This window comes from Plectropomus leopardus, chromosome 24 (genome assembly GCF_008729295.1).
Source record: "Plectropomus leopardus isolate mb chromosome 24, YSFRI_Pleo_2.0, whole genome shotgun sequence".
In the NCBI taxonomy this organism is placed as follows: domain Eukaryota; kingdom Metazoa; phylum Chordata; class Actinopteri; order Perciformes; family Serranidae; genus Plectropomus; species Plectropomus leopardus.
Window position 1 is genome coordinate 8,542,657 of NC_056486.1, and position 133,064 is coordinate 8,675,720.

The 133,064-nt window shown below is 37.1% G+C and overlaps 9 protein-coding genes across 12 annotated transcripts in view; 2 read left to right on the top strand and 7 right to left on the bottom strand.

Moving 5' to 3' along the window:
• rcbtb1 (regulator of chromosome condensation (RCC1) and BTB (POZ) domain containing protein 1) overlaps window positions 1–2,141 on the bottom strand; it is a 10,701-nt gene extending 8,560 nt beyond the window's left edge. Inside the window, exons 1-2 of one of the 2 annotated variants that reach the window (XM_042513132.1) lie at window positions 2,050–2,108; window positions 1,929–1,958 (exon numbers count right to left, since the gene is read on the bottom strand). In XM_042513132.1, coding sequence (XP_042369066.1) covers window positions 1,929–1,945 — 17 coding nt within the window. In that variant the 5' untranslated portion in view covers window positions 1,946–1,958; window positions 2,050–2,108. Of the gene's footprint in view, window positions 1–1,928; window positions 1,959–2,049 lie in introns of both variants that reach the window. The other variant, XM_042513133.1, reaches the window with a different exon arrangement.
• A 3,869-nt stretch (window positions 2,142–6,010) lies between these two features.
• Window positions 6,011–23,944, bottom strand: arhgap1 (Rho GTPase activating protein 1). Of its 2 annotated transcripts, XM_042513286.1 has the most exons (13): window positions 23,852–23,944; window positions 17,999–18,235; window positions 15,784–15,882; window positions 14,870–14,957; window positions 13,919–14,050; window positions 12,551–12,637; window positions 12,358–12,456; window positions 11,471–11,578; window positions 11,109–11,185; window positions 10,877–10,954; window positions 10,260–10,388; window positions 8,595–8,698; window positions 6,011–8,506 (listed from the first exon to the last, which is right to left on the bottom strand). In XM_042513286.1, the coding sequence occupies exons 2-13, from the start codon at window positions 18,120–18,122 to the stop codon at window positions 8,339–8,341; spliced, it is 1,293 nt and encodes a 430-aa protein (XP_042369220.1). In that variant the 5' UTR covers window positions 18,123–18,235; window positions 23,852–23,944; the 3' UTR covers window positions 6,011–8,338. The 2 variants fall into 2 exon arrangements, with proteins under 2 accessions (XP_042369220.1, XP_042369221.1); XM_042513287.1 differs by lacking the exon at window positions 12,358–12,456.
• Window positions 23,945–24,383: 439 nt separating this feature from the next.
• Window positions 24,384–27,199, top strand: arl6ip6 (ADP-ribosylation factor-like 6 interacting protein 6). The gene is given in 6 exon segments (XM_042513343.1): window positions 24,384–24,570; window positions 24,573–24,643; window positions 24,645–24,787; window positions 25,903–25,956; window positions 26,543–26,675; window positions 26,837–27,199. Coding segments are annotated over 6 exon segments (522 nt in total). The 5' UTR covers window positions 24,384–24,543; the 3' UTR covers window positions 26,931–27,199.
• Window positions 27,200–31,519: 4,320 nt separating this feature from the next.
• On the bottom strand, window positions 31,520–40,270 carry slc19a2 (solute carrier family 19 member 2). The gene is made up of 6 exons (XM_042513344.1): window positions 40,098–40,270; window positions 37,471–38,031; window positions 36,329–36,575; window positions 35,029–35,221; window positions 32,464–32,605; window positions 31,520–32,122 (listed from the first exon to the last, which is right to left on the bottom strand). Exons 1-6 carry the CDS (start codon window positions 40,218–40,220, stop codon window positions 31,964–31,966), a joined length of 1,425 nt encoding a protein of 474 aa, XP_042369278.1. The 5' UTR covers window positions 40,221–40,270; the 3' UTR covers window positions 31,520–31,963.
• Window positions 40,271–43,156: 2,886 nt separating this feature from the next.
• atg3 (autophagy related 3) lies at window positions 43,157–52,125 on the bottom strand. Its single transcript, XM_042513240.1, has 12 exons — window positions 51,947–52,125; window positions 51,234–51,275; window positions 50,511–50,560; window positions 48,555–48,625; window positions 48,007–48,114; window positions 47,523–47,575; window positions 47,026–47,110; window positions 46,610–46,644; window positions 46,359–46,511; window positions 46,060–46,187; window positions 45,541–45,609; window positions 43,157–45,071 (listed from the first exon to the last, which is right to left on the bottom strand). Exons 1-12 carry the CDS (start codon window positions 52,016–52,018, stop codon window positions 44,990–44,992), a joined length of 948 nt encoding a protein of 315 aa, XP_042369174.1. The 5' UTR covers window positions 52,019–52,125; the 3' UTR covers window positions 43,157–44,989.
• Window positions 52,126–52,982: 857 nt separating this feature from the next.
• cars2 (cysteinyl-tRNA synthetase 2, mitochondrial) lies at window positions 52,983–60,509 on the top strand. Of its 2 annotated transcripts, XM_042512841.1 has the most exons (15): window positions 52,983–53,337; window positions 53,425–53,475; window positions 54,222–54,339; window positions 54,599–54,670; window positions 55,197–55,302; window positions 55,399–55,479; window positions 55,675–55,804; window positions 56,795–56,928; window positions 57,056–57,123; window positions 57,233–57,299; window positions 57,827–57,965; window positions 58,510–58,633; window positions 58,941–59,039; window positions 59,845–60,048; window positions 60,169–60,509. In XM_042512841.1, exons 1-15 carry the CDS (start codon window positions 53,117–53,119, stop codon window positions 60,250–60,252), a joined length of 1,698 nt encoding a protein of 565 aa, XP_042368775.1. In that variant the 5' UTR covers window positions 52,983–53,116; the 3' UTR covers window positions 60,253–60,509. The 2 variants fall into 2 exon arrangements, with proteins under 2 accessions (XP_042368775.1, XP_042368774.1); XM_042512840.1 differs by having other exon boundaries at window positions 59,845–60,257.
• A 651-nt stretch (window positions 60,510–61,160) lies between these two features.
• On the bottom strand, window positions 61,161–65,865 carry LOC121962887 (DDRGK domain-containing protein 1-like). Its single transcript, XM_042513209.1, has 8 exons — window positions 65,671–65,865; window positions 64,436–64,585; window positions 63,717–63,835; window positions 63,088–63,189; window positions 62,879–63,001; window positions 62,746–62,784; window positions 62,259–62,364; window positions 61,161–61,696 (listed from the first exon to the last, which is right to left on the bottom strand). The coding sequence occupies exons 1-8, from the start codon at window positions 65,756–65,758 to the stop codon at window positions 61,536–61,538; spliced, it is 888 nt and encodes a 295-aa protein (XP_042369143.1). The 5' UTR covers window positions 65,759–65,865; the 3' UTR covers window positions 61,161–61,535.
• Window positions 65,866–69,476: 3,611 nt separating this feature from the next.
• On the bottom strand, window positions 69,477–104,550 carry LOC121962647 (radixin-like). The gene is made up of 15 exons (XM_042512876.1): window positions 104,351–104,550; window positions 100,662–100,748; window positions 88,373–88,456; window positions 86,918–87,013; window positions 85,299–85,421; window positions 85,023–85,174; window positions 83,822–83,905; window positions 83,323–83,469; window positions 80,643–80,739; window positions 80,367–80,530; window positions 77,013–77,143; window positions 75,727–75,887; window positions 75,463–75,555; window positions 74,372–74,608; window positions 69,477–71,929 (listed from the first exon to the last, which is right to left on the bottom strand). Exons 2-15 carry the CDS (start codon window positions 100,671–100,673, stop codon window positions 71,765–71,767), a joined length of 1,746 nt encoding a protein of 581 aa, XP_042368810.1. The 5' UTR covers window positions 100,674–100,748; window positions 104,351–104,550; the 3' UTR covers window positions 69,477–71,764.
• Window positions 104,551–110,892: 6,342 nt separating this feature from the next.
• On the bottom strand, window positions 110,893–122,537 carry LOC121962919 (sodium/potassium-transporting ATPase subunit beta-233-like). The gene is made up of 6 exons (XM_042513242.1): window positions 122,353–122,537; window positions 116,191–116,319; window positions 114,860–115,015; window positions 114,200–114,384; window positions 113,228–113,311; window positions 110,893–112,484 (listed from the first exon to the last, which is right to left on the bottom strand). Exons 1-6 carry the CDS (start codon window positions 122,441–122,443, stop codon window positions 112,224–112,226), a joined length of 906 nt encoding a protein of 301 aa, XP_042369176.1. The 5' UTR covers window positions 122,444–122,537; the 3' UTR covers window positions 110,893–112,223.
• Window positions 122,538–133,064: the final 10,527 nt, after the last annotated feature.

A 133,064-nucleotide genomic window follows, 5' to 3' on the forward strand; every position in this document is an offset into this window, starting at 1 on the left:
AGTTTAAATTATTCTTGCTTCAAGGCCAATGTTAGGTAACTTGTTCAGCAGCCATGACTCATTACTTTGCTTAACCAAAGCCACCCTTAAATTCGGCATATATAACATGTCTTCACATGTCACCTATAGTGATTTAGGGTCATAGACTTCCCTATGACAGACCTAACTGTAGAGTATACGTATCAGAAAGTGCTGAGCACATTTACAGTTTTGTTGTGTGTTTAAATTATAACAAAACGCTACCAGACGTATTAACGTGGCTCACAAGGATTAAGAAAAGCAAATGAGTCATATATTAGATATGCTAGCTTGTAGCTTACAAGCAGGGAAACTTTAAAATTGCTAAATTTTTGATTGGAGCTCGGCAATGCGTTTACTCTATAAAAGCTGGCCAAAACACACCACAGAGCACTGACAGCGAGATAAAACTACCTTAGGTAGCTCAACCTTATCATACTCGGCTATTTATACAAAAAAATCATTTTAGCCATTTGTCAAGGCACAGCAGTAAGCTAACTGGTGCTGAAGCTACTGTACGACGCCGAAGTTCGCTTCCGATTCGCAGCTTCAGATTCAGCAGTTAAGGGGAGCCTTACAGGAAAAGTAACTTTCATTGATTATCGACAAATCCTCTGCATTTTGTATCTGTTACTGTTGTAAAAGCATGTTAGACAGTTAAAGTAAAGCCTCAACGCTGTCTGAAACCCACTTCCACATTTTAAAACCTTTATTATATTTGTGAAAAAGCGGACGATTACACTGCTTGTTTGCTCATGTTGACTACATTAGACCAGGTCCAGAATAAAAACCACTCTAAGTAGACAAGTCAAACCTGGACTAGATTATCACACAGAGGCAAAAATATTATTTAACACGTTTTTTAGAGTTGTGAAACCTTTATTTTATTTGTAAAAATGCAAAAAGAAATTCACTGCTTAAATAATAGTCTACATTAGACCTGGTCCAGATAAAAAAAAAAAGAGAGAAAAAAAACCCACTATACCTAGACAAGTCAAACCTAGAGTAGATTATCATAGAGATGATAAATATTATTTAATATACTGTTTTTTTATTTGTGAATTAGCAAAAAAAGAAAGGAATATTCCACTGTTAATTTAAAGACTAGACCACATTACAACACATCAGATTAAAAATCCACTAAACCTAAACAGGCCAGATCTGGACAAGATTATCCTACAGAGGCTGAATATTATTTAAAACACGGTTTCAGATGATGTGAAAGTTTATTTTATTTGTGAAAACGCAAAAAGGAAAGGTTTCGCTGTTTTTTATTTGTACGAAAACTACATTAGACCAAGTCAAAATCAAAGTCCACTATACCTCGACAGGTCAAATCTGGACTAGATTGTCCCAGAAAGCCTGAATATTATTTAAAACACTGTTCCAGATGTGTGAAATCTTTACTTTATTTGCGAAAAGGCGAAAAAAAGGTAACTTTCTTAAAAGGTAGATCAACCTGCACTGTATTTCTCTGTCAAAAACCACTACATTTTGACAGGTCAGATCTGAACTAGATTATCCTAGAACGGCTTAAGCGTTTGTAAAAGACAATATCAGATTTGTGAAACCTTTATTTTACTTGTTAAAACGCAAAAAGGGTGGATTTCACCGCATTTTTTTTCAACCAAAAACACTAAACCTGGTCTCTGTCTTCAACTCTATTCTAACACAGATCAAATAGATTATTCCAGAGAGGCTGAATATTTTTAAAACACAGTTTCAATTTTTTAAAACCTTTTGTTCTATTTGAGAAAATGCAAAACAGTAACATTTTACTGAAAAGAAGAAAGCCTCCTGCTGAATCGAAAGCTAACTTCAGCGTCGTAAACTAACTGGTACTGAAGCTACTGTGTGGTAAACAAAAGAAGCTAGTGGCTAAATAAGGCGCTTTCCTGGGCTCTTCCTACCTAAAGCATCGCTCCATGACAACAAGTCAACTGAGAAAAGACAGACAAAGACATTCGTTACAATGTCGCTACCAGAAAGGACACCCTCGTCAACAAAATGTAAAGTAAGATACAAAGTTACCGGACTGAGATCGTTTTCCCGGTGTTGACAGAAAAGCTGCCTCATAGAAGTCTGTCTGAATTCTTCTTCTTCGTCTGCAGTATTTCCGGCAGAGCAGACTACGCATTGGCGTATTGCTGCCCCCTCCGGCCACTGGTTGAACAGCTGGTGTACATTTACATGTACATTTACTCAAGAACTGTACTTGAGTATGAATTTGAGGTAGTTGTACTTTACTTGAGTGTTTTATTTTCATCCCACTTATACTTTTACCCCACTACATTTCAGAGGAAAAAAAATAATTTGCATCAGAGCATAACAAGAGTAAAAATATTATGTTTTGTAAAAAAAAAAAAAAAAAAATACTTCACAGTTTATACAAGTACAGCTGTAATGATTGGTTGATTAATCAATCTGTCAATGGATAGAAAATGAATTTCCAAATGAAAAACATTCAATGTTGTTGTTCTTTTTAAAATAATAATAATAATATTTTTGAGATGTCCGGAGGTGTTTTTTCCCCCTTTTTTTTAATCATTTTAATCGTTTCTTCTTTTTTGATCATTAATAATTTCGGGGTGTGCTTTTTTTTTTTTTTTTTTTTTGTCTTTTTTTTATAATTTAGAGTTTTGGCTGAGGTTCTTTTATTTTGAGGCATTTGGGGTCATTAAAAATATATTTTTTAAAGAGTTTATGGGTGTGTTTTATTAAAATAATTTTCAAGTTTTGGGTGTTTTTGTCTTTCACCTTTAAAAAATATATAATTTTAAGGTTTTGGTGTATGTGTTTGTTTTTTAAGATTTATGCATTTGGATACTTTTACTTCTTACACTTAGAGTACATTTTTCTGATTGTACTTTCTTACTTTTACTTAAGTCACATTTTCAGTTCACCTGTAAAAGAGTATTTTCACACGGTGGCATGAGTGCTTTTACCACTAGTGGTCAGTAAATTAAAGTACATTTACTTAAGTACTGTACTTAAGTACAGATTTTGAGTGTCTGCATTTTACTTGATTTATAAACGATAACAATTATTTGATGTCATAAAATTTAAGAATCTATTTTGTCAAGAATTTACCCCGATAAGGGGGTTTGGGTTAAAACCTGTGTATAAAAATATAGGAAAACTATGCACAGTCATATTTTAACAACACTAAAACCCGAGCTTTCATTCACCATTTGTTTATTGTTTGCACACATTGATATTACAGCATATTAGCATTATAGTCATACATATATAAGACTAAGATCCACAACATATCAAAAGTAATTGATGAAACAAAAAGTTAAGAAAATAAGATCACTAAGTATCAATAATTCAGCCAAGAAACTAAATTATTTCTCCAGCAAAGAAATATTGTTCACTGTCACCATGACAACAGTTACAGTACAAAGATCCATAGATTGGACCAAGGAAACTAAAAACATTGCAACTTTTTAGTTTCCTTGAATCGGACAGGGCTGTAACTGATCAGCAGAGTCGAGGAGAAACAATACAATAAACTTAAATCAACCAAAATTGTACTTGTTTACTATTACTGTAAAAATAAAGAAAAAGTATAGAGCCAATTTGGTTGTGCAACATTTTTGTACATTTGAAACAACATCTGGTCCGAGTTGTACAATAATGATAATAATTTGAAAATATTTGTTAATTATAAATAATTATTTGGTTGACTGGATATTGTAGATATTCAGAAAAAAAGCCCCTAAAAAAGCAATAAGAAAAAAAAGGTAAATTATAGTGTACTGAGGGAGGAAACCCTTCAAAAAACAATATTATTGTAAGACCAGTTTTCAAATCAAGGATTAAAGAAAAAGAAATCTGACTTTAATCCTCATTCAAAAATTCTGATTTTGTATGTAATTTCAGAACTATTTATATATATTTATTTAACAACTGATCAAGTTTAACCCTTTAAAACTTGGGCAGACTGGCTTGATATATTTCAAAATCATGGAAGAAGCGGCGATGAGCAAATTAAGAAGAAATGTCCCAGAAATTAGGAAGAAATTGTAAAAAGTACAAGAAAACTACCTGAACATTGGCCAAAAAAAAGTAAATCCAACTATTTATCAGAAAAGTAAAAAAACAAACAAACAAAACACATGCACACACACAAAAACCAAAAAAGGACAAAACAACAACACAGAACATAGATATGACCTGAAAAAAATGCTGAGAAATAATAATAATTCTATAAAAATAATTTTAAATATCAGATTTTGACCATTTTAAATATCACTCTCTGGAAATGTTTCCTACCTTTTAAAAAAATAATTTTTTCAAGCTACTAATTTCTTGCAATTTCTTGGACATTTCTTAGACAACTTGCCTTTTTTCCCCATGTTTTTGAAAGAAATATCACCAATTTGCTCAGCGTTCAGAAGTTCAAATACAACCAGAAAAGTGATCCAGGTTTCAAAGGGTGAAATAAAGTTTTAATCCTCTTCAGGAGTTATGGATTTCATGTTTATGTGGTTATAATTCTCAAGTCTGTGATCATCCATTACAGTCCACACTGCGCTCAACAAGCCAAGAGTTTGCACAGGAGCTCTTTTGACCCCCTTTGTGTTTTCTGTTCAAGGCACCTTCAGCCTGTTAACATGCTGTTTTTAACATTATCTAACATACAGACGCTACAGCTTTGTTGAACGCACCCTGTATTTTTAATCTATGGCAGAATGGGCACACTGGCACTTTGATGGCTAATCACATGATTACTTTGGGGAAACAAATAAGGCTCAAGCATACGCACACACACGCACACATGCACGCATTCACACATGCACATACACACAAACACACACACCTCAAATGACAGGAGCCCTAGTTATACTACTACATATTTAAACCCCAGCAGTCAGAAATATTTTGACTATCCAAGTGTGCTGGGTCCAAATTAGCATGTACACACAAACACACACCTGCACAGACACACCCAAATAGACACCAATGGCATGTCAATAAGCACAGTATTGACATGACTGGGAGTTACGACAGGTAAACATCTGAGATTTTTTTTTTTTGCTTTCAGCTTCAGTCAAACTAAATCTCCGATCTTTTGGTGCTTTTCAGTCACATCATATGAAGTACCATAGCAACGTAACAACACTAATATTCATCCACTAATAGTATTTTGGCCATTGACAAAATAAAAGACAACTGATTCAATAGTATAGTTTGGCCAGGAGTTTTTACACAAACTGCACAACTACAGTAAGGAGACATCATGGTCACAAAGGTCAAACAGCTAACCCTGTTTTGTTCGTGTGACCTCCAGCCAAATACAATATAACATATCAGACCTGTTAACAACTATATGTCAAAAGTACACTGAGCTGCTCAACTCAAAATAATCATTTTTGTTTTAAACCCAAAAACTCTGAAATCACCCTGAAAACTGCAGAAAAGGTCTTATATAGCCCTGAAAATGTCTTAAATAACCCTGGAAAGTTTTCAATAACCCCGAAACGTATCTAATAACTGTGAAGAGTTTTTAAAACCCCAATCAGTCTTAAAAGTTCCAGAAAAGTCTTTAAACCCCTGAAAAGTTTTTAAAAACAACAAAAAGTCCTTAATATTATCGAAAAGTTTTTAATATCCCCAAAGAGTCTTTAACATTCCCAAAAAGTCTTTAATATCCCCGATTAATATCCCTGAAGTCATTAATATCCACGAAAAGTCTTTGAAATTCCCTGAAAAGTTTTCAATATCCCCAAAAAGTCCTTAACAACCCCGACAATTCTTCAGAATTCCAGAAAATTCATGAATAATTCTAAAAAGGCTTTAAAAAGCAGAGTCCTCGCAGACAAGAAAGACTTTTTATGGACAATAAAACAAGACTTTCAGAAATATTAAAGACTTTTTGTTATTAAATATTTCTGAGGGGTTATTAAATACCTTTTGAGGATACTGAAGTGTTTTCAAGGTTATTAAAATTGTGTGTGTGTTAATAATGCAATGTATCCCTAGTATTAAAGCCTTTTCATGAAGACTTTTCATAAATATTAAAAACTTTTCATGGTTATGACAGACTTTTAGGGATACATTGCATTATTAAAGATTTTTGGGGGGATATTTAAGACTTTTCAAAGTTATTAAAGGCTTTTCTGGATTATTTAAGACTTATTAGTATCATTAAAGACTTTTTGAGGTTACTGAAGACTTTTCAGTGACAAAGACTTTTCGGGGTTAATTTTACATCGATAACTGCTGGACGACCACGTCTCCACCCCGCTCAATCTTGGCAAAGGTGCTGGAAGCATCAATGAGTCCAACCTGATAAAAAAAAGATTTCTGCATACTATTGTTTGAGCTTTCGGTCTATCAGACCTTCATCAGAGCACGCGTGACGTAGTAACTGACAGTCAGAAATCTTTTCTTTTCATTTTACTTAAATTCAGTGCTTTAGGGAAGCTGAATTTGAAGACAAATGGTAGAAAATGAGAAATGGTTCTGAAAATTAAGGCTTTGGGAACTGAATGAAGATCAAAATAAAGCTTGAAGACAAACCACAGAATACAGACAATGATAAGTGCAGAAATACTATTTGGCCTGGGAAGTGCACACAATTAATAAATGAAAGAACATAAGTAAATGATAAATGAAAGAAAAAAACAGTTTAGCATGAACATTTGTAGCTCTGTTGCTGCACTCTGAATATTAAGCCTCACTGGAGTTGGGTGTACTTTTACTACAACTAATATCCCATACCATTGAAAAAAATGTTTGTTTTTTAACAGTTATTTCAGTGTTTTTTTTTTCATGAACTACAGCTACTTCTTCTAATGTTGGGCAGGAAAAACGTGTGAAAATCCCAAGAGGATATTATTACTACAATGTTAAAGTCAAATATAGAAAGTAGAGAGCCATAAAGAATCACAGATATCAGTCAATTCACTATGAGGATATTACAGAGTATATTACAGAGCAGCGAGTCCTCAGTCTGAAACCAGACCAGGTCCAGCACTCTTTCATACATGCACAGCTATTTTTAAACACTTTGTGATCTACAGGTAGAATCATACAGCTCCTTTTTTACTATAATTACAGCATTTTAAAGATTGTCCACTACGTTTGGTACCAAGATCACCGTTTCTAACCTGAGTCTTTCATGGAGACGGAAACTCACACCTCCATTCTCTTCATCTCTTCTCTCTTAAAGTTTGGGATCATAATCCTAAAGGGGGACTTTTGGTAACTGCATTGCTTCACTATATGTTATTATTATTCATAATGATTTAACACCCTGCTCTTTCTGTGAAAGCTGGAGGCCGGTTTTGTTTTTTGGCACTACATAGAGAACAGCAGACTGAACACAGCACAGCACAGGTACACAGAGACAGACTGGGGACGTCTAAGTCCAACTGCTATTAATCTCCCGAAAGAGATAAAAGATGATAGCCAGAGTGTGCTCAGGTCGGCCTGAGACACCTGAATACTAGAAACACATGCACTTAGGACTGACAGTTTGAAAGGGTTGGTTTGGTGCAAGGAGGTGGTGGAGGAGTCAGAAATGTTCTATGTGACAGAACTGCGGGTGGCGTTTACTGCAGCCAGGGAGTGTGCATGCATTCACACGGGAACCAACATAATCATTTAATCCTGAAAGATACACTCCCTGTTTTTGTCACTACACTTTAACGTGAACTCGCCCGCCTCTCCAGGATGTTGCCACAAGTAATGCATATTCAACGAATCCATGTGAATTCTTCATGATTTTGCAATTTTGTCTAATCACTGCAACTCTTTAGCAAATTTGACCAATCGTAGTTTCCAGCAAGTCACCACTTACCTGTTTCTGGACAGTTTTGCAACATATAGTGTGTGGAAGAGAAATGCTAGATTTTGGTGACTATTTGATGAAATGCTGTAATGAAGTCAGAGTGTATCTTTCAGTTTCATGATTGCAGACTGCGGACTAGTCAAAACCATAAAAAACAACAACTAAGCAGCAAAATGCATGACTGCCTAGACCTCCAAAGTCTGGCCAAAGTGACCCAGCGTGAATGCTGGATTTTGTGCTATTCGTTTTTTATTGAGGGTTATTTGGCTGCAGGATAATGTTGGGCCATTTCCATCCAAATGCCTGGAGTCACATGAAAATGGAAATACCGGCCAGAAGCTGTAAGCAGTCGTCACCTCTTGATTTAGCATTTAGACTGTGCTAAGGGCCAATCAGAACGTAAAGACTGCTGGAAGGTAAAATGAAATGTGATTGGTCCACAGGATCTTTTTAAGTGTATAGTGTTTTAGTGGGAAACGGGGTTTCTGACCGGAAGAGAGACTGACGGTTGGAAGGGCTTTAGGTAAAAACCAGATGCTGCTGGTCCAGCAGGGTTCTGGTGAAGTTGTTAATCGGCCCAATGGCGCTGAGTGACATGGCAGCGTCTCGCCCCCAGAGCAGGTTGGGACCAAACACCACAGCCAGGTTACTGTTGGTCATCTTATTCACTTCACTGTTGGCTGATACCTAAACAGACAGAATACTGCTGGTAACAGAGCAACTGATAAAACATTTTTGGATGGTTGTGGTGGGTAGTGTAGTCCATAAGCTGTACCTGTGCCAGGAATGTGATGAGGTATCGGAGTGATGCATAGTTTTCCTCTGGCAGCGACTCCACCAGTGTCTTCATGAGCTCCACCTGGTTATCACTGGATACAGCTGGAACACAACAAACACCACTGAGAATTAGAGCTCCTTTAGGATGTAGATGATGTCGATGTCGTAGTTAATCTGTGCATTGACGTGCACAATATTACCAAATTCTAATCGCTTTACTTCTGACTCCACATGGATGTTTGTGCCGGATTTGATGAAATTCCCTAAAGACCATCTTCAGACTGTGTTCAAATTCTAATCACTTCATTACTGAGTCAAAGTGAACTTTTGTGCCAAATATAATGAAAAGCCCTCAAGTTGTTCTTGAGTTGATAAATGTAAAAGAATGAGATAAATGCAGCTGACACTGACCTTTGCCCACCAAATTCTAATTATTTCACCCTTGAGTCCAAGTGGACATTTGTGCTAAATTTGATGAAAAGGCTTGAGATATCTTATTCATGAGAATGGGATGGGCAGCCAACCTGAAAATGTATCAGGCCATGGCAATTGCCGGCGCAGAGGCATAATGATCTATTGTGACCTCTAGGATTATCACTGCCTCTTTAAACTTTACAGCCACAAACCACAGACTTTGGGCAGTCAGAGGAAGGATAGCTTTTATATGTATATCAACAATAACACTGTTTCTCAGCAGTTTTGAGAACAGAAGTCAACAAAGCCATTTGGCTCCATAACAGTGCAGAAAATCTTATGTCAACCCAAAAAATTGCTGCAACAACTTCTGAGATACAACTGGGCATGAGAAGGAACATCATATACCTTCATCATAATGTTCTAAGCCTCTTTACACTGAAAACTTTAAAAGTCTGGATAGGTGCTTAAAAAACACTTTACTGGGGTCTTAGCTATGAGCTATCTGGTGCCTGTATGACCAAAATGAGAGCTGTGTCTGCATATTTGGCGTAAAGTCAAACACATTTCCAGTGGGTAAAAAGCCAGAAGAGCTTCTTGAAAGTAGTAATAGTACAAAAAAGATGATGCTCTTTGGTGAAGGGAATAACAAATCTAGAAAAACTGGAGGGAACCACTTGTCTTTAGGAAAAAAGTGAAGGGTCTATATTATATTGTCAGTTTCTACAGGTAGAACATGATTGAAAATTATCACTTGTTTTGGACTTCAGCCTTCTTAACTTCCCGAAGAAAGCTGGATGCTCAAATGCATCGAAGAAGTAATAGTTTTTAATCATTTTCTACCTTGAGAACCTGCCTATAAAATAAAAGCCGTTTTCTTTTTTGGTTCCTTCCTGTTTTTCTACGTTTCCAGTGGGTGTGTTTTCTCCAGGGTCATCCCTTGAAACCGATTCTGTTTGTGATATTCATGGACGGGGTCTCAAGGCGCAACTGTGGGAAGGAAAGGGTCCAGTTTGGGGACCTCAGAATCGCATCTTTGCTTTTTGCAGATAATGTGGTTCTGTTAGCTTCATCACACCGTGACCTCCAGCATGCACCGGGGCTGTTTGCAGCTGAGTGTGAACCTCCAAATCTGAGGCCATGATTCTCTGCCAGTAGTAGTTCCCATGTAATTCCCCTCTAGGGAATAATGGGATTTCTAGGAATTTTGATAGTGAAAATAAAAACAAAAGTGACTGTTTGAACGTACAGGTGAAGTTGACAATGTCGTTGTAGAGCTGGAAGGTCAGCAGAGGCTCAGGTAATTCCCTCAGGAATGTCTTCAGAATCACAGCAGCCAAGTGGACATCCTCCATCTCTCTGAAATCCACTGTTGTACCTAACAAACACACAAATGCACACACAGTGTTGGACTAAGTATTCATATCCTTTACTTAAGTAAAAGTACCAATACAACACAGTAAAGATACTGTTATATTTAAAAGTCCTGAATTGAAAATGTTAATTGTGTAAAAATAAGCAAGTATGATCAGGAAAAATATACTTAAAGTATTTAGTGTAAAACTACCCAATGCAGAAAAATCTTAGAAAACAAACAAAACATTAAAAAAGCACTTAAAATTATTGGGGAAAAGAACACATAAAAAAAACCAAATTACAAAAATAGTGTGTCAAAAAACATGCTTTTGAAAGAAATCAGGCCAATTTGCCCACGTTTAAAGGGTTTACCTGTTAAACGAGGCAGCACTGATCAAATATGATCCAGATTCTCTTAGTGCATTACCTTTTTCTCACCTCGGATATTTTTAAAAAAAAGTATTTTAGCTGTAATATGAGAACGTGTGTGACTCAGTCTGTTGTTCCTACCTGAGTTGTATCTGACCTGGACGTCCTTCACAAGAGTCACATTAGCAGACCGTCTGAAGATTCCCTCAATCTCCATACCTGACACACACGCAATGCACGCGGACACACACACACACACACACACACACACACACATACAATGAAGAACAATGCAGTTCTCATTGACTGATCTACAGTTACAGTTCATTAGTGCATTGTGTTAGTGTTTCTACCATCACAAGGAAAGAGTTACCTGACTCTAAAAGGAAGCTGATTGTGTCTCTCATCACTACAGGAACTGGATCACCATCTGAACTCCGCTGTCTTAGCCTGACACACACACACACACACACACACACACACACACACACACACACACACACACATACATACACACACACACATACATACACATACATACACACACACACACACACACACACACACACACACACACACACACACACACACACACCGTGGTTAAGATAAGAAGTCTGGCCCAGTGTTATTACAGTACCATCTAAAACCTTTGTGCATTTAACATATAGAACAAATGGTCTGAGAAAAATCTGCCAAAGCAGAATCCAACAAACAGATGAGCAGAGACTGACTTACAGTGCCAGTGGCACCCCAAACACCTGGTCGGGGAGTGGAGGGCTGTGAGGAGGAGACATGGGAGGCTGGGCGCTTGGTTTCAGGGATGCTCTTAACTTGTTGTCATACCTGACACAGATACAAAGAGTATCACATATTCAAGATTTTTAAAGATTTAAAAAGTAAACAGAGTTGTGTAATGATGGTGCCTGACAGAAAGTAAATATGTGTAGGTTTAAATTGTTACTGGGTGGAGTACAGGAAAGAAAATAGCAGCGTTGGACTAAGTATTCAGTTCCTTTACTTAAGTAGAAGTAATAATACCACAGTGGGAAAATACTGTGTCGCAAATTAAAGTACTGTATTGAAAATGTTACTTAAGTAAAAGTATGTATGTATAATCTGGAAAATGTACTCAAAGCAGCCAAAGTTTAAAAGCATCCAAAAAAATGAAAATTATTAATTCTTCATTAGAAAAAAATACCCCAAACGTTAAAATTAAAATGAACGTTGAAAAAAAACCACCCCATTAGTCAACTAATGTTCTGACAATCAGATAATCAACGACTCATATCAGCTATACTTGAACAAACTGTTCCATAAATTAATTGATAATAAAACCTCAGATTTCATAAACTCCTGTTAGTAAAAGTATTTAGTGACATGAAAAGAAAACACTTAAGTCAAGTACAAGTACCTAAAATTTGTACTTAAGTACAGTATTTGAGTAAATTAACTTTGTTACATTCCACCACTGAAAAAATAGCAAAAGTGACTGTAATCCAACCAGAAACTGTACTCTCAGGATCTATTAAAATGCCAGCAGGGGGGGCAAAATGCAAAGATTGACTGTGCATAATCTCAGAGTGGATCTGTGAAACAGAATGTGGAGAGTGATCACTTCTTACTCTTTGACACGTGCAGGAATGAGCAGCTGCTCACACTTCACCACATCCTCCAGCTCACTCAGATAGCTAACATAGTTAATCTTCCTGCCAAACTTGAAACTGCAAAGACAGAGACAAAATCAGATTTGGAAATCCCACTTTAGTGTTATTCCTCTGGCCTCAGCTTTCACCGGTGCAGAGGCGTAAAAAGTACCTGATGATTGGTTTGAAGAGGATCAGCAGAGTCTTGATGAACATGGTGGGATGGACGATGTACAGAGCCTTGATGTTCTTCTTATACCTGAAAACACAAACAGACGACAGTTTGACAAAATGTACTAAACAGGTTATAAGGATAAAGTGTGCGGCATGCAGTGTTTTTCACTTTTACTTTAGGAGCAAATCTTCTTTACACTTAAACCACTGACAGTCTGCTTTTAATTTCTGGGTCAATTTTGCTGCTGTGTAATCCCTATACATTTGTAGTGATCTAAAACATGAGTACAGAGACTGTAGTGTCAGTAACACAAATAGCGTGTTCTGTTTTTTTCTTAAGTCATTTTGTAATGATGATAAACATTTCTTTAGGGACGATGCAAAGGACAAGACCATCAAAGCCAGAGCAAATGATGGGGATATATATACACATATATATATATTTTAATCTGATTTCAATAATTCATTCATATTGGGACACATGACTGTGCATATGATGTCCTCTATTTCACGTGAACTCTTCTAGAAGGTTTCCCCTTCCCTCCCATATGCTCAGTGAGTCAGTGCTGAGCTCCGGGTGCACAGACGGCCACGATATTTGTCCTTCATCATGGTAACATCAGGAGAATTGCTACTAGATTTCAACACTAATAAGCTTTTGCAAAACAGTATCCTGCAACTTGAGCAAATTTCTTGCTTAAGTTGAAAACTTTCAACACAACAAATATTTAAATAGCACAAATTTAGCTTCATTTGTGTCGTGTCATTTGCATTACTTGTTGCCCAGTGTGAATTCATGTCTATTTGTGTCTTAATTAAACAACAAGTGCAAAACATTGTCTTGAATGCATAGAGAGTATTGCAGTCTCCAAGCACACCTGCAGTGACATCTCTGACATCCTTTTTTTATTTTAATAATTTTTATTATTAGAAGTAGTAGTGATAGTGGTAGCAGTGGTATTAATTTATTAATCTAAAATAATTAATTCATTTTTTGCTTGCTTGCCTGCTCTGTAGGAAGACAATAGTAGAGGCAGAAACAGGTAAACCAGGTTCCAAGTGACATATTCTCTATGGATCTTTTTAATGCTGATGTGGAGAGTGGTTTATGTGGATTTCAAAAAGCAGTTGACAAATATTTTGAAAAGTAGGCTGTTAAATATTTAAAGGAACTTAAAAGTATTACATTTGATAACGGAATTTGGTGCAGTAGGTTTGGTGGGTGAGCCACTTCCGGCAGCACTTCTGCCAGACCAAAGCAGTCAACCGAAGGTAAACACTGTGGTGACCGAGGCTTCTGTCTGCACTCAGTAATAACTTCACTGGTTATGACTGGGTGCAGACAGGAGCATGCAAATTTACTTACTTTCTGTCAAACTCCCTGTATGCATCTCGTAGCCAGCCGAGAGAAGGTTTGTTTTCACTGGTCAGCCCATGGTGGAAATAGATCAGAGTGTAGTCACTTTCGACATACTGATCCAGGGTTCCTTTAAGATACCTGCAAAAAATAAAAGACATTCGTTGTAATTTAAATGGTTAAGTGTGTATCTCAACTGCGCTCTATACCCTGGTTCAGGTTTACAAAAGAACCACACTTTCACTAACCATCTTACTTTACAGCCTGTTAAAGACGCCATATGGCAGAAAACACATTATCATGTTTGCCTTCACAGAAGTGATTCAGACAGTTTCTTCAGAGGACTTCTGAGAAACATGTCATGTTGCTTCATAATGGGGCATAATGATGTGTCCTGGTGAGCCAGCAGTAAAGACGTGGACTAAGCATAAAAACCCTGGTTTGATTCAAACCACAGACCATTACTGCATATGACCTCTTCTTCTGCTCAAATATCCTGTCACTCTACAGTCAAACAGCTGATACATGAAGAAGTGACTTAGTGGAAAAAGCAGAGTTGCAGAAAAAGTGAGAAAGTAAAAGAAGAAAAGGTAATTCCAAAGAAATTGCAGCGTAAATGCTGGATGTTGAAAAGCGGAAGCTAAACTGGGCTGCCGGTTTTAAAGGTTGAATAAAGCCTGTACTGTATGAATAACGTGGAATATTTTAAGATTCCTTGAAAAGCTGAAACTGAGCTGAATAAATTGCTTTCAAAGCTGAATAATAGTCATAATGTATGAAAGATGAGAGATGGCCATAAGAATTTTGTTGCTGTGACAAACATAAACAAACATTATTTGGTGGCCTAAATTTGATTCCAGTTCTATGTTAAATTACAACTGGATGTGTGCGGGACGCTAACAAATAAAACTACATGTCTAAAAAAAAACATGTCGAAGTTAGGTTTACATGGGTTCTTACATCAGCAGCTTGTGATGGTCCAGCTGGTGCTGTGGAGGCATCCTGCAGGCATTAAATACTATCACCTTCCTGCCAAAGTTATCATCACCTACAGGCACAAAGAAAAGCAGACAGGAATTCAACATTGCTTACATTAAATTAGAGTGTTTTCATGGTATAATATCCAGGGTTCCCACACACTGACATGCACACAATTTCAAAACTTTTCCATGACTTTTTAAGGACCCAAAGTACGTTTTTTTCTTGCCCCACTTGCCCAGCGGTTTTCAAATATATAACATTCAAACGCTACTCAGTTTTAGACATGATGTGCTTAAGGACTGTCAGAAATGTGAAAATACCAGAATAACTTCTGTTTTTCAGTTTCTGGCTATGCTAAATGGTGTTATTTTGATCATTAAAAAAAACATAAAACATGCCTTTCAAAAATTTAAGAAGAAAGTAAAGAAATCGCCCTAAATTTTAAAGCTTACAAAACTTTTTAAAAATTAATTAAATAAGTTTAAAAAAAAAAACCCACCAAAACATGCGTTTAAAATAAACAAATAAAAAAATGAGGAGTAAAAAAACACAACCCAAAAAAATTGCCCAAAATTTGAAAAATTTCAAATGACACACATTTCCATGATTTTTCCAAAACCTTTAGAGATTTTTACTAGTTCCATGACTTTTCCAGGCCTGGAAAACATTATTGAGAAATTTCATGACTTTTCCAAATTTTCCATGACCGTGGTAACCCTGAATACTCCTCCTACTGTTAAAAAAACAACACCAAACAAACAGTCCAAATCCTGCAAATGACCATCCTTTTTTTGGTTAGTTGGCAAAGATAAAAGCAAAAGACAAACTCATGTCAGAATGGAGATGAGAAAAAAGAAAGAAAACAAACGGAGGTTGGTGACTGGAGGACTGACCTGCCACTTCAATGATCTGATGTCTGGCGATGTCATAGAAGGGATGGTCCCAGGGCAGGTGAGGAGAGCCGGCATCGAAGCACTGTGAGAGATCTGTCTCTGAAGTGAGAAGAAATTTATGTTAGAAAATGTTAAATATTACAGTAACTATAGAGTCATAAAGTGGGAGAGGCTATTTCAGGGAACCCTGGCTCTATAAGCAAAATTTCCAAATCTAATTGTTCTACAAAGACAATGGGCCTCATGCAAGAAACAATATACAGACAAATTTTCTGTTATTTTTGTATGTATCCATGATTTGTTCTTATTTTGTTGGTACCCACTGAATTTTGGGATTCCCCGATGTTTTCTTATTTTTGCTCTTCTCTTAGGTAAGAGAACCTTCTACAAGTGGTTAAGAGCACTCTTACGAAAATAAGAAAAGAACATCTCATTTTTACAGGCCACAAATCATGGTCAAAACTGGGAAAACAAGTTTTATATTTGTGCTCATAATTGTGATGTTCATGCATTTAAAGAAAATGCATAAATATCATATAATTAAACTTTAATGATGTCTTAGAGTAATTAAAGTAATTTGATTATTAAATTTCAGGGCTAAAAAAATATATTATACTTGGTCCATTGAGGCCAATTACTGTAATTTCAGTTACTGTGCGTACTACTCGGCTGACCAGTAGTGGAATGTAACTAAATACATTTACTTGAGTACTGTAATGAGGTACAAATCTAAGGAACTTTTGGGTTACTTGAGTATTTAATGTCATCCCACTTTCTCCTTCTATTCCACCAAACTTTCGATAGAAATATTTTACCTTTTACTCCACTACATAACTTACCATTTACTTTAGAAATTAAGATTTTTGCACACAAACCATATGAAAGTATACCAGTACAGCTGAAACAAAGTTTTTTGACATAAAAATGTCTTTGTTGACATAATTTTTCATGAAAAAGCATTTTATGGTTCCAGCTTCTAAAATATATCTATGAGGACTTGCAACTGTTCCTCTCGGTCATTTTAATTCTTTTTAATTTATTAAATTTATTTAAACTCTGCATTGAGTACAGTGTGGTATAGTACTTTTACTTATGAGTATCTAAATATTTCTTCCACACTGCTGAGAAATGTTTTGCCATTGCTGGGTTTTTGATTGTCCTGTAACACCGGTGCTGACACTCTGAAAAATCAGATTTAAGTTTATTTAACAGTATGTTGATTTTACAGCTGTAGAAGTTCTTCTTCTTCATGCTGCCTTTTTTGGTGTAATCTCTTCAGTCTTTGTTTGGAGTCTTTGCACACGGCACAAAATCTGCCCTTTAATAGTGTCTAGGGGGCGTTTCCTGTGCTAATAAATGACTTTTGATCAAATGGGATTCATCAATTAGCACACCCGGGTAAGAGCAGATTTGGATGGTTAAGAACGTTTGGTGTATCTGGAGTTGACTTCATGCATGAGGTTGAGATGTTGTAAATAAAATTATTATAATCATCTTCTACACAGAACCTATTCAAACAGGGACACCTGCATGTTTGGTTAAACAGTATTTTGTGTTTAGCTGTTAACAAAGTGGTTATTATGCAAGGACTGCATGACAGAGTACATCCTGTTTTATATTTTTTGTTTAACCAAACTTGTGTGAAGCAAGTCAGCATGTTTTGTTTGGTTTTGTATATGTGAGTGCATGTATTTAAGGCAATGCTCATTTTTGTAATAGGAGTGAGGACTGTGGGTTGAGACTTGGTTCAAAGGTTTAGGTTAGCCCTAGGGTTTTGTATGTCTAGTTTTGTTTACTGACTTTTTTCCCTTTTTTTCCCTTTCTTTTTCTCAAAAAAACCCTTTTTTAAATATCTGTTATTATTTGCATGTGTGTGTGTGTATACATGTAGGTATTACTGACTGCCCTCTTGTTCATTAACATTATTACCAATACCACAAATGTTAATAATGACTAAAATATTTTTCGCCCAAATTTTCTCCACAAAAAGGCTTTTCTACAAAAATCATTCAAATCCTGACCATGCACGACTACAATTAATCTCCCTATTTTTACTTTCTATTTGTAATCAACCGGTAGCCACCCTTACCCCCCTGTCTGTATGTCATCCCTGTGGCTTTGTTACTGCAAATAAAACTTGGAAAAAAAAAAAAATATATCCTCAGGGAATGTCTTGTGACAGTGAGATAAGTAAAAGAGTTTGTATTTTTCTCACCCGACTTGCTGAAAGTTGACTCATCAGCGGGCCACTGCTGGTCCTCTATCGTTGTTAGCTTCAGTTGTCCCAACTGTGCAGTCGCAGGGTCTTCACCCAGATCTACCAGCAGCTCTGAAGACATCACACACACACTGCAGGACGGCGCGACACGCACCCACTCACACACTGCACAGTGATGTCTCTACTGTACCACACACACAAAGCTGGGACTTTCACAGAGCAGCAGCCAGAGTCCTGCAAGAGACAGAGACCTCAGGTCAGCTGGGTTTGAAGACATTTCAACTACTGCTGAAATTATAAATATGCTGTCAATAATTTGATCTGAAAATGTAGATGTCAGGTAAATAATACGGTTGTAAGGCAACACAAACTCAGTCTTACACATTTATGAAACAACTTTGACAACATAAAACATATTTGATTGAAAACTACTTCAAAAACTACTGTGAAAACATCAACAAATTTATCCTCCAAACAATTCTATTAATTCAACTTACTCCAGGAAAACTACACTCTCAGTATCAGGCTGGTGTTGGACCTTTGTTATGTCGATGTCTTCTTACAAGTACTTGTGGTCTTTGCTGACAGCAGATTTTAGCTGTGCAGGCTTAGTAAAACATCTGAGTGAGGGACGTTAATACAGCCCTCTCTGCTGTAGCTCTCCTCTGCAGTGTGGGCTGCTGAGAGGACAATGAAATACTGCCTCCAGCAGATCCAGCAACACACTGTAAAACTCAGCGAGGCTGCGACAGCAGCATAATGTAACTGCTTCAAATTAATGATTGCATCCCTCTTTCTCTTCTGTTTTCTACACTCACACTTCCTCTTTTATCTCCCAACCCCCAATTATTAACCCTGTTTTCTCTCCCTCTGCCTCTCTCTCTCTCTCTCCACACACACACACACACGCACACGCACAAACACACACACACAACCTCTGCTCTCCCTCTACTACATGATGTTATGCTGGCTGACAGCATGTTGCTTTAAATAAATATCGCTACTAACCAACAGACACAGTCAGCCTACTGCTGCTGACCAACCCCCCCCCCCCCCCCACACACACACACACACACACACACACACACACACACGATAGTGAAAAACAACTATTAGAACACAGCTGGCCTGTTTCTCAGTGACAGGGGGACAAAGAGATAAGGATTTTGAGTGATGTGGACACTTGCAGATAGAGTTGTGACATATATCAGCCATGATAATACCAGTATAATTTGTAATATCATGAGAAAAATGAATATCGTGATAATCATGATGTAGTAGTTTAGTACATGTTCCTGATACTATTTATTTACTTTTACTTGAGTAACATTTTAAATACAGAACCTTTGCTTGTAACAGAGTATTTTCACAGTGTGGGATTAGTACTTTTACTTAAGTAAAGGATCTGAATACTTCGTCCACTACTGGTTGCAATCAAACCACTTCCAGATATCCAAATTAACACTTACAGCCCTGTCAACAACAAAACATGCAGTCAGCTCATCAGTCAGACGGTGAAACAGTCTGTTTGTTCCCTCCAGGATTTACAGCAGTAGAACAGTGTAGCATACTGCGCTCTTCCCTGTCTTGCCACAACACCTGTCTGCAGGTGTCAATGTTTGAGCATCCTGTTACAATAAAGCCCTGCGCGTGCACGCACGCACACACACACACACACACACACACATACACACACACTATCACTGAGTGTACATATGAGCAGGAGGATCCAGCAGTAGCAGCACCCTGCCTCCTTTATCCCTCCTCCTTATCACAGTGCAGCAGAGCAGCAGAGGAGAGCAGGGGGTTGGGAAGTGGTTCCCCGAAAAAAAGGCTTGGAGACAAAATCCCTCAGAATTATTATGTTCCCCTATAACACAGAGATAAAAACCAGCAGGAGAAATGCACAGCTGTTATCACTAATCATTGCTCTCTTCTTCCTTCATGTCTTGCTGCTTCAATAGGCAGGATGGTGTGAGGTGAAAAAGGGAGCAGAGCCTTTAAATATTTTTTAGCACAGTGCATGAATTAATCTTCTGTCTATAAATCTATAAAGATCTTTTTAAAAAGAAGGAAAAAAAGGCAAAATTTTTAAAGAAAAAAATGCCTTCCAAACCTGTCACTTTAATTTATTATACACAAAAACATTTCCATGATTTTTCCAAAAATGTCAATGATTTTTTATTAGTTCCGTGACTTTTCCAGGCCCAGACAATGGGACTGTGAAGTTCAATTACACAATATTTAATTCCAGATTTTCCATAACTGTAGGAATCCTGAATATTAAAATTAAATATCCTGACTGATGCTATAACATCATTTTTACCAACAATATAATAAAATCTTTCTGATGGGTCAGTTTTTTTCAAAACTGATGATGTAATAAAAAATATGTTTTTTTTACTCTGAAATGTTATGTGTGCAGGTACACAAAATTTAAATTACTCTTAGAGTTTTCAGTAGGTTAACATGTCACTTACATTTGACACCGATTTCCTGTTTTGAAAATGTAATTTGAAAAAAGGCTTTTTTTTTTAAAGATTATTTTTTGGGGGCATTTTCTCTTTATTTAAAGGACAGTTTGAGAGAGGCAGGAAAGGTGGGACAGAGAAGGGGAAACGACACGCAGCAAAGGGCCACAGTCCGGACTGATTTAAGCTTCATCACTTATTTAATTTTCAAACCTAAAAAGACCTAGCATTTCATTGGTATACATTTTGAAAAATTGCAAAGAATAAAAATACAATTAGAGCAGACATATTCTGAAGTTTCAGCTGTTTGTAACCATGCTGATGTTGTAAACTGATCATTTTAAAGTAACAAGGGAACACATGGACTTATGGAAAGGGATTTATTTTATAATCCTTTATTTAACTAGGGTAAATAAAAAGCAGCGTTCTCTTTTTGCCTTCACATCTGGATGCTGCTCAGTATAACCACAGTCTGAACTGTTGGCCAGTGAACACCTCCACCAGAGCTATTTGGGGTCAACAGTTGAGGGCCTTGCTCAAGGGCACCATCCAGTCTAAGCCTGCTTCTGTGACCTTTAGGTAGCCACTGGCTCACTGTTATGAAAGGTTTCTGGTCACAATTTGTATTTATGCATTTATTTCTTTGTGAGTTTGATGGCACCATTCGCAAATGTAGTCTCATGCCCACTGCACACACAAATGAAAGCGTACTGACAGATGTCTGACTGGAGCTGTAAAAGCTTCAACACATGTTACACAAAGCATTTTTCTCAATAAAAAAAGCCACTTTCTAACCAGCAGCCCTGTTTTATAGTTAAGTAGCTACACAGAGTCAAACATAAAGCTGAGTAATTGATCGCAGTGAAGTTAGTTGGATTTGGATATTTGACAGACATTAATTCCAGCATCTTCTTACTGAGATTCACTGATTGGCCACTGTAACCTGCATAAATGGTATATGCCACTGTGAGCATTTACACTTGTGCACCGCTGTATCTGACTCACTGCAATTACACCTCCAAAACACTTTTTTTCCCTTGAACTGAGTCTTTGAAAGTGTATGTGTGAGTCCTTCAAGTTCTTCCACATTTTTGTGCCTTTAGTGACGTCCACACACCAATGTTTGTGGAAATGTCTTTCCGTGAATTTCCTGCCATCTGACGGCATTTGTAATGTGGCAGAGAAGAGTCATACAAATATACATATTTACAGGCGTCCTCAGTTAACCTCCCGATGACCACCTATTTATTTTTGTAAAGTTAAAACTATTTCCTGTAGTGGAATCCAAGCTTTTATATACTTTTATTTCCTAGATAAGAAACAATAAAGTCTTGTGTATGATTATCCCAGGTGAGTAGAGGAAAGTAGAGAAAAAGTCCACGAGTATGCTAATAACATTAGCATATTGTATATGTGGGAAAACATGTCTAGCAAAAGAAAATTGTTTTATTTGTGAAATGTTATTGCTGTTAAGTCATGTCTTGTGTGTTTTTGGTGCGTTATTTGAATCCACAGACTGTAAATAAAGATGGACAACATGACAGCTCCCCAAAATGTAGGAGGGGATACAAACATACACAAGCATTATCAGGAAAAACTATTTTTACACTCAAATTCTATGGGAAACACGAAATACATTTGGTATAAATAATAAAAAAAACAGGCCTATATGGTTATAAATGGAGGAAGAGCCATGTATTTTAACCCTGTCACTCAGGGAAGCTCAAACTTTGTAACTCCACGGAGGGTCAACATAGACTTCACCCCTATTCTGATAAATACTGAACGGTCCCTTGAAAGAAGACACTGCTGAGACCAGAGTGCTGTCAGAATATCCAACTTAAACTAACTTACCACCAGGCTGTAAAATGATATCATGAGAATTGATAAGCAGTGGTGGAAGAAGTATTAAGATCCTTTACTTAAGTAAAAGTACTCATACTACCCTGTGAAAAATACTGTTACAAGTTAAAGTCCTGCATTAAAAATGTTACTTAAGTAACAGTAAGTAAGTATAATCAGGAACATGTACTTAAAGTGGTAAAAGTAAAACTACCTAATACAGAAAATCTAGAAAGAAACAAAGACAAACAACAAAACACAAAATTATCAAAAAGAGAAATAGAAAAAAACCTACTTAACTCACATTTATGAAAAAACAAAAAAGAAAACACTCCCCAAACTCAAAATTGTTTTTTAAGAAAAAACTTATTACTAAAAAATAGAGAGAGAAAATACCCCCACAAACCTCACAATGTAAAAATATGAAAAATCCCATCATTTAAAAAAAGGAATGAAAAAAATCACTCAAATAAATGTTGATCAAAATAGTTAGCTAATGATTTTCAGTCAAAAAGCTAATTGATTAATAAACTCTTTTTTCTGCATAAACTTGCAAACTTGCAAAACTTTCTGGTCCTTCATTTCTACCAAAACATTAGATTTTATAAACTCTTTCCACGTTTTTAATGCAAAAAGCTCAATCTGAAAAGTAACTACAGCTGTCAGATAGATGTAATGAATTAAAAAGTACTATATTTTCCTCTGATATGTAGTGGAATAAAATTATGAAGTGACATGGAAAGAAGATACTCAAGTAAAGTACAAATACCTCAAATTCATACTTAGTACAGTACTTGCGTAAATGTACTCAGTTACATTCCAACACAATTGATAAGACAAGAAAACATCGAGGTGTAACGTTACAGCAGGAGAGGTTTTCATGTATGCCGACATGTCAGCTGGTACCTTCTGAATAACAGCATTTAATCAATTATGTCTGAAAATATGTGCAAAAGACAGGGAAGCACGCACACATTAAAACAGCAGATATCTGCATGGAGTTTGGCACTGTAAAAGAGGCAGTTTTGGAGCTAACAATATGACGTTAGCTTTAGATATGTCTGCTGATAAAAGCAACAAGTGAGCAGTCAGGTAGCCGAGTTGCTTTTCTTTCAGCCACAAAGTCAGCTAAAGAAAAACATTTGAATATCTTGGCTGATGCTTTAGAAAAGCTAAACGGGCTAACTTAGCCACCATTGCTGTCAAATGTTGAAAAAGCTAAAACACAAACTGCATTAGAGAGGTTCATTTCGCGGTATGATGCATATTCAGACGCAAACATTTGGCATAAACGGTTCCCTTTCTGTGTGACAATTCACTCCTAAAGAGAAACACTGAAATATGATTTAGCTAAACCAAAACACCGCAGTATAACAAATCAATGTTACCATTCCCACCACAAATTAACGTTAGCTTCATGATACTGTGCGACTGCACACGACCGCGAAAGGCTCACGCGACCAGTGCGCTTCCGCCTTTATCGTTTAATTTTATGTAAAACACAATAAAATACACAAAACAATGAAATAATAAATACCGTAATTGTGTAGTAGCTTTGATATAACCCAGTGGGCTTTGTGGCGTCTGAAGTCGCTGTTGACTTGATCTGCGTTGTTGACAGCAACGCTCTGCGTCAACACCTCTTCCGGTTTCTGATTTTCAAAATAATTTTCTGTTTATGCTGCACTGTACCTGTCACAATAAAAGCGCTATGAGATGCACGCGCCACCTCGTGGTCTTTTATGTGAAACTACACAATTACAAACGTATTCAGATCCTTAAGAAAATGTGTTTTTTTTAGTTTTATTATTATGACTTTTGGGGTGATTTTTTTTTTTTTAATGATTTGGAGTTTTTTGGTTTTTTTTTTAAACATCTGTTATTTTATTTATTTATTTATTTTTAAATAAGTTTAAGATTTTGTCATTTTTTTCTTTGTTTTTTAAAGATTTGCAATATATACTTTACTGTTCATACTTTAAGTCGGACAGCTTAATGTGTGGCACAGGAAAAAATAAAACTACACTGACGGCACATCCCGAGGGACAAGATTATGTGCGGAAGTGCGACTGTGCGACTGGAGTGAGACGAAAGAACAAACCAATAGTTCCTGATGCAGCGCTAAAACGGTCAGTTTAAACTATGCTAAACTATTTAAAGAAATATGTGTAAATAGACAAGTTGTCAAATGTTACGGGACGGAAAGTTAATATTAAAAAGTGCATCGGAATGCAGCGGAGTGCCACAGACAGAGACTTTTTTTAGGAGAAGGTTTCGGTCGCCCGGATCGGTCAGAGGACATGGAGCAGACATCGGCTCATCCCGTGACACCCCGGTGAGACTACGGGACGGCAGTGCACCCATCGGAACGGCCCCAAACCGTGGACGGTGGTCGTGCTGTCGGTATTGTGCTCCGCCGTCGCTGTGGCCGCTGTCAGTTGTGTCTGCGCCCTCATCTACCCGATACTCAAAGGTAAGCGCGTGCGAGTCGCGTGCCACCAGTGGTGGACCAAGTACTCAGGTCCTTTACTTAAGTAAAAGTATTGATACCACCCTGTGAAAATACTCTGAATAAAAGTAAAATACCAATGCAGAACATACACATCCCCCAAAATTAAAAATATTAGAAAATAATAGAAAAATATATTAAAAACATAATACTATATTATAAATATATAAAAGGAGGGGGCAGGGGGTCAAAAAGTCAAAAGTATAAATAAAAAATACATTATTTGTTGTAAAGTTAAAAACTAATTATATATAATATCCAAATAAAATAAATAGATAAATAATGTAAGACAAATATAATAAGACAATAAATTAATAATTAATTTTAAAAAAAAAACACACAAAACTCAGTTTCTATTCTTACTCCTATTCTTATTTAACAAACATCATATTTTATAAACTCTTATATTTTTTAATGCAAAATCTTCATTTTTAAAGTAATTAAAATCTGTCAGTTAAATGTAGTGAAGTAAAAAGCACAATATTTTCCTCCTAAATGTAGTGGAGTTAAAGTATAATGGTGGCATTATTGTGTAAAATACCATTTGAAAGGACCCCTTTAGCTATTACCTGAATGACAAAGAAAGTGTTCCTCAACTAACAGTGAGTCAAGTCAGTTTGACCACATTTTTGTGTCTCTGTGGCCTATAACACTGTTACATTGAACAAAACAGGAAAAAGACAATCATCAGATTAAAAGGGTTCATGAACTGGATCTAAACACTGTGCAAAAAAGTGAACATTCACTTTGACATTTAAAGAATAGTTTAACAAAATAATGTTTACTCAAGGTCCACTTACTGTATCATTTAAAACATACTGCATGTCTTATGAATACAGATCCAGAGAAGGATAGTAAGTGGACCCTGGTAAAGATCATAATGTCAAACTAAATAATGAAACAACACTAACCCCCAAAACAATTCTTATATCAGAAACAAACCACTTAACGTAGTTAAATCCATCTTTACTGATTGATTTGATTTGACAAACACTGATCAGTTTGATATTTGCATTAACCAAAGATGTCATGCTGCTATTCTTGTCCGTCGTGATTCTGATTGATAACGACTGTTTCAGAGCTGCGGGCAGAGAGAGTGAGAGGAGAGGATGGGACTGAGCAGAGGATGCTGGGTGAGTAGCAATATGTGTTTACCTCCACAATCTGTTTTTGTCATCTTCATGTCCAGTTTGACCTTTAGATGTGGTTCCATGCATGGACAAAACATGTTGTCTCTGACAGGTAAGAAACAGCTGAAGTCCTGTCCTTCTACTGACAGCGTTGTTGGTTTAACCAAAATGTTTATTTTGCACTCAATGACTAAAGCTCTTATGTAGGTATGGAAGGCTCACATAATAAAAATTGCATTATTAGTATCGACATCAGTCAGTATAAGCAGCGATCAGTGCTTGAATGAAGCTAAGTACAAGTTCTCAAGTACTGTACTTAAGTATGAATTTGAGGTATTTGTACTTTAATTTTTTCTTCTCATGCTGTGCTTTTACTCCACGCCATTTCATTATTATACTTTATACTTTACTTCATTTATCTGACAGCTTTAGTTACTTTGAAAAAGATTTTTTTTTTTTTGCATAAAAAACACAAGAGGAGTTTATAAAATGCGATGTTTTGCCAGAAAAAAATGTCGAAAGTTTATGCAAGTGTGTGTGTGTGTGTGTGTGTGTGTGTGTGTGTGTGTGTGTGTGTGTGTGTGTGTAGGTTTCTGGAGTATCCTTGTGCTGTCAGTGTTAGCAGGATGTATCTGCTGTGTGCTCTCGTGGACTCTCACCTTCCTTGACTCGTACCAGCCTGGCATGGCGTTGGAAACACCTCTGACACTGGCACACCTCAGGTAACACACCACCTTACACCTGTACATCACACTACCTGACAGTAAACATGAGACATATCATCCAGTCAGTGTGATTTAACCTCACAAACAGGCAGCAAGTGAAGAATTCAACATGTTAAAAACAGGTGTGTGTGTGTGGTTTTTTTTTTTTTTTCTTTTAGAGGTGTATCTGGCCATGGTTTCCACATTGGTTATGGAGTTGCTGTCCTTAATGGCATCATGGCCATACTCACTGTCGTCTGGAGCCTCACCTGACACTCAAACACACCCTCAGGAGAAGTGCTCAGGTGCACACACATGTATCTGATGCTGGGGAAAGACATCCGAGAAGTGCACCACTATGACATTAAAATAAAAGTTTGTAATGGAAATTTAGACGTGATGTGTTTAGGGCAGGGGTTTTCAAAAGTGCGGGAGGGTGAGCCTTCCCTCGCAGACCAGCTTACAAAGACGTGGCACAAAAATTTGTAAAAAAAAAAAAAAAAAAAAAAAACAATAAATAAATAAATAAATAAATAAAAATAAAAAAGCAAGTAGAAAAGAAAACAAACAAGAAAATGTCCTTTAATAAAGCACTGAAAAATATATTTATACATACACTTAAAAAAATAGTGTTTTTTAAAAGGACATTTTCTTGTTTGTTTTTGTCTTTTACTTCTTTTCTTGCTTAATTTTGGGTAATTTTCTCATAACTTTTTTGGTAATACTTTGCTCATTTTTGGACCATGTTTTTTTAAGCTGCTCATTGCTTTCTTCTCGTTCTTGGAAGAAATCAATTAAATTTGCTCAGGATTCAAAGGATTAAATGTGGCCAAATTTTTTGGTTAAATTGTTTTAGTCTGCTATGTTAAAAGGGAACATTTTATGTGTAAATAAAGTATACTGGTATCATAATAGTTTATATTGTATTTATTCTGTACTGTGTGTTTAATGTGAATTTAAATGTTATGGTTAAGTAAAGCAGATTAGCTCAAACAAACAAAAAAAAATTTAAAAGATTACAAAACAAACAAACAAACAGCCAAAACACTCACAATTTTTCCAAAAAAGGAAAACACTCAAATCAATTATCCGGCCCCAGTGTAGATAAGGGGACACACATATGATATTCCCATCAGCCTCGGTTGTACTTTGTGTGTAGCTAATGTCAGCATTTGACCATGTTCACAGTAATAATATAAACATCCTGACAATAATGCAAGAAAACTTTGGATATTAGATGTTATTTATGTTTATTTAAAGACATAATAAACAAAAAAAGTAACAGTCAAAATATAAATCCATTCATCATGTTCACAGTATAATCACAACACACCTTCCAGGAAAATAAAAAAATACACACACACACACACACACACACAGGACTGAATTTATGATCAATTCTAAAAACGTAACAAAGAATTTAACAGAAATCTGGAATGTAAAAAACCACAGGTGAGATTTACGAGAAGTTTTGATGAGGTGACCGCCTCCACCAGTGTCAAAAGAATACATTTAAAGGTCCAGTGTGTAAGACTTATGGACATCTGTTGGCAGATATTAAATATAATAATGGGTTTTTACACATTGTCATGGACACAATTTCAAAATTTTTTAAACATACAAGATTCAAACTCAGTTCAAACATAATTTCAGCACCCACATGATGTGTTTAAGGACTGTCAGGAATTTGAAAACCTACAATAATTTCTGTTTCTACAGTTTCTGGCTGTAGTAAATGGTGTCATTTTTGGTGATTTTTAAAGAAAACATGCTTTTCAAACCTGTTTTCTTAAATTCTATATTATTTTTTTTAAAAAAAAAGAAATAAATTACTGGAATTAAAACAAAAACATGCCTTCCAAACCCATTGTTTTTTTAAAACTAAATTTTAAGGAAAATAAATGACAATTAATGATCACAAAAAATGTAAAGAAACAAAACACAAAACATTAATGAAAAAATGCCAAAAGATAAATTCAAAAGAAGAAGAAGAAGAAAAAATCGCCGTTTTTTGTTTCTACAGCAGCCCAGAACAAGACAGACAAACCAAACACTGGGTCTTAATACTTTGTTTTTGCATCAACTGCCATTATTCTACACGCTGGGCACGCAGAAGAAATTTCAGTTCTGCAACCTCTGCCGCTTAATGGCACTAAATCCTACACACTGGACCTTTAATAAACAGAAACCATCATACAAAGAGGAAGTGCTTTTTCACAGAGATAAATGTCTGTTGTACATATAGGTAGATATCTAAAAATATATGTGAGGTTTTGTTAATACAGTTTTACAGTCTATAAAATCTGTGCAGATCACCTAACATGTGAAAATGTTTTATGATCATTCAAGATATTTGTTTGTTGATAGGAAAAGGCATTTGAAAACATATTTAACTGCAAAACATGAACATGAGGCACCCATTTGTCACTGAACTACATAACAAATATTTCAACTATTTGTTATACAAGTTCTACAGCTACTAATTCAACACTGTTATGAAGAGCTTGTATCTATATTAAGCAACACATGAGCTATCTTTGTATATGATTGTAAGTGTGTGTGTGGAAGACATATTTTTGCCTACAGGTATTTGCAGTTTATATGTGACCATATTTTCCATAGTTCTTCTAAATACATTTGCTTGATGTCAGACAATAACTTAAAGAATAACTTATTTTCTATGACTGTCTCATTGAGACAAATCAGCAATGAATGTACCCACTAACAAGTACTGTGTGTCGATCTACAGCCTTGTGTATCTTCTTCTCTGTGCCATAAAGCTTCTGTGGTCCATAAATGTCATCAATAAGACCCACCATTACACTGAGTGACACGTTTCTCCACTGCAGCCTAACTCTGTCAAACATTTGATGCAGGTAAACAGCTAAACATTCATTATTTCAAACTTCAACAGCAGTGTTTCATTTTCAATCATTTAAGATACATTTTTAATAAATCTGATACCAACACTCATCAGTACCAATACTTCTTTTTTCTTAGTTTCGAAGTTTCGAATTAGGGGCCGAATATCAGGACCAATATTTGACATTTTGCAGATTACCTGTATCTGCGTTTTATTTTAATGATCGCCAATAAAATTAATTAACGAAAAGGTGTGCGTATTACACTCAACCGACATAAGGGAAGATAGTCTGCAATTCATGCAAAGAAAGTGTCAGCATGGGAGGGAAGATGTCATTGAGGTCTTCTTTCCCTCAGCTGCACTTTTCATGGTTTTGAGTCAGGGTGGATAATTGATCCTTCGATCTGGTAACAGCTGATCAGATCGATGCATCAGAGGAGCAGCTGCTGCTATTAACAAACGTTTAATTTTCGCTTTAAACATTCTGCTGCTTTGTCTGTGCGCAGAGTACGCTCCTGGGCTCTGTGAGTGCAGTGCAAATCAGTAATTGAACAGTGTATATATTCAATTGCACTCCTAATGAACGCTCCAGCTCCAAAAGTAGAAAATAAATACATGGAAGCAGATGTTTTGATCATGGTGGGCTGCTACAAATAAATGAATGTGTGCTAAACCCTGTTACTAAGCCAAATTAAAATTATAAAACAAAATCCTCAATACTTTTTTTTTTTAACGTTGAAAGCTTCGACTGACATTTTTAGATGAAGCTTTTAATGTCTGTCAAATATTTTTTACTTGTTTTATCTATTATATCATCATGTTTAGAGGAGAAATAACATTTTGGTCTTCTTTTTGTGAACATTTTTTCAGCTATTCAAATAAATGTAATTTATGGAGCTGTTAGATTGATGCTAGACAGCCCTGCAGCTGCATACCTCCCTTTATGTGCAGCAAGCGGGAGAGCAGACAGCTTTTTTTTGATCACAGCAAAACTGTTGTTTTTAAAAGGCTAAACACCAACAAAAATGGATTAAAGCAGAATATTTTTTCAAATCAAAACATATCAATAATTTTGGAAATTATTACATCTATCTTTTTCTCAATAAACTTTGACTTTTAGACTTAAAAATGCTCTAGAGTTAATTTAAACGTTTGAAACGTATGAGTCGGAAACAATCGCTGGACTCTAATTCGATAATTATATTAGTGTAACCTAAATGTTTATCTACAAATGTGCAGAAATACTGTGTTTCAATAGAAAGAAAAGACATGTGCAAGTATAAAACAAACAAAAAACAAAAGCGTGCAGCGTTTGAATGTTGATTGAGAATTCGAATGTCAACGTTATGACGAAGCTACGAAGCTTCAACTATTCAGTAAAGCCCTGAGTGCACTACATAATCTATGCAGCTAGAGTAAATAATAAATATAAAAATACAAACATCTCTTTTTGGCTGGTGTCAGATGTAACACAGACAAAGCAGTGCTGTTAAGGCATCATACTAATGCCTTTTTACATAAAGCCGAAGGCACTAACTTTAGTAAGCTGGGAAATGCACAGGAAAGAAATTCTGACATTATATATCTTATGGAGCAAAGATTTTTTTTTAAAGCTCACTGTTCTACATACATTTTGTATGACTATATTTTAAGTTAACCCTTTGAAACCTGAGTAATTTCACTTGATTTCTGTCAAAAACATGAGAGGAAGGCAACGAACCACCACAAAATTAGCAAGAAATCACAACATTTTGCGGAAAATGCTAAAACCAAACAAGTAAATGAACAAGTAATAGTTCTATAACATAATTAACACAAAAAAAGTGTAATTATGACAATTACAAATATAGTTTTCCCTACTTTTTTCTTTCTCACTAACTTTTTCAAACATTATTTTCCAAATCTAATAATTTCTCGTAATTTGTGGAACAGTTCTTAGCAAGTTGCTCATTGCCTTTTCCCCCATGTTTTTGAAAGAAATCATACCAATCTGCTCAGGGTTCAAAGGTTTAAATACTTGTGAAAGGCATCAGAAAGCAGCACAAGAAAAGTGGTGTCAGTCCAGTTTTCAAAGGGACCCTATGAAGACTTTTCACTTCACTGTGCAGCTCTTTACGCTCACCGATTATTCAAAGTGCACATTTTCTGTAGTGTTGGTCTCAGTGCTCTCATCAGGGGTTTCAGTCATAAAAGAAGTTACCAGCTGCAGCAGGTAGCCGCTTTTACCAAACAAACTGTAATAAACCCAATGTACACCACCTGCCCATTTATCTAACATATTTGTCATAATAACAAAATGATGACAATATGTCGGGCTGCGTACCTGTCAGCCTGCTCTCCAGCCACATAGTGACCATAATATAGTGTTAAAATAAATGTAGCCAAAGCCACTGCCACTGCGCTCACTCACCTCATTAGTATGTGAGAAGCTAATCAAAATCTATCATGGTGTCCTTTCTGCCGGGCTGTCGGCCTGCTCCTCTTCCTCCTCCTCTTCCTCCTCCTCCTGCTGCTTGGAGCGCCTCCTGGAGGCCAGTTTGAAAATCCCAGCAAAGAGGAAGATCCCAGAAATGACAGCAAAGTAGCCACCATAGATGAGGAACTACGGGAAAGAAACAAGACATTATCAATCAAATCTACACTGCAGGAGGAGAACAGAAAATTTATTGCCAATAATTTTGACAAACATTTAAACCTTTCTCTATATTTTAAATGATTTTGAGTTTGGAAGATGTTTTTTTTTCCAATTTTGTTTAGAATTTCAACAGATTTTTTTCCCTCTTCTTTAAAATGTGGTTGGTAGTTTTATTCTATTTTTACCTCGAAGTTTTGGTGTGTTTTTTTTTTTTTTTTTTAAATTTTATTCTAATAACTCTCTGTGACACAGTATGTTCCTGAATGGTGAAATGCTAACAAAATGCCTGTATTGTTGTAGCTCCTCACCTGAGTGAAGACATCGAGGCCAAGACCAGCTGTGTCCACCACCACCACGGTGAGGACAGACTGCAGCATTAAGGCAATGAAGGTGTTCACTCCAAACACTAAGGCATAGCGCTGCATGTTGAGACTGGCTGCGATCTGATATCTAATGGGCCAGATGACAAGAAAACATCATGACATGAGGAAAGTTTACAGCAGTGTCTCCATAATTTTTTATATTATATTATTTAAACTTTCCATGACTTTTCAAGGAGCCAAAATATTTTTTTTCCTTGCCACACTTGCCCAACATTTTTTAAAAATGTAAGAATCAAACATAATCTCAGCATCCCCACTGATGTGTTCAAGAACACAAATTTGTTTTCATGGTTTCTGGTGATGATAAGTGGTGCAATTTTGCCAATTTTTAAAGAAAACATGTCTTCTAAGGTTGTTTTCTTAAAAAAGCAAAGACATATTTTATTTTCTATAAAAACTTCCAAACATTTTTTTAAAAAAAGCAGGATTTTCTTTCAAGAAAACATGCCTTCCCCTCTTAAATAAAATTTAAGGAATTAAAAAAAAGCCATTTTTTAAAAAAAGTTTTCTATAAAAACTGCCCCCAAAAAATCACCCAAAATAAAAATAATAAGAACTCAATCGGCAGTGAATAAATACAAAATACAGCCATTATTGACATGCCTAGTGAGCATACATTTAGGGAGAGATGGAACGCAGGGAGAAAATGAAGAAACTTTCATGATGCATTAATATACAAAAATATAACCATAAACCTGTCACACGTTGACACATATTAAAGCTACATTGTATCATCAGCTACAGAAAATAAATACCCCATGATGTTACAATAATGACTTTCCATGACTTTTCCAGGTTTTTCATGAGTGTGGGAACCCTGTATATACAAAAGCTGAAATAAGACAGTAATTAAACTTGAGAGACATCCAAATCCCCCCTTAACCGACAGCCCCCTCTAAAGAAGAAACAGCATGTTGAGATCCAGTAAGAAAGAACAGCAGATGAAAACACAGTAATCCCTCATGAGCTGGCAGCCGTGCTGCTTGTTTAAGCTCATGTTTGGTTTTTGTTGGGATGATGAATCCGTATTGTTCCCACACTTTTCCACCCAGAACACCAGGAGAGAGAACGTGCTCATAACTGTAAACCTCAAGTCTAATGTTTAGACTTTACTGTCGACAGCTGCTGCAACCTGACCCACAGTTACACAAGTTTTCCATTTCCCTTTTCTCTTTAAAGCCGTCTGTTCATATTGATGAAGAAACAATATGATTTTCTTCAGAAAGACATTATTGTCTCACTTACAGGGGGCTGAATATGTCTGATAACAACAAACACTGATCCATACTAAATACTCACCTCCTTTCAAAGCACTGACATTCTTTCTATCACTTTTGTAATATGACAGAAACTGTTTCACATTTATACAAATAACTATTTCATAATTGCAACAAATAAAAGCAACGGTTGAGTCATCCTGTCGCTATCAATCAAATGAAAATTAGTTATAGTGCGGCTCCATCTGCACTGTGATGATACCCAAGAGTGTCATCTCTTCAGTATCTGACCAAATGTCGCGTTCACAAGAACAAGACAGATGCAAGGTCACAGTGACCTTTGACAACCAAAATCTAATCAGTTCATCCTTGTGTCCAAGTGAACGTTTATGCCAAGTTTGAAGAAAATCCCTTTAAACCTTTAACCCTTTAAAACCTGAGCAAACTGGTTTGATTTCTTTCAAAACCATGGAAAGAAGACGATGAGCAACAAAAGAAATGACCCAAAATTTAGCAAGAAATAAGTGAAAATTACAAGAATATTACCTTAAAATTAGTTAAAAACAAAAAAGAAAAGAAAAAAGGAAAAAAACAAGCAAAGAAATGACCCAGATAAGTGCTTAAAAATTGTAATTACTTTGTGACATATGTTTAAAATATCATTATGATAAATATAAATATAGTTTTTTCCCTAGCTTTTTTTTTCTTTTTTACTTAGACATTTTTCCATAGCTTTCTAAAATTTGTTTTTAGCAATTTTTTTTGCAATTTGTGGAACATTTCTTACCAAGAGGCTCATTGCCCTTTTCCTATGTTTTTGAAAGAAATTGCACTAATTTTCTCAGAGTTCAAAGGTTTAATTACTTTTGAAAGGCATCAGAAAACAGCCCAAGAGAAGTGACATTGCTCTGGGTTTCAAAGGGTTAAGTTATCCCTTGATCTTTTGGATATAAAATGCCATCACTTCCTTGATTTATGCTGTTAGAAATTTGTGTGAAATTGTATCATAATTAGTGTATGAATTCTTGAGTTATGGTTAGAAACATATTTTTTGAGTTTGCAGTGACGTTGACCTTTGAGCACCAAATCAGTTCATTCTTGAGTCTAAGTGGACTTTAAATTTCAGTGAGCAACTATTCACAATTCATTCCTACAAAAGCCTTTCAAATAAGAGAAATGAACATTTCCTACAAGCTGTGATACAGTTTCAGTCAGACATTAATCTAAATTAACACTAAGTGACTTTTTTAAAAAGCTGCCTCTTTGTACTTACGTAGCCACGGTGATGAGCAGCATGTATATGGCTCTGAAGAGGATGTATGAGCTGTAACACAGCCAGATGTTCCTCACTGTGTCCATAACAAACACACACGCAGCCATCAGGAGGGAGAGGAGAAACAGAGCCAGTTCCCCCCACACAGCCCAGCACACAGGCAGATAACCCACCAGCAGAGCCGCCAGAGCTCCTGCGGACCAGCACAAAAACTGTTAGAAACACTGTTCGTCATACCTCAGTGACGTCTGTACGCAGGTCTGAAGCCTGAAGGGTTTACATTAACAGGGAGAGGAACTTTGGGTCCTATTTGTACAATCCATAGTGTATGACAGGGTTTCCCACACATTCATTTATTTGTGGCATCCCACCATGATCACATCTACCACCACAAATACATTTTCTATTTTTCAAGCTGGACTGTTCATTAATAGCGCTGCTAAAATATATGCATCATTCAGTTCTTTATTACACCTATTTCAAGGGGTGCAGAGCGTACTCTTAGCACAAGCGGACCAGCAGGACGTCGGGCGCAGTGAAACTGAAACTTAAGCGTTTATTGTGCTGAGTCTAAAAGTTTGCTTTCACTCACTCTGCAGCAGCCTCTCTTCTCACAATCAGAATCAGATGCTTTATTGATCCTCGGGGGGAAATTGTGGTTTGTTACAGTCGCTCTGATGCCAGCATAGAGAATTATCGCAAGTAGAAATAAGAACCATCACAAGTATATATAACATAAAAACAGAAATACAGCAATAGTAAATGATTAGCACTAATAAGTATGTATGTGTGTAAAAATAAACATGCCAAGAAATACAATGATAGACAATTAGTACTAATATGTAAATACTGAAATTATAATTTGGATAATCTGCTGAGAGTGTAAAATATAAAGCTGTGCCTTATGTTATGCAATGTATAAAACTAGTATGTAAGTTCAAAATATAAAAATATAAATGTGTGCAATGCTACAATGAACAACAGAGATATACATAAGTAAGAATAACAATATGAATATATACAATATGCGTCTCATGTTAAATATGGCCTACATTCAATCGATTCGATGTGATCAGCTTTGACTGCATAAACTGATCAATCATTCAGCCCCCGACTGAAGCACCTCAGACTGCTGCTGAGGGAAAAATATAACTCATGATACTGATGACTTTGGATTATTTTGTCAGTCTACTTTCATGCCACAGTTAAATCCATCTGACAGGGTATATTAACATATTTGGAAAAAAAGTCTACATCTAAAAAAACAAAAATAAAAATCTGACAAAGTGGCAGCTCTTACCTAGCAGTGTGGCCAGTGTCTCTACGTAGCCGTTGTAGATTTCATATTCCTGGGATGGACGAATGTTCTCCCACAGTGCCTGAGCGTAGTTGATGACCTGGAAGTAGCCGCAGGTGGCCAGCGCCCACCACAGCGACCAGGCCAGGAGGGACTGACATCTGTAGCACTTCAGGAAGTCATCAAACAAAATCTTTAACACCTCCACAAGACCGCTGCTATGCTTTCTTGTCTCAGGGGTGCTGCATATCTGCAGGGAGAGTGAAGGAGGCCAAACATGACAAAGTCTCTTCATACAAATACAGTTTCTCACATTTTAACAGTCCTGTATTATATTCAGATCCTTTACTTCAGTAAAGGTACTAATACCACCCCATGAAAGTACTCTGTAAAAGTCCAGTATTGAAAATGTTACTTAAGTAAAGGGAAGTAATTTTAATCAGGAAAATATACTTAAAGTATTTTAAGTAAAGTATCCAATGCAGAAAAAACTTTAAAAACAAACAATAAATGCCAAAACCTTCAGATTAGGAAAAAAAAAACATTTAAACTATAAATGACTTAAAAAAAATAAATACATTTTAAGAAACATCTAGAAACCTCAAAATTATTAGAGAAAATAAAAAAAACATCCGCAAAACCTAAAATTATAAGAAGAGAACATAAAAACCCAGAAAAGGCTCTACATTATAATGGAAATGCCAACATTAAAATTTAATAGAAAAAAAAACACTAAAAAACTCCCACATCAATATTTTGAATTATATAAAATAGAAGTAAATAAATGTAGAAAAACAACTTTGATTTAAATTATCCAAAAAAAACAATGAAAAAACAAAAGACTCAGCCATAATTTTCTGTCAATCGACTGATTAATCAACTAATCGCTGCAGCTGTACTTGTACAGACTGTTTGGTAATTCAGTTTATTACAAAAGATCATTTTTAAAAATGGTCATTTGTAAAGTAACTAAAGCGTTCAGATAACTGTAGTTAAGTAAAAAGCACAATATTTTCCTGTGAAATGTAGTTGGTTAAAAAGATAAAGTGGCCTGAAAAGAATGTACTTAGTTACACCACTGCATTTTAACAGAGGAAATCCCATCATGCCCTTGGTGTGACCTGAACATGCAGACTGTCACTCACTGTGCGGGCGTCATGGCCGTTCAAAGGCAACCTGCCTGATGAATCCTCCGCCTTCTCCAGCAGGGCCGTGCTGCTGGTGCGTGGCCTCTCCTCCGCTCCTTCTAGACCCTTGTGGAAGAACAAGCTCCTCTTGGGCATGGGCAGAAACCAGGGAGCAACGAAGGCCGCCGAGGCCGACGCCAGTGTGATGATGACGAGGTGGACCAGCTGAACTTTGGCCAAGGAGAGCAGGAGCTGTCCCATCAGAGATCCAGCAGCGGAGCCAAACAGCGTGATGCTGCGGCAGTAGCCCGTCACTCTCTGGTAGTGTGCCGGCTCCACCACACTGTAGATGTAGGCGTAGTAGGCCACCTCCGAGGCCGTGGCCAGTCCAAAGAAAAACTCTAGGAGCTGCATGGCCACCATGCCCTGCGTCTTCCATAACATTATATACGTAACTACTAAACTGGTGGCCTGCAGCAGCAACACGGGCTTATAACAGAGGTAGTCAGTGATCAGGAAGACGGGGAACAGCAACGCCAGGTAGGAATATGTCCAAACTGGATAGATTTCATTGACAACCTGCAGATAAGAAATGGAGATGTTCAGAAATAAGCAGCAGTGGAATGTAACTAAGTACATTTACTCAAGCACTGTATGAATATGAGGTACTTGTACTTTATTTTAGTATTTTCTTTGTATGCCACTTTATACTTTTGCTCCACTGTATTTCAGAGGGAAATATTGTACTTTTTTACTTCACTACATTTATCTGACAGCTTTAGTTACCTTAATATTATTGATTTTTGCATAAAAAACATAAGAGAAGATTAAAAAACATGCTATTTTGTAATAAATCAAACTACCCTACAGTTATACAAGCACAGCTGCAACAATTAGTTGATGAATCAGGTATGAAACAGAGATGCTTCACACACATTTTCAACCCGTTCATACTTGAGTTATGAGTTGAGTTCAGGAGATTGAGACGGATGCACGGTCACACAGTGACCTTTGAGGAAATTTGTGCCAAATTTGAAGAAATTCCCTCAAAGCCTACTTGAAATATCGAATTTACAAGCATGAGAGAGACATGAGGTCACAGTTATCGACCTTTTATCACCAAAATCCAATAACTTCATTAGTCTTATCTTCAAAAATTTCCTGCATTTCCTGCATTTCCTGCTCTGACTCATAGTAAGGTCTATAGCCAAAAAATGGCGGTAATTTGCGACTTAAGGTCTAGCCATGATAACGTCATTTGGGGCAAAAAACAATTTATCACTGCTTCTCGTAATGAAATAATTTTTTGGGCCAGCCTATAGCTTGACGGAGGTAATTATTTCAGGATTAAGCTGCAACAAAAGAATCTGACATTTTTTCCTGAGGGATAATCCCGTCTGGGCCAAGTGTGTCTGGGTTTGGTCGTTACTAGCCTGATAAAACGAAAAGACTGAACCATTCGAACACATCTAGTTGGATATTTTAGCAAACCTTAACACATTAACAGTTTAGGGGTGGCTGCTGGAAGAGCAGAAATATGGATCTCAATGTGAATTTGGGTTAGTTGTTCATTCAAATGTAAAATAGATTTAAACTGTCACAAAACCTCAGTATAACCCACTGCATGTTATCCAATCAGCATCAGCTTTGTGTCAGCTAGCAGGACAGAGGTGGGGCCAATAATGAGGAAACTTATTGAGCATGAGGAATGTGTTTCAATGCGCTGCTGCTCTGACACAATCAGCTTTTGTAGAGGTGTAACAAGGAACTAGAATAACTGCCATGTGGTTGTATTCCTCCACAAACCAGCAAAGTTGCAATTAAAGTTAACATCCATGTAAAAATAAATAAATAAAAAATAACATACCTAAAGACATCCAAAATTATATATATATGTATGTGTGTCTGTATGTATATCTAAATCACATATAAAACACATAACAACTGAAAATGATTAAAAATAAATAAATAAAAACATCAAAACCCCTCAAAAATATTAGAAAAAGAAGGGGACAAAAACACCCAAAATTATTTTTAAAGAAAAAAGAAAAAACATATCCAAAATTATATACTTATATATGTCAATATAGAAATAATCAAAAAAGAAAATGGGAAGAAAACATGAATAAACCCTCAAAATTATAAACAGAACTTAAAACAACACCAATAATCCTTACCAAAAAGTCAAATATTAAAAACAGAAAAATAAATATCAAAATAACTGGCAATTAATTTTCTGTGAACTGACTGAATAATCAACAACGGTTGCAGCTGTTATTATGTTCATTTTTTGGTCATTTAATTTATGGCAAAACATCATATTTTATGACCCTTTCTTATGTTTTTTTATGCAAAAATATTAATCTGTAAAGTAACTACAGCTGCCCGGTCAATGTAGTTTAGCAAAAAGTACAATATTTCCCTCTGAAATGTAATGGAGTAAAAGTACAAAGAGGCATGAAAAGAAAATACTCAAGTACAATTCAAGTGCTTCAGTTTCATACTAAAATGCAGTACTTGAGTAAATGTACATAGTTACATTGCACCAGCATTGAAATGTAAATTATGTGTCAGGTACAAATGTGATGCAAGGTGCTGAAAGCAGTCCCTCAGGCATTAGCCTTTAGCCCCGCGAGCTAACTCACCTGAGTCTCCGTCAGGTTCTTGTCCGGTCCCATCATGTAGGCGGTGAGGAAAGGCTCCGACGGCCGGAGGCTGGAGAAGAAGCCGTACACACAGAGCAGGAGAGTCGGGTCCAGAAAAGCCATGTTGGACCCACAAGCATGACCTCCACACGCCGCTCAGACTGACAGCCGACTGCTTCTTCTCTGGTGGTGTGAATGCTGATAGCTGGTGGTGAATGGACAGACTCAGATACACTACCGCCACCTGCTGGACTGATAGTGGAACTGCAGAGGACAGGATACCAAATTAAAATTATCTAAAAAGTATTCATTCAACTTATGTAAAGCAAATAACTCTAATCAGGGAAAAGTACCCAATGCTAAAATATCTTAAAAAATAAAGAAAACATGCAAACTCTGGAAATCAAAACCACCATTATTTTCATGACTCATACTTTAAATCATGTTTTTGTTTACTTTTCCAGAGCAACAATATGGGTGCAAAATGGAAATTATCAGGCACATACGGAGCAAGAGGTTGGAAATTCACTTCAAGCTCAGCACTGCAGAATAAATTTGCCATAGGTAAAATGCCATAGTCTACACTTGATGCTTTGCAGCCTGTTTTAAATGTAGAGAATACCACAAGGGGTTTGAAGATAGTTTGTTTGTTAGGAGGTTTTATTTAAAATTTTACAGGAAAAGAAGTCATAATATAATGAGATTTTACTTGTAATTTTTGTCACAGATTAAGACTTTAAAAAAAAAAAAAAAAGTATGTATTTATTCAAATCTTAGCTGTAAGTTTGTAGAAAGTGATAAAGCATTTGTCAAAAGACCAGAAGGTTGAAAGTTCAAAGTTCACTTGTTACTCTGACTTTTATTCAAAGTCAACACCCAAATAAAGAAGCCAAAGATGTTAAATAAACTATTAACTTGTGGCTAACTGGCTGGTTCAGAGTGATAGAGCGCTAATCTAAAAAACACAGGCTTGACACTTCAAACCTCACAAGCTACATTCATTTTCTCCTAAAATCAACACCCAAATCAGCCAGTCAAACATGCAAACAGACCATTGCAAAGTGTGTTGGTTCAATTAGTACAGAGTGGTAAACTGCTGCTCACAGACCCACACGGTTGGAGGTTCAAATCTTATGAGTTACGCTTCATTTTCAGGTCCAAAACTCACAACCAACAAGTCAAATACCACAAACCAACACCTGTGAGTCGCATCTGCATTGGTGGCGTAGTGGGGCTTTTTCGTGACACAAAGGCGCCTGTGTCGGGTTCAAGACTCACTCCGTACTGGTGTTGGTGCAATCATCCCTAACTAAATTAGAAATATATACCTTAGGTATATATACAAAATAGGCAATAAACATAGGAACTAAAAATAGGCCAAATAATAAATAAACAAAAAACTATAGATAGCCCAAATAATGAATTAACAAAATAACTAAAAATAAATCAAACAATGACTAAGTAACCTAAGTAAAAGTAAGTCAACAAAATACAAAAGTAGATACTTAGAATTAGTAGGGATGAAGCGTTTTTATTAATATTGAGACTCCTGAATGATCCGAGTCCTTATCGATAACACTATCTGTACTTTGGTATTATTTGGTGGAAAGACCAGGCGACAATATGTTTTGAAAAGAACTGGTTTTACTTTGAAAAATCTTTGCATCTTAGTTTTAATTATGTATGATAAGATGATTAGAGCTCATGACAGCCCGTTAAGCAGGCTGTAAATCCATCGCTAATGTCCATTTATTATTCAACTTTGTCCCCAAAAATCACGTTTTCTTTTTCCTGTTACATTTGAACACACCAGGGTGATGTTTTATTTAATTTAGCCTAAAATTAATTTTACTGAGCCCTCCTTGAACACATCACAATGAAACCTTGTGCAGCCTCATTTATTTAAACTCTTTTCCTGTCGATTTCAACTCGGATTTCAACACTGGATTACAATTTTTAACTGAGGGGACTTGTTCAAAAGTTTGGGAAAGCTCAGACTACAAGAATTGCTTGAAACCAGGGCTACCTCTAGCACACTGGTTAGAGTGTGTACCCCGTATGTCTGAGGCTCCTGCACCGGCCCTGATTCAAGTCCAGCCTTTGGTCCTTTACTGCATGCCCCCCCCAAAATCTCGTTTAGTCTAGTGCTATGAGATATAAACTGGGAACGTCATCATCTGACTGCACTCCCTTTCAGAAATTTGACAACTGTTCATAGTTGTCTCTTTATGCTAATTTAAATGTGCCATCCCCCGCATTTGATTGGCTCATCCCGGAAGGTGTAGTTAGTTGTATTCCTTATATAAATCTCTCTTAATGCTAATTTCAATGTGTCATTCCCCGTGTTTGATTGGTCGACTACGCCTGGAGTCAATCAAACACGGGGGCTGGCACATTAAATTAGCATAAAGAGAGACATATGAATTCATAAGGTTACGCATGTTTTCCTAGGAAGAGCCAATCACACAGGGGGGATGGCGCACTCCAATTAGCATAAAGATAGACCTATTAATTAATTCGTTTAACTGTTCTTGCTTTCACCCTTTGAAACCTGGACAAACTGGTCTAATGTCTTTGAAAAACATAATAAGAAGGCAATGAGCAACAACAGAAGAAAATATGTAGATTGCTTGAAAATGAGCAAATAAATGAATAAATAAAATAGAATATGCAAAGTCAAGCAAATAATATTTTTTATTATATTATTATAATGAAAGCGCCGAGCACCAAATGTTGCAAGGACCCTCTTGGAATGCAAAGAATTATAATTTTTCCTGCCAAATGAATGGCATTTTTGGAGGTTGCAACATGCTCAAAAACTATGAAACTTGGTACGCACATCTGGCCTGGGAAAATTTTCGTTTTTTGGTGGTTTCTGATATAGGTGTGGCAAAATGGCATTTGGGAAACTGATTGATTTATGATTGATTGATTTATGTACATTAACTTAAAATGTTCAAGTGTTACCACTGACCGAGTCACATCTGAAGACCGGACCGACAGGTAGTAGGCCTACAGAGTGAATATTTTATCCAAAAAAAAGGAAAGTCGAGCGTGGATTACTGAAGCCGGTATTTTATTTATTCCTGTAAGTACTGTCAGACACATGTTACTGCAATGAGACCAGTATAGTTCATAATTCACAAAATCAGCAAAAAATAAAAGAGAGCAGAAATTCATCAGATTTTTCTTTTCAATACACAGAGAGGCTTGTGAATTTTGCTTTGTGAAAAATGCTGCACAATAGATAGAGCCAACTTTCACACAGCTCTTAGACACAATAGATAGTGACACATCACGTTTGTAGAAGCAACACAGACTGAAATAAAAAAGCTTCAAGGTTTTTGACACAAGCTGCAGAGGAGGGAAAGTTGTCCAAAGTTGAAGGAAAAGATAAACAGACGGATCAACAGGGAGAATCATGGGATAATGAAAAGGCCTGGCCATTAACACATTCAGAAATGAAGTATTAAGACAAACTGGCATAATGGGACTGAGTCATGTCTTCGGCAGAGTGGAAGCTATAGTGTTTATAGTCAAGAGGTTTCTATCAATGCTGCTGTCAGGTACAGAGACATTAAATAGCTGTCCAGGTCTAAATCCAGATATTAAATACTTTCTGATATTAATTGGAAGCTAGTTGTAGGTCTACACCAATGAGCTGAAAAATTAAGGGGATAGTTCAGATTTTTTGGAAGTGGGGTTGTATGAGGTACTTAAACACAGACAGTGTTTTACACACTGTAAATGGCCATGAGTAAGCTCCCAGTTTGAAGAAACAAGGTCGGAGTGCTTACATGAAAACTAAGTAATGTACTGCTGTGATTTGGGTCCACAATAAAATGTATATTAGCCACCTTAAAACAGTCCCACCTAAAACTATTAATATTACTTTAAATGTATGGCATGTTGAGAGTATTTACATCGCTTTACCTCTCCATCACACAGTATTTTCAAAGTGTTATTAAGGACATTTTATGGCTTTCTTCAAAGCCAGACTCCATTGAGAAAAACACTGATTTGACATCACTGAACACAGGAGCCGCTGGTCTAACATTGCCTCTATCAGTCCACCACGTACTGTATGTAATACATCAACTATGGACAAGTACCTCATACAACCCCACTTTGAAGAAATCTGAACTACACCTTTAAAACCACTGGCTAGTGAAGTGAATAGCGTGGATTGTTCTGTTAAAATGAAATGTTCTGCTGGGAAACTAGCAGGTTTTATGGCCCACAAACGTAATGTTTTTGTTCAATCTTACTGTTCTCCAGCATCATCAGCCACCTGCTTTTCTGCTGTAAGCTGTCGGATCTTTAATAACTCAAGAAGCTGACAATTTGCGCGTCCGGGGAGCGACTTATTATCTGAAAATAGACGTTTCAAGCAGCGGAGCAGTGTGGAATGGGGTGAGTTTTAGTAACAGCATCACAATCTCCTTAACGGGAACTTTGTGAGAGCTCACCACATTGTGGTCACAACATTAAAACCTGTAGAGAAACATCGGAGGTACAGTCTGAAGCCTCGTCTGTACCTGGAGTCAGATGAAAAGATGGATATCTGTTTCTGTGTGTCCAGTACAGATTTGTGTTCAGGATGGTTAGCCTTACTTAGAACAAAGACTTGGAAGTTGGCCGATAATACTAGCCAGTTTGTTGTTTTCACATTTCTAGTTTTTCATGAGTAAAATAAAATGATACAACATAAGAAATAAGACAGCTATGACTTTGATGAAAGGTGTCCTTTTCATGCTATAGCGAGGCCAGCAAAAGTTGGAACACATTTCTATCTGTGCTGGACGCACCTCAGATGTAATCTCAACACAGAGGCAGGAGAGCGGATCTTTCCCATGTACAGATGTCGCATTAGCAGAGGCAGATTCATGAAGCTACATGGTGAAGTGTCTTGTGTAGTCGTATTCTATTGTGGGAATGACCGCCTGGACAAACTTGAGGAAAATCAAAAGATACCTGTAAGTCTCAGTTAAGGAGAACACACAAGAACATGAAGGGAAGCTATAACATAACATGTGACATAATGTTGGTGCTCTGGTCGCGTGCAGTCGTGTGTAATGGGCACGCACCATAAGAGGCATGCTGATGCTGTCGTCTTGTCAACTTTGCAAAAGTAACTTTGCGATGCATCTTTTAATTTGCATTTCTCTCTCACTCTGTTTTGCGTAACTGCATAAGTTTCCATTCTCTCTTCCCGTACTCTGCACCTCCAAACAAGAATGCCCTAAAATACATATTTCATGAGATATTGAGTCTCCTGAGATAAAAGCAGTGGCTCAATGGTCCTTTAATAAGTGCTGAAAAAAGGCCACAAAACCTTAAATATCCTCCCATGTGTCCATAGCATCTTAGTAACAGTCAACCAGAATTGTTGCTTATTTGAAAGAAGCAGACGTTAAACCGATTATCACCATTAAAAGGATACATATGCACTCCAAGCTCTCCTCCGCCTTCTGCCACAGTCTCAATGATCTTTTTCATCACTTCAGCATGTCTGAAAGAAAAAAGTTGGAGCAGCCAAAGTATCAAAGTATCTGTGAGAAAACAACATTTTTACAGGGTTCCCACACATTTAAATTGACCAAATTTCCAAACTTTTCCATGACTTGTGAAGGACCCCAAATTGCTTTTGTTTTTTCGTCACCCCACTTGCCCAGCTTTGTTCAAACATAGAAGATTCAAACTCTTCTGAAACATAATTTCAGTGTGTTCAAGGACCGTCAAAAATGTGAAAATCCAACAATAATTTCTGTTTTTACAGTTTCTGGCTGTGTTAAATGGTGTCATTTGGGCAATTTTTAAAGAAAGCATGCCTTTAATAAAAATAAATAAATAAATAAATTTTAAAAAAGTCTATGTTTGCTATAAAATTTGCCATGTTTTAGAAGAAAAAAGTCTAAAGCTTTAAGCTTTATGCAGAAAGGTGATGTTTTGTCTTTCTCACCGGCAAGGGTGGACAGAGCACATGGCAGGCGGAGGAAGGTGAGGGTGGTTCTCGATGGTGACCGTCTTCTTCACGTGGTCCTGGCTGATGTCCTCGTACATCTGCTCTACAGTCAGCGGTTGCCGATCCTGCGAGACACAGCAGACTGATGAGTATGTGTGAGTTTGGTTTGGAGTCTTTCTCAGCACAACACATTTTCATGATTTCTCAAAAACTTTCAATTAATTTTACTAGTTCCATGACTTTTCAAGGCCAAGAAAATGGTTGTGAAAATCCAAGACTTTCGCCCAGGTACATACTTCATCATATCCAAACAGCCAGAGTCGAGGGGTCTGGTAGTATTTATCATATGTGATGTACAGGTCGTATGTTCTAGTCTGAAGGATGGCGTCCTCACTCCCCGGCTCTGCTTTGGCTTTGGTTTCAACCATTTTACTGGTGTCCAAGGTCGCCTAGACAGAGCAGAGAAGTGTCAAGTGGTGCTTGGATTGATGATAATTGGTATTAGGTTGAAAATAAATGACGTGCTGCGACCCTTTGAGACGTTTACCTCATCTGTTTCCAACAGGCCGCTTTCCTCGTACTCTGCAAAGACAGCACGAAGGACAACGTGAGTTAAAGTACAGGCTGTCTGAAAGAAACTAGAATTATCATCATTTTATACTATTTGTGAAACATTCGTGTGAAACTTTGTCATAAGTAGCTTCATTCTTGATTAAATGTTGAAGAGAATGACATAGACACAAAGTCACCGTAACCTTTGACCATTAAATTCTGATCACTTCCATCGACGAGTCCAAGTGGACGTTTGTGGGTTTTTTTCTTGATGAGTCCAAGGAAACATTTGTGCAAAATTTGACCTTGAGACATCAGGTTTACGAGAATGGGACGGGCGGATGGACAGCCCAAAAACATAATTCTAATAACAATAAAAAGCCTCCTTCATTACTGGAGGGATATGAGTACCTTCCATATCTGCTGCTTCTCCGTCTTCATCATCATCGTCATCATCGTCACAACATGCTGCAGATGTGGCGTTCATATTCTTGTCCTAGAGGAAGTCAAAGCCTTATTTTTAGAAGAATGATTTCAATGCCTTTTAAGACTTTAAGACTTCACAAATGTACCTTTTGTTTTTCTATCAGCTTTATCTGTTTTTTTTGTCAGTTGAATCAATGTGCATGCAAACTTAGTCAAACTTTTCTCTGTGTGTGTGTGTGTGTGTGTGTGTGTGTGTGTGTGTGTGTGTGTGTGTGTGAGTAAAGACACCACTGCACTTCAGCACTGTAACATGTAAGGTTGTCAGGTTCCAGTTCTGACTCTAACAGCAATATCTAAATACCACTAATGCAAAAAATATTTTGCAGAATATATTTTGGAATGAAATTTTTGCTGTCCTTTTTCTATTTGTTAAAAAAAGACAAGAATTGCCAACAAAAGCCATCAGAATACATGAGACATACCTTGTTATTGTCCAGTGAAATTTCTCGTACGGCGTCTGTGACTCCTAACACACCTGACGAAACACAGCAGAGTCAGAAAATCTTCCTTTATTTTAATCTGAACCAGGATTTCATAACAACTGGAACTGATATGCAGTTTGTTTCAGGATCTGTCAAAGCTAAATGGTAATTAATTAGAAGTGAGACCTGCTTTAAGCACAGTGTTTAACATTAATGACAAGCACATATTAAATTAGTTAGTGTATCTATAATATCCCATGAATCAGAGTTTGATAACTCAGTGTATTTGTGGATAAGTGGTCCTCTGTGGGTCTCTGATGTGATTTGGGTTTGACTTTTTATACTGTATTTTTTTGAGAGGAAATAGAAATGTTAATATATTCAATTTGCTGTCACCCCTCCTGCATATAAGTCCAACACACAGAGTTTCTGACATAAAAAAATCAGATGAAACCATGCTCTGGATGCACGGACGGTGTCCTACTTGAGTTGTGGTAAGTGTCCACCCAGCCCCCGTCTCCGTCATCTTCCTCTATGATGGCCTCCAGCTCGTCTGAATACTCCATCTGTTTACAGCGCTTGTAACAGGGAACTGGGACACGAGACACGAGACACGAGACACGAGACAACACACAGAGAGGTTTAAACACAAAGCACAGGAAATGAAAAAAAGTCCAGCTCTCAATGTCACTGGTCGAATTTAGCCAACAAACACCTCGATCCTGACCCACATCACTGTTGTGCCACAGCTGATGTTAACGCACACCCTCAAGTGTAATATTGCTTAAATACAGATTTAGAGGTTTTTTTTTAAAAAACATTTCCCTTTATTAATCTGATTACGCACAAACAAACTCTGAAAACATATTTGCAGATGCCTGTACACATTAACAAATCTCAGTACACATTAAGAAATTCTTTGACACAATCACAAATCTCATTACAAACACACGGCCTGAGATGCAGTTACACAACTCCACACACACATTTGCAAACAGTTCTGCGACAACAATGGCTCCACACACTTCTTACCATTGCGTGTCAGGAGGAACTGCTTATCCTGCGGCAAATATGGCTTCACCTTGACTTCCTCCCCAGAGGCCCTGAATGGAGACAAAACCACAGACATGGACAGGTGTCCTTACAGGGTTGCAAATCGTAAGCACTTTCAATAATTAATTGTTTGTAAAATTAGCAATCAATTAATAGATTAATCAGGATTTGAAAAGACACATACAAACTGCCTATTTCAAACAATACTGAATGCATTTATTCCTCAATTAGAATAGAATAGAAATACTTCATTAATTCCTTGAGGGAAATGGTTTTGATACAGCAGCAAATAAGAGAGCAGCAGCTGAATGAAATATTTGTTAAAAAGGTCAAAATAATGCAAATATATGTATACAAAGGCACTTAACATAGAATAAAATAGAGTAAAATAAAATGAAAATAATAATAATAAAGATATGTACAATTAAAGCTCACAGTAAAATATTGCGTATATATCAACTGATCAATTAAATTACACATTTGATTAAACAAAAACAAGTCCTTATTTAAAACACAAGTGAATTCACATCAATTTTATTTTTTTTAAGTATTTAATTCATTTGTTACTCTGTTTTTGATAATGTGCCACAGCTGGTAGATGCAGTAATTAAAGGGTGTGATGCAACTTGGGTTTTTCCAAGAGGAATATTGCATTACACTGTGAAATTCAACAAGACCAACAGAGAAGTGAGCAGTATAAGTACGCTCAGGACCAACCAGAGGTCAGATATTACTGAGCACAGTATTAAAGGAATACTTTACCCACAAAATACAATTTGTAAATCAATTAGTAGTAGTGGAATGTAACTAAGTACCTTTACTCAAGTGCTGTACTTAATTATGAATTTAAGGGTACTTGTACTTTACTTGAGTATTTTATTTTCAGGCTGCTTTAAAACTTTACCCCTCTCGATTTCAGAGGGAAGTATTCGAGTTTTTACTTCACTACATTTATCTGTCAGCTTGAGTTACTCTTCAAATTAAGATTAGTGAAGCTCCTCACGCTGTCGTGGAGGCCGACACGGCCGACCTCATCAGGCAGCTGGTCATTTTCAGTTTTTAATTTTATGTATGAAGCCCATCATCACAAATCACAGTTTGCTTCAGAGGGCTTCACAGCATACAACATCCCTCTGTCCGTAGACCCTCACAGAGACTTCCTTAGCTTGATTATGCTCACCTGACACACATCCACGCGTGGCTGTCATCCCTGACTGCTGACCTCCACACTCCTTCTTCACTTAAGTTGCTCTTAGCTATATCAATTCTGACTATTTTTACTAAATCTACAAAAATTTTAGAGTTATAAAATACTTTTTTTTTTTCATTTTTTCTGAATGCTTTTGGTACTTTACAAAATTTAAGATTTTTGTATAAAAAACATAAGAAGGTCTTATAAAATACCAAACAGTTTATACAAGTACGGCTGCAAAAATCAGTTGATTAATCAGTTGATTCACAGAAAACTAAGCCTATTATTTTGATTAGCATTTAGGTCTTCTTCTCAAAATTATTAGAAAAAAAGAAGAAAAGAAAACATCCAACAACAACTAAATCATAAAAAATACACTCCAAACTCAAAATTATTAAAATAGTTGGCAGTTGTCTCTCTCTGAATCAATTAATCAACTAATCCTTGCAGTTGTACATGTAGAAACTGTTGAGTAATTTAATTTTTAAAAAAAACGTCATGTTTAATAAGCTCTTCTTAGGATTTTTATATTAATTTGTAAAGTAACTACAGCTGTCAGATAAATGTAGAGATGTAAAAAGAACAATATTTCCTCTGAAATGTAGTGGAGAAGAGGTACACAGTAGCATGAAATCTGAAACATCAATCATGCCTCCAAGAACTCATAATCATATTTTACACATATTTAAGGGGATCTCAGTGTAAGGGATTCATACATCTGTAATTCACAAGTGGACACTCACCATTTCCACGTGGGGCAATGATGAACCAGGTGATCTCCTGCTGCAACAAACTACAACAGAAAAACAAAGGGTTAAGGGACTGTACTTCATTTGGTGGCTGGGATGTGACATATATATTTATACATATATAGAGAATAAAGTACCTAAAAGCTATACAAGAGTAAAAGTACAGATTTTTTTTTTTCAGAAAATGACTTAAAACAACTTAAAGAAGAAAATCCAGTTTTTCTTTCCCTCGCATTTCTTCATTAGTCTGTCGGTCCACTCTTCCCTCTTTGAGTTCCTTCTCTAAACTTCTTCGGGGAAATGTCGTGGAGTCAAAGTGAAAGTTGTAAGAAATAAGAATAAAAAAAAAAACACTTCACACTTAAGTATGAGTATTATTACTTTGCTACACTACACCACTGTGCATAGATAGATAGACGAATGTCATGACACTGTCCTGTGTGTCTCAGAGAAAATACATGGTTGTCCCTCCAGCATAAATAACCAAATTTCACAGATTCTGACTGTAATAAATCTTGTGATTCTAGATATTTCTTTTTTTTTTTTTAAGTACACATGCCTTTGGCTCTGAGGGTATCTCACATAAATGTAATGTGTCTCCCCTTATCAAGTACAATAAATAACAAGCACTCCTTAAATTTTATACCTTTTTTTTAATGCAATATATGACATAATTCTACTTCGAAGATGGGCCTTAACAAGATGTTATGTTCTCACCTCTTCTGGTGTAATGACTCCAGTCTCTTTGAATTTTGATTCCTGCGAGTAAAGACAGATGTGGCATTAACCTGCAGCTGTCAACACAAGTGCTGCACTTTAACAACAACTGTGCAAACACAGTAAAATGCAAAAAAAAAAGTGATTTAAGAGCAAAGAAAAAAGGATAAAATATCATAGAATACAATTTAGATTAAAAAAAATAAAATTAACATAATATAAAGCACATATACACCTTTTACTTATACAGATACTGTTTGCTCATGATTGACAGTTGCACAGGATACCTGAAATACACACATGATGTGTGGATGTGTGGTATATTTACTGTATAAGTACTGTTGCACATTAAGTGTTAAGATATTGCACAGTAGGAAATTGCACGGTATGATACACAATAAAACTATTTGGAAAAATACTTATATTTACCATGATAATGTAAAAATAGAATATATGAAATAGCAGAAATAATAGAAAAATTCAATAAATATATATACAGAGAGATAGACAGACAACAACAGTGTTACACGTCGTTAAATATTCTATTAGAGCTATTAGCTTGTATGTAATCAGTGCCTTAGATAATACTAAAAAGATGATAAAGTCGCATGTTACTGTTAGCGACTGGATAGCAGCGTTAAGGTGTGTTTGGTATCTCACAGTGTAGCAGCCACCACTTATTTACAAGCTAGCTCCTGTAACGTTAAGTTTACCTTCAGCACTGGAGTCAGAAACTCAGCCACACCGAGAGCCGTCCCTTTCACCGTGTTTATCACGTTCTGCATCTTGTACAGTTCCTTCGAGATAAAAACGGGAGGTTATTTAAGAAACCGTCCTGTGAAAATGTGATTATTTTGACATAGCTACTCAAGCAGAGTGTCAGCAAGAGCAAGTCACATGATACGTTTGGACACTTCCGGTATCCGACTCTCGCGAGAAGTGGTGGAAGTGACAACAGTCTTCTTCTGTAGTTGAGGATTTGTTTTGTTTGTTTTTTTAAAACATATTTTGAAATTGAATAAGGAAAAATTAAATTTTAATTGCTTTAGTTGGAAATTAATTTTAATAAAATGTATTCGAATCACATAATTTGAAATTGAGTTTAAGAAAAATAATTTTAAATTCATCATATAATTTGTACTTTTAACTTAATAATCGTCTTGTATTATATTGTATAGCTGAAAACTGAATCTGAATAGCATATTATAAAATTGAATTTCAAAAAAATATTCTGACATACTGTTTCTAATTCATCTATTGAAATACAATTTAAAATTTCACAATTCAAAATACAAATTAAATTCTTTCAGACATACATCCAGGTACTTAAAAAATGTAATCATAATGAAAAAAACAGAACCCAATTTTTTTAATACAAAAAATGATCTACATAAATGTTAATCAAAACAGTTAGCAAATAAAGTTCAGTCAATCAGCTAAGAGATAAATCAGAAAAATGTTTCAATTGCACTTGCATAAACTGGTTATTTATTTCTATTTTATCAAGTGCTGTTCCCTTTGACAACACCTTTACGCTTACGCTGGAGATGTGAATTACATGTTGCTATGTTTGACTGTAAATTTTGAAAATGTTCAAGTAAAAAAATGTATATGTAATAAAAATGTAATAAAAATCAAATTTAAAAAAAATCCTGTTTTCTTCAACACTCCGGTAAAGTAGGTGGCGCTGTGCACCTAAAATCTAGTATTGCATTCCCCAAAAACGCACCGAAGAAGAAGAGAAGGAACTATTATAGCTGAACTGTAGCTACAGTAGCTAACATGATGACTTTTCCTGTATTAATTATTAATTTATGAGTCCAATGTGAGTCGTGTAGCTAAGCTAAGCTCACAGTGCGCATGCTGCCTCACAGTCGTTCACCATGTGGAGGTTTTCAGTGTGCGCGGTGTTACGGAAGTCAAATATTTTGACTGCAGCTCAGTCAGCTGTCAGATTCACATCTACTGGAGCCTGCAGCAGCAGCAGTGTGACAGGGAGGACATGGCTGAGACCCAGCGGGTTTGACACGGGTTTAAAGACTTTCAACAGCCTCACCAAACAAAAAGAGCCTCTCATCCTGGCAAGAGAGGGAGTAGCAACCTGGTACGGATTGTAATTGATATTATTATTATATGATGAATATGCACAATAGCCATTATGACCTTACTCAGTATTGCACATGTGTTGCAGGTATAGCTGTGGACCCACCGTGTACGACCACGCCCACTTGGGACATGCATGGTAATGATAAGGGACTGTTCTTTATTTACAGTGATGGGGTGTAACTGAGTACATTTACTCAAATACTGTGCTTCAGTATGAATTTGAAGTACTTTTTTTTCCAAGCCACTTTATACTTCCACTGAATTTCAAAGGAAAATATAGTACTTTTTAATTCACTACATAAATGTGACAGCTTTAGTTACCTTATAAATTAATTTTACATAAAAAAACATAAGAAAAGTTTATAAAATATATTTTGTTTTAAAGTACCCAACAGTGAATACTAGTGCAGTTGTGTTGATTTATCAATCAAGTGATTCACAGAAAATTAATTGCCAATTATTTTGATAAACATTTAAGTATTTTATACATTTTTTTAAATGATTTTGAAGACATTTACCTGTAACAGAGTATTTTCACTGGGGTGGTAATAGTACTTTTACTTAAATGAAGGATCTGAATACTGTTCACCACTGTTTGCATCAGAAGGGGACTGGCTAGGGTGGGACTTTTTGTCTTTTTCTTTTTTTTTTACAATAACTTTTTCACTTTTGCCATGCTTGCTAGTTAGTTCATGCTAACAGTTTATTTTTTGGCAAAATTGGAAATAACACAGAATAAAGTGTGATAAAATTACAATTTTAATCATTTGAGCAAATTGGTTTGATTTCTTTCAAGGGAAAAAGGCAATTAGCAACTTGCCAACAAATGTCCCACAAATTTAATGTCTAAGCCAAAATTGTTTTGCGTCTGTCTCGTCACAGCTCATATGTCAGGTTTGATATCCTGCAGCGGATTCTGTCCAGGATGTTTGGAATCACTGTCATCCACGCGATGGTCATCACTGACATCGATGACAAGATTATCAAAAGAAGTTGGGAGGTAAGATCACAAGACTTTCAGGTCCGGTGTGTAGGAATTAGGGGCATATATTGGCAGAAATTGAATATAATGTATTAAGTATGTTTTCATTAGTGTATAATCACCTGAAAATAAGAATTTTTTTGAACAACAAATCAAACACTGGCTCTCGAGCCGATCATTTGCATTTATGCACCTATAACTTTGATTGATTCTATTGTTTTTATCACCCTTTTGAAAAGTATGTTTATTGAGAATATTTGTTTTCTTTGTTTTACAGGAAAATGTTTCCCCGACTGTCATTGCCAGAATGTATGAGGAGGAATTCAAGAGGGATATGCTTTCATTAAAGGTGTGTTATTAGGTCAAAGCTTGTGTGTTTGTGTGATTCACTTCCTGGCTGAAATAAATAGTTAAATCTTTTTTTTTCCCTTTTTTTTTTTTTTTAGTTAAACTGTGTGAGCCACATAACATGAAAAGGTTTTGTTATCTTATTATATAAGATATTTTTCACTTTTTAACAAGGTATTTTCATCATATTCTAACAAGATGTGTTTGTGTTTTGACAAGGTATTTTTTTCATGTTTCAACAAGATATTTTCATCATGTTATAAGATATTTTCACTTTTTAACAACACTTTTTCACCTTCTAAGATATTTTAATGTTACAGAGAGAAACTTTTCTTGTAACAACATATTTTTCACATTTTTACAAGATAATTTTTTTAATGTTGTAACAAGATTTTTTCATTTCATAACAGGAAACTTTGCTTGATAAACCAAGATATTTTGCACGTTTTTAAGATATTTATATGAAGAAGAAGAAAGAAACTTTGTTGTTTTTATAACAAGAAGTGTGTTTATCTGTAAACTTTTAGGTGATTCCTCCTGCAGTTTATTTAAGAGTCACTGAGAATGTGCATCATATTGTCACGTTTATTGAGGGGATCATCAAAAATGGACACGCTTATGCCACAAAAGAAGGTAGGAACTTTAGGATTTAGTGTAATTTCTTATATTAAATAGCAGCTGTATCTGCACAACACACGGGTCAACATTTGTGAAATGCTTTGGTTGTAGGCGATGTGTATTTTGACATCGGGTCCATTGGTGATCGTTATGGCAAGTTCATGGCAGCTGTGGACTCTCAGGGAGAACCTGGTGAGTGTTTCTGCCTGATTCAGTTACTGTAACTAAGTACATTTACTCAAACATCAGTGTGAATTGAGATGTTTTATTTTCATGTCACTTTATACTTTTACTTCACTACATTTATCTGACAGCTTTAGTTACTTTACAAAGTAAAGTAAAATATTTGAGTTTTGCTAATGGACAACAAACTTTGAACTTCTCCAGGTAGCGCAAATAAACGAGACGCGAGGGATTTTGCTCTCTGGAAACCGTCCAAACCTCAGGAACCATACTGGGAATCTCCGTGGGGCAGAGGACGACCTGGCTGGCATATTGAATGCTCTACCATCTCTAGGTTTGGATTTACGATAACCCCTCTGCCTCATTGTGTCTTTTATTGTGTGTGAGATTCTGGGGACTTTCTCAGGATGCATGCCATCAGTACATAAAGAAAAGGTTTGAAATAAGAATTCTTGATTAAGATCAATGTGACTGAAATGTTGAGTTAATAAATGACAATGAGTAAATGCTTCCTTTTTTAAAATTGTTGAGGGTTACTGAACAAATGAAGGTAATATCAAAGGATTTTAGGACAATTATTATGCAACTGTAAATTTTATGTATTGTTAATACTACAAAAACTTTGAAGCCCTGTGTTTTAGAGCATCTAGTCAGGGATGCTCGTACTGGGAACTTAAACTCAGTTGCTGGTTTAAACTCATGCAGTCTAATCCAGCAGCTCTGCAGTAAATACTCCATGAAGGTGCTATTGTTCAGTTTTTGTAGAAATGTTGATTTAAATATGCTCTCATTTTGGAGGCTGCAGTTTGTGCTGCTTTTAGATCGTATTGTGTAATGCTGAGAGATGTTTTTTCTAATATTCAGACTAGTCTTACTGGTGTAAAAGAGTTGCAGATTTGGCATAAACATCTACTTGATGTTAAGGATGAACTGATTAGATTTTGGTGGTCTAAGGTCACAGTGAGTTTGCGTCAGTCCTACTCAAGTGAACATGATATCTCAAGAGGACCTTGAAGGAATTTCCTTAAATTTGCTACAAACGTCCACTTGGACTCAAGGATGTACTGTTAATGATTTTAATTATCAAATTCAAATTTAAGGTTTTATTTAACTTATATAAGGTAGGTAATATTTTTCTATTTGATATCATTGTACAATTAATATTTTTCTTTTGTTGATGGTTAGACAAAATTTGCCCCTGTAGAGATCTGGAGCGTTTCAAATTCTGTAAAATGATGATGGAAGTATTAAAAAGATTGCTGTGTAATGATATTGCACGTCCGTCAGACAGTCTACAGTGTGGTTGTTTCCATGGTGATTTCAGCTCTGTGTTTGGGAGTCAGCTGGATATCCACTCTGGAGGTATTGATCTGGCCTTTCCTCACCACGAGAACGAGGTGGCTCAGAGTGAAGCCTATCACCAGTGTGAACAATGGGCAAACTACTTCCTCCACTCAGGTGAATAACAAATCCACACAGTTTGTTTTCTAAAAGTCAAGTCAACTCTCTTCCTCTCTTAAGATTGCCACGCTCAGAGTTTCTGTTTTATGATGTGCACCTTATTGGTTGTTGTTGTTTTTTTTAGGGCACTTACACCTAAAAGGCAGTGCAGAGAAAATGTCCAAATCTTTAAAAAACTACATCACCATCAAGGTAAAGTGATAAATCATTCATCCCTTTTTGAGTAACAGAATAAATCCCTGTTTCTTCTGCAGTTTGTGAAACTATATTAATTTTATTTTTGTTTTTAATCTTGGGTCAGGATTTCCTGCAGTCTTACTCTGCCAATGAGTTCCGGATGTTTTGTCTTTTGAGCAAATACAGATCAGGTAGGTAAAAAAAATCTAAGTATTAGCACATTTAACTCTATTGGTTTTAACAAATACTGTATTTTTGTAATTAAAAGAGCAAAATCAATTCATTAAGTACCTTGCCAATGAGTTCCGGATGTTTTGTCTTTTGAGCAAATACAGATCAGGTAGGTAAAAAAAATCTAAATATTAGCACATTTAACTCTATTGGTTTTAACAAATACTTGTATATATTGCTTTTCAACTGAAAAAGTGGTTTGGAGATTTAGTTAAATAGTTTTTTGACAACAGTTGGAGCTCTTAAAGAATTCATATGCTAATTATAACAAAATTTCACACAAATGTCTAAGAGGACATATTGATAAGGTGATGAAATTTTATATCTAAAAGGTCAAAGGTTAATTTCCAGTTGCCGTAATATAGCCTCTGTTTCCCTCACAGTGCTGGAGCAGGATTTAGATGTGCCGTATTTGACACGGATTTAGTGACATGTTTAGTTTTCAGTGTTGAATGAACATTGATGATTTGTTGTGGTGTCTCCACAGCCATAGACTACAGCGAAAGTAGCATGATGGAGGCTCGAAGCTCTCTGGGAATCATCTCCACCTTCATGAATGACGCTCAGGCCTACATGAAGGGTCAGCTGCAGTGTTCATCCGTACAGGAAGCTGTTCTCTGGGAGAGGTACGAACTTCCTCCACAGCGTGATTCATAAGGATTAGAAGGCATGTCATCTTTAAAAACAGCCAAATAGCCAAAGTTACACCCCTTATCATAGCCAGATTGTAAAAACAGAGACTGTTGTTGGATTTTCAAATTTCAGGTGGTCCTTGACCACATCACTGGGGATGCTGAAATTATGTTTAAATCTTAAACATTTGAAAAACATATTTGGAGACATTTTAAAGTCATGGAAAAGTTTTGAATTGATGTCCTTTAAAATGTGTGTTGACTGCATTTATTGTATTTGTATCTCATATTTTCTGTTCTGTGTGTGAGGGGGTCAGGGTTGGGAGGACAAGCCTTTATTTCAAGTTTCTTTGTACTAGATGGAAATACTCAAGTAAAGTTCAAGTACCTCAAAATTGTTCTTAAGTTCAGTGCTTGAGTAAATGTTCATAGTTACTCTCTAAAGGAAACCCTCCCGCTCAAAAATAATCTAAACATCAAATGATTATTCCTTATTTTAGTTCTGTTTGAGCTGAGAAGTTGTTTTCTTGTGTTTCAGGCTGGCTGAGACTAAATCCAGCGTGATGAAAGCTCTGGCAGATGACTTTGACACCCCGAGAGCCATCAACGCTGTGATGAATCTGGTTTACCATGGAAACTGCCAACTCCAGCCTGTTTCTCAGGTAACTCACTGTGGGTGACTGAACATTGGACTCTCCTGGAATTACACCAACAGACAGTTCTGCTCAGTCTGCTCGTCAATCAGTGTTGTTTACCACAAGCCTCACCAGCAGCTGAACCAAAGCAATTCTTGTCCTGTGTCGGTAGAAGAAAGCTGATGGAGTCATTATGCAAAAGTTGACATTAAAGTTGCGACAGGCTGAAAGCCAAGATTTAAATGCTCAGTTTAAAGCACTGACAGTGAGCTAAAATACTGAGTCCAGGTGTGTGTTTGTGTGTGTGTGTGTGTGTGTTTGTGTTTCTGTTCAGTCAGAGGGAGGGGCTCGGAGCCCTGCAGTGTTCGGAGCGATGGTCAGCTACATCAGAGATGCCCTGGATGTGTTCGGGGTGGATCTGCTGCACAGTAAGGTCAGCAGCAGTGCAATGTAACTACTCAAGTACTGTACTTAAGTACCAGTTTGAGTTTCTTGTACTTTACTTGAGTATTTTCTTTTCATGCCACTTTATACTTACTCCATTCAGAGGTAAATGTTGTGCTTTTTACTCCACTAAATTTGTCTGATAGCTTTCATTACTTTACAAAGATTTCTGCATCAGAACATAAGAGTTTAAAAAATGTTTTGTAATAAATTCAATTACCAAACAGTTTATACAAGTAAAGCTGCAACAATTAGTTGATTAATAAACAGAAAATTAACTAAAATAATAATCATTTTGAGGGTTTTAGGGGGTGATTTTCCCCCTTTTATTTATATGTATTTCTTCTTTTCTTGATTTTTTAAAAATATATTTTTTATATTCCATCATGTAAAATTTGGAATCTTTTTTCTTTTTCATTAAATTTTTTTTTTTTTTAAGTTCATTGTTTTTGTAATTTTAAGAATTTATTATTTTTGTGTGTGTGTTGTGTGTGTGGGGGGGGGGGGGGGGGGGGGGGGGGGGTTGTTTCAAAACTTTTCCTGCATTTTGGTACTTTTACTTTTATTACTTTAAGTACATTTTCCTGATCTTATTTACTTACTTTTACTCAAGTGTAAAAAGTGGTTGACAGTGGAGCTTTATGGAACAGACGAAGAAGATATATCAGGCTCTGAAGCACAATACTTAATAGGATACATGGTTTGGCTCTGCATATGGGGTCTGTGGACCTTCCTTGCAAAACAGTTGTTTCTCACACATTTCCTCACCTGTGCTGTTGGGCCGTCCTGTGCAGGAGGCTGATGTGATCAGTAGTGCTGGAAATCTGGAGGGCGTCGTGGAGCAGCTGACTCGCTTCAGAAGTGACGTTCGAGCATTCGCACTTGCTCGTCAGGATGGTCCAAGCAACAAACGTGGACTTCACCCCGAGAGAATCCCCCTCCTCAAAGCCTGTGATAGCCTCAGAAATGACCTGGCACCCCTGGGTGTGCTGATAAAGGTATGCTTGGTTGGCTTGCATAGAAAAAAATGGTACTTTACACAGTTTGACTTCAGAAAATGTACAACATGCACACTGATATCTGGGAAATTGGACCGTTGTGTTGTTCTTATTTCTTAGGACAGAGGAGCGACTTCGACATGGGAGCTAACTCAGGGAAAAAGAAGTGAGAGTGTCCAGGAGGACCAAGAGACATCCAGCTGAGATCACTCTGCCTCTGAGACTCTTTATTTTTGGGTCATGGACTCAATTGAACTTCATCATGTGAAGGACTTCATGAAAACTAGAGACCAAACCATCCTGATTTCAGCTTCAATGCCTACTGTGCCTGTCATCAGTGTATGAACTCTCACATTCATTGCTTCATAAATCAGGAGGCCAGTTTAGGTGGCGGTATACATTTTGTGTGACTGTTTTTGGGATGTAAAATGAAGGTTGAGTGGTGTTTCTTCACCTTGTGTCTGTCTTTAAGGGAAGGCCTCAGAGAAGCCAGTTGGCTGAACCAGTGTTTTCCTCCACTCAGCTTTACAGGGTACCCACAGTCATGAAAAACCTGGAAAGTCATGGAATTCCACAGTCACATTTTAGAGGCCTGGAAAAGTAATGGATCTAATAAAAATAATTGAAAGTTTTTTCATCATGAAAGGTTCTTGATTTTCTCACTGAGTTCTGTCTCTCCTTTCATGTATGCCCACAAGGCATGTTAAATCATTTTTCAAATATTTTTGGCTTTAGGGAAGGAGCATACAACTTTAACTGGAAGTATTTTGTATGTATTTTACTTGTGATTGGTGGAGGGGTTTTTTTTAAAGTTTTTTTTTCCTTTAAAATTTTTTGACAATTTCTTTTTCTTTATGTTTTTTGGTGATTTTATAGAAACCTAACATTTTGGCATTTCTTTAACTTTCAAATTCATGCAATTTTTATAGAAAAACGAAATAAAAAGGCAATTCTTTTTTTTTCCCTTAAAAATTATTTTTAAAGAAAACTGTTTTGGAAGTCATGTTTTTTTTTTTTTCTCCATATGTTTGGCAATTTTTACAGGAAACGATCACCATAACCATCATGTCACAGCAAACAAGACCAAACGCAAAAAAGATCTGACAAAAATGTTAATCTTAAATGTATTTCTTTCCCCAAATTTTACATTTTTACTTTTTTCCAATGCTTAGTTGCACAGTTTTTCATGTTGGTAGGCTTGTTAATTTAATATCATACTCAGCAGTTACTGAATGTTCAAATTTTAGGTGAATCAGGCACATGTCCTAATCTGTATAAGTGTGACACCTACTGGTGAATAAAGTCCACTGAGCCAGGATGTCACGATAAAGCACAGCAGATAATAACATCACCTGACATCACTTAGCAGATCACAGTCCAGTATGTGCTCTTCACTGGCCGGGGGTGCAATCATCCCACAGATTATATTCCACATCAGCGGTCTCATGAAGGGTGTCATTCAGGTGTCCTGCAGTAGACGGTGTCCATCAGGCGGTGCTGCGGCTTTCAGGCATCAGGTTGATGAGAGAGTTACTGGCCTGAGCCAGCTCTGTGATGGACACTCTGCCTCTCTGTCTCATGAAGTTAGCCACTGAGTCCAGCTCCTCTGGAGTGATGGAGATAAACTTCCCTCTGTCATCGATCACTCCTGCACAAAACATATAACATAGTGGTGGGAGAGGTATTCAGATGTTTTACTTCATTAATAGTACTAATACCACATTGTAAGAATATTCTGTTACAATTTAAAGTCCTGCATTGAAATTTTACTGAAGTAAAATTATATTCAGGAAAAAGTACCTAAAGTATTAAACATATAGGTACCAAATGCAGAAAAAATCAAAAATAAACAGAAAAAAACACAACTCAAATTTGTAAAACAAATACATTTTTTTAAAAAGTAGAAAAAAAACACCCCAATAACTCAAAATTATTGTTAGAAAAAAGTAAAAATCCTAAGCACTAAAAAATAGCAGCAAAATTGAAAAAACAAAAACCCAATAAAACACACAAAGGAAAAAAAAAAACACCCACAATTAAGGCCTTATTTTCAGATGAACTGATGAATGAATTTAACACTTTTTAAGGATCTGTGGGAACCCTGTCAGATGAAAAAGGCAGTCACAGTTCATTTCAAACTTCAGAGATGCAAAGAGTGAAGAGAAGAGTCACTGAGCAGCTTCATACACACCTGCCCACGTAACACTCACCTGTGAGGGAGCCGTCAGCTAACAAGTCCTGCAGTCTGGCAATCGCGTCCTGTGTCCTCATCCCAAAATGAGAAGCCAAGTCCTCAAGGAGAACCACCTTAGAGGTCTGGGGGACAGAGGAGACACAGTAAAACAGTGGTTCCAAACTGGTGGGTCGTGATCCAAAAGGGAAAAAAAGCCCACTTCTTTTAAAATCCCCCCAAATTTTTTTTTACCCTTTTTTTCCCTACAGAGGTCCAGGCTACACCCTAAATGTCCAATCATAGAACCCCCCTGGTCTTCACTAATTGCACTTTAATCTTGCAATATATTTTATTTAATTCTGTTTTAAGCCCATGTGTTATTGACAGTTTGTGAAATAAAACTGAATATGTGGTAAGCTCTCTTGAAATAATGACTGAGGAGAAATCTGGACCCAGTGCTGTATGATAGACTATATACAGATACTTGTCACCGGCCGGAGTCTGAAGAGTCTGTCAGCTCTCACCTCGATGTAGTTGATGAAGTCTTGCAGCAGGTTGCGAGACTGAAAGTCAAGAACACAAACACTTGTTTTAAATATATTAAAGACAAAAGAGAGAGAACATGAAATGTCAACATGAGCTGAGGAGATTGGAGACCTGGTCCTCTGTAAGCTGCTCCTCCTCTCCCTGGTCCTCTATGATGAAGGAGGCTTTGAGTCGTAAGTATTCCTCTTCCTCCCGTTTTTCTTGCTCCTCTTTGGCTCGACGCGCCTCCTCCTCCTGAAAAAACACCAGCACAGAGATCTAGTATCTCCTCGTTTGAACACATAGTGAGAGACAGTGCTGTTGGACGGACAGAGTGTCACCTGTTTCTGTTCCAGCTTTCGTTCTCTCTCGTCCTCCTGGCGTCTCTCCTGCTCTCTGAGCTCCTGCATCCTCTTCCTCTCCTCCCTCTCCTCCATCTCAGCCTGAAAATATGACACAACACAATACATACAATACTGCAAACTTAACTCTGGCCAATTCACAGGGGAGTTTCTATGGTGATCTTGTAACTAAATATTCAAAGGGTAACTTCAATATTTTTAAACACAATATTTTAAACTCTCCGATATTATAGAAAAGGATCCAAGCAGAGATAGATCTTTTTATTTTTACGAGTAAGACTTTTTGTTTAAACAAAAATCGCCATCACCAAACCCAGTGTAAAATAACTCAGGACTGATAGCAGTGTAAAATAGTTGAGGATTATAGTTAAAAGTTGTTGTTTTTTTAAATAATTCATGTAATTTTCTTCTTTTTATGGTACTGTTTTAATTCTGGGTTATCCTTTAGTTAACATAGAATAGGCAAAAAAAGCCTTGAATTCAGCCTATTCCTTTTTTGTTTTTTGTCTAACAAAATTTGTGTGAAAAAATCTTTGTTTGTCATGATGTTTGTAACCGAAATAAAAAATATTAATGCATTCAATCAGTGTGCAGTATAGAGCCCTCACCTCTCGCTGGGCTTTCTTGGCCTGTTTCTCCTCCAGCTTCCTCTGCTTCTTTGCTCCAACTTTTGCTTGCGGCTGGAAGCTCTGCTGCTCCACGTCTTCTTCCTCCACATGTTCCTCCTCTGGAAACAAATAAGAAAAAAGAAAAGAAATAAAAAAAGGCAAAAAAGCTGGGGGTCCTTTTTAGTGAAAAAAAAAAAAACAACAGCAGCAAAAAGTACCAAAGTGCTTACAAAAATTATTTGACATGCCTAGTGGGCATACATGAAGGGAGAGACAGACCACAGGGAAAAAAATGAAGACATTTTTGATGAACATATAATCAAAAACAACCAAAACACTGTCACACGTCAACACACATTAAAACTATGTTACATTGTCGGCTACAGAAAAGAAATTAACCATAATGCTAAATTAATGTCATTTATTACACACAACACATTTCAATGATTTTCCCAAAACTTTTGATTTTTTTTTTACTAATTCCATGACTTTTCCAGGCCTGAAAACTGTGAATGTGAAATTTCATGACTTTTTCAGGGGTTTTCTATGACTGTGGGAACCCTGTTCACACCACACATTACATGTATCACAAGACTTGCATATGTTGAGATGGGAGGTATGTTCACACGTGTTTAAGTTCACGTGATTACATGTTTTCATTCCTCTGCATGAACAGCTGCATTATAAAGGTAACCAACGCTCTAACTGACAGCGTTTACCTTGTTCTACAGCTTCTCTCTGTGGTCGCCTGTTAGCCATCACCGAGGCCAGGTTCCTCCTCCTGCGAGGCATGCCGGCTCCTCGCTCCTCTGCTGCTCGCTGTGGGGGCCCTGCTGCTCGGATAACATCCCTCTGGTGCTCCTCATCAGCTGAGAATGGAGCGAAAACACAACATGTCATCGCACTGTCTATGCAAAACACATTGCATAACGCTAAGACAGCAAAAATATCAAATATAAAAAAAAGGAAAAAAGTACTACTGTCACATAAAAAAGGCATTTGTCAATCTAAGGTTAGTTACTGCAACTGGTGCAACCCAGTTTGCAAAGCATGTTGTCTTCAAAAAAAAAAAAAACTAGAAAAAAAATTTATTTTAAAAAATGTTTTAGAAAAAAAACGAAAAAAAAAACAAACTATTTTTTAGAAAGACAGAAAAAACACTCCAAACTCAAAATTATTTTAGGAAAAAACACCCCAACAATCAAAATTATTTTAAAAAATGACTTAAATGTTTATCTAAATAATTAGCAATACATTTTCTGTGAATCAACCAATTGATAAATCAACAGCTGTTGCAGCTGTAATTTTAAGAACTCTTTTGTTGTCTAATTTATAATAAAACATCATGTTTTAGAAACTCTTATGTTTGTTAAGCAAAAATCTTCAATTGTTAAGTAACTAAAGCTGTCAGATGAATGAAGTGAAGTAAAAAGTATGTCAGTATATACTGACATGAAAAGAACATACTCAAGTTAAAGACAAGTACCTTAAATTCATACTTAAGTAAAGTACTTGAGTAATGTACTTAGTTTCATCCCAGCAATGGTACATTGTCATTTGTGCAGTTTAATTTGTATTTACTCGCTGTACAACCAATTCAACCAACAAATATACAGTTGAATGTCTTGGCAATATAAGCAAAGAGGCAGATTATCATCAAACAAGACTGAATTACTTTAGTGTCAAAATGTTTTAGTGTTAGTTAGAGTTTTAATAAATCAGGTTCATCTGGCCCACCGCGGACTCCGTAGTTTATCACAGTTTGACAGCTGTTTGCTGACGTTGCCTAAAACGGCAAAAAAGTAACTACAGTGGAGAAAATTAAAGCTTGTTTCATTTGACTACTTAAGTATTTATTACACTGTCAAAAATATGACACCGTATTGAAAACATCAACATTACAATCAACAGCTGGTTAATGCTAACAGTTAGCATTAGCTCCGAGGCTCCTTACCTTCCTGTGTTCTGCTTCGCACTTTCACCGCAAACACAATGAGGACAATGAGGATAGCAGCTGCTATCAGGTACAGCGCGATATCCATAGCTGCTCTTAAAATAAACTTTCACTAAATATATATATATTATAGTCCACGTTTATTTCTGTCTCCAGCTCATTACAGCAGTGTTGACTGAGGAGGACGGTCTCTCTTCTTCTTCTGTGTTTATTTGTGGATCGCAGATCATCGTAAAAAGTGCTCACCAGGTGAACACCGCCACCTGCTGTATGGGAGTATAATTTGTTCCAAATTCAAATAGCTTTATTAGCATGAACAAAAATATTTTATTTCCAAAGCAGTTCACAGAAAAAAAAATCATACACATATTACATACAGTCATTCATTACCTAAATTTTAAATTTACAGGTCAAGAAAGGTTATAATAATCATACTTATATATTTCTTAGTAGTACTGAATAAAATCAAAACTTTGGATTTTGGAAATTTGTACAGAGTTGGCCAGTTTTCAGTGAGTTTAACTTTCACAAATTGTGTATGAAATGCTCAACAAAAAAAGGAATAAAGATCAGCCATACAACATAACAAAAGGGAAGCTCAAATAATCGATACTGAGCTTTAGACATGTCCTAAATACAGCCTGATGTAAATATACCAGACGATTAGTATTGTTAATTTCATATTGTCTGCCCAAGAGAGTTTAAGACATGTGAGGTACACACTAAATACTCAGAGCTTTAACCTGTTGAAATTGTTTTATTCTGAAATATTTGCATTTTTAATTCTGCACATATTTTACGTGTGATGATGCAGACTTTCCATCTTCTCTGAAGAAAAATTTTACTTCTTCAAAAATCATCATGTTATAACCCTTTAAAATGTACTATACAATGAAGATCTTTATGAAACTTTTATGGCATATTTATTTTTTTGCAACATCCTATACAATGACATATTTTGTGACGTACTAAACTATGACATTTTTAATAATTCTTTAGAGCCAAGCTATATCATAGCATATTTAATGAGCATTTAAGCCATACTATACTGACATTTTTAATGATATTTTAAGCCATACTGTAAAATTTTTAATGATTTTTTAAGGCATACTATACTATAACATTTAGTAACATACTATACAATGAGGGGTTTTTTTGCAACATACTACACTATGGCCTTTCATTAACACAAAGTATGGTATGAAATATTTCATGGCATAGTATTCTATGAAGTTCTTTAATTAAACATTTTATGGCCATACAATTACCATACAATTTTTTTTCATCATACTATTCTTCTAAAGCCATACTATACTGACATTATTACTTTTATACTTTTCTAATCTATTTTAATGTTTTTATGCTATACTATACTATTAAGTTTTAGATGAAATATTTTAAACCGTAATATATCACATTACTGAACTCTTTTTTTACAATATACCATACTACAGTATTTTTTAAGACTTTTTAAGCCATACTATACTGTGACATTTTTTTGCTATATACTACACTATGACTTTTTTTAATGAAATATTTCACACCATACTATAACATTTCTTATAGCATATTATACTATGACATTTCTTAATTTTTTAAGCCACACTATAATATATATTGTACTTTTTTTTAAAAGGGGGACACACTTGATAACATTTTTTATAAAACATTTAATTGCATAGTATATTATGCAGTTTTTCTTACACAAACATACTATAAATGCACAAGACTGGCTAAAAATTTTAAAAGAAAAAAAAGCTACAATTAATCAAAAGGGAAATTGGTAATGACTTACTTTTGGAGCTATTCTGATTAAACTCTGAGACATCCAGCAGTTCATCATCAAGTTCTGTTCACATCCAATAAAGGAGGAACAAAAGTAAGAACTTTGAATGTAAAAATAGTGAAATGAAGGGAAAAAAAAGCCTTAATGCACGCAACACAAAGCACCATCTGAAACATCAAGAGACACAAATGGGTCGAAACCCAAGACCAAAATTTAAAACTTTTATTTGTGAACCAATGAACTGGACTGCAATCCATCCGTGCCTTCTATCGTAAAGAAAACTAACATGAACATAAGGAAAAAAACAAACGACCAAACGTGACAGCTGGTACCAGAGCAGGCATCATCACAGACACTGTCTTCACTGGAGGGGACAGGCAGGCCGATAACATTCTGCTGAGAAGAAAAACGGTGTCTAACTAAAGCCTTACAGCCTGAATGTGTGGGGTTTTATAGTGTGGATGTATCAGCTAGAGTTTTCCCCTCCAATGAAGCTGTCTAGTATAGCGATGCGCACGTCTGGTTTAGGGTCTTTTAACACAATACAAAATTGAGTTGGAAGCACAGGATCATTTTTTCACCTGCTATGGCAAACACAACACTAACAATGGACACTGTGAAGTTAACACAAAAGGCAGGCTTCAGTGTCTTGTTTCATAGAAGTGCTTTAACTTTTAAACTTGGACTGTTTAAAAAAAAACCCAAAAAAAAAACCATATGAACCCACACCAGCTGTCACGAAAGAAGTAACAAATAATACCATAAACATTTTCATCATATTGTTAATATAAAAAAAAGGAAAACTTTATGCTCACTCATTTCAAAAATGCACCCTGTTAATATTTTCCACCCAACAGCCGATGGAGTCAGTTTGTTGTCTGATGAGAATTTATGAGATTTTTAGGGGAAGAAATTGGCCTGCTCTCCATTTGAGTCTGGAGAGATTTGCACAAGAGCAAGGTCTCTTCACATTGACTAATAAAGCATTCACAAGTCTCTCAGTCCCATGAATCCATTGCAGATTTGCAAACTGTCTCCTCAAAGTAAAACTGAAACAGAGTAGACAAAGTTCTACAACAAGTTCGACAAACATTGGAGGCAATTTACAATTTTACAGGAGAGACTTATTTTAAATGAGATTTTAAGTCCAGGCTCTGCAGGTCTAAGTCTGTCACCACCAAAATAAGACCCTGTCCAGAAATGTCAAAACAGCCTCACCTCTTCAAGAAATGATCTGTATACCACACAGTACAACTAAACTCTGATATACACATTATTCATATCAACTTCATCATTGTTTGGGTTTTTTTTTCAGGACAATAATGAGAATGAGCCAAAACATCTGGAACATAACGAGAACACTGTGTGAAACTAACGTAAGAAAAAACACTAAACCCAACCTAGATCTCACCTGGGCAGTATGATTTACATAGACCTTTAAAGGAATAGTTTGGAGTTGGAAGTGTGGTTGCATGGGGCAGTCATCCAAAATCAGTGTGTTACATACAGCAGATTTCAGTCTGCGAGCCCCCAGTTTAGACAGGCAGTCTGGAGACTGATATGAAAGCTGTGCATTATACTGCTGTGGATGGGGGCTGGCTACAAAACATTTTAGCCACCTAAAAAAAATTAATCAGTTAAAGTGTACGCTGTATTGGGAGTATTTTCACTGCTTTCCATCAGACAGCTTGTTCCGATACAATAATAATAATAATAATAATAATAATAATTTCTGTCTTTTACAGATTCTAGATATGATAAATGACGTCATTTTGGTGATTTGTAGAGAAAACATGCATTTCAAAATTTGTTAAAGAAAAAAATTCAACAATGTATTACTTTTTTTAAAGAAAAAAAATCACCAACACTTTTTTGGGAGGGGGGGCTTTTCATGCCTTTAATGTAGGACAGATTTGAAAGACCAACACTTTTTAAAGAAAACATGCCTTCCAAACCTTGTTTTCTTAAAAAAAAATACATGCTTAAGTTTTCAAAAAAAATTGCAAAAAAAGGATAGAAAAAAGACAACACATTTCAATGATTTTTCTAAAACTTTCAAAGATTTTTACTTGTTCAATGACTTTTCCACATTTTTCACGACTGTTGGTGAGTGAGGGTGTCCACAGGTCTCAGACACCTAAATCTAATGCTTTTTAAGACCTTTTCAAGATAATTATTAACCAGATACAAGACTGATTTTTGGACAAATTAATTACTTTTCAGGCCTTATATTTGTAAAATTGAAAAAAGATCCTTAAGGAGCTACAGACAGGGGCTCCTTAAGGATCTGAAAATTTTTTCCACTTAGGTGGAACTTTTTATAGGTGGCTACAATATGTTTTGTTGCTGGCCCCCATCCACAGCAGTGCATTGCTTAGCCTCTGAATTGGACTCCAGCCTGCTTCTCCAAACTGTATGTGATGTATGCACTTCAAAAAATCTGACCTATCCCTTTAATGTTCTATTTAAATCAATAACCCAATGTAGAGCCACAAAGCAACTGACAACACGCAGCCTGCCCAGGAGTACCACCCAAGATTGTAACAGCAACTGAGTAAAACCATGACCTTACTTTTTGTTTTTTGGAAAGGGAGAGAGGCGGGGCGCCCCGAGTATTTGACTGTCGGTCACCACTGCTAACATGACTGAGGTAGAGATTTGTCCTGCATCCAGGACTGATGTTTTCATAAGCTCCCCAGCCAGAGAGGAGTCAGGTCTCAGGTTTAACACATTTGCATTCACTTTCACACACTCACGCAGATACACTCAAAACGTTTGGACAGACAGACAAGCAGCGTGGACATCATCTCTCCGTTTCTCTGTCTGCCCACTTAACCGCCTGGCTTCCTCTGTGAGCTGGTAGGCAGAGAAAACCATCTATGGTGACTGGGAATGAAACACTCGGATGCAACTGGAAAACACAAGCACACAAAGCTACACAACTACCAATTAGCTTATGTTCATAACACTTTTAAACTCGAGGGCGACAGCTCAGTGGCACAAGCTCGTTACATGCTATTCTATGACCAATGCGTGTAAAACAACACTTTCCCTTTGTTACCTTCGCTACATTCGTTCATCTAAACCTGCCATCAGACAAGTTGGATGGCTCTATTCCCTACGAGTCATTTACTTGTTGCTATTCTTGATCTCCAGCCTGAAAGGTAACTATTAAAATACTGCAGTATTTTTATATGAATGTAACATTCTACCATGGAAGATAAGGGCCATGTTAATGGAAAAAAAAACCTTAGATTCTGAGAATAAAGTCATAAGATTATAAGAATTAGGTCGCAATTTCACAGAGTAAAACTGGAGAGTTGGATAAGATGGTATAAAAAGTGATTAAAAAAAGTTATGAATAAATGGTCAAAATTAAAGGATACAATGCTGAAAATATTAGATAAAAAGCAGAAATTATGGACCAGAGATTGTACCATATTACTAAACTCTCCAGTTTAATCTTTGACTTTATTGCAATTTTTTTCATGTAAATGTACGATTTTAATATTCTAATATTACAACTTAAATTGTGTAAATTTACAAGACTATTCCTCATAGTATTACATCTTTTTCTTGAAATTACAACTTCATCCTTGTTATATAATGACTTTGTCAAAATCTAACAATTTCTTCCCTCATCCATTGTGAATTGACTAAATAGAGTGAAACAACTTAAAATTTTGCTCTCTAATGACTACCAGAGACTGTGCAAACTATTGTGCAATGTTTTGATATGATGATTGGACGCTGAGTGAAAATATTGACCTAATTTATCCCCAAACACCCACCCTTTTTCATAGAGAGTAAAGCCTGCATTCGTTTGTTGGACAGACAACTAAAAAGAAGGGCACCATCGATAAAACGAGTCAAACAAAAGCAGGGAAACAACATAAAAACAGGGAGAGGAGAAAACAAAGAGATCTTTAACTGAAGACATACTAAACCTTTGCATACAAGATGTCAAGCAAAAACAAATAAAATAGCTTTCTATGGCCTTATTTGTCAAAAAAATAAAAAATCAAATTGCTTCCATTTTGGTTTTACAGTTTCTCTTTTCCCCTGCGCTTAAGGATACAGGTGACCTCTGCAGTGCGATGATATTTTGTTCAGAGTGGCGTGTAGGCAGCCCTATATGAGAGAGATATCCGGAACTTTCAGAGTGGAGATGACGGGCAGGACTTTGGCAAAGTTTGACAAGGTGATTTCTCAAGATTGCCTTGGTGGGACTATAAGGACGGCAGCATCTGTTGTCCATGAAAATCGAGCAGCCGCTGAGGGGAAAGTTCGGGAAAAGAGGTGATGCTCTCACATGGACTCAAACTCGTCGATGCGCTGCTTTGTGTTGCCCTGTCGGATCTGGCGCAGCGTTTTGTATTTGTCTCGGCCCGCTTTCACGTTCTCGGCATGTAGCACATCGTTCTGTGTCTTCTTGGTTTCGTCTCTGGCCTCGGCCAACTCTGAGCTTAATGTCTGAGAGATAAAAGAAGAAAGGATGAGAGGGAGAAAGGAAAAAGATGAGGAAAAGACGCAAAGACAAAGAAAGTAAAGCAGAGGGGCGATGAAGGGGCAAAGAGTTTGCAGAGTAATGTGAAAAAAAAGAAACAGGCCACAAGTGCAGGAGAGCAAAAACATCGCTCCAGTTTTCAAAGGATTAGTGAAACACCATTCCACTTTTCAGGAGTTCCAGTTTAGTAGCTGCGATGGTAAGACGTGACTGGTCACAATATGCCAACCTGAGGACGTCACTTAGACCCAAGTCTTCCATGGAGTTGACTGGTCTGCAGTTAGTTGATATTTAGCAGCGCTGTAGTTAACTTCTTTGATTTTGTTTAATCCACAGTTGCGGAGATTTGCACTTAAAGACAGTGCTTTGCCGTCTTTGGCGATGCAGCTGCCTGCTGGCATCAGTCTTATTAGCTGCAGCCGTGTGCTCAACACCTTGGTGGGAGCTCAAACTCAAAGTATTTCAGTGATATTTCAATTCCGTTTAACAAAAGGTGCACATTACTTTTGACTTGTTGAGAGAGCTGTCTGGGAGTTTTCTGATGTGAAAGGAGACGTTCAAAAGCACAGTGGTGTCGTTATTTTCCATCACTGTGACAGATTGGCGAGGGTGTGTCGAACAGACAAAATAGCATGTAATTAACGTTTCATTAAAAAAACAAAAAACAAACGCGTTACGTTCAGAACCTAAATTGCATTGAGATTAACGCGTTAAAACTGTCAGCCCTAGTTAACATCTGATTAACCAACCCGTTCTGATTCCAAACTCGTCAAAAAGCACCACTCTGTCATTGTGTTCTGCGTACGGGTGTGACACCAAAAGCCACTTCCTGCATCCACATGCAACACGCCCAGACGCATCAGAGGATTACACGGCTGGACAGAACCTTTGGCCATGTTATAATAGGCTGGTGGACGGCAGTGGGCGCGACCATGCACGAGTGGTGTCACTTGACAACGCGGCCAGAAGAAACTGCTTGCGTGTGCCTGAAACGCCGTAGGACAGCGTCAGTCAGTAACGATGACACAATATAAGGAGCGCAACTGTACTTTAACAACTGTTTGTTTTTATACACCTTACTGCGTGCCAACTGACTTTTCTGCCTAATCCCAACCATCGTGACAGTCCTCCAATGACATGCAATAGTTAGACTTCCTTTAAACCCTGAAGCAGGGGGTAGCGGACACGTACATCTGGCCAAGGTGTTCCATTAATCGGGAGCCCAAGGCAGGCTTATAGTCTGTGTTAATTTCTGTTTTTGTTTTTATATGTTTTTATAATTTTTTATGTCAATGAAACCATATGGTTGCTGTTTGAATTCTTCTTGCCATAGCTTCAGTACACATTCTGGCTTATGCAGTAGCCCAGCTTTGATCTATAGGAGAGATATTTCAAGATTTGATGAACTTTGATTGATTAATTACCAGCAGATCTGCTGTAAAGCCAGGCTACTGTCTAAGCCTGAACATGTGCTCCTGTTAAAGACAGGAGGAGAATGGACAGAGAAGTATGGCTCACCTTACCCTGATTTGCCATCGTTTGGCTGGTGTTTCTTCTTTGCAACAAAACTGCTGTTAGAAAATAATATAATTTGGTTGTTATTTGTTTTTACGCACATCTCTTTTGGTTAAATAAAACTGAGGAACAGAATTTTTTGTTAAAAGAAATAGACCTGGTTTTATAAGGAAGGTAGTTTTACTCGAGGTGTTTTATTCTTACGGTAAGTGCAGAGATATATTTGTCTCAATATTTTTTTTTTTAAAGATTGATAATCCCTGTGTTAATGGAATATCTGTGAATATGAAACATCTTAAACAAATACAAAACATTTCCAAATTCAAAAATATCTTGCAAATATAAAAGAATCTGCCAATACATAAACAAAATCCCCAAATATATCTGTGAATACACACAATTTACAAAATAAAAAAAGCATTTATATTTTTCAAACATTTAAAACTTTCAAAGAGGTGTTTGCAAATCCAGTTTCTATTTGGGAATCAAAAAGACGTTTGTGGATCTCAGTTCTACATTTCTGGATTGAAGATAAACTTTCCGTCAGTCTAAACAAAGACCCGTGTATCATGTTACACGTTTTATAATTTTTTTTAATTTGTGTAAGGTATTTTATACTTCCAGATTTCACATTAACCCAGAGCCTGCAGATCTGTTCACACAAATAATATTAAGACAAATATATCTCTATAGGAAAGTTTTAAACCGCTCTCTCCATGGGAGTATCAATTTCTATGTGCGATTTTGATTTTTAGGCTCTAAATTAATTGTGTCTTTGATGTAAAGGTTCCTCTGACCTTACGAAAATAAGTCCCCAGGGTGAGGGAACTGTATTTTTGTGTTATGTCAACAATTTTGATTAAACCTTTCAGGTTTTCTCCTCTGACTCTTACCTGCAGCTGTTTCTTCACCCTCTCATTCTTCTGCGCTTCAGTGATGCGTGCCTCCTCACTGCGGAGGTCGAGCTGGCTGACGCCCTCGTTGGACAGCTCAGCACTGGCCTCCGCGTGGTTCTCATCCTGCTCATCGTGCTCGTTCTCAGCTTGGCCACCAGAAGGTTCTGAAACCACAGTCATTGCGGTCTTAAGCTCTTCCTTGGTCTTCTCCAGGTCCTCCTGGGCTGACAGAGCCTGCAGAGAGGGACATGGACAGGGAGAGTGGAGGACAGAGACACATGATGGTTTCACACCAGGGAGGTGACAGTGAAATAACTGGTGCCATCAGGGGCTGAGTGAAAGCACCCATACAAGTTATACATTATATTACATTGGAGTATTTTTCTTATTTTAGACAATGAAGTACAGAAAAGTATTTATTTTTCTGTCTCTATCGTCATCATGATAAGCGTGCATAATATGATGTAAATTCCATGACAGAGGAGACTTATGATCACTTAATTTAGGTGGAGAAAAAAGTTGTCGATATCAGCATAGTTATCAGAGAATGTAAGTTGTTATATAATTGTGTATGTGATATTGCCAAAAAATCCAGTATGGCACATACCTCAGTGTAAGAGTATACACAATACAAGGCATGGTTCTTTGCTTTTTGGGGTTGCAATTCTGTACACTTTGCAGAGAAAGATGCAGAAAATATCTCACTCTGCATGTGAAATTCCACCACTTGGCATCCTTCATGACATGATGAATTAAATTATTTCACAACAATAGATGTTACTAATTCTTTTATGGTTACACAACGTAACACCCGAAAAGAAAGATTCATGAAATCCTTCTTCCCATGTTTTATCATTTTTAAGATGTTTCAATGTTTAATTTAAGTCATCTTAATACAATTAAGTCCTTCATTTCAGATTACTGAATTCAATGCCTTTTAAGGACCCTGTTTAAAATACATGAAAAACAAAACAAAAAAAGATCCAAGATGCTTAGGTCCAGCAGGCTGCCTGGCTTGCAATAACTGGTACAAAACCATGTGATGTTCATGTTAGCTGATATAGTACTGGGGGAGATGGGTCTTGTACCTTGTGCTGCCATTCAATTGCCTCATCGTCTTTCTTTCGTTTGGCTTCTTCCAGTAAAGCAATCTTGGCTGTAAATTCAGCCAGTTCAGCAGCCTGGAATCAAACAGAGACCCTGCTGTAAAACATACTGTACACACTTCTAAATATTCACGTAAGCCAGCCTGTAACAACGGTCGGCTGAGAGAAACGTAATTGCGTACACGTACACGTACGCACACACACACACACACACACACGCGCGCGTACACACACACACACACACACACACACACCCTGGCTCTTCTGCTGGTCTGCAGCCTGTTTGGCCAGCTCTGCTTTGGCCTCCTCAGCCATATGCCTTTCTCTCTCCAGCCTCTCTGCTTCCTCCTTCGCTCTCGTCCTCTCTTGCTCGAGCTTCATGGCCACGCGAGTCTGTTCCTCCAACTCTGTGGAAGGGCAGGCATGAAGCAAGTTCCATTTTTATTATGGCTTCTTTAATTTAGTCTTCTATGCATTTCAAAGTCATATTTTATTATGATCTCTACAGGTTTTTCAGAATAAATACAAACAGAGGAATGAAAGAAAGATCCAGGGTCCCCACACATTGGCATGGACAAAACTAAAACTTTTTCATGACTTTTCAAGGACACAAAGTATTTTTTTCTTGCCCCACTTGCCCAGTTTTTTTCACACATATAGGATGCATACTTTATTCAAACACAATTTCAGCATTCGTCATGATTTGTTCAGAAATTTGAAAATCCAATAATAATTTTTGTTATTACAGTTTGTGGTTAATGGTGGAATTTTGGCTTTAAAAAAATAATTAAAAAATGCATGCTTTTAAAAGAAGAAGAAAAAAGAACAAATAAAAATCTATTTACACTTTCTATAAAACTTCACTGAAAAATTATGAAGAAAAAAACTTTTTTAAAAATAAAATAAAATCGGAAAAGCTTTTTCAAAGAAACATGCCTTCCAAACACTTTCTTAAACCTGTAAAAATCACCAAGACTCAAAAAGGGGGGAAAAAAAGAAGATTTTTTTTTTTAAGTTCAACAATAATTTTTAAAAGGGTTTGGAGGGTATAGGGTTTTGTTTATTTTAGAAGTCAGCGGTAAAATAAAGCCCAAAGTGCTTAAAAGTCATTTGACATGCCTAGTGGGCAGACATGAAGGGAGAGACTGAATGCAGGGAGAAAATCAAGAAACATACATGATGAACAACTAAAACAAAAACAATCTAAAAGCTGTCACATGTTGACACATATTAAAGCTATGTTAAGCTACAGAAAATAATTTTAACGTTATGTTACATTTAAGTAATTCAATACATGACACACAACACAGTTCCATGACTTCTCCAGGCATGGAAAATGTGATTGTGAAATTCCATGACCTTTCCAGGTTTTCTACGACTGTGGGCAGCCTGGAGATAATGCGAGCATGATAAATAGACATGATTTGCCTTGACTCGCAGCTCGGGAGAAATTCTTTAAATTGACAGACATAAGGAAGGGAGACGAGGGTGGCAGTGAACAGATGGATGGATAAAAAAAGGAAAGTGGGTACCTTTCTGAGCTTTCATCGTCTGCTCTTCAATCTGTCTCAGCCTCTCCATGAGCTCCTCTTTCTCGCGCTCTATCCTCTCCTTCTCTTTCTCTGCATACTCTCGCTTCTTCTTCTCATTCTCCAGCTGAGCCCTGAGAAGTTTTGTTATTACATATTTCATTATACTTAAGTTTTTAGGAGGGCGAAACTTCAGTTTTACTGTATCACAAAAACATATACAGAGACATGCAGCAAATGAAGCAGTCTTATCCTGAGCTGAATAAAAGCTGCAGCACCTTTGAAGGGGAGCGATACCTAAGTCAAGAATTCCAGTATGTTATTTCCATGGCCAAAGAAAGGTTAACCAATACTTATGAACACTCGCTCTCAAAGCCAGGATCCAGAGAAGGAAGACGGGTATAAAGTCTGGAGCTGCTCCACAGACAGTGAATGTGAGACTGTTTCTATGGACCCACAGAAGGGTTGTTTCCTTTTTTTAAATACATAAATGAACTTTATTCTGCTGCAGTGTTCTCAGTTATGAGACTGAAAATGTATTCATATACTCAGAATATTCCCCCGTCTGCTCTCAGTGTCATCTATAACATCTTTCAGCATTCATTAGGCTTGTTCAAGCCGAGCCATTCCTGCACAGAACTGATCACCGGCAATCAACGTGCAATACATGCTGTATGGTGATAATCTCCCAAAATCGCCTACACGGCCCAGGGCATGATGGGAAACACCTGGCTCTCAGCTCATCAGTTTAGAGGTTGACTCAGCAATATGACACTCCATATAATTGTTTTATTTTTGTTGAATTTGAGATTTGGAATTTATTTGTCTTATTTGAAGTTTTTTTCTGTTGACAGAGTACATGTTGTGGCTGATGGTGACATTTTGCACTCAGACACTAAATACATTCATGAACTATACAGAGTATATTGTATATTAACACTAGACAGTTTTAATTATTTTAAGTAGGCCAATTTAACAGCACAAAGACTTGTAGTCAGTAGCCTGAGTGGGATGTGAGGATTCTTTAAATAACATGTGTGCAGATGTGAAGCCCTGCCTGTAGCATGTCTGACTGATCTGCACTGAAAGCTGCTGTGTGTTTGACTATTAGGCTGATATTTTTCGTTTATGTAGTTTGAGGGTGCCAGGCACGCTACGAGGTTAGTATGTCATAACCACAATAGTTGAAGACTGTCAACAAAGTGATATACGGACCTGATAAGATTTTAATGAATTGGAATGAAATCTAACAGGATGTGGGTACTTCTGTGACTTCCCGTACAAACTGAAGGCTGCTGGAAAAAAGTCTGAAAACTATCCGATCCTTATCCTTAATCGCAGCTTTTTGTCTCTGCCTCCTGCTGTGGCCGCCTGCTTTCGTCCGCTGTCCAGGTGAGGCACAGTTCGGCTCAAACAAGCCTAATGTCTATGGAGCCACTACAGGCTTTATACCCTGGAACAACACAAATTTGAGATTTAGCATTCTACTAATTGAATTTGGGGGAGAGTTGTTTAAGTTTACTGATATTTTTGAACTGTCTTTGACCACAGGAATAAAATGGATCAATTCTGAACATAGGCTCAGTTCTTTTTTAACTGAGCAAGGCACTCAAGCTCTCCTTCAGCCTCAGATAGTGCGCATAAAAGAGGCAAGACTGCCCTCTAGTGGAGGAGCCGTAAAATACATTTCTTCTTATTTCGCCTGAAAGAAGGCAATGAGAAGCTTAACAAGACATGGCCCAAAAATTAACAAAAAAATTACCTGAAAAATTAATAAAAGAAAAAATAAAATGAACCGTAAAGAAATATGCATATATTTTTTCTGGACATTTTCCCACTTTCTTCAAAGGGTTATAAATAGCTTGTAAAAGGTATCTTACTGTAGCACAAGAAAACTGGTGTCCATCCAGTTTTTAAAGGGTTAAATACTCTAGTGGAGATGATTGGAAAAATATAAATGTGTTGTCAAACGTCAAAGAAGTGCTGGGCGATATTCCTAATAATTCATTGCCAGTGATGAGCAAATGTTAACTTTAGACGTTTAGTATCAGGTCTTAACCCTTTGAAACCTGGATTGACATCACTTTTCTTGTGCTTCATTAAGATGCCTTTCACATGTGTATAAACATTTCAGCACTGAGCAAATTGGTTTGATTTCTTTCAAAAAAATATGGGGAAATAAAGGCAAAAGGCAACTTGGCGAGAAATGTCCAGCAAATTGCCAGAAATAAGCAGATTTAGAAAATAAAAGTAACTACAGTTTGAATTATTATACCTATGTATTTAGAATAATTTCATACAATAATTACATTTTAAGCATTTTTTCAGGTCATTTCCCTGTCATTCTCTCAACTTTCCTGCTTTTGTTTGTTTGCTTTTTGTTGTTGTTTTTGCAAATTCAGGTAATTTTACTGTACTTTTTACTTATTTCTTGTTAATTTCTGGGTCTTTTTTTTTTTTTTTAGTTTTTAGTTCCTCATTGCCTTCTTGCCGTGAGTTTGATCGAAATCAAGCCAATGTGTCCAAGTTTCAAAGGGTTAACAAGTCTTATTTTAGCCCAGTGCACATATTACAAGTCAAGATATTGCTCAAAAACTAGATTGCTTAAAAAATTCAATACTTAATAATTTCGTTATCTTTATATCTATCTACATCTTTCTGCAAAACTAATCTAGTGCCTTATACATCAGATGTTTCCAAACTTGGGTGTCGCCTGTTTTTTCGTGTTATTCAAATTAAATAAAATCACACACAAACAGACGCAACTGTTTCTTCTTTGTGTGAAAAAGTATGCAACTTTCCCCTGCTCCTGGAAGTGACTGCCCTCGCTGTTGACTTTATGCTTCTTTGTTGTGACCTTGTCTGATACCTAACAGGAAATGCATGTTGCTAGGTAACCGTTCATTTCCAGTCTGCTTATGAAAACATGTTAGTTCCTGCTGCAGGGTTCCTACTTGGTGCATGTCTACAAACTGTATGACTGTCCTGCCGTAGTGAGATACAGAAAAAATGCAAAGTTAACTTGCTTGATTGCCCAATATTTTTTTGTGGGTCACATAGAAGACACTCCAAACGACAAGCCACAGACGGATCTTTACTGCCTGAGGCTACAAAAAGCCCCCCGAATGGACTTTGGAGATGCCTGACCCATAACTTCAAACATTTCAAACAGAAAAAATACAAAACATTTAAGTTCAGTACCTAATAATTTCTATATGATCTACAAACTTTGGACAGACATGTGCATCATTCCAAAAGACACATGTAATATGTGAATTTGTTTTCCAGATGACTTTTCTATGACTTTAAGAACAAACAAAAAATGACGCCATGGTTGTGAGTATCCCTGTGCAGTACCTCTCCATCTGTTTGTGGTGCTTCTCCTCCCGGGCCTGAGCCTTCATCTGCTGCACCTCGATGGTATCGGGCTTTCTCCTCCTCATGTACAACTCGTGGTTACCCATACACAACGCCAAGATACGCTTGTTGATGCGGAGTCGCGGAGCATAAAACACAAAGTCCTTCGTGTTTGACAAAGAGAGAGAAGAGAAAATGTATCATTTGAGATGAAGCAGGAGACGTTAGCAGAAAGTAAACTTTTTCTTTTAAAGTTTTAATGAATCCAAGACTCACAGGCGCTTTCTTGTCAATGGGTTTGATGACAAACTTCTTGTCATTAAAAGAGATATTTCGAATCTCACTCCAGGGGAAACCGATCTTTGGTGTCAACCTGGAAAATTAAATGGAAAAGTGGTTAAACACTTCTACTTGTGTCCCACTCACACGCTAATATCAGTAACAAAATGTAACGACCGTTCAAAACAGAACTGTACAGTAAATGTTTCCCCAAATGTTAATCAATATTATTATTAAGAGTGTTTTGCTGTCACGTCAAAAAAAAAAATATACAAAAAAGAAAACTCTAATCAGTTTCAGCTAATAACGTGAAAAGATGTTTTTCACATTTTACTGTCATATTGTTATGTTATCACATCATACAAACTTATCACACTATAAAGCCAAACTTTTCTTGTTAGAGCAAGACATCCTTTATCTCATAACTTAAAATATTTCATGTTAAAATGTGATAACACATTGTAAACGAAGGTAGAAGTAGGTAGAGGGTGGATATATACAAAGGTTAGAAAACAAAATTACAATGATATGTTTTTAGGACATAACATGAAAATATAGTTTTAACAAGAAATTTTTCACATTATTTTCTAGTACTGATCAGTGTTTTTTGGCTTGGCAGCACTACAATTCTGTAAACTATTGAAAAAAAATTACTGTGATTACTAACTTCATTACAAGCACCAAAACTCCATAACTTTTCCAAAACTTTGCTGTTTGAATGTTTTACTAAGTCCATTTACTGGCCTGGGAAATTATATTGTCAAATTCCAGTACTTTTCCAGGTTTCCCATGACCATGGGAACCCTGTAATATTCAGTAGAGGCTGTTATACTGTTGGTTGTAACTTGGAAAAAAACTCCTCACCCAGTATTTGGACTTAGACTGAGGTGCTGAAGCTGAATCATTATAAACAGTAAAAAAAAAAAAAAAAACAGCTCATCAGCACACTTAAATCCATACAAAAATCATGTTTACTGTGCAAGCTTTTGGAAAGAAACCTTCTTCAAGGCATAACAAGAGGAATCAGCAGTATAAGAAGCTGGGAGAAAATCACTTTACAGCCTTAATGCATAACAGTGTCAAACAGTTGGTTTGAGTTTTATAACATTCAGCCAGCAGATGGTGCCAAAGATGAACAAACCACCACAAACCAAATCAGGAGACCTCACAGTTAGCATCTTCAATTTGATTTTTCACTCAAGTGGTTAAGAATAGTGACAGGAAAGACAAACAGGTGGATGAAAGTCAAAATATTACTCTGTGCCAAGAAATAAAATGATGGAAGTGTTTGCTAACTATAAAAAGAAAAGAAAAGAAAAGAAAAGAAAAGAAAAGAAAAGAAAAGAAAAGAAAAGAAAAGAAAAGAAAAGAAAAGAAAAGAAAAGAAAAGAAAAGAAAAGAAATGGATGAAGAGAAAATGAGGATGTTGCTGTCCAAGGACAGACAAAGAGACTATCCCTAATTTTTTCCCTTCCTCACCTGGACAAGAGAATGAGGATGGCAGTTTTGATGACCTCAGATAACAGACAGGAAGGGGAAAGCAGTGAGAGGAAATGCGACAAGAGTTGTGATTAAATCTATCCTTTCTTCCACAAAGAGGGGACAGGAAAGACTCTCCTACAATGGACATACACAGTCTTCCTTTCTCCACCTCTCCCTCAGTTTTCACCTCTAAATATATCTTTGTTTCCACTAAACTTGTGGTACATTGTGCATCTCATGCTGGCATCGAGCCTCTGTGAGAAATTAGCAGAGTTAACTAGTCTGATTTAAAAAATAAAAAAATGCAATACAGAAATGCTGAAGAATCTGCAAGGAATCAGGAAAAGGTGACAAGAAAATGATTAATTTAAAAATTAACATGTTTTTTTTCACCCTTTTTTGTTGCATTTCAGGTAATTTTTTTAACTCATAACTTCCCGTTGTTTTTAACAGAAATCAGGCTATTTTGCACAGATTTCAAAGGTTAAAGAAAAAAAATGGTCAGTCAGTCACATTTCTTTAACCCTTTGAAACCTGAGTAAATATGCTTGATATCTTTCAAAAACATGGGAAGCAATGATAGAAGACATGACTCAAACACTTGCAAGAAATCAGTAGAGTACAAGAAACATACCTGAAAATGAGTTTAAAAAAATTAATTAAAAAACAAAAACAAAAATGAAAAAACAGAATCGAACAAAGGCAAAGAAGACTTGGAAAAAGTGCTTAAAAATGATAATATTTCTGTAAAAAATTTCAAACATGTCATTTATGAGTTTTAGAAATAAAGTTTTTTCCCTAGCTTTTTTTATTCCAGACATTTTTCCATAGATTTAAATTTTTTTATTATCAAGTTGCTCATTGCTTTTTGTCCCACATTTCTGAAAGAAATCGCAACAATTTGTTCAGGGTTTAAGTGCTCAAATACTAGCAAAAGGCATCTGGAAGCAGCATAAGGAAGGTGATGTCGCTCCAGGTTTCAAAGGGTCAAGTTTACCAATTTTTGCAGATCTTACAGTGCAAAATTTAGAAATATAATTAAAATCCTACTTTCTATATATTATTATTTTAAGACCACTGAAAGATTTATTTAAAAAACACTGATTTAAAAAATAGACATCCCGTATTTTCCATGGCCACATCCCGTAAATAAACTCATTGAATCTGTTAGTGTGTGTTTGTGTGTGTCCTTTACTTGTCTTCATGTTCGTAGATGTTGAGACCGAGGGCATCCACACCCAGCCACAGCTGTGTCCCCTTCTTGTTTTTGATCTCAAAGTAGTTGACACCGTACATCTCCAGGTCCTGGGCGATTTTCAGATATTCCATCATAGAGTCCTCTCTGTCAGAGAAGGAAAAGCACGAGTTAGAAGATTTTATTATATATGTCTTATTGTCAGAAAAGGCCCACATTAATATCAGCAGAACAGAATGTAATCTGTGTTCATTTTGTTTTTCATTTTCTAAAGCAAATGCACACAAAACAATACAATCAAAACACACATTCAATAAATTTAGGTCAACAATCACACCTAAACTGTGGTAACTTTTGGCATTGTTCAGCCCTCTACAATAAGTAACTGCACAGACAATGACGTCCACACATAACACAGGAACAAGCCGAAACATGTACACTCAGACTAAAGTTTTCTTTATCTCTGTCAGTGGGTTTCGGGGAAAAACGTGACACATACCTGAGCATTCCTCTGTGTTCCTCGTGCCAAGTCTGTATCCTGTCCTCCCATTGCTCTTTGGTCAGCTTGTGCTGCTCCAGGACTCTGTGTACACAAACATAAAAACAGTGACTTCACCTGAGGGGATGTTGAACAGCATATAATTGCTTCCTCCAAAGGAAATCATTGAAAATTCAAGCAAGGAACCAGCAGGGTTCCTGCAGCTTAAACCACGTTAGATTTAAGATTTTAAAGGCTTTGCATGCCATTTGGAATGAAGTTTAAGACTTTTTTTTAATATACATTTTTTAAACTGAGAAGAAGACAATTTTGTACAAATGTTTGTTATGACATAAATAATACTTTTTTTTAATCCAGTGAAACAGTTTGATTATCGGAATCAAATTTTTAAATTAAAAAAAAAAACACAACACTTTTTTTTGGAGTGAAACACAAATTGTGTTTTTCAATGTGCATGCGAAGCTCAACTGCTCGGATGATGAGTTTAAAAAGTGGAATTTCTGAAATTATTTAACAAATACCGCAAAAAAAAGATGTTACAATTCTTTGAGATTTTACAACACAACGTTAGAGAAAACAATTCATAAAGTCCTCCTTCGCATGTCTGAGCGTTTTTAAGACTTTTGCAAGATTACTTTAAGTCATTTTAATACCAATTAAGACTTTATTTTTAGATTCTTGAATTAAATACTTTTTAAGATGTTTTAAGAATCCGGAGGAACACTGAACAAGCACATTTCAGGTTTCAACAGTCTGGACTGTGTATGAAAACACTTCAGCTGCCCTAAATGCTTTTGTTAACTGGTGTGTTGCCATGTAAACTGTATTACAAAATTAACAGTTTACATGGCAACTTAAAATGTCACAGGTTCTGACTTTTGTTTGATATTTAGTGTCAGCAAAAAAAAAAAGCTGAGGAATTGCAATATATTGTTAGCTCTGTAAGCTTGTTTACTAAATCACATGAATGCATGCTGTCCCACTGAACGTCCCGCAGAGCTGTAAAACTTTATATGGAAAAAAACAACAAAAAAACAAGCCCCTGAATATTCGTATTGAACTACAGAATCTGATTTGACTGGAGTGATTCTGAGTCGGGTACAGCCCCACTGAATTGCCCCTCTGGGGTTAATAAAGTTGTCTGAATCAGAATCTGAACAGCAGAGCCATTTAAGATGTAACATACTGTATGTATGATTACCTTTGAGGCAGCAGTCTGTCATGGGTAAGGTACCCAGGCTTGTGGACATCTTTGTTGTAGTCTCCATACTTAGCCTGGACAGAGTATGATGCCAGCAGCACAGCTGTCTCTGGAGGACAGTAGTTTTCATCATTCAGGATGGCCTCCTTCACCTGGTGGAGCAGGAGGGAGTGACGAGTTAACAAATGAAACTGATTTAATGTATTCAACACTGCTTTTCCCCCAAACGTCCCCCCAATGTTTGCACTACATTTGGATGATAACTTGACTTGTTACCTGCAGGAAGAAAAGTCTCTGGGTAATCTCCTGGATTAGCTCCTCTGAGACGTCCTCAGGGAAGAATTTGGCTCTGAACTTAAACTGCAGGGGGTTCTCTTTCTTCACATCCTGCTGGGTCACCTGGACAATAGAGACAACATCATAATCCAACTGGCAGCTCATAACTTCAGTCCCTCTTACACAGTTTGTTCAATGAGGGACAGGTTGCACCGTTATTCCGTTTCTCTGTTCTGTATAAAAAGGTACAATCACAAACAGGGGGACAGAGTTGTCTTGTCGGCAGTGGAGGTATTAACAGCACCGAATTAACATCTGTGTAAAAAGTGTGACGTGTGTGTTAAAGTCCAGACACACCAAACTAATTGAGTGACGGGTGTTGCATTGCTAACGTTGCACTTCAACATACCACAAAGACTAAAGCCAACGGCCAAGTAGCACATATACTTTGCACCTATGTGAAAGGAAATAACTCTCCATACCAGCAGGCAGAGGTAGTCTGTTTTCATTTTTCAAAAGAGAAACTCGAGGAACAACAGGATGGATTCAAGTTGCTATTTAGCCACTTAGCACATTAACAGCACAACCTAATGCTGAGAGAACAAATTATATTTACTTTGCACTAAAGAAAAAAACACAGTTACAAAACATTTCTGCTAAAGAGCTCACTGCCAAAAAAAAAATCTTCCTAAATATAACACATTTGTTTCAAACAGCAACACAGCTGCTCAGTTTGAACAATATCAGGCTAAAAAAAAACTTGCATGCAGGCCGAAACTCAACCATGCTGTTCTTTCAGGAGATGCAGTGACTTAAACCAGCGGTGAGCAAGACAAAGTTATACGTAAATTGCTGGGCTATGAGTAGAGGAAAAGTCTGCTATCAGCTAAGCTAATTTATGCAATGTAAAATGCAGTGGGATGCCACTGTATAGGAGGGGGAAAAATGACTTGCAGAAGACGGCTGTTTTGTCTATAAACCTAACAGCTATTATGGAGCCGAATTTCATACTTTTGTTTAGTGATCATGTTTGATGGCTGCTGGGAGAAGTTTGCCTGCAGGGCTCTGAGCCAAACAGCACTGACATTTTAGGAAAAAGATAATAATTTGGATTCAAGTGAAAAAAATAAGCATATACATAACATAACACTTGTGTAATCTAGTTACTGTAGGTCAGAAATATAAAATAGTTGCTATTGGAGCCCCGCTTAAAGTCACAGAATATAAGGGGAGTTTTTCACCACATTTTCCTGTACCCTCCACCCCTCTCTGTCACACATACACTTGTAGAGTGTGAGGGGGGGTTTTCTGCCGTGTATACTCATAAACACACAGACACACTTTAATAGCCGGGGTGTCTGAGCTGGAGGGTGAGGCGGCCTGAGTGAGAGAGGAAGCATGGTAAACAGCACATCTGACATGACAGACCAGAGCGGAGCTTCTGGGAAAATCCCAGTCAAATAAGATAAGACACAAACTGATTATGTGTGAAGGAAGGCTAAAGAGAAAGGCACTAATATATATTTTTTCTTTAAAAAAGGAGGCAGAAAGACAGTCAAAGGAAGAAGACAATAAAAGTGTGTAAATTAGAAAACAGTGTGTTTTGATGGAAGACTGACCTTCTTATTGAGTTTGAGCCAAGTGATGTAACCTTTGCTGTCCACATACTGAAGACCAAAGAACCAGACCTCTCGTAGTCCCACTGTCTTCACCACCTGACAAGAAAATAAATTGAAATCTGGTTTCTTACAGATGGTACAAGCAACAGATTTCCAATTGGTTTATGGTGGTTTTGCTTTTATTGATACTGGACAGTGTAGACAGACTGGAAATAGGTGGGGGGAGACAATGAAGTGACATGCTACAAAGGTCCCCAGCCTAAAAACTGAAAGAAAATTGTCTTGTGGCAGATGGACAATATACTCAATTCTTAGAAATGCTTTAAAATCTGAACATGTTGTTGAAGAAGACTCTGAAAGAGACAGTTGACCCAAACATCAAAAGACATTTTTTCCCCTAACCGGTAGCACAATTATTAACGTTGATCAATAGCACTAGTATTTATCAAGATTCATAAATAGCAGTACAGTTAAGAGGAAAAATGGTTCTTTTTGATTTGGGGGTTAACGGTCCCTTTAAACTGACTTCAATGGATGTTTCCAGGCAATTTCTCTCTCTCCCTAAAAATACCTAAATAAGGGGAAAATGGCAAAATCTTCCTGCTTCCCTTGTGGACAGCAAACTGCAAAGGTGAAACCCAAGCAGTGTTGTAAATTGATTGATTTGTCAATACACATTGATTTTGAATATTTGAAACCGCTTCGATACCTACTTTCGCAGTATTGATACACCTGTATGAGCTGCGCTTTCTCACTCCCTCTTATGGTGTGTTCACATCAAATGCTATGCGAGCATTTTGCACAGCGAGTTTACATTTGAAGTCATTGCAAAGATGCAAATAGATGTGAATTGTGTGTGTCTTTCCCCTAATCGCACAAGTTGAAATTTTTTTCAACTTGAGCGAGAATTTTGTGTGATGCTGTATTGCAAGAGCAGATCAGGATTAAGATCTAGTTATTGATCGATTGATTGTCTGACGAATTTCTGACATCCAGAAATGAAGAATAAACAATGTTGCTGTCTGTGGACACACGGAGCGCCACTCAGCTTCAGTTCTATACAGAGACAGAAAAAATAAGAACCTGAAGGGCTCAAAGATCATTGAGCAAAGGTATAAAGTTACATGGTAAGAATGTAAACAACGGAGAGCGTGTAACGTCCTGCTGTGAAAGTTTGATAAATGACAAAGAGTCTGCATCTTGGCTCACTCTGCTTCAAAGCACGGAGACTCCGTGTTTACATCCTGCTTTCTGTTGTATTAATAGTTTTCAAGTTATCGGATCTGACTTGAATATTACAGTGTCATGACAACACAAAATCCAAGTGGCCATGGCCAAAATTTCCATTTTAATCCAATATTTCCTGAACAAAAAAAATTGTGCATTCATACAACAAGGTAAAAATGGTAGTAGGTACCTGGGTTCAATTTCTAACATACCAGCAGGCATGCTCACCTGGTCAAAGAGCTGTTTCCCCGTGGTATTCGGTTGGATGGCAAACTCCAGCTCTGCATCCATGGTCGTCACACGGACGTTGATCTCAAAAACAAAGACGACAAGAAATTCACTTTGTTTGCCATATTTCATAGGCAAAGATTTTACATTCAGACTTTAGATACAGCACGTTTTTGAATGTTGCAGAAAAGGAATGGGAACAGAAGAAACCCCACAGTGGTGCAATTAAATAAAAGGCTACACACAACAGTGTCTCACTTAGCAACAGGGTAGAGTAAAGCTCTGAACACCACATGACTGTGACCACACCACTTTTGGGTTGGAAGGAGAAATAAAAGTCACCAATGTGCTTTATAGATATAAAGCCGCCACACCAACGTGTCATTGTCATGCGTCTCCTCCTTTAATGTACTGATTTTAAAAATTTGTCAGTTTCTTATAAAAAAGAAGAATAGAAGAAACTTCATACACATGTTCACGGGCAAACATTTCAAAACTTTTCTGTGACTTTTCAAGGAAACATAACTTTTTCTTTTTTTTGTATTTTCTGTATTCAAATATAATTTCAGTTAGCAGGCATACATGGAAGGAGAGACAGAACTTGAGGAGAAATGAAGACACATACATGATGGTAAACTAAGTGTCACAGTCATCTACACATATGAAAACTACGTTCGACAGCTCCAAAAAAATATATTTGCTGTTATGCTACATTATGTTGAAGGTTATCTACACAAGACTACTGTCATCATTTTATTACTCAAGGAAAAACAAACAAAACAACAACAACAACAACAACAACAACAACAACAAAATAATCCATAACCTTTTCAAAACTTTAAGTATTTTTTCTGATTCTATGACTTTTCAAGGCCTGTAAAATTAAATTGTGAAATTCCATGACTTGACCAGGTTTTCCATAACCCTGGCACGTCGGTTGCAGCACATGATCGCAAAGTCTGTTGTTCAATTCAAATAGAGAACATTTGATGCATGTTATACATTTCCTGTTTGTATCACTTCTTTCAAACAAACAATGATAATGAATCAAAAAATCTTAAAACACTAATATCGGGACTAGGGGTCCTACAGCTTAAGGAAAGTTAGATTTAAGACTTTTTAAGGCCACTCAGAATACAGTTTAAGATCAATTAAGTGTAATCTTAATGCGAGAAGCATACAGTAAATAATTTTCTTATTTAAAAATTAAAATGTATAAATAAAATAAAATCCTTTTGCCCGTGTCTTGTCTTATCATTTTTAAGACTCCTGAAGGACTGAATTAACACATTTAAATACCAATTATGGCCTATTTTTAGATTAACAAATGCCTTTAAAGACTTTCTAAGAACTGCAGGAACCCTGATCAGGACTATTTATACTTTCAGATCTGAGATAGAAATGATTGTTGTCTCTGCTGAACTCTGACATGAATCACCCTGTTGTCATGTAACAAAAGTTGACCTTGACATATACTTTAGGATGTGGCAAAAGACATGTACCACATGCAACAGCACAACTGACAACGCAGTTGTTTTCGCTGCTGTCAAAATTCTGCAAAGTCAAGAAACAATCTTCCCGGAAAGAACAGAATTCCTGCAGAACAGAGATGAAGCATGTTCCCTCAGTATGCACGCACTGTGTCAATTTCCTTCAACCCAGGTAGTTAGAGACTTGTGTAAACTTATTCCCTCATTCCATCCTACACTGCCAGGGTGGGCAAGCTCCACCTTTCAAGGCAGCCTACTACTCAAGGGCCTCTTGAGGTGGAGCAGGGGAAAAAGCTCAGCCATTGGCTGCCAGTAAACGGCACTGGCAGTAGGCCTAGCAGCAGCTGACGGCACTGAACAGAGATGGGCCTGACCTCCGAGGCATCTCACATCCGTCCTCCCACACACACACACACATATGGCTCAGTAGTGGTTTACAACACACAGTGAGAGACAGAGAGAAGCGCTTCAGTGCAAAAGCAAAAAGTTTAGCAAGAATTTTAAAAAGCAGGGGAGATCGAGCGTAACAGGAAGCAAGAGAGATGATCTGCGGTGTACTCCCTTTAAGATTAAGTTACAGCAAGGTTACTGTAGATGAGCCAATTGTACAAAAAAGGAGGGGAAGAAAGGGACACAAATGAGAAACTGAGGAGAAGAATCTTCCTTTTCCTTTAAACAATTATATGCAAAACCTCAGGAAGGCTTACTCTGCATTTCTCTCCTCTCAATATTTCTTCACTGTCTCTCTTGCCTCCATCCCTCTCACTAACCCTGCAATGAATAATCCATGAAACGTGTGTCTATATAGCACAGAGCTGGATTCCCCTACGCCACATGGAGCTCACGCCACAATGTATCTGCCTCTGTCTCCCTCTCATTAATTACCCATGTAAAGCTGCAGCACTTTCTCCACACTATAGACATCCTGCATGAACACTCCTGCACAGCCCAAACTATCACTGTAATGTGCAACTGACTGTCCATTTATATAACATTTGTTTAAGGGACTAAACTGTATCCCACATGGACATAATCTAACCTTAAGGCAAAGCTTGTTCGGTTGGAAACTGTGGAGACCTTCCCGGGAAAAAATTAAGCTGTCTTAAATGGCTAAATAATATTGTGCCTTCAGTCAGGCTCAATTTTCAACTGACTCAGTTGCTGTGTTTTGTGCTCTTTGAAACCAAACCTCTCCGCTTGCTGCCAATGTGTCTTTCAATAAAGATTCCACACAGAGGCACTTTATTTTTCATCCACATCAAGACTAGAGACTAATCCATGTCTGGGAATCAACCCATACTGTAATTATGTGCCAGTTATTTGCAGTGAAGGAAAAAGAAATGGATAGGGCTGTACTGAACAGTTTGAAGTTTCATTCATAACACTGACATTTGAGTTCTAAGGGTGTTTTTATATTGGGTACGACTGATTCCGGCTGATTTGATAAAAAATTGCCCGCTCTGCAAAGGCGACAACTTACAATTAAAATGCAAGTTTGTCACAGCGGTATGGATAATTATCTGTCAATCTTTTCACAGCTGATCAGATCACATGGATAAGAGGGGCAGTTTGTAGGTGAAAGTAAACTCTTAGAACCAGCAGAATGAACAGTCAAGTTTAACTGTCAATGCTCCTGATGTTCTGCTGTGCCATCTCTGCCGATAAAATTAATTAATAAAAAAGTGTGTGAATTACACTACAATCAACACAAGGAACAACAGTCTGCAATACCTGCAAAGAAAGTGTTGCCATGGGAGGAGCTGTTTTTAATTCTTTTGATTAAAAATTTGCCAAAGGCATTTAAGCAAAGTTTTGTGTTGGAGTTTGCTTTATTTCAAATTGTAAATTTTGACAAAAAGATTTTCATTTTCATTGTAAATGCATGTCTGTTCCAAATATCTTTTGTCGGTCTCATTAAGCACTAATAATGGATGCCGGTGCTGAAAAAACATTATCAGTCTACCCCTCCTTTTGGGGTTTCCTCTCTTTCTTACATAGTCTCTTTTTCCTTACTTATTCAGCCTCTCTTTCAAACTCAGTGCAAACTAACTTCGAATAATGTTCTGGCACTGCTTAGGTGGAGAAAGACAGTAAATAGTGATGGTGTGTCACTGCATCTCGCCAGGTAAGGAGCTGAAATTACCGCATTCACCTGGGTGTTGTGTCGTCATCAATGCCTATTGGAGCCAGAGGCGAAAAAAAAAGTCTTGGGTGTAAATGCCAATTGTACACATTCCCATTGCATTTAAAAGCCAGATGTTGGCAAGTGTTGGCATTTTTTTGCGCAGTGGGAATGAGGCTTTAGTTGAAACCACCTCTTGATTCTGGTCAGTTTTGCTTTAATGAAGATACCTAAATACAAACAACGGATTATGAATTAATAGGAATACAATTATAACCAATCAACTAAACGAAACAAATGTAAAAAAGCATTCAACAAGAGGCAAACAATTACATTTGCAAAAGTTAATCAGAAGCTCTTCTAAAGCAACAAGGCCTCTGCTTTCTATGTCATAGTCCTACTGCAGCCAGCCTTTACACGAAACATGAAACTACTCTCGAACAAGAGGAACTATTTCTCAGGAAAGCAGCTAACAGAGGTGCAAAGTGTTAACAGCTCCGCCCCTCTCTGTACATGCGATATATTTCCTGCACACACAATATAACAATAATTAAGCTTTGGCAATGATTACATTATACAAAACAGTCTCATTTTTCTTGAAACTGATTGTGGCCCTTTGCTCTTCTTCTGTTAAAAAAAAAACCTGATGATTCATCTGAAGTTTCAGCTGCTACAGGACAAGCAAAGGCTTGATGTTATGCGCAAGATGGAGACCTGCTACACCTCTTGTACTCTTCATGCCAGTTTCTGATCAAGGAGAATCAAATGATCTCAATCTCCGTCATTTGAGATCTGAAAAGGCATCAAATGATGGAGATTGAGATCATTTGATGCCTTTTCATTTCTCAAATGATCTCAATCTCCATCATTTGAGATCTGAAAAGGTATCATAACTAATCCCTAGACTTTTGTTACCAAAGTTTTGGAAATAGACTTGCAGTTGATCCAGGTGCTGATATCTTTTGTGGGGAGAAAATCTGCAACAAATTCCATCACACTAAGTGAAACCAACTAAAGGTAGGTTTCCACAAGAGATTTGCGCAAAAATTAAGCAATATTTCGAAATGAAACATGAGTGAGTGATGTTATGCAACTTCTGCTCTCACGATAACATTCCAAGAAACATGGCAATGGATGTTCAATTCAACTAAAACACAACAAACTTGTGCTCCAAGAGGAAACATGGATTCAAAACTTCCGGATGATCTGGTCAACTTTTGAAGAGTTATGTGATGCAATAAGACCTCTTGCAGCGTCTGCTGCATCATGCCTGAGGGAGCCAGTTCCCACCAACACGCACATAGCCATAGCATCATGTGATTTATAAAAGCCCAGTTTTATTAAATATGGCTTTTTTGAATTGCCTGAAATACCACCTCATGCGAGCATAAAAACTTTTTTGCAATAAATAGGAGTTTTTTTCAAAACTGACTTGTTTCCATTAGACATATTTTATATTTACAATTTCAATTTGTGCAATTTGAGGGTCAATGGAAACCCACCTTAAGGCAAAACTTTCAACTAGGGCAGCATCTCAATCAACTCATGCAAGTGCACAAAACAAGCCCCTGAAAACACACATTGGCAAAATACCTGTTCATGGTTAACTGACAAGTGAATAAAAAACTGTGTTGGCTTTATGCTGCCTTCTTGACTTTCTCAGATAGTAGTCATGATGGAGTGTTGTGCTGAACTGGGGTTTCCAAGTGACTGGCCTTGAATGTCCCTCCCCTGTATTTGTGTGGGGCCCGCCTGCCATCAGCAATCAGCTGAGAAAGAGCCAGCCTTTGTGCTGCATGTGTGTGCGCCAAAACACAGCCAACCCACAGAGCAGAGAGAGGTGGAATCCTGTATGGACCAGACGGTCAGTTAATCCAATCCCTCCTGCAGAGAGAGAGGGGGAGGAGGGGACGGACAACAACATGCCGAGGCACTAACACAGCTAATCACACAGTCCGACAACTGAGAAGTCTCCAAGGAGCGACTTTTGTAAGCCTGCCCTTATACGACAGTCTGTCTGGTGATACTAGACACACTGATTGGGCAACATGACAGTTCTTAAAAGGGCCAAATTACTGTCTATAAATAGAGAGTAAGATCAGTTAGAGGTAAGCTTTAGATAAGCAGTAAACTCCAAAAAAAGACACATTTAACAAGTTATAAGATTTGCCCAATTTTTGCTGGTATTAATGTACACTACCTGCAAATTATGGTGTTTGTTCAATGCCACAACACCATATGAAAGAGCCTGTAAGTCATGACTCATGAAAAAATGCCTTAAAACTTCCTACAAGAAAGCGATAAACCTTAAAATTAGCTTAACACCTGATGTCCACGTGGCTGAGTCATTTTCCATGTTCAAAGTATTTCATAAGCAGAATGTCTAAACATGGCAGTTCTTTCGCATTTCCATTTTTACCAATTTTAGTTTCTTTTCTGACATTTTTCATGTTTGCTAGCATACTGAAAACACATTTGCAGCTCATTTAGATGTAGCAAAAGATTCTTCACGGTTGTATTATTCAGTGCAGCACTATCTCACAGAATCTTGTATCTGTAGGAAAAAAAAACAGCTGCACTAAGTCTCCTTTTTTTTCTATATTTTTCTTCCCTTCCTCTCACTGCTGCTGAAATGCATCATTATAAATCAAATCAAATCAAAAGTTAGCGAGTGGCAAGTAATGGTTATGACAAGTCTTTTGCCAAAATAGTACATTTTTGCATTTTCTATGTTTTTAAGGATTTGTTTTCTTTATTTTATTATTTTCCACCTTCCCCTCCCTATTTTAAGTTTGACTCTGAGTCTCCTCCTATGTTGTACCTAAGACTATAATTTGCCCTCCCTCCTTCATGTGCAGTGTCACTAAACAGACCTCCAGTTGCAGTGAGTATAGTTTAAGACTGCACTAAAGCACTGACTTGACAAGCAAGATAACAAATGAGGCCACCAAAGATTAAAGGCCAATTACAAACTCAAGCTACATCCACACTAATTAGCTCTTTGTTTAAAAACACACAACTCTTGCTACATTTACGCTTAGTGGGTACACTAATCAGGGGTTTTGGCACCCCTAAAACCGACATCTTTCAAAGATTCCATTTAAAGTCCCAGACACAGACACACCAAACTGTCATCAGATAACTAGCGGTGACAAAAGCCCCCAGCTGTGCTGCCTCATGTCGCTGTGTCGCGGCAAAAAGTTGAAAACACCAAACTGAATACCGACCAGCACGTGCGTTCTGCGCCTTCATAAGAGAAAACACATCTCATAACCAGCAGGCGACAGCCATCTGTATTGATCATTCCGAAAGGGAAACGGGACGACCATATGACACGAGTTAGCCAGTTAGCACATTAACAACACAATCTAATGTTAAAAGAACAAGGTATGTTTACCGCACGACAGTGAACAACAACACAAACCATCAGAAAGCATTTCTGCCAAAGGCTTCTCAATTGCTAAAGAAAAACAATCTAACCTCATATAACAACTTTGTTTCGACCTTTAGCTTGGTTTTTTTGACATTTTTCACTTGTTTGTCTTCTTGTAAGCTGAACAGCCAATCAGAATGATTTCATTCACTGATGGGCTGAGACACACTGCATCATCAAGGGCCAGGGACGCTAACAAATGGCCCAAATTTGACCACAGCCGACCATCGACTTGAGCCGCTTTTACACAGAGATTGTACTATAGGACCAGAACTAAGTCCTGTCTTTATACCGCCCCTGCACTTTTACACACAATCAAACAACAGCAGCATCTTTGCACTCCTGTGTGTGATTATACACTGCATCATGCAATCAGAGGAGGCATGACGGGCGTGAAGTTTAACACCAGCATCTACATTTAGTGTGACATAAGGCGTACACTCGTGTTCAACATCAGGTCTATCATGGCTCTTCTGATGCCAGGATACCGCAACGCAGTGTATAATCACACACTGGAGCAGCATGATGCTGCCCTTGGTCGGTTGTGAGTAGAAATGCTGGGGCGGTATAAAGGGGGGACTTATAGTACAATCTATGTGTCAAACCAGAGCAGCCATTACCCCACACACTGATGGAACAGCAATTGGGAGAAATTTGGGATTCAGTCTCTTGCCCAAGGACACATGAAAACTGGAGGAGCCGAGGGTCAAACCGCCAACCTTCTGACTAGTGGAGGACCTGCTCTTCCGTTTCCTCATCGTTTTTGCACGACTCTCAATCTGTTTTTTCCACAGCCTTGACCTCCATCTTTGTAGTATTTTCTGTAACTGAGCAACAAATCAGAGTGGACAATCTGCTTCCTGTTTACATCTGCATGCACATGCAAGAATGGGCATGAGATATGCATTTCCAGGCTTGTTAGTATGGACAGATTACTTTTTTAAACAGAGCTCAAAGTGACAACATGTGTTTGTGGATGTGTCCTCAGTGGGTCTCAAAACCAGTGGCTGCTTCATTTACATTTTTTCTTTCTATGTGCCCTTAAAGGATGTCGCTAAATCCCCCTCTCCATTTCAATTGCGAAGACGAGTTCTCACTCAGACGGGCCCCTTGTTAAATGTGCAGCTGTTAAGTTACTGTAAGCTGTTTAGAGGAGCTTTGCTTTGAGAGGCCTTCAGAGACGCACACACACATACTACAATCCATCGAATTGCTAAGCTGGCCTGCTGGGCTCTGAGCAGCTGTCTGTCCCTCTGATTAACCCCCCTGCAGAGTGAGACAGGCTTTTTTAGGGGAGGAGGAGAGGAAGGAGGAGTGAGAGCGTAAAAGGAATCACTGCTACCTACAAACACAAACATTCATCTTTTGGGGGAAGGGAAGATGAATGCTGTGTGAAGCATCCCTTTCACAAGAGGACAAAACAAAATCTACTCATCCATGTCCGGTCAAGTGCTGTAGACAGGATCTGAAAAGCTTCCAGTGATTTTACAAGATGCACGAGAGGGATAATATAGAGGAAAAAAAGAGTGCTTTACTTATCGCCCCGGCCAATTATTGGGGCTGATATTAAGCATTTTGCGAACTATCTGTATCAGCGTTTGCCACAATACTATAATCGTACTGTTTTAATTAAAAAGTGCAAAGAAAGTGTCAGCAGGGGAAGAATTCTTATTACTTTGTAAAACCTCAGGGAGCTAATTTTATCTTTTTATTTTTCTATTTAAGTTTCCACTTGATTTGATAAAAAAAAAGTTTATGTGAACTTGCTGTATTTGACGTTGAAAGTTTCAGGTTTTTATTTAACTTTTTTTTGTTTTTGTTGGAGTTTGTTATATTCCAAATTCTAAATACTGACAAAGATTTTCATTGTAAATGCGTATTGATTCCATATATTGTTTTTTGGCCTCGTTAACTACTAATAATCGGTATTTGTATTGGCCCTGGAAAACCAATATCGGTCGACCCCAAGATTGAATCTAAATTCTGTACTGTTAATGAGGTTTAGGATCAAACACAACAGTCAAAGAGTTCTAATGTTGCCCAGCACCTCTCCTTCTCGCTCTCCACCTCTTTACTTCTAAATCTTAATGTTCATCCATTTGACTTGTTCCTGCTCTGAGGGAGTCCCTCAGTGGTCTGGTGATAAACCTTTCTCTTCACCTTGCTTCTGCACTTCCACAGAGACAGGATGTTGACACAGACTGGGCCCCCGATGTACACAGCGGGCCCCTTCTACAGCAAACGGGAAAACAGCCACAAGCTAGGAAGCCAGCAAAGACTCTCTCTTCCTGTGGGGTGCTATCACCTTAGGCTCTGACCCCCAGCCCACAAAAAGCAACAAACACAAGTGGTGGGATATGACAAACAGCAAATTAATGTATATTCACAAAACTGTAAAATATGTTCATCCCTGACACAGACCGTTTAGGCTTTATCCACACTGACGCTGATACTATCAGCGAATCTAATTCATGACCAATGACTCATCATTAAAACAATGTGTTTAGACACATTCTGTCAAAACTCAAGACAGAAAAACTCAGCAAAGCTCCAGCGTGGAAATCCCAGACTGCTGGAACACAAGCGTAGACACATTCCTTACGTCAGCAATGTCACAGTCAGCAATGCGCAACAGAGCACAAGCACCTTCACAGACTCTGGTTCAAATCGATTTTAAGGAGCTTGTCTCACAATAAAAATCTGTATATATGTGCTCACAACCTAAAAACTACTAAAGCTATCGCTATGTTCACATTCAGGGTTCCTACAGCTTAAAGCAAGTTTAATTAATGTTTTAATGCCACTCGAAATAAAATTTAAGACTAATTTTACAATAACCAAAATTGACCCTGTTTCAGGCATGCTGCAATTTTTTAGTTAAACAGACATTTTTTTATAGAATATGCAGTTTCCCATGCTGTCCAGAATATAGTGACAGCTAACTAGAGGACAGTGGCTCCTCTGCTCTGATCATCCTGATCTGGTGACATTTTTGCCAGAGGTATTCTGAAAATATATACTTAAAAAACGACAATACATGTTACCAATTATTTTAAGATTTCACAATGCAGCTCTAGGTTATTTTTGTGATGAGGTATTCTACTGATTAATCCATTAATTAATCGAGCCTGTGATCCACTGTCAAGATTTTGGATAGTGTATGAGTTGCTGTAAACCTTAGCTGTTAAACAGCTCTTTTAACATACAGATGATGCCTTATCTTATGCTGCTATGCTGCCTCTTGAGTGCAATTATTTTAACTTTAAATATGCATTTAAGTTTTGGAAAAATTGTACCTGAATCTTGCTTAGTTACAATGAAATGTAATGCATGCAATTCTAAAAGCTTTGCTGCAATTGTGTAGTTTGATGTAAAAACAGCAAAATTCATCTCACCGCAGTCAATAGTTTAATCTATTTGCGTTTTCGGACAACTAACTTCAACAGTAATATTACCAAAACCTGAACCATTCAGCCTCTTACACAACCACAGAGGACAAAAAATCAAAACTGTTTTAACTGTATCTCCAAACTGGAGTAACAAGACGTGCTCAGACTTCACAGCAAGTGCCAAACTCTTATGCTACTCAACCTTGCAATTGTTTTTATTCTTAGGTTACAGTTGAATGCTGACTCTGAGACATGAGAGGTCTAATCCAAAACAATGTTTTGATGTCTGGCACCAATCCCAGAGAAGGTCATGTCTGATGAACCCTGTTCTTGCTTCCTCTATTTACCGAGCCTGTGCCTCTCCGCGACAAGCTGTACTTTCTCTTTCAGTTGGTTATTGTCTGTGACAGAGACGTCGCTCTGAGCTGAGCGGCCGGGCCTCCACTGTCCAAACTGTTTTGGGATGGTGCCCTGGTGACTCAGGGGACAAGAGGGGGAAGAGGAGGATGACATCAGTGCTTAGTTTGTTCCTCTTCTGCAGCTTCACACCCACAAACACCCACTATCTCTCTCCTGAAGCCTGTTGTTCTGTGTTACAAGGGAAGTTTTTGCAAACTGACCTTGAAATCTTTCCATGAATCAAGTTCTAAATCAAACATATTATCTCTGCTTGAAAAACTATCAAGAAGATCAGAATTTGTCAAGTAAAAAGTCAAACACTAAATATTGCTGTGTCATAGTTTGATAGCTAAGAGTGGCCAAGACAACTTCATACTTTGACAATCTCTTAGTATAGTGAAACTAATGGCTCAACATGCGACATCCCCAGACACACGCGGGAGCTTTACTAAAGCCTGTTTACAGGATTCCTACACATTTTTACCACTAAATTTCTCTGACTTTTTTCTATCTGAGGCAAATTTTGATGACCATACATTTTTGAAACGGCCGTCAATGCTCTTTATCAGTTCTTTGTCATTGATGGGTTTTTTTAAAAAAATATATATATTTTTTTTTATTCTATACATTTTTTGGCAATGTTTTAAAGAAAGAAATTATGTCTTTTTTCAGATTTTTGGTGATTTATAAAGAAAAAATGCTTTTTTTTAATTTTAAAAAAATGACAATTTTTTGGCAAGGTTTTTTCTTCTTTTTTGGGTTGATTTTTAAAGAAAAGTTTTGTTTTTTTATTCTGGTGATTTTTAAAATAAGAAAAAGTCTGCTTCCAAATCTGCAGACTTAGGTTTACAACCATTTATCACAACCAGAAACTGTAGAAGGCCTTTACAGTTTTTTTCGTGACGTATTAACCCTGCGTTTATTATAAAGGAGCATAACAGCAGTGGGACAGCCATGAAGAGACTGCATCAAATTAGTTTTGTTTTGGCGTTGTTCACGTCCTAGGACTGGCATTCTCCCCACCCTTTAAGCAACAATGGCAGCAGTGTTGCAGCTGCAAATCTGTGGGCTGGGCAGTTAATTTCACACTCTGGCTGTTGTTTACTTGGAAGAGGAGGATGAAGAGTGGGAGCAGCCATGGGGATGATCCTGCCACTTCCCAGAATGGACAAATGTAGCTTACGGCAGCAGTGCATGCCGGCTAATGTGACAACTGGAGAGAATCAATTTATACAAACAGACTAGACAGGAACAAAAATCAAATATCCTGAGCTACATGGGCTATGGTTTAATGTGTTCTAATGTTGCAAGTACTTTTTAATTTTTTTAAATTTTTTTTTACATCAATCTGAATCGATTACCTTTAGTGCTGCCTTTCTGTTGACCTATCAAGAACATGGTCCAAGCTGCAGACATTTGAATGCCCACTTTAATGTGACTTCTTTCAGTCTCTTACCGGTTTCGGCATCTTTGCCTCCACTCCTCCTTACACCCAACAGCTGAAATCCGTTACAGGAAGGCAACAACACCAATATGACAGGACCTGAAAGTGAAAGATGCAATTTTCATTCATGGATGAAACAACATGAAAAGTTACAACATTATTTATTGGTTTAGTGTTTTTTTGTTTTCTCTCTGTAAATAAAAGATTTGGCAAAAAGCAATACATTACATTGCAATGATTAATGCTTAAAGTTAGCACACATTCCTTCTTCGAAGTTGTCATTTGTTTATCTTAAGATCTATCGGTCAAGTCCTGAATTCAGAGGGGAGGACAATACAATGCATATACAAAATAACAAAACATAAAGTTTAAGGAGAGGGGAAATAACACACATAAACCCATAAACCCAAAGTTTCATGTAGTGAACCGACCCGCCTTTCCACCAGTTTTACGAGGACCCACTGTAATCAAAGATGTGTTATCAACAATGGGTGTTACATATTCCACAATGGAAGCAAACAGTAGTATCAAAATCACAGATTATGTGCAAATGTTTGTTCTGTTATTTCAGTTATTTGTTTTTACACAAAAAATAAGCACGAACAAATTATTAATGACACCATGCACACTCAGGTCAAGGAAAACCTTATCTTTTTTGGTTCCTGCAAAGAACCAAGTTTTAAGGTTCTGAACCGATTCATTTTGGTTGAAATGTTCTAAACGGATCAAAATCAGGTGTGAGAACCAGAGCGAAACCTGTTCCATTTTGGTGGAAAAGTGATATTTTTGAACTGAGTTACAGCAGAAAAAAAAACCACAAAAAAATGGACAGAAATTAAAAAAAAAATTAAAAACCCAAAACCTCAAACAACAAGACATAAAGAAAAGTGGTTTTGCATAGAATCTCAACATGCACTTGTGTTGTTGTACACAGTGCAGTAGTGCACATATGGTAACTATTGCAAGCTTTTATGGCCGAAAACTATTTTATCATAATTACTGCGGAAGAACAAACTAATTGCCTGGGTCCAGAACTTTGAATCCGCCCACTCCACCAAGTTCGATTTGACTGACAGACCAACAAGTTGACAATTCTCAGGCAAAAGAAACTAAAACATAGTCAAGGCATTATGCTGACTTGTGACCACTGTAAAATTATCAGTTATATTTTATCAAAATAAAAGACCTATCTGATACAAATGAAGATACTGGGACTACACTTTTTTTAAAAGCATCTATGTCACTGTGCATCTCATTCATCATTGCATGCTATACATGTCAGTCTAGGTACACTCTAGTTGAAACACAAGCCTGCACATCAGGTAATGACCTGGGCTGAACTGCCATATGATACCGAAATGATGCAGGAAAAACAAGAGTTTTTGTTATGTGAGCATGTCACATCAATCAGATCTGGATGCTTCAGTATATGGTCTGATGGTATTATATCTGTGCATTTATTTAACTACAATCATATTTTATTCAGCAAAATGTATCTACTGGACTGAAAAGCAATTGATATTATTATTCTAGTATGCTACAAACACTTTAATTTGTATTCACAATGTTAACACTTTTTATCATTAAAAAAAGATACTTGGCATCTAATATTGTGATGCTACATTGTATCGTGTTGTTCCAATACCCCTGATAAATACACCATAACCTGACTGAACAACATAATTTTTTGACACTGGCTGTCTTGCTAAGCAGGACGTTTCTGTACATGGTATGTTTCCTGTTACTGGGTCTAGAAACCAGTTTTGATGACTGTTGGGGACATCCTTTACTTGTCATTGCAATTACATTACATGCTTTCATAATACACTGCTCTACCGGCTAAGCTACTGGGCACACCATTCATATAATTTTTCATAAAATTTTTATTTATTTCTTGCACATTTTTTTTTGGTAATTTCTTCTTTCGTAGCTCATCGCCTTCTTCCTATCTTTTTGAAGGAAATCAAGCCAACTGGCTCAGGTTTTAAAGGGTTAAAGTAGCACACAGTTCTGGTACCACAGTGGCAAGTTGGCAACTGAATTAATCCTACTTTATCTTGAAATTAATACCAGGGGTAATCTGTCTTACTGCTCAGAATACTTTTTATGTCCAGAAACTACACAAGACCATCAAAGGGAGCCAAATCCATTCTGGTAACTTAAAAAAAAACAAAACAGCGGGCCTCATGCAGCAACATTCTGCAATGCAAAAGCTGCAGAGAGAACTTTAGCAGTAGTGAAACTGATGTAGGCCTAAACGTAAAGTAAATGTAATTTCAGGGTACTGTATTTAAGTATTAAAAGTAAAAAATAAGTGTTTTTAGCACAAAAATGACTTCCATGATTACAAAAAAAAACATTTTAACTTGTTTTTGCTGCACTTGTATACTTTTAACAAGTAACAGTAGTTATTGTATGATAGTAGTGGATTACAAAGTCGAGTAAAAAGCATAACGTTTCACATAAACTGAAGTGAAGTGGAGTAGAAATGAAAAGTGGCATAAGATTGAAATAGTAAAATAGTTAAAGTAAAAGTTTCTCAGATTTGTACATTAGTACAGTACTTAAATAAATGTACTTAGTTACATTCTGGTCAAAGGAAGGACTCAGTAACTGAAACTACATGGGATTGATACAAGCCCTGAAAATTAAAAATCTAGTCATTATGAAACTGTAAAACATTATCATTATTATTATCTGATTATATGACATTCATGTATTTTCCAATGTGAAACTTTGAGTTGGGTAACAATTCGTTTATGTTTATTTCTTATCTTTGTGAGTGCTCAACCACTCATATAATGTTTTCTTACCTAAAAACCTAAACCTACCTAAAAATAGAGCAAAAATAAGAAGGTGAGTCCCAAAAACCCGATGGATATCAACAAAATAAGAACAAATCGTTCATACTAGCAAAAAAAAGGAAATTTGTTTGCTTATAATTTCTTTCATTCAAACAAATAATAACCATCACACGGGCTGTAAGTGACTATAAAACTCTAAGAGAGCATTATTGTGATCCAACGCAATATCAGTGTGACACAAACTGGCTTTGTTTAAGAAATTTGCGTAAGAAAGCCCACTGAATAGCTGTCGCGGTTATACTCCACATGAAGACATACCCACTTGTAGCTCGCGAGAGATTAGCTAGCGTTATTTACCCGCCGAGAGTTGGCTTCCGTTACTCTGTAATTTAACACAATTTAACCAAATGGTGAACAAATGTTACACTGAAGGCAAAACCTTGGCTACAACAGCATGACATGACGTGGAAAAACAAGAAAACACACAGCCTAACGTTACATTTGACACGTGAAAATGCTTATTTTCAAAGTTTTATTCGCTAACACATAAATGTGAGCCAAAATACTCCTCATGAAGTGAAGCTGTGGCTGACATTTTCATGCTAGTTTGTGGGTATAGCCTCCCTAACGAGACAAGGTTTGCCTCGCTCACACACACAACTTACAAGTTTTAAAGCCTTAAAATGTTCGGCCATCACCATTTCACCACGTTTCCCACCAAAATAAAGAAACACACGAGAAATTGTGACTACGTAAGGCAAGCTGCAGGCACTTTAAGGGGCCCAACTTCGTAAAAATCGTCATTTCTATCGTGTCGTACAAAAATATGAACACGAGGATATCCGCTTTTGCATCAAACTTGAAGAGAAGCTCATCTTTTAGGGAGAGGCAACTCACCGGGGGACGAAGTGTGTCTTTGAAACGATGGGAAAGCCTGGTATCTTCAAATACGACAAAATACCAACGATGGAAAATTCTCTCTGGTTCTCGTTTCTTCTCTCTTGGTGTTTTTGAGGAAACAAATTCCCGCAGACATAGAAAAACCGTTGAAGTCTTAACCATAAGGCGATTTGGGGTGCTAGTGTCGAGCCAGCCGGAACAAGATACCGCGGCTTCCGGTTTCAACTTTAAAAATAAAAGTATCACAGTGGAAGCATGAGAGGAAGTTTACAAACAAAACAATAACAAAAAGCCAGAGGGGTATTAAATTAATTTTAATTTTATTTCTTGTCTTTCCCTCCCTCTTTCTTTTAACTGTTGCCCACTAAGGGTAGTCCCTTAGGATGTAAATTAGCAGTTGTACTAACTCCGGCATATTTGCATTTGTATTTTACACTGATCATTTAAATGCTGTGTCCCTATTAAATAAATAAAGAAAGAAAGAAAATAAGATAAATAAATGTTAAATGCACTGTCCTTTTTGGTTGCCAAATGAGTGAGTAGTTTCATATAATGTTCAATATCCTTCAGAGACAGACAGTATTGGGTTTTTTATTGCTAAAGGTACATTTTTACTGCCGCACCTATATAAAATAATTTTATACACTCGATCTTTAGATGTATTATTGTCAATATTACCTCAATTGGTTTTATTTTATCTTATGTTTTGCATTCTGTGCATTCTATTGTTATTCTTATATCTGATCTTATTTTTGCATGCAAGGTTTATTATGTCTTCTGTGTCTATTCACATTTAATTTTCATATTTACTTTGGATTTTAAAAGAATGTATTTCCGGTCTGTTTTTCTGTTCTTGACGTAAACTTGACTCAGCTAACGGTGGAGATGTTCAATATGGCTGTCTGCAGCTGAGAAGTGGAGACATGGGGAGTGAAGAATATCAGACAGGGCATCGTTTCACAAAAAGTGGTCTTAGAGCGCCATCCTGTGGATTTCTTGCAGACTGCATTGGCCTGCTCTGGAAGTAGTTAATTTAGCATTAATGCACTTGCTGAAAGTTTGTTACAGAAGTAAGCAAAATGCATGAGTGACTCATCTTTCAAGACATCTGGTTTGTGAACTGTTTCTAAAACAATTACCACAGAACTAAGTTTGAATAGTTAATCATTAATAACCAATAAAACAAGGGAAAAGTGGTCCCTATTAAATAAATAAATAAATAAAGAAAATAAGATAAATAAATGTTAAATGCCCTGTCCTTTTTGGTTGCCAAATGATTGAGTAGTTTCATATAATGTTCAATATCCTTCAGAGACAGACAGTATTGGGTTTTTTATTGCTAAAGGTACACTTTTACTGCCGCACCTATATAAAATAATTGTATACACTCGATCTTTAGATGTATTATTGTCAATATTACCTCAATTGGTTTTATTTTATCTTATGTTATGCATTCTGTGCATTCTATTGTTATTCTTATATCTGATCTTATTTTTGCATGCAAGGTTTATTATGTCTTCTGTGTCTTTTCATTTGAAGCACTTGATGAATGTAATTAATTTCTTTGTTGTAAAGCACCTTGGGCTGCACTTCTTATATGAAAGGTGCTATAAAAACAAAGTTTATTATTATCATTATTACTAATCAGAGGGGAATAAATAAATACAAAATACAGCTATTTAAAGTTGCATACCTCTTCCAAAGGACAAAATAAAACACATTTGTTCCTCCACAGTGCTAAAAAATATCTTTGTAGCACACTCTCCCCCTCTCATAAATGACGTACAGTCCCTAAGAAAATAACATCTTTGAAGCAGCTGTTTCACTTTGCATCCTAATCATCCACGTAAAGGTGCAAGACTTTTTCTTCACTTCCAAATAACGTCTCTCGCCGTCATTCACATTTAATTTTCATATTTACTTTGGATTTTAAAAGAATGTATTTCCGGTCTTGTTTTCTGTTCTTGACGTAAACTTGACTCAGCTAACGGTGGAGATGTTCAATATGGCTGTCTGCAGCTGAGAAGTGGAGACATGGGGAGTGAAGAATATCAGACAGGGCATCGTTTCACAAAAAGTGGTCTTAGAGCGCCATCCTGTGGATTTCTTGCAGACTGCATTGGCCTGCTCTGGAAGTAGTTAATTTAGCATTAATGCACTTGCTGAAAGTTTGTTACAGAAGTAAGCAAAATGCATGAGTGACTCATCTTTCAAGACATCTGGTTTGTGAACTGTTTCTAAAACAATTACCACAGAACTAAGTTTGAATAGTTAATCATTAATAACCAATAAAACAAGGGAAAAGTGGGTCCCTATTAAATAAATAAATAAATAAAGAAAATAAGATAAATAAATGTTAAATGCCCTGTCCTTTTTGGTTGCCAAATGATTGAGTAGTTTCATATAATGTTCAATATCCTTCAGAGACAGACAGTATTGGGTTTTTTATTGCTAAAGGTACACTTTTACTGCCGCACCTATATAAAATAATTGTATACACTCGATCTTTAGATGTATTATTGTCAATATTACCTCAATTGGTTTTATTTTATCTTATGTTATGCATTCTGTGCATTCTATTGTTATTCTTATATCTGATCTTATTTTTGCATGCAAGGTTTATTATGTCTTCTGTGTCTTTTCATTTGAAGCACTTGATGAATGTAATTAATTTCTTTGTTGTAAAGCACCTTGGGCTGCACTTCTTATATGAAAGGTGCTATAAAAACAAAGTTTATTATTATCATTATTACTAATCAGAAGGGAAAAATAAATACAAAATACAGCTATTTAAAGTTGCATACCTCTTCCAAAGGACAAAATAAAACACATTTGTTCCTCCACAGTGCTAAAAAAATTATCTTTGTAGCACACTCTCCCCCTCTCATAAATGACGTACAGCCCCTAAGAAAATAACATCTTTGAAGCAGCTGTTTCACTTTGCATCCTAATCATCCACGTAAAGGTGCAAGACTTTTTCTTCACTTCCAAATAACGTCTCTCGCCGTCATTCACATTTAATTTTCATATTTACTTTGGATTTTAAAAGAATGTATTTCCGGTCTTGTTTTCTGTTCTTGACGTAAACTTGACTCAGCTAACGGTGGAGATGTTCAATATGGCTGTCTGCAGCTGAGAAGTGGAGACATGGGGAGTGAAGAATATCAGACAGGGCATCGTTTCACAAAAAGTGGTCTTAGAGCGCCATCCTGTGGATTTCTTGCAGACTGCATTGGCCTGCTCTGGAAGTAGTTAATTTAGCATTGATGCACTTGCTGAAAGTTTGTTACAGAAGTAAGCAAAATGCATGAGTGACTCATCTTTCAAGACATCTGGTTTGTGAACTGTTTCTAAAACAATTGCCACAGAACTAAGTTTGAATAGTTAATCATTAATAACCAATAAAACAAGGGAAAAGTGGGACCCAATACCCACTACCCTAGTAGTGGGTATTGGGTCCACCTGTTATTATTAGTTCCACCTGTCCCTCACTGGTCCTGCAGTCTACACACCTGTTCTCATTTCCCCAATTAGCATCTCCCTCCTCATTTCTGCACAGTCATGTTTTTTTTTCCCCCTCTTTGCTAGTTATATTACCTGCCTTCATCTGCATGATTTAGGACAACTGCAAAGATTAGTTAATTAATCAATCCTTTCAATTCAGTCAATTGATGAACATTTTATTGTCTGGATCCCTGATAGCTCAGTGTATAGAGCAGGTGTTCCATGCATAAATAAAATCAATAAAATCAATGTCCTTGCTGCAGGAGCTGCTTGTTATTCCTTGCTGCATGTCATTCTCTTTCTCATTTACAATCCGTCCTGTCAAATAAAGACAAAATGTGAAAACAATTTTTTTTTGTTTGATTTTTTGTTTGTTTGTTTGTTTGTTTTTTGATAATTTAAAGTCTGTGGATTCAGGTCATTTTCTGCACTTATTTTTTTCTACCACAAGATGTCACTGTGTCCCTTCTGTTAGTGTGCCACATGACTTATTCAAATTGAACTACTTATTATAATTATCAGTAAAGTTTTGTGGTACATTTCCTGCCCAATTGATCATTGCCTTTCTCACAATTTTTAACAGACATCAAACCAATTTGCTGAGGTTTCAAACAGTCAAATTATTTGTGGACGGTGTCTGAACACAGAAAAAAACAACTGATCCAGGAATAAAAGGGTTAATTTTTCTCTGTCCTTGTGATTGTCTGTTTGATTAGTTCCACCCCTTCCTCACTGGTCCTGCAGTCTACACACCTGGTCTCACTTCCCCAGTTCAGTCAATTGATGGACATATTACTGTTGGATCCATGGTAGCTCAATGGATAAAGCAGGTGTCCTGTTTATAAAATACATGTCCTTGCTGCAGGAGCTGTAGGTTCAATTCCAGCTTGTGACCCTGTGCTGCATGCCATTCCATTTTTCTTTCTTGTTTACACTCTGTCCTGTCAAATAAAGACACAATGTGATAAAAATTGTGACTTCTTCTTGTGTTTTTTGATAATTTAAAGTTTTGGGGCATTCTGTATTTTTTTAACACAAAATTGTTAAAGCACAGTATGAAAAGGAAAGGCCCTAAAATGGATTCCTTGAGGACATTTTAATTTGACAGAAATGTTAAATTATAAGAAAAGAATATTCAAATAATAAGCAATGTCAAATAATTAGATCAGAAAATAATTCATTTTAAAAAAATAAGAAGAAAAGTGCATGTGTCAGTAAAACAACGTGTGATTGTGATTTGGTCAGTGCGTTCCCACAGGCAGCGGTTAATCATAGGTGTGATATCAGAGTGTGATAGGAACAAAGTTAACAGAGGTCAGATGACACAGGGACATCTCCAGTAACGCTCGGTCCCTCCACTGTGAGCCAACCACACAGCCTCTGTGAGGAAGATGACAGTGTTATCAGTAAAGATAGTCTTGTGATGGTCGACAATGTGTGAATGAGATGGAGGTCAGATACTGCTTTCCTCCATCTCATCAGATTATAGAGTGTGTGACCCTGCTGATATCAAACACGTCCTGACAGGATAACACGTGCATTCAGTACATTCATGTGATTGTTTTGTTATTGTAATGTATAAAGTCCATTATTTAAACTGTACGATTTGTGGTTTAGAGTTCCCTCAGTGATTTGCTGAAGCTGAGCATCATGTAGTTCCATTACATTGGAGAGATGACAGAAATCTCTACAGCCAACACTCGGCAACTCACACCAAAACTATCTAGACTGATAAATGCCACAACAGGTGAGAGAAAAAATATATGTCTTTTTAATTTTGGGGTGAGCTGTCCCTTTACGCAGCTGCTGAATGGACGGCTGTCGCCCTGTTTGGCTGGCCTCATTGGCCCCTATAGTTCCTGGTGACTTAATACCTGTTTGCTGCTGGTGTCTGAAACAACATCCCTCTGTTGGCTACTACACAGCAGCTCCCTCCTGTAATTACAGAGCCATGTGTCTGCACCCGATCCAGCAGCCGCCTCCTGACTGCACAGAGAGCTCAACAAGTGAATGGGTACAGAAATCTTCCAGTTACTCTGTTCCTCCTCCAACAACAGTTCATTCATTCATCTGGGAAGTCAACAGGATGAGGGGTGAAGGGTTAAATTCTGTCACACAGACAGAGAAGAGGACATACTTTTGAAAAAGTGTATTGAGCTGTATGGAGAATAATGAATCATTCATCTGTGAGGTTAAACAGGAGGAGGGATGAAGGGTTAAATTCTGTCACAGACAGAAAAGGAGACAGTTCTGAAACACTATATTGAGCAATAAGGGATGCATTGTTCAGTACTGTGCTCAGACACAAGTGTTCAGGATTTTATGTTGTCATGGTTCCCTTTTGCCAATCAAAAGATCACTTTAAAAAAAAAAAATCTTTTTTTCTATTTTTGAGGTGCGAGATTCATATGGTTTGATAGATGGAAACCTGCCGATAGTTTCAAGCTAAAGAAGCCCCATCATCCTATCATAATTATCTGAGTCCTGGCTCTGTGATTTCTGCAATAAAATATGATTTTATGATTTATGAACAACCCAAGTTGCATCTTTAGTCATCTTACCAAAACACAACCAATCACTGTCAGAAGAGTACATTTACTTAAGTTCTATACTTAAATAGGCAACAAATTTGAGATATCTGTACTTGGGTATTTTCTTTTCATGTCACTTTTTGCATGAGAAACATACGGTTATCTAGATTTATATACATGCATGAGAGAAGCGTTTTTTTTTCCCCCGAGTTAGTTTTTTGGGGTGTGTTTTTCTACCTTTTTTTCTAGTCTGTTTTTGTTGGGGGGGGGGGGGGGGGTGAGAAAGAGTAATGTTGAGGGTTGAAAAAGTGGGGGGTTTTTTTATTAAAAAAAGTAGTTGTTTGTATTTTAGGGGTTTAAAATATGATTTAGAGTTTTTTGAAATAATGTTATTAAAAGTAACACACACACACACACACACACACATTTACTTCTTTCTTATTCTTGTTTTAACACATATCAGTCAATCAATCAATCAATAACCAGTAAAACAAAACACAGGAGAAAGGTCCATTATGATTTTATTTCTTTCTATCTTTGATTAAATGACATAGCTGGATGAACTGATGGAAAGTTGACTGATGTTAAAGTCGAGTGTTTTACATCAACATGAGATCTTATGGAATATTAAAGCCAACATCATTAATCATCTAAAGCCACTGAGCTCTGGAAGAACTCGTGTTTTTTTTAATGCATGAAATCAGGTCATTGTGGAACAGCTCGTTACCTGTTCATTCTAACTACATTCATGGCCAAAACAAATCAAGAGTTAACCACGGAGGTTTGCAAGGCGAGACATTGACTTTAGCACTTAACATGATGAGATCCTAAAAACGAGTACTGCATTGCTTCTGATAAAGACTCTCTTCAACTCGTCACTTTGGTATTGCATTTATACATTACAATATTCTGCAAAGAAACAAAATGTACAACTGCATAAATATAAAATTCTTCCACCATGTTTAAATGGCTAAAACATTCAGAGAGTTGCACCACAATGCTGTGATGAATCCAGCAAAAATAAAATCTTAAAAACTGGCGTTAGCACCGTTGCCTGTACAGCAGGCCCAAGTGTCTAACAGGCTGGACACAAAACTCTACATTCAAGGCAAAATCAAAAGTAAAAGGCATGAAACCAAAGTAATAAAACCCCGACACACATTTCAGTGATTTAAACAAAGCAATAAAAGAAAGAAAGTAAAAAAGAGTCTCCCGTGATCAGATGTAAAAGACGAATAAAAAGAGGAAAGAAGTTCCCTGGAGTGCAGCCTTTTCCTTACACAGATCAGAAGAGGGTACCATTTTAATCATTAAGTAGAATTGTGTGCTTGTGTCTGACACACCTGCTAAAGCTTGCTCACAGAAAATGAGGAACATCGAGGACCAGATATAGCTACTAACACACACTCCGAAAATATCTACTGAAACCACATGAGGCAGCGATATGCAGAGGGGACGAACACGGCTCGCTACGCGTCAGAGATGGATTAAACTTTACAGTCATCAATGAACGATGTCCCATGGCTTGTGGAAAAGTCTAATTTCCGGCAGAATAAATATTTTTATTAGGCCTATTGCTACTTTTCCTCTAAATTACATTCTAACGCTAGACAGAAGTGTAGAAGCTAGTGATGAGAGCAGACGAGATTACACATCAGTCCCCTATCATGGATTTTCTTTCATTTATTCATTCAAGACTATTTGTGATTGACTTAACCGCTACAGCCTGCCCCCCTCATTTATTATCGCCTACATTACATTTGGATTTATTGAAGGACAGAGGGTGGTGGAGGGGGGAGGGGCGGCCAGGGAAAGTGCTATGGTCCTGATGGCGGTCATAAACTGTTCACCTGGATCTTGATGTCAAAGCGTCCCTGGTAACGGTCCTTGTCGCTATAGTTGATGTTGTCTCCGTACACTTTGCACTCGACGCGCAGTTCAGTGTTCATGGTCAGGTTGGTGAACTGCAGAGCCACCAGCGGCTGCAGGTATTGAGGGTGCAGCAGCTTGCCGTAGTATGGGTAATACTGCAGGGGGAAGCCGCTGCCGATACCATAGTACTTAATCTCCCCGATTTTTCCGGCATCCTCTTCTTTCTGTAGGGAAGAAGAGACAAATGTATGGGACAGATTTGTTACATGTAGTGGGGGAAGAAGTATGTAGGTTCTTTACTTAAATGTACCAATACCACACTGTAAAAGTATAGTATTACAAGTAAAGGTCCTGCATTGAAAATGTTACTTAAGTAACAGTAAGTAAGTAAGTAAAGATCAGGGAAAATATACTAAAAGTATTAAAAGTAAAATCAGCCAATGTAGAAAATCCTTTAAAAACAACAAAAACACCCAATAAATTCAAAATGATTAAAAAAAAAAAAAAACACCTATAAAAACCTCAACATTTGTGAAAAAAACCACCCCCAAAATTACAATACTTAAAAAATGGAAGAAAAACCTTAAATGTTCATCAAAATAGTGAGGAAGTAATTATCTTTCAATCAACTGGTTGATTAATCAACTCATCTTTGCAGCTGAATTTATAAAAAAGTGCTTGTTCATTTAAACTATTCCATTCCATTTTTATGCTTTTATACAAAACTCTGAATTTTCAAACTAACAAAAGCGTTCAGATAAATGCACAAAAGTAAAAAGTACAGTATTTCCCTCTAACAAGTAGTGGGTACTATAAAAAGAATGAAGTGGCATGAAGAGAAAATACTCTAAAGTACAAGTTAAATTAAATTTGTAAATATGTAGAATTCTTTTTCTTTTTAAAAAATGACAAACGGAAATCACATATATTATAGTGAGATAATAAACTGCAGAAAAAAAGTTAGTACCTTGTTGGTGCAGAAGAGAGGGATGACATTGGGCTGCACCTTTGGTTGAGCCTCCTCGGGGATGCTCTCATTAGAGGTAGGAGGCTGAACAAAAAAGATAAGTTAGGAGGAGGCCTTTACCTAAATGCTTCAGCATAAATCCATAGAGACTACAGCTTAGACAAGCTAAAGTTTAGTGTCACCAATTTAGTTCCTGAGTTACGGTGTTAATAATGGCCAGAGCAGTGTTTTTGCAGAGCGTTATGTCGTAGTGAAGTGGACCTTTAACATTTTGGAGACGAAATGCAATCACTTCATCATTTTATGTGATTAAACATTTGTGTGAAATTTGGTCATAATAAGTTTATGCATTTCTGAGTTATGGCCACAAAACATGCTGTGTGAGGTCACAGTGACCTTTGACCACCAGTTCTAATCAGCTCAGAGTTGGCAGATAAATATCAGGTGTAACTGGAAGCACGCACTGCATCAGATTATGTTGTAGGAGTGAGTAACTCTCCTCGGAGCTAGACGAGTTTGAAACTAGATCAATTGCTTACATCATTAATGACAGCGAGTCTAATCAGCACTGCTAATAGTCTTAAAGAACTTCTGAACTAATAGTGCTAAAGAAACATTCAGTCTGGTGCTTAATTTCTTGCAGCAAACAATAATTTGACAATAATTGCTAATAAATAGTATTTAAATAAAGTTTTTTAAAAAAATAAAATTAGAGAATAATAAGATTAAAAAAATCAATAAAAATCACCATTTGGTGACCATTACTTCACTACACATAACACATTCGAATGATTTTTTTCAAAACTTTGAATGATGTAAACTAATTCCATGACTTCTTTAGGCCTGGAAAATGTGACTGTGAAATTCAATGACTTTTCCAGGTTTTCCAAGTCCGTGGGGAGCCTGAAATTTGGACTTTCTGTCTCCAACAAAACACGACTCCATTTGCAAACAGACTTATTTTAAAATTACCTTTGGACGGAAGTTGACAATCCTGTTGAGCTTTACAATGAGGCAGGGTTTGCCCTCCTTGAAACCAAACTCGCGGTCCTCAATGCCGGAGCATGGTCCCAGCAGGCTCCTGGAGAAACGGCAAGCCTTCCTGATGCCAACATCACTCTCCAAGTCGCCCCTGTTCTTGTACTCTCCAGGCTCGTCTGGAGGGAAGAGGGAGTGAAGTTATGTCCACTTATCTGAAGATCAGTTTATCCCGGCAACATTTGGAAAAAGTATGTCACTGTGTTTCTCCCTCCCCACACAAATATGGGCTTTTCCTTTTGGCATCTTTACTCCAACATTGCAAATGTTGGCGAGTTGGCTCATGCCAAACACAGAGTTGACTGGGAACAGGGCAAGAGGCTGTGTGTCGCAAACTGCGCAAAAACCCCCGCTGAGACGTATATTCTGACTGCCCTGTATATATGCCCAAAGAACGAAAACCTAAATAATACCGACATATTCCACGTCTTAATCTGAAAATGCTAAATTCGGAATAGGGCCTAATTTGGATTATCCAAACTTAATATTCTGTTTAAATGACATGTATCAAATTCTGAATTTTTTCATAATCTCTTTTGCTCTATTCTGTAAGGGATGTAAGAAGAGGCAATAGGACATCGGTGTTAATCCCACCTCCACAGTCCTCGTATTTCATCTGGTCCCTCTGGGATTCGTCGTCGTACTTGGCCAGGAAGTCCCTCAAGGCCTTGGTGTAAGGCAGGTAGGTCTCCACGTCATTGAGATTGAAGCTCACTTCAGCTTTGTCTGATCGTGGGGTGTGTGTAAGGCCTGCAGGGACAACAGATCGCACTCGTATCGATAGTAATACTACTTTAGCCATGATTTCTGTCCACCTGAGAGTTCATACACATTTTTACCAATACATTTCCAGAACTTTTCCATGATTTTCATGACTGTCCATTATTTATGGGTGGGGTTGGGTGCTGATGTAAAAAATGTTTGGGGTCAAATAATGTTTCAAGTACTGGGGAGGGACTTCTGTTTTTAATTTTGGCTTAGGGGAGGGGCATACAACTTTTATTTTGTATTTATTTAACAGTCACGGGCCCTGGGTTTGGATTTTTAAAAAAATCGAGATTCTTTTAAAGAAAACATTTTCGCAATTTATTTATTTGGCTTTTTTTGAAGAGAAATGTTGGCTGTTTTTTAAAAGTAAATAAAATTACAATTACAATTGTTATTATACAGGTTCATGAAACAGATATCAATGACTTTTTCATAACTTTAAGGGTAGATTTAGTTTTCCAAAACTGTTTTTCAGTCATGGAAATTGCTATTTACAAAGTCCATGAGTTTAAATGTTAGGAGTTATTGCGACACATTCAGGAACACTGACTGTGTGAGATATACAGCTTTTTGCCAACTTCTGCAGATTCAGATGAAATGATCAATATTAATGTCATGTCTGTGCGTCCATCATACAGATACTGTTTCCTCCTGCTTCCAGTCCTTGTGCTAAGATAAGCTGAATAGGCTGAATATGGTCTGGACCTGCAGTGTGTCAGTACTGGACTCCGATGACAGAATTAAATTTCATGTGACTCAAGGTTAAAAAAGCAAATTAGCAGCTTTCTTTTAAAATCGCAGAATGGTTGTTTTGCTGCATGATTCACACACAGTGTCCTGTTTAATGTGGAACTTTCTTTCTGTTTTTTAAAGAAAAAACAGCCTTCAAAACCCCTTTTCTTAAAAAGATTTATGTGACACTAATGTCACTTAATTTATTACACACAACAAATTTCTATCATTTTCCCAAAACTTTCAATAATTTTTTACTAATTCCATGTCTCTTCCAGGCCTGGAAAATGCGATTGTGGAATTCCATGACTTTCCCAATTTCCCATGACTGTGGGAACCCTGTATAGATGACCTTCACCTCAGAGTCAAATCTGCATGCTAGCATCCTGATAAAATTGAGTTGAGAATTGAGTGCAACTTCTTACCAGGGGGGGCGACTCTGTCCTGCCAGGTGGGCTTGTAGTTACTCAGGGTGAGCAGCAAGGCTTGGATGGTTCCAATGAAGATTCCCGCCAGGCAGCCGTAGAAAATGACATAAAACAATAGGATTTTGACTGCGGAGGAGAAAAAAGAAAGAAAGTGTCAGTACAAAAAGTGTGTGAGAAAATTAAGGAAATTAGGCTGCAGGGTTGACGTCAGTATCTAGTAGTGTACAAAAATCACATGTGGATTAGGCATGGGCGCTATCAAGTTATAACAATATATCAGGGTATTTACAGATCACGTCAAAAAAATAAAAAATATGGAGCCCTTAGCTTTCTATTAACGTCATACTTGAGAGTCTGTAATGCGGATGTTGTGCATGCTATGCGAATAATGGCCACCTGAGGTCAGTGTGGTGCAACAGGCAGCTGAGCTGACCACAGGTGTTGAAGAGAACAAGACTGTATGCAGGTCGTCCCCGCAACAGCAAAGCGAGGAAGAAGGACTGCTGGAAAACAGCTAATTTTCACACCTAAATTTAATAAAGATTAAAATATTTTCCTTTTTTTAAAAAAACAATTTTCAGTTTTGGGAGATGTTATTTTCATTTTGAGTTAAAAAAAAAAGTTTTTCTTCTTTTTTTGTAGTTAGTATTTGGATTTTTTAAAAATGTCTTCTTTTTAATGATTTTAAGTTTTGGGTGTTTTTTTTTCTCTTTTGTAATAGTCTTAAAGTATTTTCTATATTTCAATAATTTGGGGTTAGGGAGGATTTTTTTCTTCTCTTCCTTTTTAAATAATTTTGTTTTTTGGGTGTCTTTTTAGTTAGCTAAGAATCGTTAAATATACAACTTATTCTGTCAACAATATAAAAACACACATAACATTACCACCCGGTACAATTATCTCTACAGTTTGCACTGCATGAATCACTGTTTCCCACTGTAAGCGGTCAAAATGTAAAGTAACTAAGACTGAGGTATTCTGCAACAGGTAAACTTTACAAGACCAACATTACTATTGAGCAACAACATGACGACTGATAAAAACAGTTACGCAACTGCGGAGGTGACACGGGCTATAAATGGTATTCACTACCTTGGACTTTTACAAATGTCAAACATTCCTGACTGCCTACCAGGGCTGCAACTAATGATTATTTTCATTATGGGTGATTATGTTCTAAATTAACTGACTATTCATTTGGTCAATAAAGTGTCAGAAAATAGTGAAAAAAAAATGTCTATTCTAGTTTCTCCAGGGTGATCACTAAATGTCACTAAAGGTCACTAAATGTGCAGTTATCCCTCAAAAAATATATTGTAATGGTGGCACGAAATTAACAAAAAAAATCTACTGTTAAAAAAAATGTCATCGGTGCACTGAAACAGTACACTTCACTGGGGATTTCATGACTATAATTACCATAAGCATCTGTGATAGGCCAGTATTGACCAGTTTTATCTACCAACCAATATATCTGCTGACTCTATGATTCAATATGATATAAAACAGAGAAAAGCAGAAAATCTTTAAATTGCAGAAGCAAAAACAAGACAAGATGAGCTGACAAAAACTGGGCCTGTGGTAATATTTCCACCAAAATTCAGATGACTGGTAAATTGTCCAAATATGCAGAAATCTTTCGTGACTTCAGTGATTTACATTGTCTTGCTAGAGTCTACAGTTACAAGCTACCCCGCACATCCCCCAGTGATGTTCTCCCTGGATCGTAGCAGCAGTCACTTTGAAAAACACTTTGCATTTTGGGAGAACGCTCGTGCAGGTAGGCGGTTGTCAGAGTGGTTGGCGCATGGCGGTGTGAAAGCAGCTTCAAAACGTTCTCAATGTGAAAAGCATGAGCAAGTCAAGACAGCAAGATGCAGGGTTTCATGGGTGAGGCGGGAGAAGGACGGATGTATATCGTGATTGTTACGTGTTTCACGATTACAGGTGTACGGCAAGTGGCCAAAGAGAAAGCTACTGCCGAAAATAAAAGCCTAACACGACATCTCAGTGGTAGAGGGTTTTATGGTCTCATGAAACAATAACATGATAAACCAATTAGATATACCGCCACATGATTGTATGCTTCCACAAACCAGTCAAGTTGCACTTACAGTTTACATCCATGTCTGTGAAAATCTGGACGCTTTACACACAGCAGATCTAAATAATCAGCACAGTTTCAAGGAGGGCAAACAAAGTTCTTGAATCATTGTCAAAAACATGTTTTATAAGGTCACTGTGACTCTGACCTTCGATCATTAATTGTAATCAGTTCATTCTTGAGTCCAAGTGGGCGTTTGTACCAAATTTAAGGAAACTCCCTCACGACCATCTTCAGATATTGCACTCACGAAAGTGAAACGGGTTCAAGGTCACAGTGACGACCTTTGAAAACCAAATTCTAATCAGCTCATCATTGAGTCCAAGTGAATGTTTGTACCAAATTTGAATAAATTCCCTCATGATTTTCTTGGAATATTGCATTTACAAAAATGAGTTAGGCAAGGTCATGGGGACCTTCAACCTATGACCACCAAAATCTGATCAGCTCATCATAAAGTCCAAGTGAATATTTGTGTAAAATATGAAAAAAATCACTTAAGGCGTTCTTGAGATATAATGTTCACAAGACTGTACCGGGTGGAGGTACAAGCAACCCAAAAACATAATGCCTCTGGCCTCGGCTGTCGCCACCACAGAGTCACAAAAATAATGCAGCTTTCTGGCCACTGAGCGAGAAGCTATGATTGTTCATATATTCATGCACATCAGAGGAAACCCATCATCCACAGCAAAAAACCTGCTGGTGTCGGCAACATGCTGCGGAGACGCTGCACCTTCATGGTGACGGCTTGTGAGGGTAAAAGGTCAAAAGAATGCAGAAACATACAGACGAACCCAAACATGAAGCCAAAGCTACACTATAAAAAGATTTTTTTTTTAATTTAAAAAAATGTTTGTCTAGGCTGCCTTAAATTTTTAAGTTGCCTGAATTTGAGAGGAGAGATGAATTGTTACAAAATTAACTCAACTCATCTTGTCAAATTCAGTCAACCTAAAATTTTAAGATAGACCGGAGCTTTTTTTTAAGTTAACCCTTTAAAACCTGAATCCGCATCAGTTTCCTTCACTCTCCTTTAATCCTCTGAAACCTGATAACACTTGTTTTCTACTGAAAAGAACACCATGAGCAACTTGGCAAGAAAAAAATATGTAAAAGGTTGCAAGGAAATTAAATTTAATATATGATATGATCATATGATATGATCATATGTGTATTTTTATAATGCTTTTGGTTATACATTGAAATTTATGCTACAAGAAAAAGAAACCATATACATTTTTAATGTTTTTAGCAGTCCTTCATTTCAGTTTTTTTTCCTTTTTTCTCCCTTATTTTAAAGTATTTTTCTTGTAACTTTTTAAAAAAACAACTAATTTCTTGCTTCTTTTTTTAGGCCATTTCTTGTTAAGTTGCTCATCACCCTCTTCCCTGTTTTTTGAAATTCAGGTTTCAAAGAGTTAAAACAGTTTGTTTCTTTTTACAGTGCACAAAGTAACAGCTTCCGCAAAGTCAACACCAGAACTGACCAAGTCGGAACCCAGACCTGAATCCAGTCCAGTCTGTGTGCAAGACTTGAAAACCACAATGTCCACTCACAGTCCCCGTGCAACTCGACAGAGCTCGAGTAGTCACGCAGAGAAAAATGGAGGAAAACTGCAGTGTGCAGATGAGAAAAGCTGACTCAAGGTTATATCTGCGGCTGATGAGGCGTCTGCTGAAAACTAACTTTTTAAAGGGTAAAAACTTTTGAAATAAAACATTCTGCACTTAAACATGTTGAGATTTTAGGCTTAACGATTTTGCAACGACACCAAAACAACACTTTTTGAAACCTGAGTGACATCACATTTCTTGTGCTGCTTTCAGACGCCTTTCAAAAGTATTTAAACCTTGGAACTTGGACAGAAATTTCCTACAAATTGCAATATATAAGTAGATATAGAAAATATTTTTTTAAACTTCGGGAAAAATATCTAAGCTTGGGGAAAACTATTCCTATAATGATCATAATTACATATTTGAAATTATGCTACAGCATTATTATTTTTTAAGTACTTTTCGTTGTTTGTTTTTTTTTATCTGATTTTCAGGTAGTTTTCTTGTACTTTATATTAATTTCTTGCTAATTCTTGGTCCATTTCCTCTACTTCTTGTACTAGTTTCTTCACCATCAAGTCGTGTTTCATGGAGGGCTGTCTGTGAGACACCAACATGTTAACAGAGCCCGTGTCTCCACCATGGATGTAGGGAACTACAAAGCCAGCATTCATTATAAAACAGTCCACACAGTGGCAGCCATTGTCTTTACAGATTTACAGGAATTTAACTGTGAAGCCTGTGCTTACAGTACAAGGTAGTAATTATCTGAGGTACTGTTGGATGGCTGCTAATCAGTTTTTAGCATGAAGATGCTTTAAAATTACAGATAACAGAGTGTTACAATCTGTTGTCTGCAGTGCAAACTGGGCTAAGACCAGACATGCATTTGCTTCTTCCTACTCCTTTATCAAACAGGAAATGTAAAATGAATGTTACTTATTGAAAATCAGTTGATGTGTGTTTATTTGTTTTTTATGTGTATAGTATTGTATTTATTTTTTTAATGCTTGAAATAAGGTATTTTCAATTCAATTCAAATCAATAAATAAAGCACGACTGGAGTTAACCCTTTGAAATTGAGATCGACAACACTTTTTTTGTGCTGCATATTTAAAAATATTTTCACTGAATAGAATTATAGTTTTTTCAGGTAATTTACTTGTTTTTTAGAACTTTTTCTCTTTTGTTCCTGCTGATTTTCAGGTAATTTTCTTGGATTTTTCACTAATTTCTTGCTGATTTCTGGATCATTTCTCCTTAAGTTGTCTTCTTTGCATGTGATTGAAAGAAATCAAGCCAATTTGCTCAGGTTTCAGAGGGTAACCTTGCAGTTAGCATGCTATGCATTGATACAGTCAGTCCTTTTGCTGCATGAGGCAATGTCAAAAGGTCACAGGAAGCAATTAACACATGACACATCAATTGGGAATGCAAGGACATATGATCAGAGCCAGTGTCCTCTGGGAACTGTAACATTCCTACACATCTATAGCACCAGATCTTAGCTGCAGAATAAGGACAATTTACACAGCACAGATAAGAAAATTGGTGATTGTAACCTAATGTAGTCCCATATCAGCCTGTCATCACAACCTTCAGCACAGCACTGCGCATGGCACTCTTCCCAAATGCATCAGCATTTTTCAGATGACCTCAGAAGGACAAACATGAGCCCCTGAGCCCCTCACACACACACACACACACACACACACACACACACACACACACATGCATCTCTCAGCTGGAGCTCCTGCAGCAGCCTCTCTGCTCCTGATCTAAGCCGTGCAGACATCATCTCACTGCTGTAGCATTATTTTTACCCAGGTGTTAGTGTCTAGACAGGACTGTGTGACATTGAGAAGAAGGAGCAAGGACATGCGCACTGGCGCTGCTGGAGAAACAGGAGAAGAAAGGTCGACCAAGTTAATCAGTTGTATTGTTCCGTTAGATTACAGTGACATCTGATCACAGGGGAACCCGACACGGATCGATGGGCTGCTGTTCGTTTCCGAGCAGGCCACTTGCTATCACCTTGACTCACCTTGGACCGTGATGCATTTTTAACCCTTTGACGGCTCTCTCCAAAAAGATACAACTTGGCGTTTCCCCAACAACAAACAGCCAATCTGGACAAGACTGGGGTCCAATCGTTAGCTGTGTGTGCACCGCAGAGCGCACCGCAGCGGCTACGCTCTCTGAATAGCAAAACCCACACATATCGTGACCTCCTTTTACCGTTATTAATATATTCAATAATTTATGATAAATAAGTCACATGAGGTGTTTTCGGGTTCAGATAAAAAGTGGGGACATTTAAATTAAAAGAAACTTTGTAGAAATATTTGCCACAGTCGCGCAGTTTTGATTTTTGCACCTGAATGCAGCAGCAAATCAAACAGGTGGCAAGAAACACGAGGATACCGGCGCGCGCAACCGGCGGCACGGAGCGCGCGCCCACCACGAACACCCGGTCAGTCTGTGACCATACTCACACCAACTGCCTCCGGTACGACCGAGCAGCTCTCCTTTCTCCGAGTCCCACAGAAACTTCTTCCATCCTCCATCGTCTTTATTTGAAGGCATTTTGATTTATTATTCCGAGTGCGTGCCCCGTTAGTCGGTGTCTGCAGACTCCCTCCGTGCGGTAACCAAGACCCGACCCGTGTCAGAGGAACCCAGCTCGGTCCGCTGGAAGGCACCCGAATATAAACCGTTTCTCTCCGACTCCGCCCGAAACTCTCAACAAGTTACCTAGGAGCAGGCGGAGCGGCGGCGGCCAATTAGGGAGCGGAGGAGCTGTGCGTATCTGTGACGTCAGGAAGACGGACAGAAAGCCTATAGATGCAGACATCCAGCACTACACACATCTTGGCTCAGCTTTGCAGATAATGTAAGTCTGTGCAGGTACCCGGTTATCCATCGTCTCAGGTATTATCCCTGTCAGCCCTGAATTTCCACTGTCATCAATCACCACAAAAACTGGTCCTCTGGTCCAAAAACGGGCCCACTGGTCCATGTCACATACCTCTACACCTGTGTGTAGGTACACACGTGTATATAGCCTCCATATGGCTATACATGCATGCATAAATACAGTAATACACAAAAGTGATTGTAGGGCAGTGATACTCAACTGAACAGCCCACAGCCCCCCACAGGATGCACACTGGCCCCCCAATCATTTTATATTTCACAGTAAAAACAAAGTGATTCACATTGGAAATAGTTTTTGTACTTTTAGTATGCATAAGGTACAAGAGTGCATAAAACCATGTCAAAATAGAGTTAGATTATCAAAAAAGTGCCTGTGGGGGAGCCCCTTCACCCCCTGACGGAGGTCATGGCTAAGCACTTAATGTCCTGAAATCCCAAAACACGTCCTAAAATCCTGATCTAAAATCCGAGAAATGTCTGAAGATCCTAGAAACATCCTAAACTCCTTACCTTAAAGTTTGAAATGTCCTAAAATCAGAGAAATGTCCTGAAATCCTGGAAACATCCTAAATTATGAGAAATGTCTTGAGGTCTGAGAAACATCTTAAAGTCCTAGAAATGTGGTAAAATCCCCAATGTCCTAAAATCCTACAAATGTCCTAAAACCAGAGAAACGTCTAAAAGCCCTTGAAATGTGGTAAAATCCTAGCAATGTCCCAAAATCTTGTAAACATCCTGAAATCCTAGAAATGTCTTAAAATCTGAGAAACATCTTTAAGTCCTAAAAATGTGGTAAAATCCCAATGTCCTAAAATCTGAGAAATGTCTTAAAGTTCTAGAAATGTGGTGAAGTCTTAGCAATGTCCTAAAATCCATGAAATGTTCTAAAATCCTTAACATGTATGAGGCTGCTGCAACTGGCCCCTAACCTCCTGTCATTTTGCAAAAGTGGCCCCCAAGCAAAGCAAGCTGAGTATCCCTGTTCACACATTTGTTCCATCATGTATGTTTTGTCATTTTGTCCCCAGGCTTCATCTTTCCATTCCTGTATGCCAGGTAGTTGAAGTTATGTTTCAGTTAGAATTTGATGTTTTAAAAATGCTGGGCAAGTGGGGTAAGACAAAAAAAAGTCTTTTTTTATGGGTCCTTGTAAAGTCATGCAAAAGTCTCACTTTTTCTGCCACCATGATGCCCTCGGCAATGAATATATACCTAAAAAATTGCAGATAATGAACTCTAAATCACTCAAAGTGCACCTGGGGCCAGGACCATACAACAGCTCTCATGGATCGTTGTGTCAGGCAAGACTGTCTGCAAAAAATGTTGGGCCCTGACAAAAATGCTCAGCTCTCACTCAGTAAATATTTATCCAGCTCTGGGGCCCCAGAATTATTTACTCCCCCACCCATCACTGAGCCACCCTTCACTCCCAGCCTTCAGCACCCCAATCCAACCATCCATCAGCCACAAAGTACCTTTACTCAAATACTGTACTTATGTACAAATCTGAGGTACTTGTACGTTTAGTATTTTCTTCTTATGTCACTTTATATGTCTGCCACATTTCAGAAGGAAATATTGTACTTTTACTTCACTACATTTATCTGATAGCTTTAGTTAATTTACAAATTATGATTTTTGCATAAAAAACATGACAAGGATTTAAAAGATATTATGTTTTGTAATAAATAACGTTTTCTTTTTTTTTGTTTTTTGGGGTGTTTTACAAAAACATTTTATGTTTTGTTTTTTGTTATGTTTTGGGGTTTTTTTTCCATTTTTTTCCTAATAATTCTAAGGTTTTGGCATGCTTTGTTTTTTTAAAGATTTTTCTGCGTTGGTCTCTTTTACTTTTAATACTTTAAGTACATTTTCCTTATTATACTTAATTACTTTTACTTGAGTAACATTTTCAACTGAGGATTTTTACATATAAAATAGTATTTTCATAGGGTGGTATTGGTACTTTACTTAAGTAAAGTATCTGAATACTTTGTCCATGACTGAGACGAGTACAAAGACACCAGCTGGAGATATTCCAATGCATGCATCCATCTCATTGGTTTGGAAAGAGTCACAGTGGAGTCGAGTCAATTTGATAACTTTGGACTGAATTCTACAAAATGAAAGACTTGATTGGGATTTTAACACCTCCAACTCGTGAATTCACTTGGACTTGAGCCTTAATACCTTCCTCCAAGCCGGTTTGAGAAGAGAAAGCTGTAACTAAAGACTTGTAATTCAGCATGACTGTTGGGGTCGAGTCACTGCATGCCAACAATTACAACTAGCACACGCAGAGTGCCAGATTACAGTGCACCAACCTGCAATTGTGAATGAAGTCGGCTGCTCTGAAACTTCTCATTATGGCACAAACAATACAATCATTTCATCCTGGAGTTCATTTAGCTGTGAGTGGCTCACACCTCTATCTGTTCCCAGTTTAACTTGGTAGGTGTCTGCTGTTGGTCACCACAGGGATAATGAGCTTCACAGCATTGCCAAGTAGTTGAAACCTGTATTCATATCCTACCTTCTCCTGCTTATGACCCTCTCTAAAGCCGACTCCAAGGCCATTTCTGCTAGGAGTGCCAGGGGCCGCATGATGACCCAATTTTCAAGTTCCAAATGAGAGGCTTTTAATTCATACTGTGTCACCTAGTACGCAACAAAAGCCTCATCTGAATGAATTTGCAAAAGCGTTTGAAGAAAAGACAAGATCTACATGCATGCTGACAATACAGACGCGTGTTCATCCTTCACATTCTTGTCTGGCTGTGTGAGCTGTGCGTAATGTGTGTGTTCATGCATGCATGCATGTGTGAAATCGCTCTGCAATTTGCTGCCATCTATGTTCCTTGAGCTGTGTACGTTTGTTTGGATGTAAATACTGTATGTGTGTGTAGGTGAGACAGGTCAGGATTACACACATGGGGGTCTGACCTTTAAATGTCTCCTCAAGGACAAGAGGAGTAAAATCACTGATGTGGTGCAGCTCTGTGTAACTCCATCATGAAGGGAAGACTCCCCTGACCTAACTGACCATCACTGCTGTGATAGTAGCATGAAAAGTGGTTGTTTTCTACCAGACATCACTGTTTTTCTTGCTGGAATAGTGCCCATAAAGAGGTTTTTTATTTTTCAAGATATTGCTGCTTTTATTACGAAGGCAGTGGTATAAAAAGTTGCTGTTTTTGACTGAGACATTGCTACTTTTTCTGCTTAAATATTGGCACAAAAGAGTTGTTTGGTTTTTTAACCTAGATATTACTGCCATCTCTTCTGGAATAGTGGCACAAAAATTGATTGTTTTTGACAAAATTATTGCTGTGTTTCTTGCCAGGATATTGGCACATAAAGTGTCAGTTTTCTACCGAGACATTGTTGCTGTTCTTGCTGGAATAGTGGCATGTAAGGAAGAGATATGTTTTATGCAAGACATCACTGATTCTATTGCCAAGGTAGTGGTATGAAAAGTGGTTGTTTTCTACCGAGACGTTGCAGCTTCTCTTGCTGGAATAGTGGCACAAAAAAAAAAAAAATTGTAATTTAGATCTAAGAATTGAAAAAAAAAAAAAAAAAAGAATAAATCAATACATTAAATAACATCATCAACAACAGCAACAATAATAATAATAATAATAACAAAACACTTTGACAAACAAAGCAAAGCAGAAGCAAAATGGGCTTTTCTGCAGAGGCAGTATAACTATAAGAGCCAAACAACAATGCTGGACTAAGGTAAGACACAATTTAAGGTAGAATTAAACAAAAGATCTGAGGCAAAAGCCTATCACACGGAAGACAGACGAGAATGAGAAATAGAGATAGAAACAATTAAAAATCAAAAATAACAATAAGAATCCATACCATTAAAAGTAAATATAAATTCTAAGAGTTTAAGCAGTAAACATGAAAATAATAATAAGAGAATTAAACACCATCAAGATAGAATCAAAAATGAATTAAAGACATTAGAATAGATTAATTAAAATAGATGACACTGGTTTAAAGTGATTTCATGTGAATGTTTAAACTTTCTGCAGTTCTAGTTATAGTGGTGAATCCCACTTATCTCCTGCTCTGAACATGACAAGACAAGCTCTAATAATTGCTGAGAACCCCCCGCTGCTACTGTATACTTGTCTTGATCCAAAATTGGTCGTAATTTGCACGACTACAATGCTCATTTCCTTTGTTTATATGCCAGAGCTCACGTGAAGGTAGCCATCAGGATGCAATCACACAAGCAGGGTTTGTGGAGCAGCCAGTGAGATAAAGTCTGCCGTTTCTCTAATGATATAGCCTGGTGTCTGACAGCAACCACGCCCAGACTAGGCTGCTTTTTGTCAGCTTGTGTACACAATAAACATGTGTACTGTATGAGGGTGTGTGGGGGAGGAGGACTCAAGGTGAAAGTCTTCCTTTTTGAGGCCTGCACAGGTGATATGCTCCAGTCTGCATAAATGCAACCAAATGCAACACTAACCAGTCTCACCTGAGTGATAGAAATGATGTCTTCTTCCCCAACTGGACACTCTTTGGCTATGAGTTGACTTTAATGGACCATGCTGGTGTTTTTGCATGTTTTGGCCCATGTAGTACATCTCATGTGGCTACAATGAAAAAATATTCTGGAAAATGTTAATTAAAAAGGCCAGCACCATTTGCACGACTACTAATTCTTGTGCATCACTTTGTGCATTAATTTCCTAAATTTACAGCCCAACATGTTTGAAGCACTGCCACATCCACTAGAATGTAAAATAGGTGTGTTTGAAATTTGACACAAGTTGCTTTAAAACTGACCCACTGCTGTGTCTGGCAAGGTCAAAAAGGTTAATTACTAATTAACCAAAGAGCTGTGGATGATAATGTTGTATTTCCTGTTGGCGTCCTCCCAGTTTTACAAAAGAATGAAAGAGCTTACGCCAATTGTCGCTTTTGTGAGTTCATTATGTACTATGTTAGTGACAAGGATGTCTCTACATTACTTTAATGTAATTATTCTAAGTCTTCTGCAATTTGAACTGCAAACACAACCTTCTCCAATATCTTAGAATATTAGTTCTAATCAAGAGACACATATGCTCATGGTCAGTGGTGGACAAAGTATTCAGATCCTTTACTTGATTTAAAGTTCAAATACCGCCTTGTGAAAATACTCTCTTAAAAGTAAAAGTCCTGCACTGAAAATGTTACTTATGTAAATGTAACTAAGTACAATCAGGAAAATGTACTTTTTAAAAGTACCCAATAGAAACACCAACAACAACAAAATCTTTTAAAAAAAAAAAAAAAAAAGCCAAAATTATTAAAAAAGTAATAAAAACACCCAGAACTTCACAATTTAAAAAAAGGAATAAAACACCGCAATTATTAAAAAACAAGTGAGAAAACTTAAATAAACCCTCAAAATTATATGCAAATTAAAAACAACAGCCCCCAGAACTCAAAATTATTTAAGAGACAAAAAAGAACTTAAATGTTTATCAAAATAATAGGCAATTAATTTTCTGTAAATCGTCTGATTAATCAACAATTGCTGCAGCTGTACTTATATAAACTTTGGTAATTTGATTTATAATGAAACATCATATTTAATAAACCTTTCCTATGTTTTTATAATGCAAAAATCTGTCATAAACTGGCTCAGTAAATGTGACAAGGAGGGGGTCCACAAAGGGGATTTAGTAAAAACAGTCATAATTTATTTAACTAAGAGCAACTTAAATGAACAATGGAGTGATTAGATCAGGAATAAAAAGCCAAGCATGGATGTGTGTCAGGTGCTCTGTGGAGGTGTTGAAAACACAAAACCAAAACGCAACAATGCAGGGTGGATGTCTGCTGGAAGAAAGGAGAGGACGAGTTAATTTCTGGGCCAGCTTTTACAGCGGGGACGGCCCAGGTAAGTTTAATCAAATTAACGAGCCTCCCATGTCAGCCAGCTGCCTGATGAGGCCTAACGTGTCCGCCTCCAAGCCTTCAGATAAATGAAGTGAATTAAAAAAGAACAATATTTTCCTCTGCAATGTATTGGAGTAAAAGTGTAAAGTGACATAAGTGACACTCAAGTAAAGTAAAAGTACCTCAACTAGATGCTGAAGTTAAGTACATGAGTAGATGTGCTTAGTTACATTCCGCCACTGCAATATACAACAATGCATTAAGATTTTTGAATACTTAAGTATTTTTTAAAAGTACTCCAGTACTCAAATGATAAATTGACTCAGCATCTTTTACCTGTACTGGAGTAATATTTAACCAGGAGTGTATGCTTTGACTCAGTTAAGAGAGTTGTGTACTTTGTCCACCACCTTGGGAACATAGGACCCTATGGGTTTCAATAGAGGGGCGTGACTCAGAGCTGCTCTGTCCATTTTCACTTCATTACACTGTAACTGCACCTGTGTGAATTTTGGGCACTGTGGTGATTTTGTTAGCATTGAACAACAGCACTCTCAGTGAAAATTTGATACTGTGAAATTCAAGCTTTTGCTGACTGCTAACAAAATCCTGTAGCTATAAATTATATCTTAAATTTTATTGTCAAATAGCCACAGCTTAGAATATAGACAGAATACAATAGGATCATATTTCAGGCTTCCAGACATCATTTCCGCCTGTATTCACAGACAAAGCTGACCTTGACCATACTGTACACTCTGATGGCACAGTGTACAATGCAGCTGTTTGTGGGTGAAACACATAAAGGAATGCCATATTACATTGTGTTTCAGGATATTGGTGCATGATTTTCTAGCAGGAGTTTAAATCTGTTGGAGCTGTGGTTTGTTTTCAGCCAACATGAGCTCGAAAGAGTGAGATACACGACACCTTGACATTATTTTTGATTTGCTTTTATCGTCAATCTGGACTTCAAATGATGGAACTGAAAATAATGTTATTACACATCTATCATTTTTCTTGTTAATGCACATTTTATGCTGTTGATGCTCAATAAAAATTTGAAAAAATAATCATAGGAACCCCAAGTTAAATTATTTGGCTTTTTTGTACTGAGTGCATAAAACACACCAAAATAGAGTTTGTATATTTTTTTAAAAAAGTGCAAGGGGAGAATCCCCTGCACGAGTTGGCAGAAGTCTGGACTAAGACCCCAAAGTCCTCAGTCCCTTGTGTACACTGGGGTAGCGTAGGAATAACTTGCCCACTCTCCCTGTGTTCGGCTAGTTCTCTTTGCATTCATTGTTTGGATTGGTTAAGTTTAAACTAAAGCATAAGTCAAAGCAGAGTAATGTGGGCCACATGCACGTCAGAACATTGGACAAATGTTAAATTTTGGTTTGGGTTGGCAATAGTTAAATCACGTTGTGTGGATGTTAACATTAAAACATTTTGCAGATGTTGGGTTTTGTTCTCCATACCTTATGATTCTATTCTACATGAAGATGACGCTAGCATTAGACATTATAAAGATGTTGTATTTTGGTTACTTAACAACACAACTTAAAAACAAGAAAATATCAACTTCATCTGCAGCATTCATTGGCATTAGACATTTTTCTGACTCTGAATGTCGGTCAATTACACGTTGGTGGCCGGCAATAGGAGCAAATTTGTGACCAATGCAGTGCTGCTTCAACTAAATTTGTATGTTTTTTCATCTTATCTGAAAAATAATATAAATTTGTTTGTTTATCTGGCCACTGGCCTCCTGTCATTTTGCAAAAGTGGCCCCCAGGCAAAGCATGTCCCTGCTGCAGAGCCCACTGAGGGAACTGGAGGTGATTGAACTTTGTAAAACGAAGGTAAAGCTGTTTATTTAAAGTTACGTCTCTCTTGGTTGACACACAATTGACGTCATCGTTTGCCAATGTTGGTCAACATGTTTAAAAAAATCTTTATTAGAACGGCTGGAATCTTTACATATCACACACTAAATGATGTTATCTGCAGACTGTTAACACCAGCTGGCTGAGACTGGACCAGACCAGTCACACCCAAATCATATTATTCATTGGAGAAACAGTCCTTATGTGTGTCCTCCTTTGAGTGCTTTGTCCTCTAATAGTTAAGTCAGGAATTTAACTTCCTGTTGGTCTTTGTGTGTGTGTGTGTGTGTGTGTGTGTGTGTGTGAGCACATGCGTGCGTGTGCATGAACAGGTGGATTTTAAAGGTTTCACAGAAAAATCCAAATTTTGCAGTGGTGGACACAGTATTTAGATCCCCAATGCATAAAAATCTATAAAACAAACAAACAAAACACCCAAACCTTAGATGTATTAGAAATAAAACAGAAAAATAACTTTAAAAAATATCCAAATTGGTTTTTATTTTTTAGTTGGAAAACACAAAAAAACTGATTAGAAAAAAATAACAACGCAAAAGCCTCACAATTATTTAAAAAAAACCCTACCCCAAAACTTAATTATTAAAAAAAGAAGACAGAAATATAAAGCTATCCCCCACCACCACCCCACCTGAAAATTATTTTTAAAAAATGAAATAAAAAACCTTAAATGTTTTATCAAAACAGTTGGTAATTAATTATCTATGAATTGATTAATCAACTTATTGTTGCAGCTGCCTTTGTACAAACAATTTAATTGATTACAAAACATCATAATTTGAAAACTCGTTATGTTCTGATGCAAAAATCATAATTTGTACGGTAACTTAAGCGTTCAGATTAATGGAGTGGGCAAAAAAACAAAAAAACAAAAAAATTCCCTCTGAAATGTAGTGGGGTAAAAGTATAGAGTGGCATGAAGAGGAAATACACAAATAAAGCACAATTACCTTAATACTTGTATTTAAATACAGTACTTGAGTAAATGTTTTTATTATGTTCTTCATTACATTGCTGATGTCTGTCAGTCTGAAAGTCTGTCAGTGACAAGTGCTTTCTTTCTTTGTGTGCTCTGTGAGTTCAGTCTGAGGGCAAAGGACGCACCTGAGCGCAGTACTGAAACAGTAGTAATATTTTCCCCGCTACAACTCGTTAAAGATAGACACGGGAGCAGAGTCGATGGTAAAGCCCCTCTGTGCTTCTCTTTAACGTTGCCATATAGAATGTCTGAAGTCCTCCTGTGAGTCACATCCCAAGGCCACACCATAATGCCCCAGAGGTCAATAATTGACAGAGGATCATTATGGAAAGTTTAAATGTCCTCTCTCAAAGGCACTGGTTAATGTGTAAGAGTTGTGAAAAGAATCTGTGGTTGCATTTAAGCTGTTCAACCCAACTCACAACCACTGCAACCTAACAACTCATGAATGAGGAGAATGAAGAGGAAAAAAAAACAGGGATTTTAGTGAGCAATGAAAACAACAATGATAATTAAGGGTTAAAGTCCAAATGTGTAACTTTCTGTGTGTTCAAACTGCAACTTGGATATCATCTGTCAACGACTGCCAAACAAGACGTAAAACAAACCCAATCAGTGTCCAAGAGCAGAGTATTGAGGGTGTCTTAAATCATATAGGACAGTTTTGAATGTCAAAGTCAGAAGACAATGTTAAAAGTCAACATTTGATCTGATGAGAATGTTAAATAAAAGGTTATCATAAATCACCCTGTGGGGAAATGACAAATGCAGAGGGGCAACCAAAAAAGAGAGAAAAACATTGATGCTTACAGCAAAGTACACAAGTGTGATCATTTTTGAATTGGACTCATGTAGGGTAAGTCACATATTATGTTTGATCTTCCTGGATTACTGATTTGCCTGTATTTGTGTCGCTCTGCTGCTGATACACTCAGTCAGGTGAATGTTTTTCTTTGGCGGACTTTGTTACCCAATCCCCTGAAGGCAGGCTGTGATGTCACGACAGAGTGAAGGTGGGAACCTGATCGGGCTGCTGACATTTCATCAGGTCCTTCACTGCCATCAATACACAAACCTGGAAGTAAATGGGATGTGGAGGAATAATTGGGAAATTGTAAAGTGGAGTAAAGTGTAGTTTGACTAAAACTCAGTGGGAAACAAATTATTCAGAGCCTTTACTTAAGTAAAAGTACCAAACCTTGTGAAAATACAAGGTTACAAGTAAAAGTCCTGCATTATAAATGTTACTGAGTAAGCAGGCATAATCAAGAAAACACTTAAAGCATCATAAGTAAAGTACCCAATGCAGAAAAAGCTTTATTTTGATTTTTATAATTAATTTCTTTAATCTACTGATTTATTGTTGCAGCTGTACCTGATTAAAAGTATTTAATTTAATTTATAGCAAACCATTATGTTTTATGAGCTCTTATCTGTTTTTTTTTTAATCTTAATTCATAAAGTAACTAAAGCT

Bases quoted from the DNA above. Each gene is read 5' to 3' on its own strand.
- arhgap1 (XM_042513286.1), bottom strand. From the start codon at position 18,122: ATGTCTTCAGAGCTGCTGGTAGATCTGGGTGAAGACCCTGCGACTGCA. The intron at 11,186-11,470 runs GTAAGTCAGTCT...TGTGTGTGTCAG, and splicing joins TTTGGGGTGCCACTGGCACT to GCTAAGACAGCGGAGTTCAG. The intron at 10,389-10,876 runs GTAGGAACAACA...TGTGTTTGTTAG, and splicing joins CCAGGTCAGATACAACTCAG to GTACAACAGTGGATTTCAGA.
- slc19a2 (XM_042513344.1), bottom strand. From the start codon at position 40,220: ATGGCTTTTCTGGACCCGACTCTCCTGCTCTGTGTGTACGGCTTCTTC. The intron at 38,032-40,097 runs GTGAGTTAGCTC...TCTTATCTGCAG, and splicing joins AGAACCTGACGGAGACTCAG to GTTGTCAATGAAATCTATCC. The intron at 32,123-32,463 runs GTGAGGAGCTAC...TCTTTCCCGTAG, and splicing joins GCCTCGATGTCTTCACTCAG to TTCCTCATCTATGGTGGCTA.
- atg3 (XM_042513240.1), bottom strand. From the start codon at position 52,018: ATGCAGAACGTGATAAACACGGTGAAAGGGACGGCTCTCGGTGTGGCT. The intron at 47,111-47,522 runs GTATGTCTCATG...GACTTCCTCTAG, and splicing joins TTTCACTGGACAATAACAAG to GACAAGAATATGAACGCCAC. The intron at 46,645-47,025 runs GTACTCATATCC...CTGTCTTTGCAG, and splicing joins AGAAGCAGCAGATATGGAAG to AGTACGAGGAAAGCGGCCTG.
- cars2 (XM_042512840.1), top strand. From the start codon at position 53,117: ATGTGGAGGTTTTCAGTGTGCGCGGTGTTACGGAAGTCAAATATTTTG. The intron at 53,476-54,221 runs GTAATGATAAGG...GTCTCGTCACAG, and splicing joins GCCCACTTGGGACATGCATG to CTCATATGTCAGGTTTGATA. The intron at 59,040-59,844 runs GTCAGCAGCAGT...CGTCCTGTGCAG, and splicing joins TGGATCTGCTGCACAGTAAG to GAGGCTGATGTGATCAGTAG.
- LOC121962887 (XM_042513209.1), bottom strand. From the start codon at position 65,758: ATGGATATCGCGCTGTACCTGATAGCAGCTGCTATCCTCATTGTCCTC. The intron at 62,785-62,878 runs GTCTCCAATCTC...CTTGACTTTCAG, and splicing joins AGCAGCTTACAGAGGACCAG to TCTCGCAACCTGCTGCAAGA. The intron at 61,697-62,258 runs GTGAGTGTTACG...TGTTTTGTGCAG, and splicing joins AGCTGACGGCTCCCTCACAG to GAGTGATCGATGACAGAGGG.
- LOC121962647 (XM_042512876.1), bottom strand. The intron at 85,422-86,917 runs GTCAGTCTTCCA...TCTATTGTCCAG, and splicing joins GGCTCAAACTCAATAAGAAG to GTGACCCAGCAGGATGTGAA. The intron at 75,556-75,726 runs GTGTGTGTGTGT...GTTTGATTCCAG, and splicing joins AGAAGAGCCAGGGTGTGTGT to GCTGCTGAACTGGCTGAATT.
- LOC121962919 (XM_042513242.1), bottom strand. From the start codon at position 122,443: ATGCCTTCAAATAAAGACGATGGAGGATGGAAGAAGTTTCTGTGGGAC. The intron at 113,312-114,199 runs GTAATTTTAAAA...TTTTTTGTTCAG, and splicing joins TTGTCAACTTCCGTCCAAAG to CCTCCTACCTCTAATGAGAG. The intron at 112,485-113,227 runs GTACTAACTTTT...TCTTCCCTACAG, and splicing joins CTCTCTTCTGCACCAACAAG to AAAGAAGAGGATGCCGGAAA.